Below are 136,903 nucleotides of genomic sequence, written 5' to 3'. Positions count from 1 at the left end.
TCCCCGCCTCCGCTTCCCCACCCACCCATGATGATGCTCAAGTGCTTCCCCAGGAGCAGAAGGCTCCATGCTCCTGCCTGCCCGCAATTCCTGCATTCCCTGCAGCAGCAGGGTGAGCATGGAAGCGTTAATCCCGGTCTCAGAGGCATTTCCCACAACACCACATTCCCCCAAGCCTTGTGAGCCCCTGTCCCACTGCCCGCAGTGCTGGGGTGGGGTGTGAGTGGCACCACCTCACCCAGCCAGGGCTGCCATCCACTCCAGCTCCTCACTGCCTAATTGCCCATTCAGCCGCCCACAGCAGCCTGGGATCTCCTTTTGTTTGGGGAAATAAAGGCTGCCATAAATTTATGTACTTAAAGGATCTCTCACCAGAAAAGAGCCCCTGGAGACTCGCATTTTGCGAGAGTGAATCTCACACCTAGTCACAGAGCGCTGCTATTTGCTGTATCTGCCATGAGTCCCGCCTTTCCCAAGGTCTATTTACCAAAGCCATCTACAAATCCAACATTTCATGGGGCAGCTTTCATCCCGGAGGCATTAACATCCAAACGGGGCTCACTCCGAGGGATGGGGCTGGAGCAAACCGGGCCATTGCCACCGGGCAGCTCCAGATGGGTGCAGTGATTTATTCACTTCCTGGCAGGGGCAGGACCCCCCAAACCTGCTGGGGGTGACACAGGAGCACGAGGGACCCCAGCAAGAGCTTGGGGACAATAAAGCACACAGCGATCCCCCTAAGAAACCTCGCAGATTTGGAATGAACCCCCGGAGCCCCAAGGAAATCGCTGGGGGACGGAGAGGAGCTGCTCCCAGCACAGGCCTCAGGGGAGGGATTCGTTAGGCAGCGCTCATAAACCGTGTTTTATGGGCTGCCCTGCTCATTGGGATGGACGGGAGGGCCCCACTTGACCTCGGGGGGAGCAGGAGATGGATGATGACAGGAGGCAGCAGTATTTCATCCCGGCCAGATTAACGGGCCCTGCAGAGCACCGGGCTGCAGGACAGGAACCCGGAGACATCCAGCACTGCAGAGCCAACCCAGCAGCGTCCTCTAGAGCAGGGAACCGCGCCTGTTGGGAATTCCTGGGGATGTGGGTGTGCAGGCAGCACCCTGGGCACCAGGGTGCTGAGGACCAGCATCCCTCCCTGGGATGTCAGAGATAAACACCGAATTTCAGGCTGGCTACACCTTTCCCTCCTAAACCCGTCCTCACTCTGGTAATCCCCCACTCCCTGCAGTGGAGAAGGGACCTGGACAGGCTGCCCCAGGTGCCACACAGAATGTGACACTGTGAGGTGACATTTCCCTGCCCCTGCACCCGGCCCCACAAACAGCACCTGCTCAGTGGATGTACCCAGGAGTCACCAAGGCTCCTTTCGTGCCCCCCATCTCTCTGCCTCCAGCCCTGACAGATTTTAATTATTTGCACTACTTTCTCATGAATCTCGAATTATTTGCACCAGGTATCTCATTAAACGTGCTCTGCTTCCTCTGGCTGGCACCTGCAGCAGGAGCTGGTGGCACTCAGGGCTGCCAGGGCTGAGGGTGCCTGTGGCTCTGCCCCGTGCCAGGGCTGTGCCAGGCACTCTGGGCTGGCAGAGGGAATTGGGAGGCTCTGGGAATTGTGCAGGGGGACAAAGGGGGCACGGCTCAGCCGCGCTGTGGCTCAGGGAGGGTGAGAACCAGCCTGGCTCTGTGAGCAGAGGCTCCATCCAGCACGGCAGGGAACCCACAGCAGCCTCTCCCCTCTGGAAATAACCTTTGCTGGGCTTTATTAGGAGCATAAAAAGCAGGAGAGGGAGTGTGAGTGAAGAAAGGTGAGAGACATTATGTGTCTCGCTCTGGGAGCCAGCAGTGGCCCCGGCACCAATAAATAAATAACAGCAGAAACGTTCCCCTGGGTCCCTCTGACAAATCTAATTGATATCACCAGGGATCGTGCGTGGAGCAGGCAGCAATCCAATCTATGCCTGGCACAGCCCAGTGGCAGCAGCAGGGGCTGCCATGGAGCCTCTCTCTCCTGACAGGGAAGTGGAAACCAATTCCAGGCAGCCCAAAACAAAATCCCAAAAATGAATGGAGGGCCTGGAGAGGCAGCAGCTGCACTGACCAAGGAATTCCTGGGAAAAGCCCCATTTCCCAGAGATTCCAAGGGGGAAAGGAAGGAAAAGCAGGGCCAGAGGGGAGGTGGCACCACGCTGGAGGTGTCCAGCTGCCCCCAGATGTGCTGGCAGTGGCACAAGCAGACGGTGGTGCTGAGGGCTGGCTCCTGTGTGCTACACTGTCTGTGCTGCTCCCTGCACGGCAATGCCCCCAGCCACCACCTGTGTGATTAACTCCCTCCTGATGTTGGTAATGGAGCTCTGGAGCCCTCAAACAAAGATTTAATCAGTCCCAGCCCTGCCTTGGCAGCATCCAGCCCTGTTTGTCAGACTGGGGTGAGAGGCAGGGCACGGCCAGCCCGGGCCAGCCCCCTCAGTGCCAGCATCCCAAGCTCCTGCACAGCCCAGCTCTGAGTCCTCTGGGCTCCTCTCCCCAGCACAGAGTCACCCGGGTCATTGATTTTTAGCATCATGCAAATGGGGCCAGCGGGGAGCTGGCAGCTCCAGTGCGTTGTTATTTAGGATGGATAAACTCCTGTGCCGAGTTCCCAGCGCCTTGCTGAGGCCAGGGGAGGGTTTCTGATTTATCCTGATTGTTTCCAGCCTGTGCAGGAAGGGCAGCAGCCAGGGGAGGGGATGGAGGGCAATGGGCACAGCCACGTCCACCCACAGCCCCTGGAGCCCTGTCCCTGATCTCTGGACAGAGAACAGACACCCACAGGCCCCCAGAGCCCTGTCCCTGATGTGTGGGCAGAGAACAGACACCCACAGCCCCACAGAGCCCTGTCCTTGATCTCTGGGCACAGGACAGACACCCACAGCCCTGTCCCTGGTGTCTGGGCACAGAACAGCCATCCAGAGCCCCCCAGAGCCCTGTCCCAGCCCAGCCTGCCCTGATCTCTGCTATCCAGAGCCCCCCAGAGCCCTGTCCCAGCCCAGCCTGCCCTGATCTCTGCTATCCAGAGCCCCCCGAGCCCTGTCCCACCGTGCCCACCCTGCCCCTGCCAGCAGCCCCTCCCCAGCCCATCAGGACAGGCGGGTGCCTGCACGCTGCAATAGCTCTGCACAAAACCATCTCAATAACAAGAGCATCTCCCAGGCAGGGGCGAGCAGCAGCAGCTGAAGCGCCGGCGTGGATGTCAAGTTACAAATGAGACATCCAACTGCTTCATTTATTAGAGGGAATCAATTGGAGTTTTCATATTCACCAGGAGCTGGAGGCAGGAAGGGCCCATCAGTGCTGCGCTCAACCCCTGAGCTCCAGCGCCAGCAGCACGGGGCAATGAGGGAGCTCTGACTGCACAGCCGGGCTGGATCCCACTGCTCCGAGCTCCTGGCCACGGGAGGAGCAGCGAGGGGAGAATTCTCCTCAGCACAGCCCTGCTGGAGGCCACTGACAGTAAAGAGAGGGGCGATTCCATGGGATGCTGCTCCTTCGCTGCAGGGAGCCCTGGCTCTGCCCTTTAGATGAAGCCGGCGGGCTCTGTGTGTGTGTGTGAGCACAGTTTAATCCTCCCAGAGCTGTAATTGCCACTGTACAAAAGTATTACAGGTCACTGGAAGCAATTTAATGATAATAAAAATTAGAAAAAAAAAAAACACAACAGGAAATGAAGCAGCTGCCATCCTCGATTTTCAGGCTTCTTTATCATGCAAAAAGGGTCTGTTCGGTTCTCCACAGATATTTGACACGTCTGGAACTGCAGCAGAGAGGCTTCCTCATCCTGCCCTGCTCTCCTCATCCTCCCTGGGGACAAGGACCACCAGGAATGTCGTGCCAAGGGGCACCAGGAAATGCCAGGCTGTGTGACAGTGTTCACAGGGGTTTGCAGACTGGGGAAGAGACGAGGATCTGACTCCATGTTTCAGAAGGCTTGATTTATTATTTTATGATATATATTATATTAAAACTGTACTAAAAAAACAGAAGAAAAAGTTTCACCAGAAGGCTGGCTAAGCTAGGAATAGAAAGGAATGAATAACAAAGGTTTGTGGCCAGCTCACTGTAACTGGCCATTAATTAGAAACAACCACACGAGACCAATCCCAGATGCACCTGTTGCATTCCACAGCAGCAGATAACCATTGTTTGCATTTTGTTCCTGAGGCCTGTCAGCTTCTCAGGAGGAAAAATCCCAAGGAAAGGATTTTCATAAAAGGATGTCTGCAACAAGGCTGAGCCCCGCCTTGTGCTTGGCCAGGTGAGCCCAGAGCCAGAATAGGCAGCTGGAAACGCCTGCATGCAGCACAGGAGCTCAGCTGGCGGGTTCCTACAGACAGGAATGTGCTGGAAGCCCCTCTGGCATGCTGGGGAGCAGAGCAGCACTGCTGTCCCTGCCTGTTCCTCACCAGCAGCCCTGCCCTGTGCTTGGCCAGGTGAGCCCAGAGCCAGAATAAGCAGCTGGAAACGCCTGCATGCAGCACAGGAGCTCAGCTGGCGGGTTCTCACAGACAGGAATGTGCTGGAAGCCCCTCTGGCACGCTGGGGAGCAGAGCAGCACTGCTGTCCCTGCCTGCTCCTCACCAGCCCCAGCAGGGCCAGGCGGGAGCAGCAGCAGCGTCTCAGGGCCCTTCCTGCCCGTGCCACGCTGGCACTTGTCACAGCCAGCCATGGCGACACTGTTATTACACATGGCCTCAAAGCCCATTCAAGGCACTGAAAGATGAATTATGTTTCATTTATATCAAAGAAGCAATCTCGGAGCCCATTTGTGATCAAATTTGCTGTCAGAGAAACTTTGCTTTATCTCATTACATCTGATATCTCTTGGCTTCTTGTCCTTGAGACTATTAAAGTTTAATGTCAAATTCGAGATGAAATGGAATTGTTGCTGTATCATCTCATCAGGACCCCGTGCGCCCCGTCCATCCTCACTGTCCTGACAACTCATTACACCGGGGCAGCTGGCAGAGGGGGCTGAGGGAGGGAGGAAGGCGCCGTGGTGTGAGGGAGGGTGAGCCCAGCACCAAGCAGCACCCAAGGAGGGGCAGCGTCACAGCCAGGGGGTCTGAGGGATGAGGGGCAGAGCCATGGCCAGGGCTGGCACAGGGCTGGCACAGGGCCGGCACAAGGGCTGGCACAGGGCTGGCACAGGGTTGGCACAGGGCTGGGACAAGGCTGGCACAGAGCTGGCACAAAGGCTGGGACAAGGCTGGCACAAAGGCTGGGACAAGGCTGGGACAGGGCTGGCACAGAGCTGGCACAAGGGCTAGCACAGGGCTGGCACAAGGGCTGGGACAAGGCTGGGACAAGGCTGGCACAAGGCTGGCACAAGGCTGGCACAAGGCTGGCACAGGGCTGGCACAAAAGCTGGCACAGGGCTGGCACAGGGCTGGCACAGGGCTGGCACAGCCACCACCCTGCTGTGCAGCTCAGAGGCACAGCCCAGGCCATCCCAGCCTGGAACCCATCACACACGCTGCACTTTGCTCCTTGGGAGACCGGGCTGGGCCCAGGGCACTGCCAGGGTTTGAGACGCAGAGGCAGCCGGGCACACAGACCTCTCTGAGGTGAAACATCCCCTCAGAACCGTTTAGTCTCTCTGCAATCCCGCTTCCTGCAAGGACTGAGCGGCTTTGATGATCAGCTTTAGTGGCTCCCAGGAGACCCCAGCCCCGAAGCACCGCGCAGAGGGGGCTGCGGGGTCCGCACGAAAGCCGCTCCTCCTGGGCTGATGCGCAGAGCCAAGCACGGCAGATCTGCCAGGAAAACAGCTCCCAGGGGCTGCTCTCCCACCTCTCCAAACACACCAGGGGCTCCTGTGGCACCGGGAGGGAAGGGCAGCAGAAGAGCGGGGTGAGGTGGATGGGATTCCCCAGCTCCTCTGGGCACAGACCCCACAGATCCCAGCATGGGACACTGGCCCAGGGCAGAGAGCACACTCGGAGAAGAGACAGGCAGCGTTTCCCTGGGAAATCCGCTTCTGAGGAGGAGTTATTATCCAGGAGGGAGAAAAAAGGAAAAACGCGATCAGAAACTTCCCGACAGTCCCTCACACAGTGTCAAAGCCAAAGCAGCAGAGAAGAGCAGAGCCCCGATGGGGCAAGTTCTCCAGGTACCCTCTCGTTTTCAGGTGCCCAACCTTCGACTCTCTGGCTGGGAGTTTCAAAGGAGCCGAGGGACACAGAGGCACAATTCCTGCCTCGTTGCAAAAGTCTCAAGGAGTTCAGTCTCTGCAGATTAACAAAGGGAAGGTGATGAGGTGACTTGATCAAAGTCTTAAATACCTACACAGAGAACAAAAAAAAAATTGATAATAGAGGGCTCTTCAGTCTAACAACAAAGGTGGAAAAAAAGCAGTGCCTGGGAGCGGGAGGCAGAGGAACGCAGGCATCGGGCTGAGGGGGATGAGACATCGGGAGCTGGGCAGGGCATCGGGAGCTGGGCAGGGCATCGGGAGCTGGGCAGGGCATCCCAGCGCCTGGAATGGTGGAACCCTGCAGGGTGTGTGGGTAAAACCCCCCCAGCCAAGGGAAAAGTGCACCAGGGAACCAGCCAGGGATAATCGCAGCCAGGGCAGGAGCTGCCAGGGATAAACACAAACTCCTTTCTTCAAAGCGGCTTTTCCAGGCCGGGCTAAAGCCCCGGCATCAATAGCCACTAAATACATCATCATCCACACTTAAAGGAATCAACAGCAGCCTTCATTAGGGCAGCCGGCAGGGGCCGGGGCTCTGCTTTTGTGCCTTCCCGGGTTTAATGGGTTCGTTTCAGAATGAATGAACTCCGAGCCCAGAGCCCCCAGCTCAATTGTCAGTTATTGCTGGCAGTTTATCAGCATTAACTGATTAGGCTCAGGATGATGGATGCCCCTGCCTGGGCCGAGGAGCCGCCGCCTGTCCCTCGGTCCCTCTGTCACCCAGCAGTAATTGCTGCCTCTAATTCCCCACCACCACCACCTCCAGCAGCAGCTTTTGTTTTCATCCTCTCGCAATCACACACAAGTCATAATAATAAAATAAAATTCAAATGAGAGGGAAGCTCAGCCCCGGCAGAATTTAATTGATGATCATTACACTTCGGAATCTAAACTCTTTTAATTTCATTGTGTTTCACAGAGATGAATTATGAAATTACGGCTGGCCAATTACTGATCCTGCCTCGGCTTTGTGTGCCTTCCCACTCCTCCTGCCCCCCAAACTCCCAACCCTTTCCTTCTGGAAAGACTGCTGGGAAAGGGGAAGCGCTGCCATTTATCTGTGGAGCAGCTTCCCAGTGGGGAAAGCACAGAGTGAGGAACAGAGAAGGGCTGAGGTGTTTAATCCATGGGTCTCCAGCAGGACCTGGGCATGGTGGCTGCAAAACCCATCCAATACTCACTGGGAATGGGATCAGACTGGGAAACCCATCCCACACCCACTGGGAATGGAGTCAGACTGGGAAACCCATCCCACACCCACTGGGAATGGGATCAGACTGGGAAACCCATCCCACACCCATTGGAAATGGAGTCAGACTGGGAAACCCATCCCACACCCATTGGGAATGGGATCAGAGTGGGAAACCCATCCCACACCCACTGGGAATGGGATCAGAGTGGGAAACCCATCCCACACCCACTGGGAATGGAGTCAGACTGGGAAACCCATCCCACACTCATTGGGAGGGGGATCAGACTGGGATAAAACCCATCCCACACCCACTGGGAATGGGATCAGACTGGGAAACCCATCCCACACCCACTGGGAAGGGCATCAGACTGGGATAAAACCCATCCCACACCCATTGGGAATGGGATCAGACTGGGATAAAACCCATCCCACACCCACTGGGAATGGGATCAGACTGGGAAACACATCCCACACCCATTGGGAATGGAGTCAGACTGGGATAAAACCCATCCCACACCCACTGGGAATGGGATCAGACTGGGATAAAACCCATCCCACACCCACTGGGAATGGGATCAGACTGGGATAAAACCCATCCCACCCCCATGTCTGCCCCCTCAGCCCCCTGGGCAGGACCCCAGAGCTCATTTGGCAAATGAAGCCAGCCGTGGCTGCCCCGTGGGGCCCAGCACACTCTCATCTCCTGCACTCCCTTCCTCTGGGGTTCATTACACAGCTGTCTCCTCTTTCGGGCTGGGTTTGCTTTTCCCCCCCTGGGGCTGAAGGGGAAAATAAAGCCTTTTGCAAAACGTCACTGGAAGAAAAATACAGGCCACCACCAGAGCCCCACCAAATAAATAAATAAGTGGAAAGTGATAAATTTTGGCTGTCTTATAAAGACAGACCAGCATTGCTTATCGGCCACGATGTAACCAGATAGCTGCCTCAGAAAACAGGCGCTGGCCCCCGGGTAATAAATGGAGGCAATAAAGGCAAAGTGGCTCCTCTGAGCAATAATTGAGCCCCGTGGTGCTGGGGCAGTGATCCCCCCTCTGGGGCTGCCCTGGGAGGGGGCTGGGATGGGGGTACCCCCTGCCCCTCCAGGGAGGATGCTGCTCCCAAATGCCAGTCCCAGCACAGGGCTGCTGCTGCCTAAATGGCACTGCCAGCAGGGAGGATGCTGCTGCCAAATGCCACTGCCAGAGAGGAACTGCTCCTGCCCCGATGCCAGTCCCAGCACAGAGCTGCTCCTGCCCCAATGCCAGTCCCAGATTGGAGCTGCTCCTGCCCCAGTGCCAGTCCCAGCACAGAGCTGCTCCTGCCCCAATGCCAGTCCCAGAGTGGAGCTGCTCCAGTCCCAGTGCCAGTCCCAGCACAGAGCTGCTCCTGCCCCAATGCCAGTCCCAGACTGGAGCTGCTCCTGCCCCAGTGCCAGTCCCAGAGTGGAGCTGCTCCTGCCCCAGTGCCAGTCCCATCAGGGAGCTGCTGCTGCCCCAGTGCCAGTCCCAGATTGGAGCTGCTGCAGCCCCAATGCCAGTCCCATCAGGGACCTGCTCCTGTCCCAGTGCCAGTCCCATCAGGGAGCTGCTGCTGCCCCAATGCCAGTCCCAGAGTGGAGCTGCTGCTGCCCCAGTGCCAGTCCCAGAGGGACCTGCTCCTGCCCCAATGCCAGTCCCATCAGGGAGCTGCTGCAGCCCCAATGCCAGTCCCAGAGTGGAGCTGCTCCTGCCCCAATGCCAGTCTGAGCAGGGACCTGCTCCTGCCCCAATGCCAGTCCCAGCACAGAGCTGCTCCTGCCCCAGTGCCAGTCCCAGCACAGAGCTGCTCCTGCCCCAGTGCCAGTCCCATCAGGGCATTGCTCCTGCTGCCCCCGGGATCAGCAGAGGAGCAGGAGGGAGCCCAGGCCGTGCCTCTCCCGATAAACACCCCCGGAGCAGTTCTCCTTAAGGACGCGCCTATTTAGCACCATTTCCGTCACAAGCGGCTGCTTTGCATTTCTCCTGCCTTTATTAAAACTGATTTTCTATTTGCTCCACACAAGCCGATCTGATTACATTTCCATTTTCCCCTGAAGAGAGGGTCTCGCTCTCCCGAGGGAAAAGGGAGCTGGGGCTCAGCCCCCTCTGCTCGAGGGCTCTTGTGGCAGGATGGGGCTGGGGCTGCAGGAGCTCTGCCCTGCCCTGCCCTGCTCTGCTCTGCTCTGCAGCATCCCGCAGCTGTTTCCATGGGGACACGGAGGCAGCGATCTGCCCGAGCCTGCGGAACCCAGCCAGGAGCCCTTTCAGCCCAAAGATGGGTTTGCCTGGCACAGGAGCAGCAGCCGGTGAATGCAGGCAGCAGATTTCTGTCTCTGCACGCTCTCCTGTCGGCTGGAGCATCTCCACACCTGCCTCAAAATGCAGCTGGGCACTGCCAGCCTTCCTGCACAGAGCCTTCTCCTCCTTCCCCCCCTGCAGCCCTTCCTGCATCCTCAGTGTCCCAAACTCATCCCCCGTGTCCCCAGGGGCTCCTGGGCCCTGCCAGCACAGGGACGGGTGCCGGTGGAGCAGGTGCTGATCAACGGGTCAGCAATCCATGCCCAGGTGGAGCATCCCCAGCAATCCATGCCCAGCACGGCTGTCGGGGCTGGGCACTGTGACACTGAAGGCACAGCCAAGCACAGGAGCCCTCCCACTGCTGGGGAGGGGACAGGCCAGCAGCCAGGGCTGGGACAGCCACGGCATCCCTGCGCCTTGCAAACTCCATTCCAGTCACTCTGGGATGGAAAAACCACGAGGAGTTTTCCTTTTGAATAAAGATTTTTAAAATTCATTTAATTGGAATTAAGGAATTGATGTCCCTGCCCTCTACAAGGCTCAAGGCTCTCTCTCCATCTCTGCCTTCCACTCCTCACCAACCTTGTGCAAAGCCATTACCAGGAAGCAGCTTTGAAGTCCCAACTTTATTAAGATTGATTCCACCTGCCTCCAGTTTTGACAAGTCCAAAGCAAACATGCAGGGCCACGGGGAGATTTGGTAATAATTACCATCTTTAATTACTACTAAAACATCAATTGCTCTTGTTCAATTAGTATCAGAGATCCAGGCGTGGCAAATTTTGTAGCACAAAATAAGCTGAAAATTGATTTCTGAGCACTAAACGCAGATCCCAAATTGCAAACCTGATAAGGGCCCTGGCACAGCTCGGGCACCAACAGGGAGGGATCTCACTGATGGAGCAGCTCCAGAGCAGGATTGATAACTTGTAGAGCTGCACTGTGTGCTGGAGCAGGAGGGACTGAGGGGACAGAGCCCTGAAAAGAACAGAAACAAGTGGAGATGGAACCAGGGGTGATCCATGGCTGGGAGGGGACACAGAGCAGTGCCACCTCCCCTCTCACCAGTGCAGTGTCACCTGCTGTGGTCAGCACAGCATCCCTGAGGCTGGAAAGGACCTTCAGGACCATCGAACCCAACCTGTGCCCGATGCCCACCCTGTCGCCAGCCCAGAGCCCTGAGTGCCACACCCAGCCCTTCCCTGGAGGGCTCCACCACTCCACAAAATGGCATTTGCAATAGTTCTTTTGAAACTGTGAACAAGGCACGAGAACATAGCTAACACAATAACGACTACAGGGAGAACCCACAGCATTCCCTTAACCAAAGCTGCAGCCCATCCTGTTAATCTTCATCGCTCGACACCACCTCCCCGGGCAGCCCCCTCCAGCCCCTGACCCCTTTCCATGCAGGAAATCTTCCTGATATCCGACCTGAATCTGCTTCCAAGAAAACCCTGCCAGCCCTGGAGGACCCACAGCCAGAGAGGGGAGCAGGTTCATCTGTTCACCTGTTCTCTTCTGCTGCCCCTGGATATTCCCTGCCCGAGCCTGGCCAGGGCACACCACAGCCACAGCCACTGGTGTGTTCACACCAGAACACCCCAAAGCTCCACCCCAGCCCTGCAGAGCCACAAGCAGCCGATGGTTTGGAGCTTTCCCTTCCCTTCCCAGCCAGGAAGAGGAGGAGGAAGGCCCGGTTTGGTTTCCCTGGCCCCGGCCCAGGGAGCAGCTAATTGCTGCGGCGATGGGCAGAGCCATTTGCATAATGAAGCGTGGAAGGGATGTTTAGCTCATGTATTTTTTAGGAGGTTTATCTTTCATTTTATTTAGCTTAAGAAGGGCACGTCACTCAAACCCACGGTCATTTACAGAGACATTTCCACCGTGCCTGTGCAGAGCTGTCTCCAGGCCTAAGTGGCTGCTCCCACCAGCCCCGAATACTAATGGGAGCTGCATCCACACGGGAGACAGGGATGGGAAAAGCAGCAAACCCTTCCTGCTATTCCCATGTGCAGGAAAATCTCCAGCTCCCCCCCTGTGAGCAGCAGGTTTCTCTGCTCAGCCTCCTGAGCACCATCCCCTGGAGGGAAACGCCAGCACCGAGGGAACAGTGCCAGGAGGAGCCACGGGCAGGTGGGCTCTGAGGAGAGCTCTGAGCTGAGGCTGCTCGTGGGCTGGATGGCATTGAGGGAAACTGCTGCAAGCAGGGAGCAGGTACTTCTCTGGGCCCTTCCAGCCTGTGCCCAGCGCACGTCTGGGGAGGGTCTGGGACCCTGCAGTGCCCCAGCACCACCCTGTCCCACCGGGCTGCCGAGGAGGAACCATTGGTGCCAACCAGGACCTGGCACAGCTCCTGTGACCAGCCCCGGGCTGGAGGGGGCACCCGTCTCTGAGAGCTCTGGATTTGCCCAGTTCCCTGGCTCTAAAGGCAAAGCTCAGCTCAGGCGGGCAGCAGGGCTGGCTCCCACCAAGGGCAGCTCTGAGAGCTCTGCATTAGCCCCGTTGCATGGTTCCAAGGCCAAAGCCCAGCTCAGGGGGGCAGCAGGGCTGGCTCCCACCAAGGGCGGCTCTGAGAGCTCTGGATTAGCCCCCTTCCATGGTTCCAAGGCCAAAGCTCAGCTCCCAGCTCCCAGCTCCTCCCTGCTGAGGAACCCGGCACGCACAGGTGGGCCCGAGCTGCAGACAGGGCTCCAAACTAATTAGCACACGCACAGCCACTCATTACTGTTATTACTGTGACATTATTAATTTCCCCACCTCTCATCTGCAGCTTTTTGGTGCCTTCATTCCAATCTGCCTGAGCATCAGGAGCTGGAAATTAAAGCTGGAGTGACACAGCCCCTTCCCTCCTCCTTCTCCCGTCCCAGTGCTCCCAGTGCTCCCAGTGCTCCCAGTGCTCCCACTCTGGGCCAGAACCAGCACCCACAGCCCCGTTTCACCCCTAAATGGGGATCTGTTGACTCCAGGGCAGCAGGGGAGCAGGATGCAGCCACTGAGATCTATTTGTTGGCAGTCATTAGCTACTCTGGGCCATCAATCTATTACCATAAACTTAAGCTTCCAGATTCTTTCATTTTAAATGAATTTTCACATCGTATTTCCAAACGAGCTCTGCCTCCAGTCAGCTCCCCTTTATCTAATAAAGCTATGCAAATATTTTGTTATATTTCAATGAAATATGTCAAAAAGTATTACCCAGTGCATTATCTCAGCATCAGCAGGGAGGCTCTGGTCCCTGCCACGGGCAGCCTGTCACTCAACAGAATGTCCCCTGCCCCGGTGCCACCTCTGGGAAGGTCACCTGGGCCAGGTGGTGCTGCCATCAGCCACGGGGGGCTCAGGGGGGCAAAAGGGACACGGTGCCATTGGGCACGTGCTGCCCAAGGGGTGGCAGCTCCCCCTGGCACCTGGGGCACCCGGAGAAACAGCTCAGTGCCCTTGAGACCCCGAGTGCCAGCCTCCCCCAGCCCCCTCTCCCCGCCTCAGAACTCGCCTTCACACATTTATTGTTTTTTTAAAGCACTTTTATATTTTTAATTGGTATTCTGCAAGCCCGGAGCCTTCCCCAAGGAGCTGGGATGTTTGCCTTCAAAAAAGCCTTTCTTTTCCCAACAAATGTTTTCAAGTACAAATTTTGCTGGCGCGGATGAATGAGCTGCCTGGTGCCCCCCGTTCCCTGCCTGGTGTCCTGCCTGGTGCCCCTGTGCCCTGCCTGGTGCCCTGCCTGGTGCCCCCCATGCCCTGCCTGGTGCCCCCTGTGCCCTGCCTGGTGCCCTGCCTGGTGCCCCCCGTTCCCTGCCTGGTGCCCCTGTGCCCTGCCTGGTGCCCCCGTGCCCTGACTGGTGCCCTGCCTGGTGCCCTCCATGCCCTGCCTGTTGCCCTGCCTGGTGCCCCCCGTGCCCTGCCTGGCTGGTCCCGTTCCCAGGCTGGGTGTGAGGGCAGCAGAGCCAGCAGTGCAGCGCCCTGCCAGCACAGAGCCCTGCCCTCCCCAGAGCCCCTGGCAGCCCCAGAGCTCTGGGTGCCAGCTGGGCAAAGAGCCACGGCTGCCCCTGCTCCCGCTCCCCTGCGCTGGCACCAAATTAAATAACTGCGACTCCCTTTTTATTCTCCGTTTGACAGTAACGTATTGCAAACGCAGCTGCTTTTGACATCCTCATATTCAGCCTGGCGTCCCTTGGGATAAACACGTCATCTGTTATCTGAGCAAATGATTTGTACCGGGACAGCAGGAGCGGGCAAGTGGAGCCGACAGGAGGAGCAGGGCCGGGGCAGGGGCAGTGCCCAGCCTGGCCAGGGCCCTGCCCGGGGCTCTGCCACCAGAAATGGGGTCCCTGTGCTCGAGCGTGGGGTTAAACAGCTTTTATCTCATGTCCTGGGCCACATCCCTTCCAGGGAAGAGCTGACAGTGGGGACAGAGGGCACAGGGCACAGGACAAAGGGCACAGAGCATGGCACACAGGGCATGGCCGAGTGCCAGGGCAGCTGCTGTCCCCGGCAGGGTGGTGGCACTGCTGTCATTAAGAGTGGTGGCCCAGCTCTGGCTCCTGTGGCTCCCCCAGCCCTGCCTGGCTGCCTGTGACCCACTGGGAGGGCAGCAAGGACAGCCGTGGTGTCACACAGCCCGTGTGGCCATCCTGGGATGGCCCTGCCCTGAGGTCACTCCCTCATGAACGTGTCTGTCACCTGTATGATTTCATTAGGCAGGATCTCAAACGTTTATTTGCTTCCAGCGATGAACAAACCGAAGGGTCTCAGATCAGTTTTTCATGCCCCAAAAGGCAGAGTGGGACTGGATCCCTCGTGTGAGAAAACGAAGGCACAGGGCTGGGACAGCAGAGGGGTCCCAGTGGGAGCCTGGGGCAGGGGGGCTCACAGCTGGGCTCCCAGGGACAGCAGGGTCCTTGTTCCATCTGCACAGAGCTGCTGGGGCAGCCCAGGGCACTGGGAGCACTGGGAGTTCCAGCTGTGGCTTTTCCTGAGTGTGCTCCCTCCCAGGCTGCACCAGCTCCATCCTCACCGCTGCTCCCCGTGATCAGGGGCTTAGGTGACATCCAATGCCATTGATTGTTTTGCTCTGTGTTTGCACTGGGAGCACTGGGAGTTCCAGCTGTGGCCTCTCCTGTGTTCCCTCCCAGGCTGCACCAGCTCCATCCTCACCACTGCTCCCCGTGATCAGGGGCTTAGGCGATATCCAATGCCATTGATTGTTTTGCTCTGTGTTTAAGGGATGAAAGCGGAGGAGCTTTCCCAGAAATCCTTTGAGCAGCAAGACACAGCCGTGGCTCGGGGCTGAGTGCAGAGCAAACCCAGGGGTTTATTTCTCCTCCCAACACGGCTCTGGACTTGCTCTGCGGAGGAAAATGATTGTGGAAGTTATTTAATCAAAGGCAGGAGCTGATTCCTGACTACCCGACCTCCTGCTGCTCCTGACAGCCTCCCTCCCACCAGGTCTGATCCAGGCATCAGTGCGGTGCCCCCTGTGCCCACTGTGCCCCCTGTGCCCCCTCACTGCACACCCAGCCCAGGGGATTTGGGGCTGAGCTCATTTCACACCCAACTCCCCATCCTTCCTCTGCCCCCTCTCCCCAGCAGGCCCAGAGGGGGAATTTGGCCTGAGGCTCGAAGGTTTCTGTTGAAATCTGCAGGAAGAGGCTCGGTGCCCGCGCACATTCCGTAGGAGGAGATGGATTAGTGACTGAGACATATCTGAAGGGATTTGTGAGGAATTATTTATGGTGGTAACAAGTAAGCACTCATTTAGCTTATATTATACATTATCCAAACAAGGCGTTGAGCTCTGGAAGTTAAGGCAGTAATGCCACTCCAAATTAAATTCATCAGCGCCTTAATTAAGATCTATATTTAGTTGTTAATTACGGGGAGTGGAGCAGAGGGGGCGATGCTGCACGGCGAGGGAGGGATGAGCGCGGTGGGCGCTCCTGGGATGGCTCTGGGAGGGAAAAGCGAGCTGGAACCCCGGGGCAGAGGCAGCGGCGGCCACAGCTCCCCTCCTGCCTCCCTGCACCCGCTCATCAGCGGCTCCAGCCGGCTTTGATCCCAGAAATCAAACCCCGTCTGATGGGTGACTGGATGCTATGCTAATCCTGGTTGATTGAGCTGAGATAATTACGCTTCATCCAGGTTTCCCGGGAGTTTTGAATAAATATTGATGCACAGCTGTCCCCCCTGCACAGGTACCTGTTCTGGAGAGCTCCGGGCTGCCCTGGGTCGGTGCTTGGGCTGGGATGGGGCCAGGGGTGGGGCAGGGGGCACCGGGATCCTCAGCGACCCTCCTGGTACTGGATTCCCATCCAAGCTGCCTTTCAAGGCACCGTGGGTTCATCGCACCTCCTCCTTATGCAGAACAGCACAGCACCCGGCCAGGGGACCCTGCCTGTCCTCCCTGACACACAGAACCTTCACCAGGGTGTTCTCCGTGCCATCCCTGCCCAGGGAGAGGCAGCAGGACCCTGCTCTGCGCCCCCGGGATGGGCCAGGGGCAGCTGGAGCCTGTGGCCAGGAGCCGTCCGAGCTGCCTCGGGAGCAGGAGACACGGAAAAAGAAGGAAATCAAATTATACATTCCTAGGAAGCATTTATAAGCTGTGCATTCTTTAATCTTAATTAGAAATCTCAGCAGCTCCTGCCGGCTCTGTAATCAGCGCTGGAGCAGGCTGACCCCCAACGAGCTCACCTTGAGGGCAGGAGCAGGGATGGAGATGAGCATGGAGCTGGGATGGAGCTGGAGATGGAGCTGGGATGGAGCTGAGATGGAGCTGGATATGGAGATGGGATGGAGCTGGGATGGAGCTGAAGATGGAGATGGGAAGGAGCCCAGGATGGAGCTGGGATGGAGCTGGGGATGGAGATGGGAAGGAGCCCAGGATGGAGCTGGGATGGAGCTGGAGATGGAGCTGAGATGGAGATGGGATGGAGCTGGTATGGAGCTGGGATGGAGATGAGCATGGAGCTGGGGATGGAGATGAGCATGGAGCTGGAGATGGAGCTGGGATGGAGCTGGGATGGATCTGGAGATGGAGCTGAGATGGAGCTGGGATGGAGCTGGGATGGAGCTGGGATGGAGCTGAAGATGGAGATGGGAAGGAGCCCAGGATGGAGCTGGGGATGGAGCTGGGGATGGAGTCAGCTCCACGTGCTAGGGCAGCCTGGGGATTCAGACCCAGAATCAGAGCAGAGCAGCAGGAATGATGACTGTTCACTGAGCTCTAATTAAACATCCCCACTGACAATTCCAGGAGCCTCAATCATCTCCTGGCTTGGCTCAACACCATCCCTGTTTGCAGTAAATGAGATTTCCTGGTGCTCCAGGAGAGCGGGCAGCTCGGGGGCAGTGCTGGGCACTGACACAGCAGAAAACAGATGCCAGTGCCACGGAGAGCCCGGGCTCACTGGAGAACTGGTGGCTGGATGGGTGTTCCATGGAAAACACGCTGTCCTCTGCCCTCACTCAGCTCTTCATTAGTGTGAGGACAAACAGGCACTCGTTTGCTCACCGTGGTCAGGCTCGAGCTGAGCAAACTCGGAGAGGGCTGGGCAAACAGGGAGCTGCTGGCCGGGTCTGTGGGGTCACCGCTGTGGGAGAGCTGTGCCAGAAATGCCACACGGGACCGGGGCTGTGCAGGGGCTGTGGGTGCCCTGCAGCATCACAGAGCCCCCTCTGCACCCCTTGGGCTCAGCAGGGGAGGGGGTGCTGCTTCTCCCAGCTTGGTTCTTACCCTGGGATGATGCACGGGGTGTTTGGGAGCTGGGGGAGCAGGAGGGGCTGGCAGAGCCCCCGGGTGGTGCCTGCAGCAGTGGTGGAGAAAGGAACGCAGCCCTGCCTCCCCCACCATCCGGGGGGCCCATATGTACTGTCATTCCCGTGTTTTGGATGTCTTCCAGGGCTTTTTGCTCTGCCAACCCCTTCCCACTGCGAGCTGCATGCTTCCCAGCCCAGCCCCTGTGCATATATCTATATTTATATTTGTATTTATATTTCTGTGTGTGTGCGTGCAGCAGGCACGTTCCAGCACACCCAAACAAACAGAGCTCTCTGTATTTGTACACAGAGGAGGAAACGATGCCTGTGCCTCCCCAGCTGGGAGTGGGGCTGGGGCTGTCCTGGGCTGCTGACCCCACAGTGGGCACTGGTTTTTTGTAGCATCAAAGAATCCCAGGAAGGTTTGGGTTGGAGGGAGCTTTAAAGCCCACCCAGTTCCACCCCTGCCATGGCAGGGACAACATCCACTGTCCCAGGCTGCTCCAAGCTCTGTCCAGCCTGGCCTTGGGCACTGCCAGGCATCCAGGGGCAGCCACAGCTGCTCTGGGCACCCTGTGACAGAGCCTCACCCCCTCAAAGTAAAGAAATTTTTCCCAATATTATTTCCACTGGGATGGGCCCCTCTGATTCCATCACGGTTCTGCTGGGCACTGCCTGCTGCTCCAGTTCTTCCGTTTCTCTCAAGGCTGGGAGTAAACAAAGCAGTGCTAATAAATGAGAGGCACCATCCCGGCACTCCTGGTGTAATTGCAGTTATTTAATAACCTCCTTGTGACTTAAGCAAGGCAGCCAAAATCCTTCCCTGCGAGGGCACAGTGCTGGGGCGCGCATCCTGCCTCGCCGCTCGCAGCTGCTAATGAGCAATAAAGGCTGACTTTTAGGAATAATTAAAGCTCCCCGAGGGCTCCCATGTCCTCGGTGCTGACTGCAGACCCTGGCACGGAGAAGGGAAGCAGTGCCACCCGTGCCATCCCTCCTGGTCATGGCACAAGGTGCTGGCACATCCCTGGCTGCTGCAGCATTGTCGCCTGGCACCCTGCCCTGCCAGAGCCCGGCTCCCTGCCCGGGTTATTTTATCCAGCACCCTCAGCACAGGCAGGACTCGCTGCTCTGATCTGTTCCATCGATCAGATTTCTTAGAAACTCATGGACTAATTAAGTTGCGTCCCTCCCTGGCTGCCAGGGCTGGAGTGCTGCGGGGAGGGTGGGCAGGACCTGCATGGTGCCATCCTCCCTGCAGTGCCACCAGGACCCCCCAGGAGTGCCACACTGTCCCCTCCAAACAGAGCAGGGGAAGGCGGGGTGATTTGTTGACATCTCTGCTTCTGGTCATGGTAAAAATAAATAAATAAGGGGGGAGAAAAATCCCTGTGAACATGAGTAATGGCCCAGGAATGAGCAACCCGAGATAAAACTGAATAATAACATGTCAAAAACTACACGATGTGGGTTTTTATTCCCCAGCGGAGTTTCCTTCCTGCTAATCCATCACTGTAGAAGATGCAAGATTACTGCTTTCACAAAAAACTCCGGGAGATAAATGTGAGTAAATTAGGGTTTATTATATTATTTAGGGCAATATAATTTCCAAAGTTCCTTTATTAAATTATTTATGCCCCTGGCGGTGGCTCAGCTGGGCAGTGGCCCTCCCTGGCAGCATCCCCCTGTGCGGGGTGAGGCGGGGACAGTGACGGTGACAGCGGTGGTGACAGCAGCGATGCCAGCCCGGGAGGATCCACAGAGCCCTGTCCTGCCTGGATCCTGCTCTGCAGCTCCCGGGGGTGACATCCCTGGCACCAGTGAGGGCCAGCAGCTCCCTGGGCCCCCTGTCACCGCTGAGTGTGCCACATGCAGACATGTCCTCATCCCGCTCCCGCTGGTGCTTAAACAAGGAGCCAGGCACTTTTCTGGAAATTGCAGCAAAATTACAGCCCCATCCATAATGAAAGGCTTGTCCTCCGGAGGGGAGGCTGGCAGGAGCCAGCTGTCCTGCTGCACGGCGGCTGCAGCCTGTGTTTAAATTGTTTAAATCCGTGCGCATCCTCTCCATCCGCGCACGGCGAGGTCAGGGCTGGCAGGGGACGAAGGGAGGGACAGGACAGGGCAGGACAGGGCAGGACAGGGCAGGTGGGGCAGGGAGGGACAGCTGAGCTGTGTCAGGGCAGAGAGAGGCGGCTGCAGGCTGGGATTTAATGGGAGCAGCCCCACTCTCCTCCCTTTGCTGGGACAACTCAAGAAGTGTCACCAAGCATCCCAGACAGGAATGCCATGCATCCCAGGGGAGCTGGGCAGTGCTGCAGGGCACTGGGCTCCCTCTCACCCCGGCCATCCATCACCCACGACTCCCAGCTGGCTCCTGGGCACTGCCAGAGGGAATGGACACAGCTCAGCCAGCAGCAGTTCAGGCAGGGCAGAGCTGGCAGCGAGGGAGACACGGAGAAATGCTGCACCTGTGGGGACATGGAGCCCACCGTGCCAGAAACCCCCACGAGAGGCTGCTGGACATGGAGCCCACCGTGCCAGAAACCCCCACGAGAGGCTGCTGGACATGGAGCCCACCATGCCAGAAACCCCCACGAGAGGCTGCTGGACATGGAGCCCACCATGCCAGAAACCCCACGAGAGGCTGCTGGACATGGAGCCCACCGTGCCAGAAACCCCCACGAGAGGTTGCTGTGCTCTCACAGCCCCTCCTGGGCAGAGCAGCACCACGATGGCCTCGAGCAGGCAGTGCCAGCCCCATGGCCACACCCGGTCCCTCTGGCAGCAGCACCAGAACAGGGCTGTGGCCATGCCAGGCCTGCCCTGGGCTCCCGAGGCGTCCCTGCTCGTTAGCTCCAGCCCCGGCAGCCGGCTAACGAGGCCCGAGCTGACAGAGGAGGATTACCCGCTCCCAGGAAGCCGGCGTGATTGTGTTTACTCCAGAACCTGGGCCGATTTACTTGTCGGTGCGCATCATTAATCTTCTTCTACAATCCCTTCCCCATCTGCTCCCACTTTTTAATGAACTGCCACTTGCCACACTCAATAAAATCAACGCGTTCCCGGGATCGCAGCGAGATGGGAAGCAAGAGGCAAGGCAGGGAGGGAGGGCTGGAGATAAAGAGATGCACTTTGCTTTGGGAAGGTGTTTTCTCATCTACATGGGCAAACAGAGCGCGGAGCTCTCCCCGAGACGCTTTTGGCTGCCTTGCCCCGAGCCAGTCACAAATAACCACATCAGACCGCGCCGAACGCGCGCCGCACAATGCCGAGTGTCAGCCCAAGTTTGATCCCAGCTCTGCTGTTCTACACAATTATTTTCAGCGCATCAATACTGCAGGCGGCACCGAGATTGTAGTTTTCCAGCTTGCTGGCAGCTCTGGGGATTCATCCGATATCAGGCTATTACCTTCTGATTACTTTCCTTGGCAGCCAACCCGTTTGGAGCTGGCAAATAAACAATAGGGAAGAGTGTGATGGGGAGCTTAGCTTTCAAATTACACTTTTCAATCATTTGTCACACCAAAGGTATAATGAGTGTTTCATACAAAACTCAAAAGGCTGCGGGGCTGGTGGGGGGGCTTCACTTAATGCGGAGGGCGCCGGGTTTGGGTGGAGCTCAGAAACTTCATTTCCATTTCTCGGGATTTTTGTTTGCGGACGCCGCCAGCCCAGCTGGGCAGGACCTGCTGGAAAAGCTCTGTGCTGGGAGAAGAGCCAGAAAGGCCAGGGAAGGGGAAGGACGGGATCGATGCCATCCCGACACACCTGCAGGGACCTCCCTCTCCCTGGAGACGGCGAGGATCGCTGCACCTGGACTCATCCCCAAGCATTTGTTACAAACGTTACTCGGGATCAGAGAATCTCATGTTAATGTGGATCTAACGCAGAAATCCATACGAGCCATTGGATGCTAATTAAATGCCATCATTCTATTGATATTCTCGCTGTTTATTGCTGGCTGCAATTAGCGCCGAGCCCTCGCTGCCGGGGCACCGTGGAGCAGCCCCTGCCCCTCCCGGCACCCTGCACGGAGTTCCCAGCCGCAGACTCGGAGGAGAAGCTGCTTTGGGAGCCAGGAGGCTGCTGCCTCGCCCTCAGCATCCTCCCCCGGGCTGCTCAGCCCTGTCTCCTCCTCAGTCCCACTGCCCACATGTCAGACCAGAGCAAGGAGTAGAAATCGCTCCTTAAAGTTCACAACCCGTCACTCCGGCTTTCAGAAATACAAGCAAAAATGGCAAAGCAGTAGGGGGAAAATCCATTTCTTTCGAGATGATCTTTCCCTGGAACATGTCCTGTAGATCTGCAGTCAGGGAAAGGCGAGTGTGTTTGTCTGAGATAGGGGAATCAGATCTGTCTGAACTCTCCTCTGCTCCAAACTCCCCCCGCCAAAGAGCTTGTAGACAAAGAAAAGCCTTGAGAGAGAAATCTCTCCTGTTCCAAGACCTTTCCTTTGGGAACGTGCCCCCAGAGGGAGAAGCAGCCCTTCTGTCCCTCTCCATGCCAATGGAAACAGCTGGATGCATCTGGAAACACCCCGGGCAGTGTGGGCAGCACCAGCCCCTCCCCGGCTGGATTTGGGCTGGGTGCTGTGACCCCAAAGGCGCTGGGGGTGTTTAGGGCAGGATGCTGTGCCCCCAAAGCACGGGGCCCACTCTCGGGACCTGTTGCATCCCACCATGTGGCTGAGCTGAGCGCCTGTCAGGTGGCAGAAAGACCCTTCGTTCCTACAGGATAAAAGGGCTTTGGGGGGACATCTCCGGCTGCCGCGGCTCCTGGGACATCAGCACGGCAGCGTGGGACAGACACAGCCCACGGGGCCAGCTCAGGGCATCCTCATCCTCAGCAGTGCGGTGACCCGGCCAGTCCCGACCTGGCGGGGGCCAGGCTGCCATCGGGGGGGAGACTCTGCGGCCGGGACCACCTCGGAGCCCTGCGGGTGCTGTCAGAGCCCCTCGCTATGGCAGAGAGCGGGATGCGGGATGCGGGATGCGGGATGAGGGATGTGTGATGTGGGATGCGGGATGCGGGATGTGTGATGTGGGATGCGAGATGCGGGATGCGGGATGCGGGTGCTGTCAGAGCCCCTCGCTATGGCAGAGAGCGGGATGTGTGATGCGGGATGCGGGATGCTGGTCCTGATGCGGGATGCGGGATGTGTGATGTGTGATGCGGGATGCGGGATGCAGGATGCTGGTCCTGTCAGAGCCCCTCGCTAATCGCGGCGAGCGGGATGGAGGATGCAGGACGCGGGTGCTGCGGAGCTGCGCCGGTGCAGCAGTGCCACCTCCCGTCCGCGCCGCGGGGACAGCCCGGGGCTCGCCCGCCCGCCCCTCTGCCCGTGTCCCCCCGGGCTCCGCGCCCCTGCCCCGCTGCCGGGGCCCGCTGTGCCCGGGACATCCCCCCAGCACGGGGGCACCTGGCGGGCGTTCCGCTGCTGCCCATGGAATGGGGACAACGCGACCCGAATCCTCACCAGCAGGGGAAACTGGAGAAAAATAAACACTCGGTCGAAAAGAAAGGGAAAAACCAGCAGCGTGACCTATAAACATCTGCTCCTGTTCCCCGCAGTTATTGCAGAGAGAGAAGCCAGAGATGTTTCAGGCTGCTCGTGCATCTGGGAAGGGGTTTGGGCTTTGCCTGCTTCCCCCACCCCCGACACTTTCCAGGCCGTAAGAACCAAACAGCCAGGAAGAAAGGATTAAAGCTCCTGTCATTATCTCGTGGCAGTGTCCCCAAATGCTCGCCCAAAGGGGGGTGCCATGGGGACACCTGCTGCGGGGGGGGCTGGAGGGAGCCCCTCTCTAGCCCTGGGGAGCCCCAGTGTGAGGAGGGGACCGGCAGAGAGGCACCTCAGGGCTCCTGTGCCCACAGGTGCCACCGCAGCCAGCGAGAAAAAAAGAAATGCTGTATGTTCACAATGAAGAAAGAAATGCTGTATGCTCACAAGAAAGAAGGAAATGCCGTTTGCTCTCCTGCTGCCCGGATCCCCACCAGGATGAGCAGATCTCCAGAGGCAGCCCCTCTGGAGCCCACCCCACCTCGGGGGAGCTGCCCAGGGTCCCCCCGAGGGCCGCCAGCTCAGCCAGGATGCCCTGGAGGGGCGCTGGATGCTCAGCCCTGAGTTAGGGGGCATTTCTCTGGAGAGAAGGGGCTGCAAAGCCCTGCCCTCCCTTCAGTCAGGACCGGCGATGCTCTCCGAGGAACGATGCGGCGGCAGGATGCAGAAAGGTGCGGGAGAGCTGGGAAAGGCGGCGAGGAACAAAACCCGAGTGGTGAACAGCATCGGGAGATCCCGCTGGGAGCTCAGGAGAGGAGCGGGAAGCGGCTGGTGTAACCTTGGAGACGGAGCGGAGGGAGCGGGCAGCGGGAGGGGGGCACCGGGAGGGGCTCGGCGGGACGGGGGCAGCCCCTGCCCGGCCCAGAGCTGCAGGGGGGCCCGGGAGGGAGCCCTGGAGGGGCACAAAGCGGGGCTGTGTCACGGAGGGGGGCAGGAGGGTGAGGCAGGTGAGACAGCGGGAGGGAGAAGCGAGGTGGGCGGATAACGGGAGAGGAGCGGGGAGGAGGTGGCGGTGCAGGAGCAGGAGGAAAGATCAGACAGGAGCAGGATAAAAGCTGTGCCCAGGCTGCTCCTGCTGCCACACCACAGCCAGAGCTGCCTGTCTCGTGGAGCAGTGTCCATCTGGATAAACCCTGTCCATCCTCCTGGAAGCAATGGCTGCAGTTCCCCGGGAACCTGGGCCGGCTTCTGCTTCTCCAACTTTCCATGCAGCCCGTCCCACTGCCCCTTTGCTCTCTCCCTTTGGCACAAAGCTCTTTGTTCACACCTCCGGATTCCCTCCTGCCTGGCCCCCGGCTCGGCAGGAACTGGGCACAGTCACATTTCCCCTGCTGTTCCCTGCAGGGAGCAGAAGCCCAGGCAGCCCAGCCCCTTCCCACTAGCTGGGCAAGGGACACCTCGGGTAAGGCAGGGCATCAAAGTGCTGCAATTAGCTCTGATCTTAATTACACCCAATACTGATGAGCTCATCACTTTAATCTAATTAGTCTGCAGAGCTCAATTGCCTGTCCCTTTTTCTTAAATAATGCGCTGTATAAGCCTATTATCCCTTTGGATACAACCTGTTCTCTCCCAGCAGCCACCAGCCAGGCCTGGCCACGTGCTCCTATGGCACCTGTCACCTCTGTCACCTCTGCATCCCCTGGGCCCAAGGAGGGGAAGGTGCTCTCCTGAGGGGCTGCAGGCACACAGCTCGGGCAGGGCTTGGCACGCCTGGCATCCCAGTGAGCACCTCAGCCTCAGCCCTGTACCTGCCCTGGCTCCGGGCAGGGATCAATGAAATCCCCTAAAAGCTCATAACTTGGAGGTAATTATAAGAAGCATCAATTACCCAGTGATGCAGGTTTCATGAATTCAATTAATTTGCATAGTGATCGATTGAGGCAGGGCCCCCGGGGCCCCGGGGAAGGGAGGACATTGTTCTGCACGCCATTGATTCCACAATGTAAAACCAAAGCGCTCTCCCCTCATTCAGAGCTGCTCATTCAGCCATATTAACTTTCAGATCATTTATTTTTGTACGTCTTTCAACTCTGTTTGTTGCTATCACACAAATGCAGAGTATTACATTGTAGAGAATAATTGAATCAATACAGTCGTGGCGCTCTGGGTCTCCCAGGCCCGCAGGAGCGCGGGAGCTGGCGGGAGCCGTGCGCAGCCGGGGAGGGCTCGTTTTAACCTTTCCAGCGATTAAAACGCCCGTCTGGCTCTGGATTAACTTTCTGCACCGCGTGGTTGCCGTTGTTTCACCGGGACTGGAGCGGGAGATGCCGGCGCTGGGATGGATCCATGGAGAGGAGCATCCCCAGGCTCCATGGCAGGGCGCAGCCCCAGCCAAGCCCTCCTTCCCCTCGCCGCCCTTCTCCATTGCAGGCGGCCACACGCAAATCAGGGCCCGGGAGAGAGGAAGGAGCCCCTTGAAATGAAAAGCCACGGCATAAAGGAAGAATCCTTCAGATTGAAATGGCTCTGAAAAGAGACGGGTTTTAATTCCGCCTCCCCTCCCACTGGGATATTAGACAGCTAAATAGCAGCGCGCCTGTTTCCCTCAGATAACCGGCTCCCAATGAGCACCGTAATTGTCCCCGGCCCCTCTCCGGCGCAGGTCATTTACCGCCCGGCACACGCAGCCAAACACAAATCCCTTTTCCGAGGGAAATTTCTATTCTTATCTGCGCTCTGCAAGAGGGTCGCACGTGGCCCCCGTTAATTGAAGCTTTGATGTTTGTTGGAGGAGGCCTCTGATCAGCTCCGCCAGGGCCGAGCACCTGCGCCCGCCGTGGGACAGCCACGCTGGGGAGGGAATCCTGATAAAGGAGGAGGCAGCAGCTCCACCTGCCTCGGTGCTGGAGCTGAGATGTCCCAGGACCTCCTGTCCCCAGCCCCAGGCGGCACAGGCACACCCCAGCGTCCGCCCAGGGCGCTTCCCTGATCCCGTGTCCTCTGAGTGCCTTGGCTCGTTTGCTGCAATATCCTCCAGCAAATCAAGCGTCCCCTTCTTGGGATGTTTTCAATCTGTTTTATGTTGATTTTAATTAAAGAATTTGAAACTGAACAAACAGTTCGTAGCAGGTGGCCATACGAGTGTGAAATAAGCAAACTGTTCTCTCTGCCACAAACCCCACCAGTAAATTCCTTCAAATTAATCCCAGCCTCCGAGAGGCTGCCGGCTCTGTCTGAAGCAAGCCGGGCTCTGCCGTTCTCCAAATATTTGCCTTCATCCCAGTGCCAGGAGCTGGGGAGCAGGGATGGACAGAAACCATGTCCTCAGCAGGGATGCTGTCCGCCCACCTTCACTCCCTGAGGGCAGGAGGGTGGATTTCCCACTGGGAAAATGCTGCACCACGGATTTGGGAGCGGGTCCTGGAGCCTGGCTGCACTCTAATGCCACCAGCATGACCCCAGCACAAACCCATCCTCATCCTCCTCTTCTGCCAGGGCAGCACGTTCTGCCCAAGCATCCCTGCTCTGCTCCAGGACCCTCCTCAGCAGCCAGGAGCTCCTGCCGTGACCTTGAGGAACAGAGGGAAAGGCCCCTGCCCAGGTAACAGCCCCTGCATATTGATGGTCCCCAGGGAAGGCAGAGGCAAAGCACAGATGCCCACAAGCTTTTCTTCTTGCAAGGCTGTGCTGGAGATAGCAGGGGAGAGAAAAAGCGAGGGAGAAGAAAGGCAGACATACACTCCCCTTCATCTCCAACTCCTGCCCTCGCTCAGAAGCCTTATCAGCATCTGTAAGGGATCACATTCCCCTCTGGAAATGCCAGCAGGGAGCAGCTGCCAGCTCTGTTGGTGTCCTGGGCTCCATTTCCTGCCCCTGGCCCAGGGGTACCCGGGGTGCAGGGGCATCTTGTGCCCTCAGAGCATTGGCATCTCCCTCCTGATGCCCACTCTGGCCATGCTCTGAGCACAGCCAGGAAATTATTGCCAGATCCCCTGTCACTGACCATCTCCCACCCAGGGAATTACTGCCAGATCCCCTGTCACTGATCATCTCCCACCCAGGGAATTATTGCCAGATCCCCTGTCATCACCATCTCCCACCCCAGCTTTTGTTCCCAACAGCGTTTCAGGGAGAGAAGCAGCTCTCACCTCACCCCAGCCAAGGGGCCACAGGGCAGGAGGCCACCAGCTCCCCTTGTGCATCAATCCCTTTGCCCCTGCAGTGCTCAGAGCATGTTTAACACCCCAATCCCTTTCCCCCTGCAGTGCTCAGAGCATGTTTAACACCCCAATCCCTTTCCCCCTGCAGTGCTCAGAGCATGTTTAACACCCCACCTTTCCCCTCTGCCCTTCGGGGTGACCCAGGGCTCCCTGGATCCCCTGTGCACCCACGCCGGCCGAGCTGCCCGGATAATTACAAATGTTCCACTTCCCGACGGTTTTCCTTCCCTTCCCCTCAATAAATATGGATGCACAGCTGCTGCTGAGCAGAACCAGCAGCAACAAAGAGGGGCAGGCTCAAAGCACCACTCCCTCCTTCCCCCCGTGCTCCCAGCGCGGCCGCTGGCCCGCATTCAGGCGCTTGCAGGGGTGCATCAGGAATTTTCTCCTTGGTGCCAGGCTCAGGTGTCTGTGTAGACAAAAGAATTCTGACAAACAGCTGGGGAAGAGGATGGGATTTAAGAGAAAATGAGGCAGCAGCACAGCTTCTCCTGCAGCCTCGCCCCAGAGCCGGGAGGAAACGTGGAGATTAAAGAGTTGAGCACTTCCCGTGAAGGCTCCACGGGAATGCCACATCCCAGAGCTTCCTCCTGGCCTTTCAAGGAGAGGATATGCTCTGCTCCATTTATTAATCTCCTAATTACTAAATTAATTTCCATCTCAGTTACAGCACGCTCGGAGTCTATTAGTAAATCCTGGCCTGGCTGCTTGGCAACTTTTGTTGTAAGATTCCTATTAGATCATGTTTCAAACCGGCAGAGATGGAGCAGTTATTATCTTAATAAGTCCAACAATAAAGGCTCTGCAGTGGGGATGGATGGATGGATGGATGGATGGATGGATGGATGGATGGATGGATGGATGGATGGCTGGATGGATGGATGGATGGATGGATGGATGGATGGATGGATGGATGGATGGATGGATGGCTGGATGGATGGATGGATGGATGGATGGATGGATGGATGGATGGATGGATGGGAGCGCTCCTGCTGCTGGCAGCCCTGCATCCAGGCACACCTGGATGGATCCACCTGGGAGAGCCCACCCTGCACCCCGAGCAGCCCAGCCCCGTGCCCTGTGCTGCTGCTGGGCTTCACTGCAGGGCCTGAGGCTGTCACTGCAGGAGGAGCAGCTCGAAATATTTGCTCACCGTCTGGGAATGATTTCTGATTTCTCATCTCTGATCTCTGATCTCTGAGTTCTGATTTCTGCCCAACCCTGGCACTGCCGCTGTAGGGGCAGGGGCACAGGGGTCAGGCAGGATGGGCTGGGGGCTCAGGGCCAGCCCAGGGGCCATGGACAGGATGGGCCGGGGGGCTCAGGGCACTGGACAGGATGGGCTGGGGGGCTCAGGGCACTGGGCAGGAGGGGCTGGGGGGTTCAGGGCACTGGGCAGGAGGGGCTGGGGGGCTCAGGGCCATGGACAGGATGGGCTGGGGGGCTCAGGGCACTGGGCAGGAGGGGCTGGGGGGCTCAGGGCCAGCCCAGGGGCTCAGGCAGGCCCCCAGTGCCCCCATAGGGCAGGAGCTGTGCCAGCCCCGCAGCGTGCCCACACCCTCCCCTCTCCCCCTGCGCCGCACGCCGCCTCCTCCGGCTCATTGGCGTGAAATTTAATTTGCAGCAATCAGCTGGAGGTGAGGCAGGCGCCGCACCAGCTCGACGTGGCGCTCTCGCCCCCGCCCGGGCCCCTCCCTGCACCCGGAGCATCCCAGCAGGGCTGGATCCCGCCGGGGGTGAGTTATGGCCGGGCTGGATGCACACATATTCTGATAAGGAAGAATAATAACTTGTCAAAGATACATATGATATGTGTTTTCTTTCCAGACAGAATATATATTGGGATAATTCATCAACTCGGCCTGGCACTGGCCAGGAGAGGGAAAGAAGAGAAAAAGAAACTCAATAAAAAGAAGTGAAGGCAGAAAAAGGCCTTGGCAGGGAGTGCTGCTGTGTCCCTGCAGGATCCCTCTGCTCTGAGCCGGGTCTGGCAGGGACTCGTGGCTCCCCACTGGAGCCTGGCCTGCACCCACAGGGCTGCCGTGCCACCATCACCACGCTGGGCTGGGCTGGGCACGGCCCCACCTCGCTGGGCAGTGAAATGGGAGTGAAACTGCTCTGGGACAGGCAGAAAAGCTGAGCACAGGCAGCCCCAGCTCACCCAGCTGCTGCCAAAGCCTGCCCTGAGCCCCAGCGCCTCCCTCCTGAGGAGGAGCGTGGCACAAACAGCAAATGCCAGGCATGAAGGCTGGCACAGCCCAAAGCAGCAAAGCAGGGACTGAGGGAAGATGCAGAAGGGGTTTGTAAAGTGATTTGTCAACTGACAAGCAGAAATATATTACCAATTTAGGCCTGTGATTTGCCTGCAACTTTTTTATCCTTGAGATGTTGTTGAGCAGATTAAAGTGTCAGCTTTGATCCATGCATTTGGATGGAAACATAAATATCGCTGCCTCTTCTCCTCCCAGCCAGCACCTGCCCCAGGTGAGCATGCCCAGGGTGCTGCCCAGCCGTGCCCACCCACATCCCCATCCCTCCAGCCCAGCACTGAGGCACCAGCCCCAGGAATGGCAGGGAAAGGCCTGGAATTACCCTGAAACTTCACTTTGGCTGGGCCTGGCCATGTTTTAAAGTTTGCATAGAGCAGGGCTCAGCTGCAGAGTGCAGGGTGGGTTTTGGATGCACCTGGGAGGAGGAGCCCCTGGGACAAACAGTGCTCACCCCAGGTGCAGGAGGAGCCCCTGGGACAAACGATGCACACCCCAGGTGCAGGAGGAGCCCCTGGGACAAACAGTGCTCACCCCAGGTGCAGGAGGAGCCCCTGGGACAAACAGTGCACACCCCAGGTGCAGGAGGAGCCCCTGGGACAAACGATGCACACCCCAGGTGCAGGAGGAGCCCCTGGGACAAACAGTGCTCATCCCAGGTGCAGGAGGAGCCCCTGGGGCATGGGATGCTCACCCCAGGTGCAGGAGGAGCCCCTGGGACAAACGATGCACACCCCAGGTGCAGGAGGAGCCCCTGGGACAAACAGTGCTCACCCCAGGTGCAGGAGGAGTCCCTGGGGTGTGGGATGCTCACCCCAGGTGCAGGAGGAGCCCCTGGGGCATGGGATGCTCACCCCAGGTGCAGGAGGAGCCCCTGGGACAAACAGTGCACACCCCAGGTGCAGGAGGAGCCCCTGGGACAAACAGTGCTCACCCCAGGTGCAGGAGGAGCCCCTGGGACAAACGATGCACATCCCAGGTGCAGGAGGAGCCCCTGGAACAAACAGTGCTCACCCCAGGTGCAGGAGGAGCCCCTGGGACAAACGATGCTCACCCCAGGTGCAGGAGGAGCCCCTGGGACAAACAGTGCTCACCCCAGGTGCAGGAGGAGCCCCTGGGACAGACCCACCCCCAAACCCAGCAGGGATGCCCTGCAGAGCTGCCCCAGGCAGGCACCTGCTGGGGAGCAGAGATCGCTGTTCTGGGTGATTCCTGATGCAGAAATATGCAGCATCATCCCATTTCCAGGCAGGGAAACAAATGAGGCTCTGCTTGCTCCCCTCTCCTGTTTTCCCCTCCTTCCCACCCTCATTTGATCCCACTCCATGTGGCAACATCAAACGAGTGTTGAATATTTTAGCTCCTGTAAAATATTTATATTATAAGGCACGGGAGGAAATCGGTGCTTCCAGGCCATGTAAACATCTGCCTGGGAACAGCTGGATCCCTGGCAGTGCTGGGGGAGCACTGGGCTGCTCAGCTGCTCCATTCCCAGTATTCAAAGCCCTGAGAAGCCCCAGCATGACGTGTGGAGCCCAAACCTCTGCCAAGGGCTGCCCAAGGCTGACCCCGACACTGACCCCCAGGCAGCTGCTGTGCCCTGTCCTGGGCAAGGGTGGGCCAGGGGGGTGCCCTGAGCCCCCAGGGGATGGCAGGGCCTGGCCTTTGCCCCGTGACTGGAGATTAATTGAGGCCTGCCATTAAAATGTCACCGAGAAAATTATTAACTTAAGGTAAACCACTTCCACACGTCAAAAGCAAAGGCAATCAGTCCCAGGCATGTCCCCCTAGGAAATTATGTGGAGTAATTAATCAAAAAGCTAATGAGAAATGTGTTTTCTTTCCCAGCCTAACACCACATCATATTCTTATTAGCCAAGGTTATTACAATAGTAATCATGCATGCTCCGAGTTCAGATTGGGTTTTTTGCTCCACTGCCACCAATTTAGAAAGCCATTAATGGCAGAGATAAACCCCGATACACAAGCCAGCCCTTTGTGTGTGAGTGCCCAGGGCTGCTCCCGGCCACACACGAGCTGTGCCCGCTGTCACAGGTCCCTGCCACCCCAGCCCTGCCCATCCTTGCCCACGGGTCCCTGCCACCCCAGCCCTGCCCACGGGTTCCTGCCACCCCAGCCCTGCCCATCGTGGTGCCCCAGAGCAGGGATGTGCTGAGCTGAGGCTGCTGCATCCCCTGGCGTCCTGCTCTGCTCTCCCAGCCTTCCCCAGCATGGAGATCAATCCCAAACTCCTTCCCCAGCATGGAGATCAAACCCAAACTCCTTCCCCAGCATGGAAATCAAACCCAAACTCCTTCCCCAGCATGGAGATCAATCCCAAACTCCTTCCCCAGCATGGAGATCAATCCCAAACTCCTTCCCCAGCATGGAGATCAGTCCCAAACTCCTTCCCCAGCATGGAAATCAATCCCAAGCTCCTTCCCCATTGTGGAGATCACCCCAAACTCCTTCTCCAGCATGGAGATCAGTCCCAAACTCCTTTCCCAGCATGGAAATCAATCCCAAGCTCCTTCCCCATTGTGGAGATCACCCCAAACTCCTCTCCAGCATGGACATCACCCCCAAACTCCAGCTGATGCTGTGACTGCCCACAGAGGTGGATTAGGGACATGGGCACGCTGTGATTTGTGAGCACTGTTCAGGCACTGCCCATCCCTCCTCCAAAGCTGTCCCAGCAGTTCAGACGGCTGAAGGACCCGAGGTGCTCCATAAATCTGGCTGCAGGCAGGTGCTGTGCTGCTGCTCGGGTTCCCCCGGGCTGGCTGAGCGCAGCCACTGCCAATCTCAGCAGCCCTGAAATGCACAGTCAGCAGCCAGCGCGGGGAAACCAGCCCTGCTTGGTATTCTGCATTAAATAATTCAGCCCCCACAGAGAGACGGGGGAGAAGAATGAGCCTGACAGAAAATATAAAGATTTCCTATGCCCCGTTAAAAATGCATTGACCTGATTAGCTGGCTGGCAGGATGCTGAGCCACGCCAGGGCCGGGCAGGGAATCCCAGTCTGCAGCCACAGAGGCACAGGGAGGACCTTGGCAGGCAAATTCCACTCTGCAGAGTGCAGCAGCACCCTCTCTGCCTGATTTCTGTGGGTTTTCTTGCTAAATCTCCTTTCCTAGCTTGCCCACAGGTGACACGTGGGAGATTTTGCTGCCTTTTCTCCGCAGAACCACAGAATCATTCCGTTTGGGAAAGACCTCCCAGATCATCAATCCAACCCCTGAGTGACCACCACGTGTTGCTCACTTGCTCAGGGCCTTGCACATCCTTGCTCAGGGCCATCCCACCCCTTCCCAGCAGCTCAGAGGGTCCCTGTTGTGCCCTGAGCCCCCTGCCCCGCCGCTGGCTGTGAGCGATCCCCAGGGCACAGGTGCCCACCTGCATCCCTTCCAGAAGGGATGGGCTGTTCCCACATCCTCTGCTGGAGGGGGGCTGCGGGGACACTGAGGCACAGGACACGGAGCTGTCCCCGGGGGTGACGCAGGGACACTGAGGCACAGGACACGGAGCTATCCCAGGGACACTGAGGCACAGGACAGGGTGCTGTCCCAGGGACACTGAGGCACAGGACAGGGTGCTGTCCCAGGGGTGACCCAGGGACACTGAGGCACAGGACAGGGTGCTGTCCCAGGGACACTGAGGCACAGGACAGGGTGCTGTCCCCAGGGGTGACCCAGGGACACTGAGGCACAGGACAGGGTGCTGTCCCCAGGGGTGACCCAGGGACACTGAGGCACAGGACACGGAGCTATCCCAGGGACACTGAGGCACAGGACACGGAGCTGTCCCAGGGACACTGAGGCACAGGACAGGGTGCTGTCCCCAGGGGTGACCCAGGGACACTGAGGCACAGGACAGGGTGCTGCCCCAGGGACACTGAGGCACAGGACATGGTGCTGTCCCAGGGACACTGAGGCACAGGACACGGAGCTATCCCAGGGACACTGAGGCACAGGACACGGAGCTGTCCCAGGGACACTGAGGCACAGGACAGGGTGCTGTCCCCAGGGGTGACCCAGGGACACTGAGGCACAGGACAGGGTGCTGTTGCAGGGACACTGAGGCACAGGACAGGGTGCTGTACCCAGGGACACTGAGGCACAGGAAATGGTGCTGTCCCAGGGACACTGAGGCACAGGACAGGGTGCTGTCCCCAGGGGTGACCCAGGGACACTGAGGCACAGGACCCGGAGCTGTCCCAGGGACACTGAGGCACAGGACGCGGTGCTGTCCCAGGGACACTGAGGCACAGGACATGGTGCTGTCCCAGGGACACTGAGGCACAGGACATGGTGCTGTCCCAGGGACACTGAGGCACAGGACAGGGTGCTGTCCCAGGGACACTGAGGCACAGACCCTTCCCCAGCCGAGCGTGCCTGAGCCCTGAGCTCCATGACCAGGCCCTGCTCACCCTCCAGTTAACACATCTAAGCCGTGTTTATTTCCATCCAGGCTGCCTCTCCATTTGATTATTTATCTCCCGTTTAGCCTCTGACAGATCAAAGGCTCGGCGGAGGGGAAGCGGAGCCGGGCCGCGCATGGAAATGAGCCTTGATACATAATTAATTAACATAAAACAGTTTCATTAGGAGACGGTGTTACATGGCTGTTTGTCTTAAAAATTTAAGCTGTGTAAAGAGCACGGGGGAAGCAGAGCTCCCTGGCAGCCCTGCCTGGTGCTGCCCATCCATCCCAGCCTGGCTCCCCAGAGCTCCGGAGCGTGGCCCCCTCTCCTGCATCCCGTGCAACTTCTCCTACCCTTGATTATTAATCTGTTTTTAATTCTATTAAGAGATAGCCAGGAGAAAGAGTATCAATTTTAGATTAACAAGGTTATTAGCACTTAATTATGTGAGGTGTCTTTGTAATTGAAAAGGAAAAGAGGAAGCGCCATAAATATCCCGGCCCCCGAGCTCCTGGGGGTTTGCGTGTGGCTCTTTATTCACGAGCCTGTGGAACCATAAATATTAAATATCGGGTGGAAAAAAAATTACAAGGCAGAGAGAGGATGCCCTCTGGATATTCCGGCGCCGAATGTTCTTGCATTTACAAATATTCATTAGCTGGGATCTGCAAAGTTATTTCCACCAAGACTCGGTGAAGGAGGAAGAGAGAGAGAGGTTATTGAAAAAAAATAGAGTCTAGAGTAAATATTATTAGTAATTTTTATCTCTGCGTGTCCCTAATTATTCCATAATTAGGGAAAGTGCACATATGCATATACAATCACTAACCTGCCAGTCTCAGGGATTCTCAGTGCCAGCCCTGCTGTGGGATGGAGTCCCCAGGGAAAACCCTTCATCCCCAAAAGGCAGAGGGGGTGTCTGTGCCTGGGGGAGCCCCACTGTGCCCCCATGCCCAGGTGATCCGTGCTGGGAGCCCAGGATGGCTCAGGGAGCCGCCAGCTCTGCCGAGCACCCACAACCTGGAGCTGCTGCTGCTGCTTAGAGAGACGTTAAATGACAAATCTCGGGCTCTTTTTAATTAAAAAATAATAGAACTCAGCAGGAAACGGAGCAATAACACAGCGCTGCCAAAAACCACTTTGCTGGAGCTGCTAAAAAAACAACAGGCAGGAGGCAGCTGGGGGAGCAGCCACTGTCACCTCTGGGGACAGGTGACACACGGGCAGGGTGGTGGCCGAGGGTCCCTCCCAGCACCAGCCCCACTCCCGTGGGCTCCCAGAGACAGGCTGTGTCACACCCCAGGAATTAAGCTCTTAATCTAAACTAAACACATTACCACGAGCTCATCAACAAAAATCTAATTACGCTGCGCGAGGCCGGGTTAATTGCTCGTCCTTGACACGAGCGGGGCCCCTGGAAGCCCAGGAGCCAGGAGAGCCTGGGACTGGAATGATCCTGATCATGGAAAAAGCACAAAAGGGGGAAAATAGGGGGAAAATAGGGCTGTGCAAATAGAGAGAAACGAGAGCCTGGGACTGGAATGATCCTGATCCCTGGGAAAAGCACAAAAGGGGGGGAAATAGGGGGAAAATAGGGCTGTGCAAATAGAGAGAAACGAGAGCCTGGGACTGGAATGATCCTGATCGTGCAAAAAGCACAAAAGGGGGAAAATAGGGCTGTGCAAATAGAAACAAGAGCCTGGGACGGGAATGATCCTGATCCCTGGAAAAAGCACAAAAGGGGGAAAATAGGGCTGTGCAAATAGAAACAAGAGCCTGGGACGGGAATGATCCTGATCATGGAAAAAGCACTAAAGGAAAAGGGGGGAAATAGGGTTGTGCAATTAGAGAGGGACTGGAATGACCCTGATCCCTGGAAAAAGCACTAAAGGAAAAGGGGGAAACAGGGCTGTGCAATTAGGGAGAAGCAGCAGACAAACCAGCTGGTGATTGTCGGGGGGAGCTCCAGGGTGGGGAGCACTGCGGGCATCCCCGGCAGGCTGCAGAGGGACACACAGACACACACACAGCACAGGCTCTCCGGGCAGGGGGAATGGTTAAAGCCAGCTCTCCCCACAGCACAGAGAAGCTGGAGCTCATCCCCAGCCCGGCCCTGCTCCCCCAGGCAGCCCCGGGCTCCTCGTTTGCTGCTGCTGCTAATGAGGAAATCGGGATGCAGGAGGTGGCTGAGCCCCGCTGCCTCCCCCGCTCGCTCCTCCCCGACTTATCACCACTCGCAGGATGTTTACAATAATTTTTAATTTGCGCAATTATTAATCATTTTTCTATCTGTCTCATTTGCATAATAATTACTCTGCTTGCTGTTTGCCATGACTGTGAATGACAGTGGTTTAAATTAAATTAAGATTTTAATATTCATTTTTTTGGGTTAAAGCTAATCAAAGTTGCTGCTCGATGCCAAGACCGGGGCTCTGCCCTTCCAGAACCACTAATGAAGAGATCCAGAGCTGGTGTCACTGCTCCATCTCCATCACCCAGCTCATCCCACAGGATCCCTCGGCGTTTGCCAACTGCTCAGACAAGGCCACAGCAGGGACAGGGCGTGTGGGATGGAGAACAAGGGCACAGGGACAAACCCAGCTCCCCTCTCCCCGGGCAGCACACGGGATGGGATCAGGGAGGGAGGTGTTCACCACGTGAGCCCCCCTTTCCTCACGGATATCTCTTAAAAGTACAATATCTGCTAGCAAACAAGTAACAGATGTACAAATGCAGCATTGTGATGAACAAGGAGGCCCCCAGGGCAGTGCCTCTAAAATTTTAAAACCCCAGCCTTCCAAGTCAGCTGCAAGAGCAGAACCTGATGCCATTTTCAGCACATTTTGTTTAGTAGCAGCATTTAAAAGTGCTTTTCCTCCTTAAGAGCAGCCCACAGTCCCAAGAGTGGCACGAGGCAGCCGCTGGCAGCTGTGGCTCTGCAAGAGCAGCCACTGTCACCAGGCAGGTGGGGAAGGAAGCAGCATCCAGCTCTGCCCACCAGGGCGAATCCAATCATTCCACAGCAGGTTCTTCACATCTCCAGCAGCACTCAGATTAAGTGAGAGCAAAAACGAATGTGTCAAGTGGAACTGCTCTTGTGGAGGCTGCAGCTGCCTCAGGTTACAGGGGGGAGTGGAACAGGGCCTTGGTGACAGAAGGGGGAATCACAACTGGAAACAGCTGCCGGGAAACGTGCTGCCACCTCACACCAGCACCCCCTGCTCCAAACCATCTCCTGCCCAGCAGGTGCAGCAGGGCTGGCAATGGTTCAGCTGCCTTGGAAAAAGCACCAGCACGCAGAATCAAGTAAAAAAAGAAAGGGTTTATTTACAGGTGAACACACCAATTCCAGGGCTGCTGGAAATGTGACACAGGGATGAAAAGCAGGGAAGTCCCAAGAGTCTGGCACTCCAGAGCACACTGTGCTGCTGTCCCTCCCACCCACAGCCCTCCCAGGGCTGGAGAATCCCTGGAAAGGGTGATCCTGCCCTGCCCTGCACTGCTGCAGCCAAGACATCTCCATGGAAACTGCTGCTGCATTCATCCCTGCTCCCTGGGACCTCAGCAAGAACAACTGTATTTATTTCCACAAGTGCTTTCTGGCACACAGGGATTGAGGGAAGCTCTGAGACAGACAAATCTGATCCCAGGGTTGTTACACCTCCCACTGGAGCGAGCCAAGTGCTGAGATCAGCCCCAAACCCAGAGGGGTCTGGGGGGAGCAGCTGCTCCAAACTGTGAGGGAAGCAATTCCAGGTCTTAAGTCCTAACTCTCCACATTTACTTCCAGTGGCATTTACTTCCACTGGAAATGGAGCCCTGCAGAACTGCTGGGGCTCCTGAAGATCTTGCTGCCCAATGCAGCACTTCTAGTGCCACAGCATTCCCTGCCCAGTTTCCTGCTTGCACAGGGTCAGGAGAAGCTGAGTTTGAACTTTCCTGCACGTTGGTGACTCTGGGATCTACATGGCAAAGTAACTGCATAAACTTGACAGAAGTTCAGAAGTTCCACTTAACCTGAGTTCTGGAGCAGACTGACCCACAGCACGAGGGTCACTCTCCCAAGCCCAAGCGTTCAGCAGATTTGCACCTGAGATTTAGGACACCTGAAGACTTGGGAGCTGCCCTCAGAAGTCATTTGGTGTAGAACAGAAGTTTGTTAGAAAACAAACGAGAAACAGTGTCGTCTCATGGAGCTGGAGGCTCTGGCTGCCAGGAAATCCAGCCTGGCCTCTCAGCAGATGGAGATCTGAGCACAGGGCAGGCTGCAGGGAGAGCAGGCCACTCCTCAGGGCTGTGCAGAGGTGGTGCCTGTGGGGCACTGCAGGAGCTGTCCCTACATGTCCTCCACGCTCCACTTGTAGGCCAGCTCCTGCACTGCCTTCTTGTTGGCAATGCGGGCGAAGCGCTGCTGCTCGAAGCCGTTGGACCTGCAAGGGACACCCAGTGACAGCAGCTGCTGCCCCCAGCTCTCCTGAGCCCTGCACCCTCTGCCCTGATTCACCCTGGCTCAGTCTCCACCCGGATCTGTGCTTACCGAGAGCAGATGCCTCTGAAGTGCCTCACCTCCCTTGTCCCATCTGTGCCATCACCCGCTACTAACGGCACCCACTCAACCTTCCAGTGCCAACCCCCTCACTCAGCCCATAACTGGCAATGCCCTGAAGCAGAACCCCTTTATTGTCACTGTTATTCCAACAGGAACATTACCTGTCCACACCGTCCCAGCGGTGCCCGGGCCAGATGTTGAACCTGTTGAGGGGAGGTGCTGGTCCCTTGTACCTGGGTTTTTCTGGAACACAAAGAGCAGAGGAGCTGTGTTCAGCACAGCCAGGTGGCCACACCCTCACCCACCCAGGAGGTTCTGCAGGTGGAGAGCAGAGGCTCCTGGCAGCCAGCTCCAGCTGCCAGGGGTTCACTGTGACAAAGTGCTGAGTCCTCAGTCAGCAGGGCCTGCCCTCCCAGACAACAACTCATGCAACTGCTCCTGGTAACAGGCCAGGAACTCCAGAGGGTCCACAAGTCCCCCTGGCAGTTTACTGAACAGCAGCTGCATTTCTGCACTGCTGACACCCTAAACAGGTGTGTTCCAGGGGCAAACCTTTCTCCTTGTTCTCCTTGGCCTTCCTCTTCTTGATGAGAGCAGCCATGGGGTCTCCTTCCCTCTCCTGCTCCCTCAGCATTCGGTCCAGGTCCTGGTCATCGATGTAACGGGCCAAGGGCTTCTGCATCTCCTTGACTGCATCCTCCACGTTCTGCTGCTGCTGCCTCTCCTGTGCCAGCCTGGGAAACACACTGCGTCACCCAAACCCCAGCCATTGCTCCTTGGGAGTGGTTCAGTGTGCAGGAGGGGTCACACCCCTCAATCCCCACTGCCTGTGCAGCATTCCCAAAGCACCTCCAGCACAGGAAGGGTTTGCAGCATTCCCCAAGCACCTCCAGCACAGGAAGGGCTTTCAGCATTCCCCAAGCACCTCCAGCACAGGAAGGGCTTTCAGCATTCCCCAAGCACAGGAAGGGCTTTCAGCATTGCCGAAGCACCTCCAGCACAGGAAGGGTTTGCAGCATTCCCCAAGCATCTCCAGCACAGGAAGGGTTTGCAGCATTCCCCAAGCATCTCCAGCACAGGAAGGGCTTTCAGCATTCCCCAAGCACCTCCAGCACAGGAAGGGCTTTCACACACGTGGAACACGCGCTGCTCCCAGGCTCAACCTCAGAGCACAACACCAGTCTGGCAGCAGACCCAAACTAACAGCAGGACATGGGAGGCCCAAGGAATGTGCTTTGGAGTCCTTTCCTCACCCTTTTCCCCACTTGGCATATTGCTCTTCCCTCTTGGCCTCTGCCTCAGCCTTCAGCCTCTGCTCCAGCTGCTCCTGGGCCAGGTTCCTCTTGCGGCCAGACTTGTCTCGGAACACGGTCTGAGCGTTCCGGGATTCCTCTGGAGGGGACACGTGCCTCAAGTCACAATTCTGGAACATTTTATCATCTCCAGACAATTCAATGACTAACTGGGACTTCTCTTCTGCTTGTCCTAATCTCCCAAAGAGCCTGCCACCCAAATCCAGGCAGGATCTCAGACTTCCCTGCTGCCCCACACAGACCCTGAGCTCTCACTATCCATCAGCTCCCTCAGACTTGCAGAGAAGCATTTCCCACTCCCTGTGACCTCCCTGGCATTGCTCTGAAATCCCCAAGTGGAACAGAGACCCTGGCCAAGGTCTCCAGCTGCAGCTCCTCAGGGATGCTCCCAGCAGCATCCCAGTGCCAGGGCCTGACAGAGCAGAGGAGTGAGCTGTGGCTTGGGCTGTTCCACTCCCACCTTCCAGGTGCCTGGTGCTCCTCTCGTGCTTCTTGAGCTCCTGCTTCTCCCTCTGCAGCACATCGGCCGACACCAGGCCCGCTTTGGCTCCAGATGACATGGTGCTAGCCTGGAGAACACACAAATCCCATTACAGCTGGCTGAGAGGGGCAGCCAGAACGAGGGGTGACCCAAACCACAGGGACAGGGCAGGGACAGCCCTGTTAGAGCCAAGAACCCCCCCAGCTTGTCAAGCATTGGATTTCCACAGCTGGAAGGGAAAGAGACAACCTTTACCTTCTTGGGAGAGCCCTTGGCATCCCGGTGGTGTGGGGAGTGCTCCGGGGGGCTCCGTGACCTCTGCTGGTCCCTCTGGGTGGGAGAAGCCCGTCCTGGAGGAGATAAATCAGAGTGAGGGGCTGCTGATTGCCCATCCTGGAGGAGATAAATCAGACTGAGGGGCTGCTGACTCCCCCAGGAGACAAATCAGAGTGAGGAGCTGCTGACTGCCCATCCTGAAGGAGACAAATCAGAGTGAGGGGCTGCTGACTGCCCATCCTGGAGGAGATAAACCAGAGTGAGGGGCTGCTGATTGCCCATCCTGGAGGAGATAAATCAGAGTGAGGGGCTGCTGATTGCCCATCCTGGAGGAGATAAATCAGAGTGAGGGGCTGCTGATTGCCCATCCTGGAGGAGATAAATCAGAGTGAGGGGCTGCTGACTGCCCCAGGAGGAGACAAATCAGAGTGAGGGGCTGCTGATTGCCCCAGGAGGAGATAAATCAGAGTGTGGGGCTGCTGATTGCCCCAGGAGGAGCAGGCTCGGGGGCTCGCTGTGCACACAGCCCAGGCTGCAGCTGAGGCACTGCAGGCTGGCCGAACTCTCACCCAGCTGTGCACAAATACAACCCAGCTGTGCCCACAGGAACAGACACTGCCAGCTGTGCCAGCTGTGCCAGCGGAGCAGCAGCCCCCAGCACTCACCTGGCAGTGTGGATCCCAGCAGGTCCCCAGGACACAGCGTGTGACACTCACCTTTCGTTCTGCTCTTCCTCCCGCTCGGGGACCCCGGCTTCTCTCTGCGAGGTGACAAATCCTGACGCTGCCTCCGGGGAGGGGACAGATCTGGGGTGTCATGTCTCTGTCTCCGGGGAGGGGACAGATCTGGGGTGTCGTGTCTCTGCCTCCTGGGAGGGGACAGATCTGGGGTGTCGTGCCTCTCTCTCCGGGGAGGGGACAGATCTGGGGTGTCATGTCTCTGTCTCCGGGGAGGGGACAGATCTGGGGTGTCATGTCTCTGTCTTCTGGGAGGGGACAGATCTGGGGTGTCATGTCTCTGTCTCCGGGGAGGGGACAGATCTGGGGTGTCATGTCTCTGTCTCCTGGGAGGACATGGGTCGGGGGTATCGTGACGCTGTCGCCGTCGAGGAGGTGACAGATCTGGGGTGCCAGGACGTCGTCTCCTGGGAGGTGACGAGTCTGGCGTGTCGTGTCTCTGTCTCCTGGGAGGGGAGGGGTCAGGGGTATCGTGACGCCGCCGCCGCCGGGGAGGTGACAGATCTGGGGTGTCACAACGCTGCTTTTTGGGAGGTGACGAGTCTGGTGTGTTGTGACGGTGCCTCCGGGGAGGGGATGGGTCAGGGGTGTCGTGTCTCTGCCTCCGGGGAGGGGATGGGTCAGGGGTGTCGTGTCTCTGTCTCCTGGGAGGGGATGGGTCAGGGGTGTCGTGTCTCTGTCTCCGGAGAGGGGACACATCAGGGGCGTCGTGTCTCTGCCTCCGGGGAGGGGATGGGTCAGGGCTGTCGTGTCTCTGTCTCCTGGGAGGGGATGAGTCAGGGGTATCATGTCTCTGTCTCCGGAGAGGGGACACATCAGGGGCGTCGTGTCTCTGCCTCCGGGGAGGGGATGGGTCAGGGGTGTCGTGTCTCTGCCTCCGGGGAGGTGAGGGGTCAGGGCTGTCGTGTCTCTGTCTCCTGGGAGGGGATGGGTCAGGGGTGTCGTGTCTCTGTCTCCGGGGAGGGGACACATCAGGGCTGTCGTGTCTCTGTCTCCTGGGAGCAGACAGCCCCAGGGAGCCGTTGTGTTTCCCTGCTGGGGCCGAGGGCTCTGGGGAGTCGTGGCGCCGCCGCCTGTGAGGGCAGAGAAGGTGACAGTGAGCTCCCTTCGTGCCTGGCTTGTCTGGAAACACAGCAGGGCCCCAGAGCTGGGAACAGCTTGTGAAGGTGGGTTCATTGGGGTGCTGCAGCCCTGAGCCCCAGCACTAACCCCCCGTACCTCGAGGCAGACTTGGCAGATCCCGACACATCCGAACTCTGTGAGTCCTCATCTGAGGGAAAACAATTGCAACCACCATTACTAGGGCTCTGCACAGCCCAGCAGCCCTCCAGCATCTCCAGGGTTATTTTGAACTTGCATCATGGTTTGGAGAAACCAGGCATTAGGAGACAGGGTGGAAGGGGCTGTTCTCACCTCCCAGGAGCTTCCATTTGGAGTTTGTTCGGAATTCCTCCATGAGCTTCACCTCCTCGGGGCGCTCATCAATGAACTCTGCCACCTGCAAACACGCAGCGAGCACCAGGGGCTCAGCAAAAGGGACAGCTCCCACTGCCCACATGGCAGCAGCAGTGCCAGTCCCTGTGCCCTGCTCCAGCAGCGGTTCCGGAGCACAGAGCCCCGTGCTGGCCCGCAGAGCACGGGCTGCCAGGATCCGCAGGGAGCTCCCTCCTTCCTGCAGGTGTGTGCCCACCCCCGAGGCAGAACCCGCCCCAACAGGGCAGGGAGAGGCGCTCCAGCGAGTTCCTCCCCAAGGGAGACACGAGGTGAGCGCCAGAGCAGACTGAGGGTGTCTGCCGGGGCTCCCCGCTCACCACAGGCATGTCCCCTTCGTCCTCCTCCTCCTCCTTCTCCGGGGCGGCGGCGATGCTGTTCCAGCTCACATCGTCATCCACGATCCGCATCCTGGCAGCGGGGAGAGGCACGGTCAGGGCCCGTGGGGACGGGGGGATCCGCGGCGGGGCAGCTCGGGGGGACCGGGGGATCCGCGGCGGGGCAGCCCCGGGGAGGATCCCGACCAAGGGGTCTTGGGGCTCGGTTCGGAGCGGGGGTTTCGGGGCGGTTCCCAAGGCCGGGCAGCGCACAGGGCCGCGCCTGCTGCCCCCCTTTCCCCGGGACTCACCCGCCCCTGGCGGTGCCGCCCGGCGGTTTCCTCCTGCGGCGGCGGCGGGGCGGGCCGGGCTCGGCGGGGCCGCTCAGGTACCGCCGCAGGTACTCGGCCTTCGACAGCCCCGGCGCCGCCATCGCGCTCTGACGCAAAACGGCGGCGCCGGCGGAAAGGGCGGGGCCTGAGCGCGGCGGGCTGAGATGGGCGTGGCCACTGCCATACATGGAGTTGTAGCGGGATGGGCGCGGCCAGGCCACGGAAAGGACATAAATGGAGTGGGGCGGAGCTGTAGGCGTGGTCAAAGGGTGCTGATGACATAAATCCAGTAGGGGCGGAGCTTTAGGTGGGGTCAAATGTCAGTCAATGCCATAAGTGGAGCGGGGGCGGGGCTGAGGGCGTGGTCAGCCAATACCATAAATGGGGGGAGGCGGGGCTATAGGTGTGGTCAGCCAATACCATAAATGGCGCAGAGGGCGGGGCTGTGGGCGTGTCCAAACGGCAGCCAATGCCATAAATGGAGCTGTGGGCGGGGCTGTAGGTGTGGCCAGCCAATACCATAAATGGCGCAGAGGATGGGGCTGTGGGCGTGTCCAAACGGCAGCCAATGCCATAAATGGAGCTGTGGGCGGGGCTGTAGGCGTGTCCAAACATCAGCCAATGCCATAAATGGAACTGCGGGCGGGGCCGTGGGCGTGGCCAGGCGGCAGTCGCGGTTATGAACGGAGCAGCAGGAGGACACGACTCCATCAGCGTTTTCAATCAGCTTTATTGGGGAGCCACCCCGTGCCCCAAGTCAGCAGCAGCAGCGGCTCACGGCACAGCTCCGCGGGGAGGCCCCGAGCCCCTGCTGCGGGCAGGAGCAGCTCCCCGGCCCAGGAAGGGCACAGGAGCCCTGGCCCCACACAGGTCCTGGTCCCAGCTGGGGCAGGGGCGGCAGGGCTGGGCTGCCCCGCTACCGGCCCGAGGCCGGCTCTGCCTCGTAGCCCTCTGTCCTCATGTCGTTCAGGCCCAGCTCCTCGTTCTGCTCAAAGGTGCGCTCGTAGCGCTGCACGCTCAGCTCCGGGTCCTCCTCCGGGGCGTACACGTTCTGTGGGGACAGGGCACAGCTCCTGCACTCCCCTGTGCCCCGGGCTGGGTGCCCTGGGCACCCCCACAAAGCCAGCAGGGCTTCCAGCATCTGCTGGTGCCCAGAGCTCCAATGGGACCCCCACTGCCACCACGTGCCAGGGAAATGAACCCCCCACAGTGCCCACGGAGCCCGAGGGCTCAGGGCTGTACCTGAAGGTAGCTGTTGCCTGCAGGGTCGTCCATGATGAAGTGAGCCTGGGCCTTCCCCTCTATGATCTGCAGGAACACAGCACATCCCATTAAGGCTCCTCCTACTCCTTCAGCACCTCCCGCACCCGTGCAGAGCACGGACAACCCGGAGCAAACTCACGTCCTGCAGCTTCCCAATGAACTCCTGCAGCTTCCCTGTCCTGCTGGCCGTGGAGCTGTCCCCCAGGGTGAAGGGGTTCTTCTCCACCTGCAAGGGCAGGTGAGGCAGCTGTGAGGCAGCCAGCCCCCCCAGCAGGGCCAGCCAGGGGGCTGAGCCCCCCAGCAGCACTCACCAGGTCCCGGATGTCCTTCAGCAGCCCCTCCAGCGTGGTGAACTTGCCCCCCAGCGCTCCCATGCCCAGCTCGAACTCCAGCTCGGGGATCTCCACGCTGCACGTCTCTGACTGCGGAGGAGAGACCCCCGTGAGCCCATGCTGGGCCCCCACACCCCCCAGCAGGACAGGGCAGGGACCCTGGGCGCTGCACCTTCAGGATATCCCGTGTCATGTCAGAAGGGTCCGTGATCCTGAGCGTGATCCTGGTGCCCTGTGCCTCAATGGCTCCTCCAGACTTCACCTGGGAACAGCTGGCAGTGAGCTCACACCCAGCCCTCCCCTGTGCTTTAACAGGCTCAGCCCAGCAGCCCAGAGGCCTCTCCACAGCTGGGACAGTGGCCTCAGCAGCCAGCAGAAAGCCCCCAGTGCAGTCTCTCCCTCCCCAGCAGCCCAGGTGGGGAGCAGAGCTCAGGGACACAGGCACAGAGCTCCACTCCCTGCCCTCTGCCCAGCTCACCTCGTTGGTCCTGTGCCCACAGGAGTCACAGTTGGTGGCCATGATAATCACTTCCTTGAAGTGGGGGATTTCTGGGCCAGAGAGTCAAGGCAAACATCCAAGCAGCAGCCGAGGGACGGCAGGACCCCACTGAGGGGAGCTGTGAGCAGCCCTGAGACAGTTCTGCAGCCCAGCAGGCCCCAGCTGAGAGCTGCCTCAGGCCTGTGGAGCAGCAGGGAGAGCCCAGGCACGCAGAGCCCCCAGCGCTGAGCAAGGATACGCACTAACTTCATGTTGGTGCTGGCCGGGGCGTTGCACTCAGGGCAGTTGGTGTTGAACTGCAGCACCTGGGGAGGGAAGGGGCAGCCTGAAGGTGCCAGCCAGCCCAGGGCAGCTGGCCTGAGCGTCCCTGACCCTGCAGCTGCCCTGGGTGTCCCTGGGTGTCCCTGACCCTGCAGCAGCCCTGAGTGTCCCTGGGTGTCCCTGACACTGCAGCTGCCCCCACCTCGTCCCTCAGGTCCTCGGCAGCGTCCGGCGGCGTCGCGTCCACCTCCTCTCCCTGCAAGGGCAGCAGAGTCAGCTCCTGCTCCCTGCTGGGGCTCCGGGGAGCAGGACAAGGAGCAGGGGCTGCTGCAGGCACCTGCAGGCCCAGCAGGGCACACTGCTGCGGGCTCCTCCTGTAGTGAGTGACCTGCAGGGCCTCGTCCCGCTGCGGCGCCCGCGGGTTCTCCACGAAGCTGTTCCCAGAGGGGTCGTCCAGGATCTGCAGGACAAGGAGCCCTGAGGGAGCTGCCCTCCCTGCAGCCCCCCCTGCCAGGCCTGCCCTGCCCTGAGCACTCACAAAGGTGAAGGGGGAGCTGACTTCCTTCAGCTGCCTCAGTTTCCCAATGAACTCGTCTATCTTCCTGGCCACCTCTGGGTCTGTTGCCTGGAAGGGGACACGGAACCACAGAGCCCTCAAAACGGGGACACCCCAAGGCGGGGCTCAGCTGCTGGCAGAGGTGGCTGTGGCACAGCCAGAGCTGTCCCCAGCAGCCCTGGGCGCACCAGGGGCAGGGGATGGACACCCCAAGCACTCTCCATCCCTGAGGAGTTCCCCTCTCCAGCCTTACCCTGCGGGCGGGCTGGTCCTGCTCCAGGCCTGCCACAGCTCTGTCAATGATGCCCTCGATGGTGGTGAGCACTTGGCAAGGCAAGAACACAGAGCTGACAACACCACAAACAGACCCCAGGGACCCCCAGGAGCCCCCCAGGCACTGCCCCGTTCACCCACCTCCCTTCTGGCTGAAGGCAGGCACCTCAAAGTCCAGCTCTGGGATTCGGGCTGAGGCACAGTCGGTCTTCACCACCTCCCTGTTCATGTCCTGCACAGAGCAGGGAGCAGCCTGAGCCTCCCCTGGCACACAGGGGGACCCCAGAGCCGTTCCTGCAGGGATGTGCAGGTGCTGGGCCTCAGCAGGGCAGGGCAGGGCAGGGCAGTGCCCACCTGGCGGGAGGTGACGGCCAGGGTGTAGCGCACACCCTGCTCCTGGATCCTGCCCGCTGCCTGGATCTCCGTGTTGGACCAGGAGCAGCTGGGGCACGAGAAGGAGCTGACAATGATCTCCTTGAAGAAGGGGATCCTGGTGAGCAGGAGCCGGGTCACTCCCTGCGGGGGCAGCGAGGGGCTCTGTGGGAAGCCGAGCCTGGGGCCATGGCCCTGACAGCACCTCCGGCACGGGCAGGTCCCTGTCCCTCCCCAGCCTGCCCCACAAACCCTTCCCCCAGCCCCCAGGAGCTCCTGGAAACCCCTCTCAGCGCCCCCTACTCCGAGAGCAGCTGTGGCCCCCAGCAGGTCCTTCCTCGCTCCTGCCCCCACCGGGACCCCCCAGCAGCCCCTGCCCACCCCGATCTTGGCCCACACAGGTGTGCATCCCCTGACCCCACAGACCCCGTACCAGCCCTGGCCCCTCACACCCCTTGTCCTGCTCTCCCCGTGACCCCACAGAACCCCCGTGCCCCCCAGTCCCCGCACACCCCTGTCCTCCTCTCCCCCTGTCCCCTATCCCAGCCAGGGCCGCTGTGCCCCTGTCCTGCTCTCCCTCAGTCCCCTGTACCGCTGTCCTGCTCTTCCCCTGCCCCCTGTGCCCCCGTCCTGCTCTCCCCCTGTCCCCTATCCCAGCCAGGGCCGCTGTGCCCCCGTCCTGCTCTCCCTGTGCCCCCGCAGGCCCCGGTGCCCCCCAGTCCCTGCACACCCCTGTCCTGCTCTCACCCAGTCCCCTGTACCCCTGTCCTGCTCTCCCCCTGTCCCCTATCCCAGCCAGGGCCGCTGTGCCCCTGTCCCGCTCTCCCCCTGTCCCCTATCCCAGCCAGGGCCCCTGTGCCCCCGTCCTGCTCTCCCTGGGCCCCCGCAGGCCCCGGTGCCCCCCAGTCCCCGCAGGCCGCCGCTGGCCGGCCCCCGGGGGCCCCTCACGTTGCGGAAGCAGTTCATGCACAGGGACTCGATCTCTGCCGGCTGCTGCTCGCCGTCCTCGGCGCTCAGGGGCCGGAACAGGGCCCCGGCGGGCGCGGCCGCCGCCGCGGTGGCCCCGAGGGCCGACATGCCGGTGGCGCGGGGCGATGACGTCACGGCGCACGCGGCTCGGGCGGATCACGTGACGCGCGCGGGCCGCGATGGCGGCGCCTTTATTGGGGTTCAGCGCCGGAGCCGCCCGGGGTCCGCCCCGGGATCCTCCCCGCCACCTTCCCCGGGATCCCCCGCGGGGCCTTCCCCGGGATCCTCCCCGCCACCTTCCCCGGGATCCCCCGCGGGGCCTTCCCCGGGATCCTCCCCGCCACCTTCCCCGGGATCCCCCGCGGGGCCTTCCCCGGCGCCCTCCCCGCCCCGCTCGCTCAGGCTCAGCGCCAGCTCCCGCCACAGCGCGTCCAGCCGCGCGCGCAGATCCTCCACGGGCGGCGGCGGCGCGTCCGGCGGCCCCTCGGGCGGCTCCGGGCGGGCGCTGAGCTTCAGCCGCATCTCCTCGGTCTCCTGGTCCAGCGCCCGGGTGAAGGCCCGGATCTGCGCGTACGCGTCCCGCCGGAACTCCTCCACGCGCCGCTGCACCTCCCGCGCCAGCGCCTCCCGGGAGCGGCCCGGGGCGGCCGCGGCCCCGCCGGGGTACAGGCTCAGCTTGGCCTTGAGCTGCTCCAGCTTCCGCTGGATCTGCCGGTGCAGGTCCCGCGCGTTGCGGGCCAGCTTGGCCGACAGCTCCTGGATGTGCCGGTTGAGCTGCTCGGGGCTGGCGCGGGCGTGCGGGGCCACGCCGCGGTGCAGCTCCTGCACGTTGCGGTGGATCTCGCTCAGCAGCCGCTCGGCGTACGGCCGGAAGATGTCCTTCACCTGCTCCGTGTGGAAGGCGATCTTGTCGCCGTAGTGAGCCGCGAAGCGCTGCAGCTCGTCGGCGCCGCCCAGGAGCTGCGCGGCCACCTCCCGGCTGGGCACCAGGTGCCGCCGCAGCTCCCGGGCCCGCAGGGACACCTGGTCCAGCAGCTCCTCCGTGAGCGGCCGCAGCTGCTGCCGCAGCTCGTCCAGCTGCCTGCCGACCTGCTGGTGCACCTCGTCCACGTACGGGGACAGCTGCAGGCGGAGGCTGTCCAGCTCCCTGCGGAGGGCCTTGCGCAGGCTGCCCGGGTCCTCCCCCAGCCGGGGGGGCTGCGGGCCCCTGCCCAGCGGGGACAGCTTCTCCAGGAGTCCCCCCACGGAGCTGAGCCCATCCTGAACGCTCTCCTTCAGGTTCCTGCACGGGAGAGCCCCGAGTGACCGCCCCGTGGCCCCCTCGCGCCCCGCACCCTAATAAACGCCGTTCCCCCCCATAGGGCCCTGCCCGGCGGGGAGCGGGGCGGCACTCACGCGCTGTCACTGCCCAGCTTGCTGTGGCCGCGCTCCAGGCTGTCCTTGTCCCCCGTCAGCTGGCTCAGGTACCGCCAGAGCCCGCTCTGCGCCGCCTCGGCCGGGGGCACTGCGGGGGGAGCGCCGCTGCCGCTGCTGCCGCTGCTGCTGCCCCGCAGCCCCCGGGGGGACCCCTGAGCCCGGCCCGGGCCCGCACCCACCTGGGCAGGCGGCCAGCAGCGAGAGCAGCAGCGCGGCCTTCAGCAGCATGCTCGGGCTGCGGGAGAGGGGACAGAGCCGTCCGAGTGCTCACGGGGGCTGCGCGCCCCTCGCCGCTCCCCGCAATGAACTGGGGTCCACTCGCAGCTCCCTAAAAACCCCTGCGGTTCCCCATGACACCCGTGGGTCCCGGAACAGCTCGGCGGGAGTCACGCCCGGCTCCTCCGGCCGCACAGACTCAAAGCCCCCCGCCCCTCACCTGGCCCGGGTCGCCTCCCGCGTCCCTCCCGGCCGGAGGCGGCCGCTGCCCGCCCTTATGTAGGCTCGGGGGGCGGCCGAGGAGCGGCCGATAAGGCGGCTTTGGGACGGGAAGGCGTTTTGGACCTCACTCCGTGTAAACACAACGTGGAGGTCCGGCCGGGTGACCTGGGGGCCGCTGCCCCCCGGGCTCGGGGGACGGGGCTGGGCCTGGCCCGCGGCGCTCGCTGCACCCCGCGGGGATCGCGGCACGGGATGGGGACGGGGACACCGGTGCCGCTCCCACCGGGACGCGAAGGGAGCCCCGAGCCCCGCGGCGGGTGCGGGAGGGCGAGCCCGGCTCGGGCAGTGCGGGGCGGACGGGGATCGGCGGGCCGGGCTCGCACCTTCCCCTTCCGAGGCCGCGCTCCCGCCGGTCCCCGCCGCGCTCGTGTCCTTTCCTTTCCTTTCCGCCTCGGTTCTTCCCGGGAACGAGCCCGGGCACCGGGGCCGCGGGGCCAAGGCCGGGGTGAAGCGCCGAGCGGGCGGCAGCGCTGCTGCGGCACCAAAGTCCGCGCGGTCCCTGCCCGGCACGGCCTGCGGCGACACGTGAGGCTGCTCCGGGCAGCGCTCACCTCGTCCCGTCCTGTGCCGTCCTGCCGGCAGAGCCCCTCAGTCCCCTTTCCCTCTTGGTGACCCGCCGAGCTCCCTTGCTGCGCTGCGGGGACCAGGCGAGTGTCCCCAGCCGCAGATCTGTGCCCCACCCACCGGTCTGTCCCCCACCGGCAGATCTGTCCCCCACCATAGATCTGTCCCCCATCCGCAGATCTGTCCTCCACCGGCAGATCTGTCCCCCACCCGCAGATCTGTGCCCCACCCGCAGATCTGTCCCCCACCCGCAGATCTGTCCCCCACCATAGATCTGTCTCCCACCGGCAGATCTGTGCCCCACCCACCGATCTGTCCCCCACCATAGATCTGTGTCCCACCATAGATCTGTCCCCCACCGGCAGATCTGTCCCCCACCCACCGATCCCCACCCCTCGTGGCCGCTGCGGCCCCAGCGCGCTGCGGATGTTCGGCCGCACCCCGCGGCTCGGTCCCCCGGGTGTCCCGGCTGTGTGAGGGCACAGCGCGGCCTGGGCTCGCCCATGGGCTCACCTGGCTGCCGCCACAGACACTCCCACCCAGCTGGCCCCGCCTCTGCTCCCTGTCCCTGCCACCCCAGAGCCCACATTCGGGGTAATGTTCCCCCCTCGGAGCAGCTGAGGTGTCCCAGGTACCCCAGCCCAGGGGAGGACGGACAGGGAAGGAAGGACGGACACGGAGCAGCACGTGCATCACAAGGAGATTTATTTGCGCCACTGCAAGCGGCCAAGAGTGCTTGGAATGTGTGTAGCCGGGGCGGTTTATTCCTGCGGGGGCGCGGCGGTGCTGAGGAAAGCGGCCACCTTGTCCCGCACCTCCTTCTCCAGCAGCTCCAGGTGATCCTCCACGCCGGCCGCGCCCGAGTCCAGCTTGCCGCGCATCTCCTCCAGCCGCTGCACCAGCTGCTGCCCGAAGGTCTCCCCGAAGGGAGCCGCCTGCTGCCGGAAGGTCTCCAGGCTCTGGCCCAGGCGCTGCTCCAGCTGCTGCGCCAGGGGCTGCAGGCGCTGCCGCAGGCTCTCGGCGTCGCCGCTCGCCGCCTCCCGCAGCTCCCGGGCCAGCGGGCTCAGCTGGGCTCGCAGCTCCTCGGAGCTGGCGGCCAGGCGGGCCCGCAGCTCCTCGGCCGCCCGCTCCATCTGCGCGCTCAGGCTCTGCAGCTGCCGCTCCAGCCCGTCCCGCACCTCCTGCGCGTAGGGGCTGAGCCCGCGCCGCAGCTCGGCCACGCTCCGCTCCACCTGCGCCTTCAGCTCGTCCGCCACGGGCGACAGCCGCTGCTTGACGCCCTCCACGCCGCCGTCGATCTGCCGCTGCAGGCGCTCGGCGTAGGGGCTCAGCGAGGCCTGCACGCTCTCGGCGTTGTCCTGCAGGCGCTCCCGCAGCTCGGCCGCGTAGGGCTCCAGCGCCTGCCGCAGCTCGCCGGCGCTGCGATCCACCTGCGAGCGCAGCTCCTCGGCGTACGGGCCCATCCTGGCCCGCAGCTCCCGGATGTTGGTGCCGATCTGCTCGTGCACCTGGTCGGCGTAGGGCGCCAGCTTGGCCTGCAGCTCCTGCAGCTCCCGCTGGATCTGCTCCTTGAGGCGCTGCGAGTCCTGCGCCAGCTTGGCCTGCAGCTCCAGGGCGAAGGGCTCCAGGCGCTGCTGCAGGTCCTCGGCGTAGGCGCTGACGCTCTGCAGGTTGCTCTTCAGCAGGGTGCTGGGGACAGGGGACACGTCAGGGCCTGTGTGCCCCACCCCGGGCCCTGCCCGCCCCCCGAGCCCCCCGAGCCCCCCGGTCCCGCAGCTGGACTCACTTGAGCTGCTTGCTGAGCTCGCTCTGGTGCAGCTGCTCCGCCGTGTCCTTGGCATTGCTGCCCAGCTCCGTGAAGTACTTCCAGATCACGCTGGCCACCTCATCAGGGTTCACATCGGCCCGGGAGCCTGCAGGGGGAGCTGGGGTCAGAGCTCACACAGTCCCATTCCCCTGGGGACAGCAGGGACACTGCCATCCCCGCCCTGCTGGCACCAGGGACAGCAGGGACACTGCCATCCCCTCTCTGCTGGCACCAGGGACCCACACAGTCCCATTCCCCAGGGGACAGCAGGGACACTGCCATCCCCTCTCTGCTGGCACCAGGGACCCACACAACACTCACCTGAGATCGCCAGGAGAACCAGGACAAGGGCGGCCGCCTTGGGCGCCATCCTGAGTGCTGGGGACTCCTGCGGGAGCACAGAGAGAGGTGAGGGAAGGCCCAGGGACCAGCAGCCCTCAGCCAGAGCCCGTGGAGAGCCGGGCTCCCTCCTGGCTCCCTCCAGGCTCCCTCCAGGCTCCCTGCAGCCCCTGCCCCGCTCACCTGTGCTGCCAGTGCCGCGGTAGCTGCAGAGCCGGCAGCTCCCAGCACTATTTATGCGGCCCGAGGGCTCCTGCAGCTTCCACGCAGGCTGTGACACAGCAAGGGCTTGGACTTTAGTCGGTCACAACGTGGAGGTGCCTGACGTGTGCGCAGGCCTGACATCACCCAGGGCCCTGACATCACCCGCGGCCCCGCCAGCCCCCAGCAGGGGGACAGGGATAGACGGGGCTGGGGGACACACCGAGCCCCTCCTGGGGACAGGGGCCTGGGCTGGGGGACACCTCAGAGCTCTGCGGAGGCAGCAGTGGCTCTGTCAGCGCTGGCAGGGCAGTACCTGCGATGGGGGGGTGTGGGATGGGTGGCACTGTGACAGGACAGGGGGGCTGGGGATGCTGCAGGGACCTCCCAGCTCTGCCACCGGCCGGGCAGCGGGCAGGGCACGGGCTCAGGGCAGGACACGGGCTCAGGGCAGGACACGGGCTCAGAGGGACGCTGTGATGGAGCTGGGGGACACACGAGGCTGTGCACAGGCAGGATGGCATCGCTCCTTCCCAAGCCGGGCTCGGAAGAGGCCAGGACACTGCAGGGCACAGGAAAGGCCAGGACACTGCAGAACACTGGAGCCCCGCGGTGCCTGGGAATGCAGCTGTGACCCGTGCGTGCCCCCGGCCGTGGGCATCGGGCTCTGGGCACCCACCGGGGGCAGCCCCGGCCCAGCCCAGCCGCCCCGGGCACAGCGGGGCCGCGGCCGTGTGTCCCTGCGGGCAAAGGGCACGGCGGCAGGGCAGGGACCCGCCAGGCAGGGGCAGTGCCAAGGTCCGAGGAGCCTCGCGGTGCCCGGGCCGTGCCCGGGGCCGCTGGATGTCACCCTTGTGCCGTGCCTGGCCGGGCTGTCCCCCCGCGGGCAGCGGGCTGGCTGCGCACACGCGTGTGCCCTCGGCCCGCTCTGTGCGCACACGCGCGGACACGCGGGGCCCCTCAGCTCCGTCCCGCGGCGTTTCCCAACTGCTGGCCGGACACGGCGCCCCTGCAGCCCCCCCGCGCCCTGCCCTGACCTTTGCACGAATCCCCCGGGCGGCCGTGGGGCGGCTATAAAGGGGGAGCCCGGGGCTGCCGCGCCACAGCCCGGCACAGGTGAGTGGGGACAGCCCCGGCGAGGGTCGGGCCGGGAAGGGGACGGGCTCGGGACCCCCGTGCCCCCCCGTGCCCCACACCGTGCGCTCTGCTCTCTCCCCAGCCATGAAGGCGTCGCTGCTGTTCGTGCTCGCCTGCGCGGCCGTCCTGGCGCCGGGAGCAAGTAAGGGCCGGGGGCTGCGCAGAGCAGGGCTGGGGGCTCAGGGCAATGGGGGCGCACGGGGGGCACAGCCGCGGGACCCCCGGTGCCACCAGGCTCGCCCTTGCAGGGGCCGACGCGCCCGAGGACTCGAAGGCGCTGGTGCAGAAGGTGCAGGAGCTGGCGCAGAAAGTCTCGGCCATGACCAAGGACGCCTTCAGCAGGGTGCGGGAGTCGGAGGCGGCGCAGCAGGCCAGGTGCCCCCGAACCCCCGCCCTGTTCCCGGTGCCGGGGGAGCCGGCCGGGGCCCCGCGCTGACCCCCTGCCCTCCCCTGCCCTCTCTCCCTCGGTGCAGGCAGTGGCTGTCGGACAACGCGGAGCTGGCCAAGCAGCGCCTGCTGTGGCTCAAGGAGCAGCTGGCCGAGCTCCTGAAGAAGACTCCGGCCCCGTAGGCTCGCCGGGGGCTGCCCGGGCTCTGTCGGGGCTGGGGACCCCCGGCTCCCCGCCTCGCTGTCGCGGTGTTGTCAATAAAGCGGGGCTGATGCAAACGCTGTGCTGCCATCGCTGGGGGCTGCCCGCAGGGGGAGGTGGGGCCGGGACAGGCACCAGCACCGGGGTGCACACGGCCGTGTCGGGGTGCCCAGGGTGGCAGGAGCCGGGTGATGCTCCCAAAAACTCCTGCAAATTCAGTGCCACACACCCAGCGCCCTGAGTGGGGCTGAGCTCGGCTGCACCTCGGGCAGAGCTGGACTCAAAGGCTCCCTACACCAGCCCAGGGCTCCCCTCACCAGCCCAGGACACCCATCACCAGCCCAGGGCACCCATCACCAGCCCAGGGCACCCATCACCAGCCCAGGGCTCCCCACACCAGCCTAGGGCTCCCCACACCAGCCCAGGGCTCCCCTCACCAGCCCAGGGCACCCATCACCAGCTTAGGGCTCCCCACACCAGCCCAGGGCTCCCCTCACCAGCCCAGGGCTCCCCTCACCAGCCTAGGGCTCCCCACACCAGCCCAGGGCTCCCCTCACCAGCCTAGGGCTCCCCACACCAGCTCAGGGCACCCCTCACCAGCCTAGGGCTCCCCACACCAGCCCAGGGCACCCATCACCAGTCCAGGGCTCCCCTCACCAGCCCAGGGCACCCATCACCAGTCCAGGGCACCCATCACCAGCCCAGGGCTCCCCACACCAGCCCAGGGCACCCATCACCAGCCCAGGACACCCATCACCAGCCTAGGACACCCATCACCAGCCCAGGGCACCCATCACCAGCCCAGGACACCCATCACCAGCCTAGGACACCCATCACCAGCCCAGGGCACCCATCACCAGCCCAGGGCACCCATCACCAGCTCAGGGCACCCCACACCAGCCCAGGGCACCCATCACCAGCCCAGGACACCCATCACCAGCTCCCTGTCTCCCCAGTCCCTCTGAGTCCCCCAGTACCCCCAGTTCAGAGCACCCTTGCCCCCTCCAGCATCCACTGCAAAGACTGGGCGAGCTCCAATAACTTAAGTCAAGTTTATTTCTCAAAAGGGAGGCAAAGCTGAGAGCGACGCCGGGCCGGGGAGGGAATTCTAGGGGAAGAGGGGGTCTCCGGGGAGGACACCCGAGGGCTCCCGCAGCCTGTCCCCAGAGCCCCCTGAGCAGAAGTGCCCGGGGCAGGGCGGGGAGCGCCCGGGGCGGCGGCGGAGCGGGGCTGGGCTCAGTCCCTGGCCGCGCCGGCCGGCAGCTCAGGCCACGGTCTTCTGGAGCTCCTCCAGGAGGCTGAGGAAACGGGCCTTGAGGGTCTCGGTGTAGGGGGTGAGGCGCTCCTTGAAGTCCTGCACCAGGGGCGTCATCTTCTCCCGCAGGCTGCTGAGCTGCTCCACCACCTTGGCCTGGTATTCGGCGGCCTGGGGGATGCCCTTCTCCCGGATCTCCTCCAGCTTCTGGCTCAGCTTCTGGCGCAGCTCATCGCTGAAGGGGGCCACGTTCTTGCGCAGCTCCTCGACGTGCCCGCGCAGCCGGTCCCGCGCCTCCTCGGCCACCGGGGTCAGCTTCTGCTGCAGCAGCTCCACCTTCTGCTTGCTGAGCTCCTTCAGCTCCTGGGCGAGGGGTGCGAGGCGCTGGCGGTACTGCTCCAGGTCCTCCGTCCACTTGGCGGAGAACTGGTCCAGGAAGGGCTTGATCTTCTCCTTCACCTCCTCCAGGTCCTTGGTGAGCTCCTTGCGCAGGGACTCGGTGTCCTTCAGCCACATCTCCCGCACCTCTTTGTAGTAGGGGGCCATGTCCTCTCGCAGCTTGGCGGCGGCCGCGCCCAACGTGTCGAGGTTCTCGCCCAGCTTCAGGCTGAGGAACGGGAGGGATGGAGAGGTCACGCACGGCGCCCGGGCACCCCCAGCCCCCCGCCACACGCCCCCCACTCACTCCAGCTGTTTGCCCACGGTGGAGGCCTCGAACTGGGCAATGGCTTCCTTGCCGCTGGCCTTCACGGAGTCCAGGTACACATCGAGCATGTCCTTGAGGCGGTCCAGGGGCGCCTGGGGCTCATCGTGCTGCCAGAAGGAGCGGGCCTGGGTGCCTGCGGAGAGAGCCGGCCGCGCTCAGGACACGGTGCCCAGGGACGGCTCCAGCCCTGCCGGGTCCTGCCGGGCTCGGGAGGAACCGAGGAGCCCCTGGGCTGCAGCTGGCTCCAAAGCAAAGCGCTCCGGAAAGCGGCGGCTCCCAGCGGCGCTCCCGGCCCGCCCGCGCCGCTCCATCCCGCGGGGACCGCAGCCCCGGGCGCACCTACCCGTGAGGCAGAGCAGGGCGAGGGTCAGCACCACGGCTCTCATCTTCGCGCCGGACCTGCGGGCAGAGCAAGAGTTGGGAGCCGGGCAGAGCCAGAGCCGGCCCGGCGGGGCTGAGCCCCAGCCCGGCTCACGGTCCCGCTCCGTCCGGCGGCTCCTCGGGGCAGCCCGGGCTCTTACCAGCTCTCTCCTCCGCTGCTGCTCGTCCCGTCTGAGCGGCCGGGGCTCCGCCGCCGCTATTTATGCCGGAGGGGCAGTTCCGCGGAGATAAGCCAGCGGCGGCCCCCGGTGTGCGCGCAGGGTTCAAGGATCGCGGCATCGCCGCGGAGCGCGGCTTGGCAGGGGCGGCGAGCAAACAGGAGCTCCCCGCGGGACGCGCCTCGCCGGCCAAGGAGCTGTTTACGCTCCCGGTGACCCAGATTCCCGCTGGCCTTGCCGGGGCCCCTCGCAGCCCCCAGGGATTGGCCGCGGGCCCGGGGACAAGGTTTATTCCCGCAGGGATTTGGCCTGCCGTACCCGGACCCCTCGCCTCGGCCGGGGTCTGTGCCCCGTCCTTGACGGGGCCGCTCACGTCACCCCCTTTTCCCGCTGTGTCCCCAGCCCACAGGTCCCGGGAGCTGCGCCCTGCCCGCCCACGCCAGCCCTCGCTGGGAACCCGGGCAAGGACAAGGGGGAGGCTCAGAGCAGGCACAGAACTGGCACGGCCGCCCCAAAACCGCCCTCAGCCCGAGCCAGCCCCAGGAGCTTCCCTGTCCCATTGCCACCGGTGCAGGGATGCACAGGAATCAGGCTGAGCCCGGCCTGGCAAGGGGAGAGAGGGGCCAGGGAGAGAGGGGCCGTGTCCCCGGAGGGGCTGCAGGGGCTGTGCAGGGCTGGCACTGCCAGGGGAGCTGCGACAGAGGAACGATGCTCCCGTTTCTGGGTGGCACCGGCTCCCTGCAGCCCCAGCCCGCTGGGCACCGCAAGGGCATCGCACGGGAACTGCCAGCGCAGGTGCTGCAGGCACAGCTCAGCTCAGCTCCCTGCGCCTCCCAGACCCTGCCCGCGGCTGGAAAAGCCCCAGGGCAGCAGATGCTGGGCAGGCTCTGGTCCGCAGCACTGCCGGTCCCCAGGCTCTGCTGGGCTCAGGCTGCAGGGGGCTGCGAGTGCCGGGGGGCTTCGGGAAACCGGCCAGGGGGGCTGCTGGGGACTGGGAGCAGTGACAGCGCCAGGGATGGGCTGGGGACACAGCAGCTGCCGCCCCTTGAACTTTGGCGTTGAGCAACAAGGCAAACAAGAGCCCAGGGAAGATCATAATCATGGTTTTATTTGTTATGATCCCACTGTCCAACTAATTGACTAGTTGCAAGTGACCCACAAAAAATGGACTGAAGATTTACTGAAACTCTTTTTTTTTTTCCTGTTCCGTTTTTTAGTCCAACATAAATGAGGAAGAAAAAAAAAAATACTTCTGACATTTCCAAAAAACAGAAATAATAGCAAAGTATATTAATATACATTCAACATATACTGCGCGTATTGATTACTACAATACAAAGCCATGATAAAAAAAGTGTGATACTGCGGATGGCACGGTGACGGCCCTGCGGGGCAGCTGCTGCTGGGGGGGGCCCGGCGACTCTCCCAGGATACAGTGTCATGTAAACAAAAGGAAAATGAACCAAAGGGACAGAGCAAAAGGCTTTCAGCGTTCCCCACCCTTCCCGCTCCATCCCGCGGGCTCTCCCGGCCCGCAGGCGCCGCTGAGGGGCCGGCACGGCCGGGCTGTGTGCGGAGCTTCCTTCCCTCCTCTCTGGTTCTCGGGATCCAGAGCTGTCAGCGTTGTTCTCCCGGAGAAGGGGAGGCCGGGAAGAGGCACGGGGTAAGGACAGCAAAGTCACCTCTGCCGTGCTGGTTTCACACTTCCTTCTGTGCAAAGTCAGGAGGGCTGGGGCGATGTTTGCTTTAGTTTTAAAAAATATTCCGGAAAAAACATCAGTAAGAAGGGTTTGAGCTGGAGCTTGTCAAGTCCCAAAGGCAAGGGTGACACCATGTGCTCCTGAGCCCCAGGGCGGGGGGGCCTCCCACTCTATCCACCACGGAAAGGATGGAAAAGGGACAAAGAAGAGACCTCTGCACGTCCCGACTGTATAAGGAGAATTACCACTGTCGCCACTGGCACGAGAGAAAACCAGTCACAAGTACAATGTCATTAAAAGAAATAAAATACTTTGAACAAAAGGTGCAAGTCACAATTCATATAGAACAGAATCTAGTTAAAAATTTCTCTCAAACAGAAATTCCTTTTGCCTTTTATTAATAACAATAATAATAAAACAACATTTACCAAAAAAAACAATTCCTACGTGATCGGGAGGAAAAGCGAAGGAAACAAAGAAAAATCCGTCTGCCCTACATTAGCCAGGAAAAGAAAAAACCCCAAGTCGTGGCAGAATTGGAAAGAAAAGGGGAGGGAGGGCAGGGCAGGGGGGATGCTGTCAGCACCCCGACACACGAGAGGGAACAGAGCAGACAGAGTGAGACGAGAAGTGAATTGCACCGGGGTGGGAGGGCCCTGCCAGGCCCAGAGCCCCAGTGCAGAGGGACAGCGGCAAGGAGAGCGTGGCCTCCATCCAGGAGCGGCTCCAGCCCCCTGCAGCTGCCCAGGGAGGCTCCAGGGAGGCTCAGCCCGGCGTGGGGCCCCGGGCAGGGCCAGCCCCCAGAGCAGCCCCGGCGCCGAGGCCGATCCTCCGTGTCGGGCTCAGGGCTCTGGGTGTAGCTGGAGTTACAGGCAAGTGTGGCAGAAATTAAAGAACCCAAAGGAACGACACACTGGATGAAGTGAGGATGAGGAAAGGGGCCATGGTATTCCAGTTAGTCAGAAATACTACGGCAATTTGGCGCAATGCTGCTAGATACTGTTGGTTTAAAATGGACCTTTTCATTTCAAAGCTGTACACAAACCCTGCAAGAGAGAGAAAACACACGTTAGGGGACACCAGCATGGCACATCTCCTCCGACAGCCCTCCAGCACCCCCAGGCCATTGCTGACCCTGCCCCAGGAGTGAGAGCAAAGGGGTCTGAGTGCAGCACAAGGCTGAAGGAGGGAAGCTGTCCCTGGGCACATGGGGCACAGCAAACAGCTTCAGCTCTGAGCAGATGGTGCCAACCCCAGCACTGGAGCAATGAGCAGTGAAGGTGACCCAAGGGAGTGAGGCCCGAGGTGTGGTGTGCTGAGAGAAGGACACAGGGATACTCACTCCCTCCTGGTTACACCCCTGCCTGCTCCATCCCAAAGGGCACCTCCGGGTGCTTGTAGCTCAGCAGGACGTCCGTGATACACGTCGAGGGGTAGCAGGAGGTGTTGAGGTGCTGGCTGCCGTCGCCCAGGCTCCCGTGCTCTTGGCCTTCCAAACCCTCCCCGCATTCTGGAAGGGCAGAGAGGTGACTCAGCAGCCGTGGCAGTGACTCAGCTCCCCGAGGGGCTGCCCGGGCCCCCTCCCCGTGCTCACCCTCGCCGTCCCTGTCCCGCAGCTGCTGGCTGGCCATCAGCGACGACTGGCTGAGCACGGCGTCCGACATGCGCGCCGAGCTGAGGGCTTTCCCTGCCATCAAACTCATGCCAGGCAAGTTATCCAGCTGCACCTGTGGGGATGGCAGGACACGCTCAGGGGCAGCCCAGGATCCCCTCTGCTGTTCCCATCTGCCCACAGACAGGGCGCCCAGGGAGCCTCTGCAAGCCTTCAGCAAGGGCTGGGGAAGGCAAGAATTGTATCAGGCACAGCTTGGGTGCAGCCTGTGCCTTCAACAGGAGGATGGACTGAATGGTCCAAATGCCTCTGAACTAACAGAATCACAGCACAGCTGCGGCTGGAAAGGAGATCAGGAGATCATCCAGCACAAGCCCCTGCCAAGGCAGGCACACCTGGAGCAGGTGACAGAGAAACACATCTGGCTGGTTTTGGGATGTCTCCAGAGAGGGAGACTCCAGGCCCTACCCTGAGCAGCTGTTCCAGTGCTCTGCCACCCCCCATAGAAAGAAGTTCTTCCTAATGTAGAGGTGGAACTTGTTGTGTTTTAGTTTCTGGCCACTGCTCCTTGTCCTATCACTGGGCACCACTGAAGCTGACATTCTCATCTACAGCAGAAGGGAGCTGTAGCAAAGCCCACACCCAGATTTGGGCAGGACAGTCCCCAGCACCCCAGAGGGCACAGAGCACTGAGGTCTGGGCTGCCCTGAGCAGCCCCTTGCCAGTGGGGCTGGCTGTGTCTGCAGAGCCCTGCATGGCCCCAGGCTGTCTCAGAGCAGGGACGGGGCAGGCAGAGGCACCTACGTAGGCATCATCACTGTTCTGGATGGTGTGATGTCTCTGCAGGCTGCGGGGCCGCGGGTGCTCGCTGGACGAGGGGCGCACGGGGTAGCCCAGCCCGTTGTGGTCAGGCACCTGCATGGCTTGGCCAGGGGAGCTCCTGTCCATGCAGTTCCCTACGATGGACTCTTGAAAAGCAGACAGGACACAGAAAAAGGACACGTTAGTACAAGGGACCTGCAGCCTCCTGTGCTGCACACCGACACTCCTTGCTGGCAGAGCAGGGACAGGACCCCCGGCTGCCCCAGTTAGAGTGGTGCAGCACCAGTGCCCCCAGCTGCACTCACATGGGCCTCTCCCTCCCATCAATATCCCAAAGGATCCCAATGCTAGCTGCCTTCCATCGGGGCTGCAAAAGCAGCCTAAGGCTGGAGCAGTGGGGCACAGGAACCAGACCCTTTCCCACCTCTTCCTTCCCCCCAAGCCTGAGCTCGACCCCCACATTGTTACACAAGAGCTGGGGAGCCTCCAACACGGGATGTTCCAGCAGGGCCCCTTGGCAATTGTAAGCAACATAATCCTGCTGAAAGAGCTGGCCAGGATCTTCACTTTTATCAGATGACTTCTCCCTGCCCTCCCACAATCTGGCTGCGGGAGCACACGAGTGCTCTGCCTGGCAAAGTCCATCTGCACTGCAAGCTCTTGTGACTGAGGGCAAAGGCCACATTCCTATCAGGCAAAGCCTCTCATCATCGAGTACGCGATGTTTTGGATAAAGTCCTGAGCCATGGAGGAGCCTCCATCGGGGCTGAGCTCGCAGAGTGCAGACCCTGCTGAGCACAAAGGCCCGAGCGCAGGGGAGCTGCCCCGAGGTGACACAGCTGCAGGTGCATCCCTCACACAGCCAGAGCTTTCCCAGGGCTTTGGCCAGTGGGAAGTGATGTCCTGCTGTGCTGGGACACTGCACGGCCCAGCTGACACTGCAACTGCCACTAAACTGCTCCCCAAAGGGATCTCACAGAATCCTAGACCATCCCCACATGGACCCACAAGGATCTGACCTGCACAGAGCAGTCCCCAAACCTTTCCACAGATTTAGCGGAATTCAAGTGAGACCCCATGCCATGTGGTCCCCACGCTGCTCACAGGCAGCACAAGGACAGAGCGTGGCAGAGCAGGGACAGCACAGGCAGCACACTGCTCCCCGTGCCCTTCCTCCATCAGGAATGTGGCATTCCTGCCGGAGCCCTGTCCCAGGGCAGGCAGAGATGCAGCCTCCCCCTTCCTTTGCACAACCGTGGGGTTACGTGCGGTTAGCAGTCAGCTTTCCCGGAAAAGAGAGAAGGAAAACATGAGGTAACAGATGTTAGCGGATCAGTGCCACCCACACATGGCCTGGGATGCTGCTCCAACTGTGGGAACAGTGGTTGGGGCCAGCAGCCTGCTGCTCCAGCTCCACAAACAGCCCCGGCCCCAGCCCCTGTGCTGCGGGTGACGAGTTCCCTCAGCCTGGACGAGCCAGGACACAAAAACAGCTGCTCCCCAATGCCAGCACTTCACCTCTGGGGATGCTGCTCTGCACCCAGGGACAGACACCCCGAAGTGACACCCGCAGCCCTGCAGAGGAGAGCCTTTCATGCCCCCATCCTTTGTGTGCCTGTGGCATGTGACGCTGGCACGGCGCTGCCGCCAGCCCGGCTCCCTCCGCCCAGGTTTCCCATGGGCAGCGCTCCCAGCCCCGGGACGGCCACGCTGGAGCAGAACTGGAGCAGGGCTGCTCACAGGCAGCTCAGCCACATCCCAAACAGATCTGGTTGGCTCTCAAGGCTCCCGGCTGCCATCCCTGGCAGCTGCTGCACAGACACCCAGAGCGCTGTGATCAGCGTTAGCACGCACCCTTGGAAGCACAGGCGCTCCCAGCCACAGGGAAACCACTGTGCTCCAGGGAAACCCATCTGGGGAGCTAAGGCAGGGAGGGAAGAGACCCTCAAACTGCACCCTCATCACACAGTCTAGGGAAAAGAGTGGGAAAGCCAGATGTAGGATTTGGTGTAGGTCAATAGTGGGAAAGCCTAGGGATATGGGATTTGGTGTGGGTGAATAGTGGGAAAACTGAGTGATGTAGGATTTGATGTAGGTAAAAACCAGGAAAGCCCAGGGGTGCAGGGTTTGCTGAAGGTAAAGATACCTGGGAAGCTCTGAGGTGACTCTGCCTGGACCTGAGGCAGCACAGGCCTGAGTCCAAGTGGGTTATGGAGGCCATAGGGAAAACGGTACAAGCAGTTGCATCCCCAGGACAGAGTTTACTACAAACAGCCCTGTCAGAAAGGCTTACACAAGCCTATTTGTAAACATCTATTTGCTTTTACTCATTTACAAGGCCTTGCAGTCTAAAGTCCTTCTCCTTTGTGTAACCAGTCCTTGCACCAGCAGTGCGGGGGCTGAGATTTGGCTTTTGACTTCAGCAGACCTCACTGTCCATCTACCGGGCTTCAGTGACAAGTTTCAGACTCATGATTTCACACCAAACGCCCCTCCAGAGCTTCCAATCTCCGCTGAGCCTGGGGCGATTCCCCCCACTCCAAGCACAGCAGAGAAGCAGCTCTGAGAGCAAAGAGAATTCAGAATTTGGGAGGATTTCAGCACAGCCCAGCCTCGTCCCTGCCCCCCGCCCACGCTCTGGGGGGTCAGGGCTTGGCAGCCCCACTCAGCCCTGTGAGCCGGCCTATTCCAGCCCGGTACTTTCCCAACAAACCCGTGCTGTGTCCCTGAACAAAGCTGGGCCTCCTGTGCCTGGACACAGCTCCTCCGCAGCAGGGCCCTGGTGCCAAGGGCAAGCTGGTGGCTGCAGCCCAGCACCCCGAGTCCTGCAGAGAATACTGATCTGCCCACTCAGCCTCTCCTCAAAGCCCTTCAGCAAGGGGCTCAAGGGGTGTTCTTCCTGCAGAGGAGCCTGTGATTACAGCTCAGGCAGGAATTCTCTGACAGCCCAGGGCTGCCAGAGCAGCCACTGAGGAGCAAAGGTGCAGCTGCTTCCAAGGAGCAGGAAAGGTCTTCAGATCCTAATGGCAAGTTTAAACTCACTCTCTCCAGAATCCACCCTTCCCAGTTCAAGCAGGGATAGAATCTTGCTGCTGCTCCTTCCCAAAGTGCCAGAGAGACTGCAAGGCTGCTGGAGGCACAGGACACTGACCCACACTGTTACTGTGTGTTTGTGGGAGCTTTAGCAGTGCCTGGGCTAAGAAGAGGAATAAACGACTGCACTGCCACAGCTGGGGTATATTGGCAGCTGAGCTGTTCCTATCCCCTCTTTACAGGGGATGGGGAACATCATCAACAAGAATAAATCTGTGGCCACCACGCAGCGCCCCTAAAAAGTGGCACCAAGCTGGGGCCTGGTCTTTACCTGCCTGCAGAAGTAGGTCAGATTCCCAAGGGAAGCAGCCCATGGGGCTCCTTCCTTATTCAACCCTGTTTATTACAGAGGCTGTGCCTGCAATTTACTTCAGGCCACAAAAGCCAGAAAGAATCTCGGTAATTCTGTGCTATGCAGAGCATGTCAGGAAACCCTTGGTGTGCCGGTGTTCTGGGCAGGAAGGTGGGTGGCTGGCACAGACAGACAGACAGCTGGCCTGCACTGACAGACAGACAGACAGCTGGCCTGCACGGGCAGCAGGGAGCCTTACCTCTGCTGGGCACCTTATTCCTGAATGCGGGCTGATGCCTGTACTGGTGCGTTGCCAGCTCCTGCGCGGGGTTAGCAGTTCCTAGCAAAGATTCGGGGTCCCCGTGCCCTCCTGTGTTCACGAGCAGAGGGCTCTCGTGGCAACCTTTGGTCAATGTGTTTGAACTCTTACTGTCAGGAAAGCTGTCCCTGTTTCCCTCGCAGGCGCAGTCCTCCTCCATGCTCTCCGAGTGGAACAGGGCTGGCTGGTGTCCGTATCCCTGCGGCGGCGGTGGCACGGAGGCAGGGACCTGCTGGATACATTCTTGAGCCCTGATTTTTAAGAGATGTTGGGGGCTGTTCTGGGGGTGGTACGTGTCAGCACTCTGATAAGGCAAAGACAACGACTGGCGCTCCGAGAGGTTCTGTCCCATGCTGCTGCCCATATTCCCAGCATCCCCTTGACTCATATGCCTGAACAACTCTTGGTACTCTTGCTGCTGCTGCTGCTGCTGCCGCCGTTTGATGAGCTGTGCAAATTCTGCCTGGGGCAGCCGCATGTCCGTGTGCCCCGTGAGCGAGTGCCGGGGGGAGAGCAGTCCCTGGAGGATGTGCGGTACCTGCTGGTGTCGGCTGTAGTCGGGCGGGGTCGGGGACAACAGTGCCTGCTGTAGTGCCGATGCCGTGTAGTGCTGCTGCTGCTGCTGATGTGCGTTCGGGGGGAAACTGGGGTACTGCTCCAGCTGCGGGACCTTCAGAGCCTGCTGGGCTGCGGGGAACCCCACCCCTCCCGGCGGGCTGTAGTTGCTGGGGGAAACGCGAGGCTGCTCCGGGAACAGGTGGGGGTGTAAGTGCACCTGGTCGTAGTTGGCGGGGGGATACCTGTTCACGTTCAGACTGCAAGGACAAGGAAAAGGACCGGTGATTGTGCTGCTCAGAGGGAGCCAGAGCTGCTCCTGCACCAGAGGGGCCTCCCCGGGCAGGTGGCACAGCAGCCCTGGCCCGGCTCAGCTACTCCTTGCCAGGGCCAGCGAGGCAGCAGGCACGGGGCAGAGCGGCGAGGACAGCGCGTCTCACCTTGCCACCCCCCGCTGCCCACAGCGCTGCCCCAGCCCCAGCAGGCAGCACGGCCTCACCTGTGCGACTCGGCGCTGTCGGCGCTCAGCTGCTTGGACAGCTGCCGGTGGCCGTAGCTCAGCGAGGCCATCAGGTTGGCACGGTGCTGCATCTGGATCTGGCTGGCGCTGGGGCTCAGGGACATGCCCCGGGCGTGGGAGGCCCCGGGCAGGAGGCTGCTGCCCACCATGTCCCCGGGCTCCTGCACCTGGATGGTGACCTGCTGGGGCTGCTGCTGCTGCTGCTGCTGCTGCAGGGCCAGGCACGTCAGCCCCATGGCCGGGGGAGGGGAACAGTTACCCGACTGCGGGAAGATGGTGCTGTGGGATGGCATCCCTTGGAACTGGGACTGGGAGGCAGCACCTGCAAGGAACACACACTCAGCACCCCTGCCAGCCCAGGGAGCGAGATCTGCTCCATTCTCTGAAGCGCTGGACATGGCTTGGATTAACCTGGGCTACTGAAAGGTGTCCCTGCCCGTAGCAGGGGGCTGAGAGGGATGGTCTGTAGGGTCCCTTCCAACCCAAAGCAGGCTGTGATGCTGTGATTCATTCCATGACTCTGGGCCAGGCTGGGAGCCCAGCACATGTCCGTACGGGCGCCCTGTCATGCTGTGCCAGCGTGCAAAGGTCACAGCCAGAGCCCCTTGCACCAAAACAGAAACTGCGGAGCTGACAGGGATTTGCATAAACCTGAGAATATCAGCCCTTCCTCCCCACCCCCGGGAGAGATAAGTAAGGATCTTGTGACAAGGAACCTGACAGCACATTCCAGCTGGCAGCTCCTCGCCAGCTCTGATAACAGCAGCCCTTGCTGCCAGATGGAGAATCTTTTACATCATCAGCAAACTGTGCAGGGCCTGGGCTGGGGGAACGGAGCCCTGGCAACCCCAGGCTGCTCCTGCAGGCTTTGGTGGGATCCCACGGCCCTGCCCAGCTCCCAGAAGTGCTTACCATGGGGCTGGAGCACGCTGCTGCTCACGGGGGGCGGGCTGCTGTTGGGCTGCCTGAAGAGATGATTGCTGGGGTGGTTTGGGGGTGGGCTGGATGGCTGGATCCGTAACCTACGCAGGGAAACAAGCACCTTCTCACCAGGCCTGCTCCTTGTCAAGATGCTGTCCCAACTGTGAGAACTGATGCCAAACACTGCGTGTCTTGTTCAAAATAAACACCACAGAGCCCTTGCTGGGCATCCCAAGGTCTCTGCAGCTTGGCTTCTCTTCTGAGAGCCACCTCCCTTGTCCAAGTCACACAGGGAGTGAGCATGAGCCGGTGGCTACCACAGAAACCTGGGGACAAGGACACTGCAGGCTCACCTCCTGAGTCACTGCACCTGGTGAGACACCCTGCAGGCATTTCCCATAACTCAGCCTCCCTCACCCACAGGTCAGGGTGCTGAGGGCAAGGAGGCTGAGCTCACCAAGGGCCTGGCAAGGTGTGAGACACCCAAGGAAGCATGAGAGAGCTTCAAGGCACTCAAAAGGCAGGACTGTCAACCCTCTGCTCAAAGCAGGTCTGTGCCTCTGAATCAGATTTCTCTGATTCTAAAGTCCTTCTGAGAGAATCCAGCCCAAAGGACCAGGCACATTCACCTGGGAAGTGGCAGTGTCATTCTGACTCCATAAATCTCCAACTCAGCCTGGCCTCTCCTGAGTGTGTCAGCTCATCCCTGGGCTTCAGGAAGAGTCAAACCCAGAGCTGTCCTAAAGCCATTTCTTTACCTCTGGAGCTGGTGAGTGAGCAGAGCTGGCTGGTTTTCACATGGAGCTTGCAAGGGTGGAGATGGCTGGGGAGGCCGGATACAGTCCTGAACCAGGCACCACAAGAAAACAAGAAGTGTTTGCAGTCAATGCCTCAGTCAGTAAATTTAGAAACACTGCTGGGTGAAGCAGGACATATCCAGATTCACTGAGTGTCAGTCCCTGGCTGCAGCCCTGGCTGCCACAGCTACCACAGCAGCTGTGCAAACATCTCTGCTGAAATCCTTCAGCCTTCAGCAAGCCCAGCAAACGCCCCTCCCTCAATCCCCCCGGGACCCGCTCACGAGTTGTGTCTGCAGCAACACAGGAAAACAGAGCTGAGCTTTCAGCAGCTCTGGCTCAGGCTGCACTACCTGAATCTGCTGATGAAGGATCTGGTGGTGCTGCTCCTGCTGGTACAACATGTGCTGCTGCTGCGTCTTCTCCAGCGTCCGCTCGTCCATGTGCCCCCCGTACATCTTCTGCAGCTGCTCACACTCCTGCAAGGAACCCAGCACAGCCCAAAAATGACCTTCTGCTGCACAGCACCCTGCTGGGTGGGAATGGGACGCCCTGCAGCCCACCCCTCTGAGAAAAGCTGGCAAAGCAAGCCTAATCCATTCCTCTGACAGAATCAGGTGTGCAGGGACGTGGCAAAAAGCCAGAAAAGCAACGGGTGCATGTGACACTGAGCTGGCACTGCTGTGTTCCCTTAATGCAGGCAGCAAGCTCTGGGAACAGCACTTCAAGGTGAGGAGAGCATCTCACTTGTGCCGTGCTGCAAGGGGAAAGCCTGTCCTGGGGCCAAACCCTGCTCCAGCCATTGGCAAGCTGTGCCTGGCTGTGCAGGGAATATCCCACAACACACTCAGGAGCTGCCCTTTCCTGGGACACCCTGGAACGGCCCCAAACTGCTGCCAGGGGAAATGTGGGAGAGCAGGAGCTGCAGTCTGACAGTGCTGGTGGGACAGGCAGGACACCCATGGCTGGGCACAGCACGGTGGCTCTCCCCAGAAAAGAGGGAGCAGGAATCCCCCCAGGTGCCCAACTGCAGTGAACAGCTCATACATGCAGAGGACACTCAGGGCAGGAACAAACCCTGCAAAGTCCCCAGGGTGTAAAGATTCCTCTTTTGCTTCCTGAAGCAGCAACACAGTAAGAACTGCTTGTGGAGGCAGTTTTGAGGGCGCCCAGCCCCCTCTCACCTGCTGAAGCTGTTTGATGCTGCTGTTGTTGCCCATCTTCTCCAGGTGGGCTTTGAAGGCCTGGATGCTGGCGGCCCCGTCGGAGAAGCGCCGCACCGGGGAGAAGCGCTCGGTGGGGAGGTGCAGAGTGTTGGAGTCCTTGTAAATAGAACTGAACACAGGGGAAGGGGGTTAGAGACGTGTGACCAGCCAGAACACAAACTGCAGCACAGGCTTCCCATTCCCACCAGCCTCCCAGCTGCCTGGGTGCTCCACACTGGGCAATCAGGATGGGCACACCTGAACCGAGCTGTGCCCAAGGCACCTCAAGCACTTCCCCTTCTCAATGAGGTTTCCTTGCCATCAGAGGGAGCCAGACATTTTTCAGGAGCTGTTTTCTGCCGAAGTTGGGGCTCCCCATTATCACTCAGTTCCTGCCCTGCCATTAGGTGCCATCTGTGTTATCAGGAGCAGAGATAACCTGGCAGACACTCAGCACAACGTGCCTCACAATAAACAACCAAACAACCGGGGCTCTGCCTGCCCTCATGGCTTCCAGGCAAGTGCTATCTCTGGCACCTGATTTCTGTGCAAATCACAGAAACACAGAATGCTCTGGGCTGGTAGGGACACCTTCCACTGTCCCAGGTTGCTCCAAGTCCTGTCCAACCTGGCTTTGGACACCTCCAGGGATGGGGCAGCCACAGCTTCTCTGGGCACCTGTGCCAGGGCCTCCCCACCTCACAGGGAGGATTTTCTCCCATCACTAAAGGATTTCTTTTGTAAAGATTCTGCAGATGCCACCTCCAGAACCCAGCAAGCAGCATTTAAAGCACAGGCTCCAGTAGCAGCCTTTGTGTGTGAGAAGGTCATGGAGACGTGGTCCTTACAGCACCTCTGACACCAAACCCAGCTCAGGAGCCAGCTCCTGAGCTCCAGAGGTCACTCTGAGGGCTGCTCCAGCTCCCCTTGTCACAAAGTGACTGATGCTGCACCACTTCCAGCAGGCTGGGTTCTGTTCTGCCCCTGTCTCTGCCTTGGGAGGACACAGTTCAGCTTCCTTCCAAGGGAAGAGCTGTGCTCCTGCCTTTTGAAGCCATCCCATCCATTATCCTGATCCACTTGTTCTCCTGTTGCATTGATGGAAAGCAGAAGCAACAGATAAAATCATGCTGAGTTTTTTGAAACCCGTGTGGGCAAGGCAGAACAGCTGCACTTCCCTGTACAGCTGGACTTCAATTCTGCTTTCAGACACTGAATGTGACAAATAAGAACACACATAAGATGGCTTAAAATAGGTTAAGGGCTAAAATAAAACCCACCTGCCGTTCAATAATTGGTTTATTTACACAATGACTGCTAATTTCTGTGCCAGGTATGTAATGAACTCACTGTGGAACACTGTGTTTAGACCATGGTCAGATGAAATTTCCGTGATTTCACAGGAAAAACACAGAACGGGCTCACAGCACGTTACAACACCAAGAGTGCAACGAGCAGATACCACCCTGCTCATGATGCAACAGCTTCAGGACTCCAGAGCCAAGAGCCAGAGGTGACACCAACGTTGTTTACAGGGTAAGTGTGTTTAAAGTCTTGTAAAAATTCCGTTCCTGCTGTGCGTGAGGGACTTGGCTTACCTGTAGGATTTGCAGCAATCCTGAAAGCAGGACACAGCACATTCTGCCTGTTTTGCAAGCTGCACTCCTCTTCCTATCAAGCTGTGGCCCTAGAAATGTTTCCCCTCTGCTCTTCCCATCCCCCGGGCACCTCTGAAGAGTAACTTGAGGGCAGAGAGGTGCTTATCTTGGTTTTGCAGCTCCAGCGTGGCACTAGCAGTGTCTCAGTCTGCTCAGAGTTCACCTGTCCCTGCTGATTACATCAGTGCTCAGCTCAGCAGGTCTCTGGCTCCAATAAAAAGGGCTTTGTCAAGCTGCCACTGTGAGCTGCCCGAGGGGCTGAACAGCAGCACCAGCCTGGCCTGGCAGCCACTGCTTTCCCAAGAGGCAGCAAACCCCAGTGTGCAGCTGGTTTGCTCCTAGCACTGAGGTGTCAGAGCATTTTCAAGCATTTTTAGGAGTTGTTTTTTTTTGTTAAGAGGAATTTAAGCTCCCTCTGTGGCATTAGCATCTCCAGCTGGCCGCTGTGACAAGGGCTCTGTCACATTAATGCCTCATCAGGACTGTCCCTCCCACACATCCTGAGTGTATTTAGATCTAATTCAAAAGTTCCCTCTTTCCCAAACACTGTGATTGGTTTCTTTTCCTTCCCCAGCGGGATTCCTTTTTTCACATCATTCCCATCAAGGGCTCAGGTGAGAAATGAACTTACTCTCGAGGAGCTTTGCACAGAGACTTTGCAGTCAGAACACACAACTCTGGTGCAGAACAGTGAGGGTTTTAAGCTCTGCTGTGGATGACTCTTGGTGCAATCTTTTGCCTGCATCTGCCTCCAGAAACGTTCTGTACCAAATCTGCTACCTGGACGCCTACCATTACACAGGGAAAAGCTTTCCTCTAAAAAAAAAATTGCTTATTCCCAATATTTCTGTGATGGCAGCCATTCCAGCAATCACGTCCAGCCACAAAAGCGGGACCGGAGGGAAGAGCCAGCTGGTTCCTGCTGGTCCCTGCAGGCAGGGGGTCACACACCCTCTGCTCTGTGGGTCTGCTCTTTGTCCCTGCTCCTCCTCCTCCTCCTCGTCACCCCTCCCTGCCAGCGGGATGTCCTCAGTGCTCCGTTCCAGGGCCACCTGGGCAGGGTCCTGAGCGAGCTGCCCGGCCGGCCGGTGCCGTTACTCACCGGTGCTGGTCGGGTCCCAGGTGTGGAGCCCAAGCCCGGGGTCGGAAGGACTGCTGTCCTAGCTGCCTCTGCAAGTCTGGAGGGATTTCAGCTGTAGGGTTGGTCATGGCCAGAGTGTGCCTTTTTGACCTATTTGCCAAGTATCTGCAACAAGCAGGAGCACATTTTATAAGAGACTGATGGGAGTACTCCGAAAACAGGGAGTGTTAGATAACCCAGAGAACACGGGAAGGAAGAAGCTTGTGCAGTGCTCAGAACACGGCACGGACACGCTGCCCGTGCCCGTCACAGCACCGGCTCCCCTGCGCTTTGGGGACAAGAGCAGCTGCAGCTGCTGCTGCTCCACTGCCAGCCCTGGAAGGAAAGAGGAGCCGTTTGCTCTTCCCAGCAGGAAAGCCACGTTTCACCTCAGGGGAATGCTGGTATGTCCCTTTGGGAATACCCCCTGCCCGCAGCGGGCATTCAGCGCACCAGAGCAGGTGTGTCCGTGTGCCCCAGGCGGGCAGCCAGGGCAGAGATAACCCAGCGGGAGCTGCTGCTCTGCCCCGGAGCCTCCTCAGAGCCACCCTGGGCCACCCGGCTCCGGCCATCAGCACTGGGCACCGCGTCCCAGCAGGGGAAGGTGCCCGAGGAGCACGAGAAGGGCTGGGCTGAGGCAGGGCTGTGCCAGCCCGGTCCGAGGGCGCCATCTAGTCCCTGCTCAAAGCCGGGAGCGGCCCGGGATGCGCAGGGAACGGGAACCGAGCAGCAAGAGGGTTCCTCCCTCCGGAGCCACCAGCACCAGGGCTGGGCTGGCCTCACACCGGAGCTGGGAGGCGACAGCTCGGACAAAAACCCGCTGTGCACTGGAGAAGAGCTGCAGCTCTCCTGCAAAGCCCCCAAAGAGCAGGGAGGAGGAACTCGGAGCCTCTGCTCCGTAAGGATGCGAGAAGGGCCAGGCAGTGCTGAGAGCTGCTCCTGGCACAGTGAGCTGGCAGAGAGGGGCCGGAGCCCCCGCCCAGGGCTGGCACCGCACCAGGCTGTGCCCGCTCAAGGCCGCTGGGATGAGCTGAGCCCTTTGTGCCCTGTGAACACAAATAGCAGCCAGGCAGCTCCGGTAACCAGGCCAGGCACCGCTCGGGCACTGACACCTGCACACCCTCACCTCTGCTCCTTTGCCCAGCTACTGCCCCGGGAAGCAGAAAGAGCAGCAAGCAGCACAGACTTGCCCAGACCCAGCCTCTGCTTGCTGCTGAAGCCACTTATGCAGAAGCAGCAGGTTAACAGTGCCGTGGTGCCCCGCCAAAGCCCGTGCCATTAGCTGTTTAAGAATCATTTGATGTAGACAGGGAAAGGTTCCCAAAGAGCTTTACTGTTGTGGTTTGCTAAGATCATTTTATTTCAGCCCTCCAGGGAACAATCCAATCACGAGCTCTAAGAGCGTTTCGGGTGGAAGAAAGTTTCCCAAAGCTCAAAGGAGATGTGACTGCTCCCTGGAACAGAGAGAAGACTGTGCTCTGCTTTCAAGGTCAGATTAAGGAGGGCAAAAGCTGCTCACTGGTGGCTGCAAACAGAGTATCTGGGGCAGTGTCCTGAGAAGCTAAATATTTGCATCTGTCCCTGATGTTAATGCTATTTACCCTTCTCCTCTGATGACTACTGACATGTTGCAACACAAGGGGGTGGAGAACAAGTTAACACACAACCTGGATGGTGCTTTTTCGAGGCCATCTGCTGGAAGAAGAACATGTGCTGTGAAAGAACTAAGGGCAGCACTGTCGAGAACAGTGAAGTGACCTCTGAGTCCAAGGGGACTTGGTTCCCAGTGGGATCTGAACATTTCAGTGCCTTGCAAAACACTGCACAGGGGTTTCAAAATGTTTCCAGCTAAGCTAATGCTTTAAAGGCTCAGCTGAAACCTTCAGGTTTAGAATAGCGAAAATCTGCCCAGGTAAGATGTCCAGGCATGCCCTTGCCAAGAATGAGATTTATGTTTGCACAGCCAAGAAGACCACCAGCTGTTTGAGGTGCTGTCAGAGGACATTACTGCCCCTATATTAAACTGTTAATGGTTGTTTGAGCTATTATTGAGGCTACAAGCTGACTTCCCAGGCTGAGGTATGCAAAGGCAGCCCCAGTGCACAGCCTGTCATTGCTCACACCCACTGTTCCCTGGGAGCACTGAGAGGAGCACAGCTGGCCAAGGCTCTGGAGCACGATCTGAACCCACCCCAGTGTCTCCCTGCCTGAACAACCCCCAGCCTGAACCCTCGTGAGCCCTGAGGAGGCACTCCCTTACCCCGGTGATGACCTGTACAAAGGGGGATCCACAAAGCTCTTCCAGTTTGAGGTAAGAAGCAGGAGCACCCACCACACGTAGTGCCCAGCTGGTTAGCAGAGAGGAAACTATGCAAAAGCTCCTAAGAAAATGTTAGCAAGGCCATGGTTAGTGTGTTCATGGACTGAGAAAGTACAAGCACATTCTACCCACTTCCTACAGTGTGTTTAGAGCAGACACAGAGAACAGAAGTTCCCAGCCTGAGAGCTAATAATGCTTCCCTTGTTGGAGCAGACTATTTTAAGGCCTGATGCTAAAATTAGCAGCTAGAGGTACCCGTAATTCCAGCAAGCTCACTTTGTTTGAGGCATCAGAGTTGGATGTTTACTGCATGTCTTGATACAAAAGCTGCTGCACTGGCACCCAAGGCCACAGAGGAGATTCTCCCACCTCCAGCACCCAGCAGGGAGGGGAATCCCTCGGCACTCACTTGGCAGGTTAGTGTGGATTGCATGCTGGTGCACACTAAGCAAAGGAATTCAGCAGTTCCAAGAGTTTCTGGAGAACCTACTGCTCAATCAGCTACCCACTCCAGGGGAATCCAGCTTTGCAAGCACCCAGAAGTGCCAGAGGAGCAATTGCCCACAGTAATCAATGCCCACAGGAACAGGAGAGGTGCTGAGCCTTCGCTGTAAAATCACCAGTGGTGCCCTGAAGAGGTGGCTGTGTTTGAATCAGCTCTGGAACAGCAAGGTGAGCCTTGTGGAGGTAGGAAGGGCAAATGTTAACTGGGAGTTACCTCTGCACAGCTTCCTGGTCCGGCTCCCCATCGGAGCTCTCCTCGTCCACAGGGGTGACAGCTGGCACAGCCTGTGGAGAGACAGCCACGGCTCAGGAGGGCACCAGCACAGCCCCCTCCATGCAGGGGACACCTGATCTTCCCAAACAAGCTGCCACAGGGGTGTGTGCTGGCTCCTCTGCAGCGGCAAGGAAACCTGGCCAAGAACCCCTTCCAACATTCCTTCCCCAGTCCGAGTGCCTGGGCAGGGCTGCTGCTTGGGGAATTCATTGATACAGACGCAGCCAGGGAGTGAGAACGGCTGACATGGACACTTGGGTTTTCTCCATGGGACCAGCAAAGGACAAAAGCCACCATTAAAAAGTGCACAAACACCTTCAGCTCCAGAGAGGAGCACGCAGCCCCACGTGGCTCCTCCAGGAGAGCACGGCAGTGCTGCAAGGGGAGCGGGAGCACCTTGGGCAGCGAGCAGGCACATCCCTGCAGTGTCAGGCCTGCTGTGAGCTGGCCACAGCCACCTCTGCCTGCAGGAGGGGACATTCTGAGCTCTGTGCTACTCACTGGCGTCATGGTGACGAGCGGTGAGGGGCCCCGGGGCCGCTTGAGCAGCTGCTGTGCGTGCAGCTGGATGTTGGCCCCGCCGTCGGACGCGCGCCGGCCCAGCGGGCCCATCCCGTTCAGCAGCTGCAGCGTGGGGGGCTGCAGCAGGGACTGCTCCTGCAACACACACACGGCATGGTCAGGCACCCAGCACAGCCCCAGGGTGCTCAGCTGGAGCATAAAACAAACTGCAGGGTAGGGGCTGCAGCAGGGACTGCTCCTGCAACACACACACGGCATGGTGAGGCACCCAGCACAGCCCCAGGGTGCTCAGCAGGAGGATAAAAGGAACTGCAGCATGGGGGGAATGCAGCAGGGACTGCTCCTGCAACACACACACAGCATGGTCAGGCACCCAGCACAGCCCCAGGGTGCTCAGCTGGAGCATAAAACAAACTGCAGGGTAGGGGCTGCAGCAGGGACTGCTCCTGCAACACACACACAGCATGGTCAGGCACCCAGCACAGCCCCAGGGTGCTCAGCAGGACAAGACAAGCCCTCTGGGCTTCAGGGATGTCACCAGCATCTCAAGGGATGTGTGGCAGGGACAGGGGCAGGTGGTGTCAGTGGATGGGCAGGATTTAACTCTGCAGCTCCCTGCACACTGCTTTAGCTGCCAGGCAGGCTGCAGCTCCAAGCCAGGCAGCACAGTCCTGTTTCTCCCTAGCCCATTTATTCATTTCATATTGCACTGCTCTTTCATTCTTTGGCTTTTTCACAGAATCAGAATGGTTTGGGCTGGAAAGGACCTTAAAGATCATCTCATTCCAACCCCCTGACATGGGCAGGGACACCTTCCACTATGCCAGGTAGCTCAAAGCTCCATCCAGCCTGGCCTTGGACACTTCCAGGGATGGGGTATCTGCAGCTTTTCTGGGCAACCTGTTCCAGTGCCTCATCACTCTCATAGTAAAGAGTATTTTCCTAATATTTGATCTAAACCTACTTTAGAGAACCAACTGGAATCATACATAAAGAGAGTCATTCTTGAGGCCTATGCAGTCCAAGGAGTGACAAACAGAGGGAGCACAAACACCCTCCCACCTGGCAGGGCACAGAGCTCAGCAGGGATCATGGGCAGTACCTTGTACTCCAGCTGCCCCGTGGGCTGCAGGTTCTGCCTGGGCAGCACACTGTGCATGAAGTTCACATTCGGGGTCACCTGCAGGAACGGGGCCTGAGGAGTGACACGGGGGAAGCCGGGCAGGAGCTTCTGCAGGTCTTCCATGACTTCCGTCCTGTACAGTCACATTTGGAGAGGGGAATCAGCCATGATGAGAGGAAACCCCTCACAGACCCAGCACACCCAGCTTCCCTTCACAAAAACTTCTTTTATTTCAGGAAAATGATCACATGGAGCAGCCAAGCCACTCTTTGGTTTTATTTGTCCCTTTTTTCCCCTCCATGTTGAGATTTGGCAGAATTAGCCCTTGGGCATTAACCTCAATGGCATTTATCACAAAAACTTCACCTTGGACATGACAGCAGTGCAGCTCAGGTGAGACAGCTGCCTTGACCAAAGCACATCTTACCCAGAACTGATCAGGAAGGGCAGGAAAGTACCTCATCCCCATCTAAAATAGTGACCAAGCTGTGCAGGGGGACTGGCACCTTCAAAGGAGCACCCAGAAGGACCAAAGGCACGCGCTGGGGTGAATGTGCAGGCTGGAGTGCAGTACTCACCGTGGGTCAGCCACTCCCACTGTGTGCCTCCTCATGGAGAGGTAGCGGACCAGAGCCTCGGGGGACGGCTCCTCCCCTTCATCACTGTCCAAGTTCATTGTTCCATCAGTCTGGGCAGGGCAAACATGGCAGATGTTGAAATGCAACATGAGGATCAAAGGAAAGGCTTCGGTGTGAGCCAGAAAAAGAGCTTTGGAGGGCTCATGGGGATGTGCCTCACCTCCACAATTTGGTTCTCAGGGTTGATGAGCTGGACTTGGGGCACGTTGATGTTCATGGTGTTGCCTGTCTGTTCTGTCTGCTGAGTGGAGAGATCAGGGTCAGAAGACAGAAACACAGCACTGTTTTACAAACGCTGCTGGATTAACACCAGCCCTAAGCACCCGGTACAGAGAAGTGACCCTGGAGCCACTGAAGGGCTGCTTACTCTCAAGAGGTTGCCTCGTTTACCCCCCTTCCTTCTGTTCAGGCAGGGTCAGCATCTCTTCTGCTTCCCTTATGGCCTGGCCTCTCCCAGAGCAAGTGCTCATTGCTCCATCAGCAGCACAGGTGGGGAAGAAGCATCACAGCAGCCCTGGGCTGGGAACTCTAGCTCCCAAAAACTCCCTCAGCTCCTTCCCCTCTGTCACTAAGGGAGCAGAGACTGTCTGAAGGATGTTCAGCCAACGCACAAACTGTTCCTAACCTCAGGACTAGGGCACCCTAAGCCCACACCAATTCTCAGACCAGGAACGTTTGACACCCAGCCAGGGCGTGGGCACCCCCGAGCAGGTCTGAGTTTAGCAGGTTCGGGACTGGCTGGCCCTGCAGGGCTGGAGGAACCCCGGCAGAGGGGAGGCACCTGGATGCTGGCCGAGGTGGGGAAGGTGATGGTGCGGGGGATGCTGGGCGAGGGCGCGATGCGCAGGTTCTTGTGCCGCTTGAGGCGGTCGCAGAGCAGGCTGTAGATCGCGCTGTAGTGATCGTACGCGTCGGCTCGCAGCGACTGCAAGGCACAGCGCAGCGGTCAGCCCTCTCGGGCAGGGACAAAGTACATTTCACACTGTGTGGGGCTGCTCAGCTGCCGCCAAACACAGGCACTGCTCAGCAAGAGGAGCAGGCAGGACGCGCCAGGCCTCACCTGCACCGTGCGCTCCTTGTCCAGCCCCATGTCCGCCATGGCCAGCAGCACGTCCTCGTTCAGCGGCTCCAGCTGCCTCTCGGTCTTCAGGTGCTGACACTCTGCTATCAGCTGTGAGGGTACAGGCACACAGTCAGAGCTGACATTCCCAAAGGCACGCTGATGAGTCACAGCGCTCCCAAGAGCCCAAGCACCGGGCTCTGGCTGCAGCTGGCGTGAGGTCTGATGGCAACCGATCCGAAATCCTCTGCCCCAAGCTCCCAGCGCCACGGGGGAAGATAAAAAATGTACATAGATAAGGAGTGATGTGGAAAGCAAGGCCAGGAGACAGAGAAAAGGGAAAGGCCATGCCCGGGAACGAGTGTTCCCAAAGAGCAGAACCAACACTGCAGCACCACGTGCCCAAAGCCCGTTTGAGTCACTGAGCAGACCCTGCTCGCTGCTGCTCACCCTGTCAAACTCTGCATCAGCCTCCCCCAGCTTCATCCACTTGTGTTTGCAGATCTGCTCCATGGAGAGCCTCTTGCTCGGGTCCAGCACCAGCATGTGGCGGATCAGGTGTTCACACTCTGCCAGGGAAGAGAGGCTGGGTCAGTCGTGGGGAGGGACATGGCTGCTGCAGTACTCCCTGTCCATGCTCCCCTCTGGGGAGTCACCTCACAGAAGTACTGCTTCTCCTTGCACTTCACACCTGCTGGTCCCCAGCGTGCCTCACTGCTGCAGACATTGTCTCCCCTGTGCCAGGAAGGAGGGAAGCCACCCTGGCTACACAGAGCCCTGTCACCCTGTCCCCCCCATCCTGATGTGAGTGGCTTTTGGAGGCTGAGAGCAAAGGACCCTTGGAATGTTCTCCACTGCACAGCTGTGCCATCATATTACACCTGTGCTGTCACCAAGAGGGACTGCTGAGGCTCTCCTGTCTAGGCTGGAATTTAAGTTTGCTTTGAAAGCTCCATATTTTAGCAGAATTTTCTGCATGGAGACAACCTCTTCCCCAGATAAGACAGCAAGCAAGGAAGTCTTCAGCTGAGAAACTCCACACAAAATTGTTCCTTAACCTGACAGCAGGCAACCAAGCACCTCCACGTGACTCTTTGTTAAGCTGAATTTAAATGAAAATTAATCGCACTTTTCACACCCCAGATTTATTATCAAAGTGCTTTCGCAGCAGCAGGACACAGACGCCCATCTCTGACGGGGCTGTTGCTGGGATCTCATGCCCCACAACGCAGTAGAAGCTGAAGGTGAGGGAGGTGCAGTGACAAGCCCCTTCCTTACCTGTGGACATGAAGAAGGGGATGCGGAACTTGCCGCTGAGCACCCGCGCGCGCAGGTTCTGCAGCGTGCTCCCGTCGAAGGGCAGCGCCCCGCACACCAGCACGTACAGCACCACGCCGAGGCTCTGCACCAAACAAACCCCGTCAGCAGCGCCAAACCCAACCAGAACCCATCCCTGGGCAAGGCGTGCCTCTGGCACCTCCCCACGGGGAAAATACAGGATGGAGTAGCCAGAACGCAGCTCTGGAAACGTTCCTTTGGAAAACGCTTTTTGCTGTGTCAGGGCTTTTCTCCAAGCGCTCAGGAAGCAAAGCCAAACAAACACAGCAAAAATCAGATCAAAGTCAGAGAGAAAGAGGCTCCTCACATACCCAAATATCAACCTTTGGCCCATCGTACTCTTTGCCTTCAAAGAGCTCTGGAGCAGCATAGGGAGGACTCCCACACCAGGTTTTAAGGAGCTGGCCAGGGGTGAAGATGTTGCTGAACCCAAAATCTGAAAGAACAAAGAGAACCGATGAGAGGAATGTGATTCACTCCAACTGTCCTGAACAAATGGTATTTCAGTGACTTGCTGAGTCTGGTAAGGTCACGTAGCATCCTGTAATGGGTAACTGGTACACAGACACTGGAAATGGAATCACTGAGGTTAGAAAAGCCTCCAGGGTCATTGAGTCCAACCTGTGCCTGATCCCCACCTTGTCACCAGCCCAGAGCACTGAGTACCATGTTCAATCTTTCCCTGGACATCTCCAGGGTGGTGACTCCAAACCTCCCTGGTGACCTGAGCTCTGGGCAGTGCCAGCAAGGACAGAGTGCAAAGGGAAAAAGAATGGGAATTCTGATTTTTCCAGAAAGCACTACAGGGTTATGGTGGGTAGCTCTACCAACAGTCAAATCCTTCTCCAAGAGCAAATAACAAATCCTGAAAGAGAAAGGTCTTCACCTCGCAGGCAGCCAACCATCAGCTTATGTGGGCACTAATGGCATTCTCTGTTAATTAATCTGCGTCCCCCTGGCTCACAGTTGGGACCTGCACTGCAAAGGGCAAGGAAACCAGTCTGGATCCAAGAGAAGGGAGTTGGTTCTTGTTAAAAAAAAGAAGTTTCCTTCCTTTCTTTCTTAATTGAATTGAAGCAGTCACAGTCACAGAGAGGAGTTCTGAGATGTCCACACGTTTTCTCTGACACGTTTAAGATTATCCAATATTACCAGCTAGTTACCAATTAACTACCAGTTCCACACGGAATTCCAAGTGAGGATCAGCAGTGATGCCAACAGCTCTGTGCCAGAGGCAGGCAAATCTCACCAGCACTCCCCAGAACACACTAACTGCTGAGTCTGTGCTCCCTCTTGCTGTTCTCCTTACAGGATTTTCCATGACCTAATTTCAGGTGACTCCTCTCCTTTGTCTGCAGAACCCAGCAGCCCACCTGGCACCGCTCCTGCCAGCTCAGCTCCAGGGGGACACAGCCAAATTCCTTCTCCCTGTCCCTCTGCAGGGAGTAAATTCTCACTGTGGAGATGATTTATGCACGTGGAGAGTACCTAACGCAGCTGCTCCTGTGGAAACACCTGGAGTACACACCAGGCTGCTCCAAGCCCAGCTCCGAACAGGGCAGAGATGGTAAATGTTCTTTAAAGGTGCTGTGGAATCAAAACAAGGCACTTACACACCCGTTGGGTTTTTACTGCTGGCAGTGAAGCCATCTAAAGCTCCAGTCAGCCTTTGGAGGACAATTCCAGGGAAACAGCACACAGCTGCACAATTGTCTTTTCCACCTCTCAAGCCTTTGAGCTGCTGTCTCACGTTCAAGGCAGGATGTGTAACAAGTGCCTGAGTTACGGCCACCGGAGCCAGCAATAAACGCTGCAGCCCTGGATGTATTTCCCAACACACAGCATGTGTATCAGGTTCAGACATAAACTCCTTACGACTGTGGAATTTTGGCACTTCCCATATATTGAGCAAGTTATCCTAGTTTAGTTACTTTTATTTGTCTTTGCAAGCACACCAGCGGGCCTTGGGGAACCACCTGCATTTTCCAAGCAGCGCACAGCCAGGAGCAGCTCCAGCCCCGCTCAGGTGAGAGCCTGAGGTGCTCCCCACTCTGCTGCAGGGGTCACGGCGAGTGCCAGCAGCAGGGGCAGGGCTGTGCCATTCCAGGTCCGTGCCATTCCAGGTCCGTGCCATTCCAGGGCTGCGCCATGCCAGCTGGCAGCACCGCAGCCTCGGAACAGACACGCAACAGCTGCCTCCTGCACCCTCCTCTGCCTCCTGCAGATTGGTCAGCTGGGAAACCTCACCCCTGCCCCGTGGTGCTGAAATCCATGCAGGGATTCACAGCTCTTTGGGACAGGGAGGGGAGCTGGGAGCAGGGGAAATGCAGAGTCTGTCCGTAGGGAATGGGGCCAGCGGGTCTCAGAGCTGCCCTGGCTCAGGGTGAAACCTCTCCCTGGGCAGGGCAGCTGCTGTGCCCAGCCCTCCTGGGCTCAGGGCAGGCAGGCAGGCTGCTGGGCTCTGCAGGGAGCTGGAGCCAGCAGATCCTGCACAGGGACACTGCTGCCAGGCTGGAAACTGCTTCCAGATCCCACCTGCGCTGCGGGACTGGGGTCAAGGCTGGGGAAAACAGCAGGGCTTTAAAAACCCAAAGAAAGTTCACGGGAGGACTTGAAAACTCCGGAGCAACTAAGCACAAAATCTAAACCAAACAAAAACACAAATTACAACCTAAATAAACTTTCTTAAAATCTATGGCCAAGGAGATGCATAAATCCAAATCCTCAGGGAGCAATCAGGTCACATTCCACAAACAGATGCAGAGGGAAAGAGGCATTTTTGAGCAGCAAGGTGAGTCACAATGAGGTGATACAGGGAAAATATTTAAAACAAACATCCCTGCTACAAAACACTGGGTCCAGTCCCTCAAGCTTCCTTAGAGCTGAGCTCAGGGAGTGGCTTCAGTCTCTGCCCAAGAGGGATTTGAGCCTCAGGAGGGGAAGGAGCAGCTGACTCCTGCAGACGAATGCAAAGCGATGCATAGATGAGATTCCTCTCCGAAACCATCCCCGGCAAGGCCGGGCTGTTTAGCAATCATCAACTCCTGGCTGAACTCTCGGGCTGGGAGCACAGGGAGCACAGTGCCAGCAGCTACTGACTCAGCCTCTGAGAAGGTACACTGGAGAAAAAGCATCCATGGGAAAAATGAGAGCGAGGGTCACGGCGTTGGGATCTCGCTGTTTACGGAAAAATAGCGAGGCAGCAATCAATCAGTCAATCAATCAATCAATAAAAACCCAGCCCAAAGAGTGCCCACCCTGGGAGCTGGCCCCTGCCGAATGCCAGGCAAGGGAGGTAAAGCTGCAAATGGATGTCAGGCAGAAAGTGCCAGAAAATCTGCCCTGATCAGAGTCTGAAAGGCTCCAAAGTTTGAGTTAGACACAGTTAATGGGTTTGGCCCAATAAGTGAAGGTTCAGCTGGTTCTCCACCAGTGTAACTGGTGTGTGCATTTCTGTAGCATTTCTCCTGGGAGGTCTGCTGTGAAGCAGATCTCTTGCTATCACTTTATTTTTTTTTCTCTTGAAACAATGGAAGAACTGGTGTCAAATTGTAATTGATGAGTTATAGGGAGAAAACTTAATACTTGGAAAATCCTATACCATAAATCAGCTTTTCCAGGCTACTTTTCAAAGCACTACAGCATCTTCCTGCCAAGGCAAACACTGCCACCACCAGGGTGGGGACTATCTCCTGGAGTCACTCTGGGAGCACAGATTTGGAAGGAAAATAGTTTCCAACTCCCTCAGATAAAAAAAGGTTTCCACAATTTCCAGAGCTTCTCAGCCTGCTCATGTGGACATTTCTCCAGCAAATCCAGCTGAATTCCAGTTTCCACCTGGGTTAGTTTTTAACTTCTCACCGTTTGCCAGGCACCCTCCCCCTGCACACAGAGCGGATTTTCCCCATGAACACAAGATGGCCTCAAACCATTAGTGCAGCCTTTGCACGAACACCAGAAAGTGCTGCTCAGAGACCTCCCCAGCAGCTCTCCCCAGCTCCACAGCCCCGGCACTCCTCCAAGGAGCTGCACTCCTGCTCACCAGCCATGCCTCTGTCACTTATCTGCTGCTCCCAGAACAGCGAGGAGCAGGTTATCGTCCCTGTGCCAAGGAGGACGTGCTTCACACTGTTAAGCACCACGTGGAAGTCCATGATTCCTTCCCCACTCCCTCCCCACAGATGGAGTGTGAGGGAAGCATAAGAAATTGCTGATGATTTTACCACAGACCAAGTGCTGAGCTCTAATCTAACACCTCAGGATGGTACATGGAGAGAACAGCAACAATGAGCTAGACTGTTTCCTTTCTGCAAGATGCTATCTAGACAGAGGAGTATTTCCCACCTCCCAGAAGTAACATTGCTCAGACTGAAGTTTTGTAGCCCTCAGCACTTTAAAAAAAAAATCAAGTTACAAACCCTTGCTAAAGACAACAATCTCACCCAGGAAGTCTGCTGGGAGAGGGAGCAACCAAGTGCTTTCTAAAGGTGCTCAGCTGTGCTCTAGGCTCTGGGAGAATGAAATGCTGAGTACAAGATCTACCACTTCCAAAGCCCGTGAAATTAGATGACCAGGCAGGATCACAGAATACGCTGAGTTGGAAAGGACCCACGAGGATTGAGTCCAACTCTTAAGTGTTAAATCTCACTGGTTCAATTGGTCATAATCCCACCAAGCCCAGTAAAGTCACGCCTAGTCAGTGCCCCCCAGAGATGGGCCAAGGCTCAGTCTCATGCTCAGAGGGTCACAGACATGCAGCTGTGTTAGGTCAGGACAGAAATGCCCAGGGAAGAAGCTCTCTAAAAGGGCAGTTAGTGACAAAAAAATCCCTGCAAAACCCAGGAGCAGGCAGTGAGGGCCTGAGCGCTCAGCTGCTTCAGCTTCTCTCCCTGCAGGGAATAAAGCCCCAAAGCACTGAGGCCACTCTGGCTCTGTCACAGCACATTGAGAACGATTCCAGGAGCACAGCTTCCCCTTCACTGCTCCCCCATCCACCCTGTCATCCCTGCTTTGCCATTCCTGCTCTCTCACCTAGCCTGACCTGCTCTGGAGAAGCCCTGAACCAGCAGCAGGACTCAGAACAAGGTCAGTTTTGTGACACTGCCTCAGCCATCACCCAGGGGAGTGAACGCTGCAGTGTCTGCAGCCTGGGGAGCCAAACCTGCCTTTTTCCTTCTTCTTTTACTTTGCACTACTCGAAGGGAGGTATAAATCTCCTGGCTACAACCTGGCAGTCCCAGCTCTGGGCAGCAGGCCACACAGAAATCCAAAGCTTCCTTTAGCTGCACCATGTTTCCTTCTCCCTGAATACCTGGAAGCAGCCAGTGCCTACATTTATTAACTCCTGAAAGCAGCTGCCTTCCTCCCACACCGCTCAGCTTAGCTCACCTGCTATTTTGATGTTCAGGTTTGCATCCAGGAGGAGATTTTCTGCCTTCAGATCCCTGTGGACTATGTTGCGACAGTGACAGAAGTTGACAGCAGCCACGATCTGCTTGAACTTTCTGCGGGCTTCCTTCTCGGCCATGCGCCCGTGGGCCACGAGGTGATCTGTGGGGTGAGGAGAACACAGGGTTATGGACACAGGGGCAAATCCTGCTCGTGGAGAGAGCTGGGGAGGTGGGAGCAACGTGGGCACAGCGTGGTTCCCAGCTCCAGCAGCACACATGGAGGAGGCACAAGCAGGGACGGGCAGAGCACTGCCCACCGGTCCTCACCTGGGCTGGCTTTGAAATTTATGTTATATACAGGACAGCTGAGGGGATGCCTGGAAAATCAGAACTGTTTTGTACACAAGGACAAAGGTTTTTAAATCTTTTTTCTACATCAAAATAAAAATGAAGCTTTTCCAGCCTTTGCCCTCATTCAGACCCCAGCCCGGTAGCACATCACCTCAGAGGTGCAGCTTCCTGGCCACATGCATCCTTCCTTCCCCCTGCTTTTACACAGGAAACGTCTCTTAGGTCTAACTCCTGCTGGAACCAGCCAGCTCCCAGGTAGTCACAGCCACAAGCAGCTGCTCACCTCAGCTCTCCAGCCAGCACAGCTCCCAGCAGCTGCAGGAGGGACTGAACATCCTCCCTCTCTGCGCATCAATGCAACAACACCCTTGCGAAATCCAAGAAAGCATTTCATTATAAAAATGGAGCTGGCCTCCACTGCGGAAACCTGAGCACTCCCAAACATTTTGCTGAAAGCCTGTACTCTCACTCAAAGGTAGTGTTTGTTGCCAGCTGGGCTTTCCTTGGAAGCCAGCACTGCACACACGGACAGGAAAAGCCTCTCCAAGAGATCACAAAGGCAGGCACACAGCAGAGACCCAGCTGAAGTTCAGTCCACTTAAAACCTGGAAGCACCAGGCTCACAGAAGCCACTTGTCACTGTCCCAGGAGTAGGGATGGACAGGCAGGAGAAAAGGCAGAGAAAGAAGGAGGTAACTTCAGGAGGTTGTAACCTCTTGGTCAGGCCATCAGGCTGGCCTCAAGACATCTCTGGCCAAAATTAGGTTAAAATGATTCACATCCCTCCCTAAACTCCATTAAACTGGGGGCTCAGTACAGATATCTGTTCTTGAAAATAAAAACAATAAATCACTTGTGCAGGTTTCTCATCGGGTGGTTGTGTTTTTCCCCAGTCACCCATTCATTAAAATACCTGCGACATAATTGACTCGCAGTAAATACTAATTACCAAGATCCATCAAAGCAGTTGGGCTGCTCCTGACTGCACAGCAACCTACTTCTGCCTTTGCCCACTCACATTGTGCAACAGACTCGAGGTGTTTTTCAAAGAACTTGTCAATTAACTCTTGTTCATCGGATAAACTTATTCTGTAAGCAAATGTGAACCAGGGCTGGAGAAGGAAAACCATCCCCAAGTCCAATCTGACCCTCAGCTCGCTCGCTGGGCAAAGCAAAGTCACCATCTCAAATTGCCCCGTCGTATTTCATTAAGGCATTTGCATGGTCATAAATTTGTGACTCTAAGGAGACTGACAGCAGAGCACAGCAAGGGCTGCTCCAATTTAAGCCACTGATCAACAGGTAATAGCTCAGCTCCTAAACAAGGTCATTCACACCTTCTGCTCCACTGGGATTTGGAGCCTGTCCATGCAGCAAGCGCCCTTGAAACAGCACAATTTCCGAAATATTTTAGCAATTCTGCAGGCAAGAAAGCAAACGCAGCTACTGCAGCAGGTGTCTTTCTGTAAGGCTTTCCTAAGTGGGTATCTGCCCAAACCAAGTTCACTGGTCCTGGCACAGCCGGTGACACCGCGCTCAGTGCTGGCACTTGGGGCACCCCCTGCCCCACGCCTCTCACCCAGAAACTCCGCTGCCCCTGTGCCCAGCCAGCCCTGCTTAGGCTGCAAAAAGCCCTTTTTAGGTTAGGCGTGAAATTTCCCTTTTGCTGAAGAACTGGGAGCAGAGGCCCAGGCTCTGCACGTAGGCACCGCGCTCCGAGCCCACTGACATTTCTGCACCAGCTCCAGAGGAAGGACAGAAACAATGAGGCTACAGAATACTTCACATACCACCAAGGGCAACTGTATGCCAAAATTAACCATTGAGAGCTTAGTCTGCACAAACCTCCCATGCAGGGGAGGTTACAGAGCTGACCTGAGCGCTGAGCTGGGAGCCAGCACCCTGCTCCGACTGTGTCAGAGCACCCAGAGCCCGGCTGGGCTCATGCACAGTGATGCTGCTCTGGGTGTCTTCCAGAGGGGAAGGAATGCATCACTGCATTGCACAACCCCTACACACATCAGTCACTGCTCTCCCTACTTACAGGAGGCACCTGACGCTGCTCTGTGTTAAAAAACAATCCAATCCTACACTGGGGAAAAACCACCTTTGGTTCAGAGAGCACTGACACACAAGTTTCCACTCCCCGCCTCTGGACAGACGCCTTGTGCTTTTAAGCTGCCTTCTGTCTGGAAAACAAACGCTGATGAAGCTTCACATCTCCTCTGTGTGGGGGATTAAGTCACATTTCCAGTGAATTTGGTGACCTTGTGATGTCAGAAGCAGTCTGACCTTCTAGAGACAGGCACCACAACATTGTTTAATGTGTCTGCCCAGTTCAGGCTCACAGTGCTCAGGACAAGCGGGCGGGCGGTGGGGAGACAGGGCAGACGTGGGAACCACATCAACCAGATGATAATTTTCTAAATTTCCTGTGATTTTTTTTGATAATCAACCAAGAACTCATATACCGTCAGTGAGGACTGCAGATTATTTACAGTTTTCATAGTAAACAGCTGAAAGCAAACCAGAGTTTTAGACTATATTCCATCTGACCTCAAAAAGGACACTCGAGGGACCTGGAATAGAGACCACCCTATGTTTAAAAGGAGACATTCATTTCTTCATAATGTCAAACCAGCGACCCAACCACACGCAAAACACGGACAGGGACAAAAATAACAATTTACATTTGGCTGCTGGAGCCCACAGCAAACCCAAGGCCTGTCCCTGGTCCCTGCTACGCAAACAAAGTGAATTATCAAACATTTCCAGTAAGGGATGAATCAAAGACTCTTACGGCACAGCCTGGCCGTGCTCAGCCCTTTACTGGAACTTGGGATAAACAGGTGGTGCAGCCCTCCAGGTGCTGAGCTGGGATCCCTGTGGAGCTCCCAGGGCAGGGACAGGCCAGACACACGGCCAGGACTGACTGACTGACTGACTGACTGCAGCCATTTACAGAAACCATCGCTCTCACAGCTGAAAGCTCTGACCTCTGGCACTGCCTGGGAAACACTGACAGCTTTAAGCCTGGGGAAGTTCTGAAAGCATCAGAGAAGCAATTTAAGATGTATTCCTTACAAAAACCTGCAGTTTATAATAGCACAACAGCACAATGCTGCAGCTCTGGTTCTATGGGGCTGCACGCAAATGCCCCATGGCATTTGGCACCCAGAACACCACAGCTGTCAGCCCCCTTACCTCCAGCCCTACATTTTAATGCCTACATCATGCAGGTGCTCAGACATGACCCAGAAGAAGATTGAAGAGTCTCAGCACAGGCCATTTCACAGACCAGCCCCAGTGCCCAGTGAGAGGCACGGTGCCAGCGCTGCACTGCCCACGCACACCTCACACACCATCCCTGCAGCTCACCCAGCCACTGCCACCAAGCCCAGCTGCCCCAGCAGGGACAGGCACTCAGAGGAGGTGCCGCTGAGGTTTTACCCAGGAGGAGAGCCCAGCTGCCCACGCTGCCATCCACTCTGTCTCCAGCACACACAGACGTGAGACCCTTCAGCGCTGGAGCTGCAGGGACTGCAAGGAAACCTCCCCAGAATGGGCTCCTGCTTCCTCCCTGCAAATTGCTTCCGCTGGCAGAACAAAGTCTTCATGGCTCCTCAGGAAACTCTGAACACAAAAAGCTGAGGCTTGAGCTTTCCCCTCTCTGCTCTTGCACTGAGGGCAGTGCCCAAAAATCCTCAAAACTGGGGAGAGAGGCACCACCTCCTGCCATGGGTCTGGAGATGCCTCACGCTATTACAGAGCTGGCTGCTCCCAGCTATCAGTGAGGATAAAATGCTGGGCAGCAACATGGAAATTAGCCATGCTAATGAGCTGAATTTACTACAGCAGAAAATCTTTCAGAAAGCAATTAGGTTTTCACTTCGACTCACGCAGAAGGCTATTTTTGTAACCAAAGAATTCATTCCAAGTTTGTATGTGAGCTCGCACATAGCTCTGGATTTAAAAAAAGATGAGCCCATCCCTGCCAAATTCAACAGAAGAGGGAGAAAAAGTAAAAAGAGATTTATACTTTTCTGTGGTGATACACACCCAAGCCAACTCCAGGTGATTTTGCTGTGCATGGGAAGGTGAATTTCACAAGCCTTTGGAACTGCTGAGTGTGTCCAGCACCATGATTCATATTTGAATAAACAACTGGAAGGCTCAGCAAGTCAGTTTTTCACCAGGCAATCCACACTTCCCAAACATCAGCTGTCACTCGCTTCCCCTTCGGCTGTCACCTTCTCAGGAGAAATCCAAGGGACACGGACAATATTGACAGGAAGCCATGGCAACCATCTACAGAGGGACTGAGGAACTGGTGGCAGTTTGTATGGCTGCAAACCAGCACTTTTCAGCTTTTAGTTTCCTTAATTTGGGGCTTCTCTTGCTTCACTAAAGGCTTCGTCTTTTACTACAACTCAGCTTCTCCTCCAGAGAAATGAGAAGTAAAATCAAAAGTGAATCTTCTGCAGTGGCTGACGAGGACAGGGGGAGTGTTCCCAGGAGCTGACAGGCCACGTGTGACTGTCCTCACTTCCTTGACTGAAGCTAATTCAGGCACACAGGATTTTCCCCACTTTTGGAGGCTCATATTGGCAAAGCCAGTACAGACCAATGTTGCAAAATCCTGACTCTGTCACCCAGTACAAAATTCCAGTGTATAAGTAAATTCCTGTTTCTATAAGTTTTGCTATTGTTCACCAAACAAATGAATCAATCAGCCCACAGCTCTTTCAGTCGTGCTGCACAGATGCTTTTTTCCCTTTCAGGAACTGCTCCTGTGGTCAAGAACACTCAGCCAAAACTCTCTGGGACAACGGTGCTTGGAAGGAATGTAACCAATGCTGGCTAAGATAACATCAGATATCAAAAAGAAAAGACAGGACATGGTTTTGAGCACAAAACCCTTCAGAACTGCAGGACTGCCTGTTTCTTTGAAAGCTACTGACACATCCTAACAGTTCTACTATCATCAACAAGGTTCATATAACTTGCTGGGAAGCAAAGCACTCAGCAACACTAAAATCCAAGTGCATGACTATTTCCAACATCTTTAATCCCAAAGTGAGCGCGAAAGAGGAGCAGCACCACCTGTCAATGAAACCCAAAGAAGAAGCAGAGGTTATGGGGGCTATTTTTCCATTGAGTTGGTCTCATTTATTCCTTTACTCCTCTTGTCAATGGAAAGTTTGCAGGCTGAAGGGCACCTCTCGGCTGAAACAAGAGTGTGGTGGCTATTTTCGGTTTACTGTAGTTGACCAAGTGCATTATCTGATTAAAGAATGCAATAAATGTACTTACCAAATATTTCCCCTCCACTGGCATACTCTGTCACCAGATAAATCATCCGCTCCGTCTCCATAACCTGCACACAAGGACACGGCAGTGACATGTAAGGAGACTGCTGAGTGCAAGGAGAAACAGCCCTGAAACCACCTTTATTCCCCTGTAACACAGGGAACTGCCTTCATCAAATCCCAGCTATAACCTTGCCGTGCTCCCCAGAGCCACGTGCAGGGGTGACAGGAATGGGGACAGTAAGGATGAAACAGCAAGTTTCAAACACTAAATCTGTAACCACACATTACACTTCACCTGCACCTTCCTCCTCCTGCTCTCTTTCCCCTCCCATTAGCATTTGCTCCCAGGTCTTGTCCTGCTCCAGCAGCCTGGGAGACTTCCCCACCCTGCTCTTCTCCTGCCCTAAACAAAGCCAAGCCACAAGTGTCACCTCCTCACTACCACATCAAAAGCTTTAGATGGAATGAAACAGGTTTAAAGAGGTTTTTTGGCTCAAAAGAAAGGTTTAAGGAGTAAGTGTGCAAAGAAACACTCCCTGGGTACCTTGAAAGTGCCACAGTCCCTGAAAGCATCTCACACATGGTTTGGCCAAAGCAGCTAAACATTAACCTCTGTCACTTCCACTCAGTTTTAACTCTTTGGAGTCCAAATAAATGTTCATATCTCTCAAGAACAGATGGGAAACAGAGTCCTTTATTCCTCTGCTCCCATCACTCTGCTGCACCCTCCTCACAGAGGGGCACAACCAGCTACCTGTGTAAAGGGCAGACCACGTGGCTTCTGCCTCTGGGGGTTTTGTTTGCAGACAAAAAAAAGTCAAACAAGCTGGAAAAAATGTCTGCAAACAATATGGAAAAGCAGGTCTGCTGCCAGTATTGATCCCCTTCCAGGAAAGGGCTGAGCAGACCAGCAGGGCCTGGGGGCCGCAGGGAGCTGGGCAGGAGAGGAGAGCCCAGTCCTGCTCCTGGGTGAGATTTACTCCCTCCCTTAAAGGCAGAAGGGGAACCTGCATCCGGTTTCAACTGGGAAACTGAGAAGCACACAATGGCCATAAACAAGTGGCAGGAGGCCAGCCCACAGCGGAAGCATGATGGCCAGAGAGAGAAGGATCAGCTACGCTTTCCCCCTGCCCCTCCAGGCAGAGCACTTGGAGACCTTTAAACATCAGGGGCTTTCCCAGTTCCACCTGCAAGGAATGGAGGGATAGCTCTGGAGGAAATGCTGACATGTGGAGTCAAGGGATGGGAGCTCCGTGGCACAATGCTCCTACCTGGTACAACCTGATGATATGTGGGTGGCAAAGCATCTTCATGATCTGGACTTCTCTAAATATCTTCTTCAGGTTCTCTTCATCCAGCTGAGTCTTATCAATGATCTTTATTGCAACCTGGCAGAGAGGAAACAGAAGAGAAGTTACTGACCCAGCTGCATTACCCACACAGCAGCTCCCTGCACCAGGGCCGATAAACCCCAGCAGGGAGGGGAATGGGGGACAGTGTCAGGCTTCTAACAATTGAGGTGTTTATTTGTCTGTTTTAAGCCAGAAGTGCTCTGTAACGCTACACTAATGGAGTTTAAACAAGTCTAAGTGCTTTCAGTCAGCTGCTCTCTAGTCTCCAAGATTTTCCCTCCACCTCCCTGGCGCTGGCAGCTCCCAGCTCCTTTGGGCATGGACTGTAGAACCACCAGACTCCAAACGTGGAGACACTTCTGTGCAAAGGACCACCTGTCCTCAAGTCCACTGGGCACCCCTGCTTCATCCACACACAGCGAGCAGGGATGGGAATCTTTTCTGGAATGCCAGGATGAACAGGAGAGAAAAGGCAGAGTGAAACCTTGATGGAGAAAACAGCTGAGAGAAAAAGCTGCTCTGCCTGGCAGAAGAACATCTGCCCTGCTGCTTCTAAATCAAATTTCAGCCTTTAGTGTCCTCCTCCCCACCACGAAACACCCCTTTGAGCGAGCAGCTCCAGTCTGGGGATTTGTGGGATGAGTTCCCATCCCCCAGCAGGTTTTCTCACTCGGAGAGGGCTCTCCCTGGGAAAAGAACTGCCTCTACAGATCTCCTGGTTGCTTTGCTGGAGAGCCTAATTTACACAAGGCCTGCCCAGGAAGGCTGCAGGATCATGCAAAGGCCTGGGGAAGGGCATGCAAAGCAGCACTGCTGTGAAAACCGCTGAGGATGCACGGCCAGAAAGATCTGACACAGAAATGCCCAGCTTGTCCAGACCCCAGAGCTCAGTGGGGACAAGGACAAGTGCCCTGTGCACGGCAGCGTGCCAGGACCACGGGCACAAACCCACAGGGCACACGACCCAAACACATGTCCCTGTCCTAGTGCCAGCCCAAGGGCAGGGCTAAGGGATGCTCTCACAGGCACGCACACAACCGCACAAAAGCAGCTTCAGATCCTTTAAGGGAATCTTTCTTTGAGGGAACAATCTGAAGCACATGAAAATTAAGCCCCATATTTTATGATCAAATCCCTGCCAGAGCAATAACCGCCCCGCATGTGAGCAGAACCCAGCAGAATCCCGAGAAGGCACCCAAGCACAATAAGCTGTTTCTTTCATTTGAAACCTTTAATTCAGAGCGCAGGAACGCTTCCAGCCTTCCAAGTCACTGAGCATGCTTCCTCCAGCAGGAGCGGGAGCTGAACGGCAGCCAGGTCTGGCACCCGGCGCTGGGAGCTGCTGGCAGGAGGGGCTGGAGCCCAGGCACGAGGTGAAACGGCAGCAGGGGCTGCCAGGCACCGGGGCTGCGGTTAACGGGGCACAGCCACAGGAGCAGCCCAGCGCGGACCCACGCCGCAGGGATCCGGGCACGGCGCTCAGGAGAGGGCTGGGCATGTACAGGGAGCCAGGGGGGATTGGGGAACGCTCTCCACATGCTTTTCACCCAAGGTTTTCCTGCAAGAACGGGCTTTTGTAAAGCTGGAGCATAAATACACATAAAAGCTAAGCGACGCTTCCTCCGAGAGCGAAGCCAAGATGTCTACCCAGAGACATGAGTCATTTTCAGGCCCAAAGACGTAAATGAAAATCCACAGATCTGGAGTATTCCTGAGCTCCTTACTCATTCCCAGCTCTATATTTGCTCTAAGGAACTCTCATTTCCCAGCTTAATTATATGGCTCGAGCTGACACTCTCGGCCAAGTTCAGGGTATGCAGAGCATCTGATTGCACCCAGCTTGGTCAGTAGGGCCAGACACAACAGAACTGAATTCCTCTGGCTTTCCCTGATAACCCGGGGCAGGGAGCACCAGGCTGCCACCTCCCCACTCCCTGTGACGCTGCGGGATTTCCACATGGCGAGTGAAACTCCACACCCACAAGACACACAACAGCTGGATGGGGAGCAAAGCCAGACCTGCAGCACTCAGGAGATGTTCTTCTTGAGAAGGAGCTCAGCCCCAAACCCAAACCCACCCTCAGCAGTTACGCAGAGAGACCTGAAGGGGTTTCTTCCAAATGTTTTCATTCCACACAAATGCCTCCAGCAACCGATGCAACATGAAAGGCAAAAGCCTCCTGAAAAATCCTGGGGAAAGCACCTCGTGCTCCGGTTTCAGGAAATGCAGAGCTTCCTCGGGACCCTGCAAGGGTGGAAGGAGGAAATCCCCTGTGCTCTGGGCAGCAGGGACACGCAGGGAATTCAGGATTTCAGGGGGCTGATGTTCCACCCCAGGCTCTGCAGCAGGGGAGCTGCAGCTGGTCAGTTCCAGAGCTCTGCTCTTTGGGTCCTTTTGGAGAATCACTGCTTTTTCCAGAGGGCAGGACTGCTGTAAAGGTTTTCCAGAACAGATCAGGTTCGTTTCTCCATTCCTGCATCTCCTAGCTGGCTGATATTCTCCCTTCCCTCAAGAGATGATTTGGGATTTCAACAGAAAAGGGACTGGCTGAGGTCCTTGTGCTGCACCAGCCACACTGACTCCATCCAAAGCTCAAGGGATGGCCACAATGAATTCAGCCCTTTATTTTATTATTTATTTATTTATTGGAGATTATAAACTGGAGAAAAACAGCCAAACAAAAGGATCTTTAGGATCTTTAAGGGAAAAATCTAAAGCATATGAAAACTAATCTTCATATTTTATGATAACATCCTTGTCAGGGCAATAACTGCCCTGTCTCCAAATATATGTATATATTTATAATTATTTATGCAAAAAGAATCAGTTTAAGTTATAATAAACCCCAAAATCGAGTGCATTTCCTCATGCTTACAAACACCACATAAAATAAAGAGGAAGACTAAACATCATTAAGTAAAGCAAAAATTCAGGCACAAGTAGAAGTGGAAGACAACCATGATCCAAATTCTCAAACAATGCAATACTCTAAAAAAGGAGTCTGAGAAATTAACTATTCTTTTATCAGAAGTTAATGAAGCTTACAGGCAGGAGAATAAATGCCAAGCCTGGAGCATGCATGCTGCTACCAATTAACAAAATGTTCCCGCCACTTGTAAACAGTTCATTTATTCCTTCTTGCATCCAAGTAAAACTTGCACTAGTAATTTGGGAAGGAATTGTTACTTGGGAGAAATGACAAGTAGCTAAAAACAATTGGTGGAGAGCAGGCAAGGTGTTCAAAGTGACAGCTGCAGGTTGCAGGTGGCTTGCTCACTGCTTTTCCAGATTTTTCTCCTCCTGGTGCTCAGCTGAACACTGCTCTGTAACTCCTGCGATCCCAAAGCTGTGCTGGCTGGATGCACAGCCAGGCAGAGCCCTGTGGGGAGGAGTGGAAATTCCAACCACATGAAAGCAGGGAAATGGAAGGAGGGGTACTCAAACTCTGGGGGCCAAAAGGGAGCACCCAGATATCCCTGTACCAGCACATCCCACTGCATCCCATGGGAAGTCAGGAGGGATGGAAGGCACATGTCAGGCAAGGCAAGGCGGCTTCAGTCACCCCAGAACGCTCAGAGGTGTGGGGAGGAGCCCAGGCTGCCCCTCTGCCCTGAGCTCTGACCACTTCCTTCAGCCCAGCACACAAAGCCCGGACAATTCTTGCTCTCAAACTCACAGGATTCTCCTGAAGTTCCCAAAGTGTACCGTAAACAACATTATAAATTCCTACTTTGCTCTGAGATACCAGGTTCTCAAACCTGGCAGCCAGCAGAGCTCAGTATGCCAAGGTGAGGGGCTCTGAAACAAGGCACAAGGCTTGGAACAGGAGAGGGGAGAATATCAACTTGCAGGAGTTAAAACCTCTATGGATGTCTTGTTTCTCAGCTGAGGGTGGATAACAATCCAGACAGACTTCCTTGAATGCACAGGGCCCTGCCAACAGGAAGGGAAAGGAACTGCTGGGTGCCCAGGCGGATGGGCAGGGAGAGGACAGCCACCGTGCCCTGCGCTGCTCCAGCTGCCTGGAAAGGCTCTGGGGGAGAAAGAGGTGGAAGCACGGTCTGTTTTCAGTGGAAAGGAGCCATGGGACGCTGCTTCCTTTTATTTCTGTGCTGGGAACAAAGGAACAAGCCAGAGACCCTGGCCTGGGCTAAAATCTGCTCCTTCATGCCATGCGCCTGCTTGGATCTAATTATAATCCAATGATAAATAAAATTTCTTGCATGAGCGATCGTTCCATAAAGAAATCACCCTTTCCCTTTTAGTTCAGTTGTTTCTGCAGTGGCCTGAGTGAAAATGAGAAACTCCCACTTCTTCCAAAAGCAGCCCATGTGCTCAGTGTGATCAGTGCTCACTGTAGAAGTGTAATTATGGCAGCGGCATTCCTGTAAATCAGCACGGATCTCCTCCATGGAAAGGGAGCCAACAGATGGCACCGGCAAAGCGACTGCATTGAGAAAACCAACATGTTTATTTGGGAGCAAGACATTTCCTAGAACTGTCCTGGGGAGTCCTCCTGCTCCAGATTCCTCCTGGAAAGGGCTCAGTAAACAGTCCCAGGCTGTCCTCTGCCATGGATGGAGGTGTCCCTGCAGCTTGGCTCCTGTGTCACCCCGAGGGCACGTGGCAGCCTGCAGTCACACTGAGAGCTGTCACCAGAGAGGGTCTCTGGAACACACCAATAAACCTGGGGCAGGCTCATCCTCCCAAATTCCTCCTGCATTTGCAAAGGAGCCCCCTCGTCCCTGTCCACCGCAGCCCTCCTGGGCTGACAACGTGAGCTGTCAGAGGGGCTGGCAGGGAACAGCTCTTCCAGCTGCTCCTGCCTGCCACAAACACTTGGGAAGCTCGGGAACACGGCCTGTTTGGATTAAGCAGCTGCTGGAGGGGTAAAAATCACTCCTGTAAGCAGATACCAGAGCTGCACGGGAGAACTCCAGCAGCAGAGACCAGAATTATGACAGAGAAGGGGGAAAACAGAGGGCTAAGGAAGCACTCTGAGGCTATGTGTATGAGACACACACAGAGGCACTCAAGTGGCATATGGACACAGGGCTGTGATAAAAACACAAAAACACAGCGTCAACTCCAGGCTATGCAGGTCGTGTCCTCCTCTGCTGGGTGGGTGTCACTGCACACAACGCCGCGCTCCCGCACGGACACTCCCATGGCACAGGCACATGTTTCTGAGGCAAGCTGTCAGCACAAGCCTGCTGGTGGGTTTGGGGTCACCAAAAGCCAGTTCTCTCCATGCAAACAGGCAATTATTGTACAGTTTTTAGTCATAGGAAAGTGCTCGACAAAAGGGAAGCACTGACACTGCTGATTCCCGGACTTCTCTTGGCAAGCTCACGGGTAACACAGGGGCATGTCCTCCTCAGAATTAACCAACACAGAACCTACCTAAGTCAAAGTGATACAGCAAATAAAACTAGGCCAGTCTGCAGCAACATCAGTGGCTTTTGGGGGTGGCACAAATGCAAATATTGGCAGCAACTGAAAGCAGGAAACTGTGGACGAAGATGTGCTCAGAGAAGCTGCATTTGCTCAGGAAGGAAGTTCTCACCTTGTCCACATCCCTCTGCACAATCAATGCAGGGACTTGTGTCTTGCACAAGGTGAAGAAAATACTGATGGTGTTACGAGAAAAGTCAATACATCCAAATCCTCTTGGCCGGCTGCAGTGTTAATACCCGGCTTGTGTGAGCGCCGTGCTCTGCCGTGACCTTTCCCTGTCCCAGAGGGAGCACAGCTGGGATTTCAGTGGCCAAAGCACAAACCCCACATTCACATTGGCGGCGCAGAGAACCAGCTACACCCAGGTAAGGAAATGTCATCATTTCAGGGCAGCTTACAAATGTCACAGGACAGGAAGCTCACCCAGAGCACCCCCAAGGACCCCAGCCTTTATCCCTACTGCATTCCTCCTTTCCCAGTCCTGGATTAACCCCGTGCCAGCAGCTGCAGCTTCTCTTTTCCAACAGAAGCCATCAAAAAGGTCTGAGAGGTAAGTGCTCCCCACCTGACACTTGCTGCTTCACAGCCTCAGTGCTGATTTAATCCCAAATGCAAACTCTTTCCACTCTGGAAGCTCAAGGGCTGACAGGTAAATTCTGTCATGTTCAGCCACAGCATAGCTGTGTAAATAACGTCCTGCCAGCCACGAGAAAGCCTGGTCACATTGCTAGAGCACTACTTGTCACACTCACCTGGATGCCAGGTCCCAAACCCTCCTAGAGAGCTTCTCCTCATTATTTCATCACCTGGGGCAACAGCGGGAAACAACAGAGACTCAGAGTTACCTGCCCTGGCTGACACACACTACATCAGAGCATGCTGAACAGCATCAAGGGCTTTGGGATTGCAGAGAAAGGCACGGGGAAGGGAGCTGGAGATGCCAATTAGATAAACAAACCATCCTGGTGCACAAGAACCTCCCGCTGCTGCAAACGGGAGGTGCCGCGAGGGCGAGCGCCGTGAATCATCACCTGGGGCTGCAAACACACACCTGGGAAGAGGCCGAGCACAGGGACAGGCCACAGCACTCCACACGGGGCTGGGAAGAGCCTATCCAGGCTGCATGGAATTAGCACATATCCCCACAAAACCTGATGGCTGCTCAGCGAGTTCCCTGGGCTTCAGGCAGAGCAGCACTCAGAGGACCAAGCAGCGACCAAGGAGGTCAGCCATGCACAGCTTAAGGACAGGAATCCCTTAAGCTACACCACATCTACTTCTAGCCCTTATCCTTCTTAATGACAAGATTTCAAAGCTTTTTAAAGTTCTGGTCAGACACTGAATCTCCTGGCCCTGCCAGTGCTGCCTTTTTCTCCTCCAAGAGCCTCCGTGGGATTGAGCCGAAGGCAGAGCAAGTCTCAGCAGAGCAGACTGCAGGTAGCCACACCTAACCACCTCAAACACAGCACGGATAGCCACACCACTCCTGTCTGCTGGATTGCACAGCTTCACACCGTGCCCTGTCTGCATTCCCACTGACCTCCCTGGCTTTTCATTTCTCACTCTGTTACAGCAGAAAACCCCTCCAGCCCCAACAGCTTCGGCTGACATTTATGCCAGTAATTTGTTTTTAGTTCAGAAGCCTTGTAAAAATTCCTGTAATGCTTCCCAGATGCAAGGCTGAGAACTTCACAGGAGTCAGAACGTGAATTAGAGGTGGTATGGAAAATTATTTATCCTGGTGAGGGAAGAGAGCAAACCACACAGACAAATGGCAGCCTACAGTGAGTGCTGCTACCTGAAACATGTCCACACGTCCATCCTCAGAGATCAGGCACCAAGAGCTGCGTGCCTGGGAGGTCAATTCATCAAACTCCTCCACACCTGGACCATAAAAGCACAATATCTAAGAACAAGTACTAAAAATCAGCTTAAGCCAAAGGAAAAGAGGCTGAGGTAAAAGGCAGGCTGTAAAAGCTCCTGCCTGTGGCATCAGCAGGAATTCTAGTGGGATGCAGCAGGACACTGCTGAGCAGAAGGAACGAAGGCTGAGCCTGAACACGGCTGTGGCGCAGCCCCACGATCTGCTGACAGTCTGCAGCACTACCTCCATGGCTTCCATGCAAATTAAAAGCACTCTTGGCACTTACTACACAAAGACTGCACTTGATAATTAAAACCGGTTTTTGAATGCACTTAAAGTGGTGCAGAAGCTCATGGAGGTGCATTTAAATCGATGCAAACTGGTTAACTAACAAATGTGATGTGAAAAAGCAGAGCCCGGTCACGTAAGCCCGGCTGTTTGTCCAGGGAAGCTCAGCTCCAGCCCCTGTGACAGCAGATGGGAGCACTGCAGTTCTGCTCAGGCCTGACTGCACTCCTGCTTGAGCTCCAGCTCGGCCTCCCAGCCACCTGCAGGCAAGCAAAGCCAAGAGGTGAATCAAATTCTGGGAGGACATTGCCCACCTTGGTCCCCTTCCAGTCCCGGTCACCCGTTCAAACCATTTGCCTTATTGCTGTCCCCTCAATTCAGCACTGCAGCCTACACCTCCCATGGAAACAAATCCAGTTCAGTTTACCAACACCTTGAATACCCATCTGTCAGTATTATCTCAGGAGATGTCAGCTGAACACTGCAATGGATCTCTGTGCAGGATTCTGCCTCCAAACCTCTCCTGAGATTGCCACTGAAGCATTTAAAGAATCCCAGAATCACTGAGGTTGGAAAAGCCCTCTGAGATCATTGAATCCAACCTGTGCCCAATTCCCACCTTGTCCCCAGCCCAGAGCACTGTGTGCCACGTCCAGCCCTTCCTTGGACACCTCCAGGGATTCCACCTCCTCCTGCACAGCCCCTTCTGATGCCTGTCAGGAGTTTATACAGAATGAGAGGGTCCCCTTTGCACCTCCTTCTCTCCAGGCTGAGCCCCTCAGCTGCTCCTCATGCCTTACTCTCCAGCCTTGGAGAGAGTTGCTTAGCAGCAGAGTTTTGGAAATGTATTTGCACGCAGGAAGAAAGCTGTGACAGCAGGAGATGCATCAGGAATGCTGCTGTGGAACTGAGCCCCAGTGGGGACTGTCCCAGAGAGCAGAGGGACCACGAGACACGGAGACACCTGCCAGGTTTCGTGGGAAAGGCCTGGCTCAAACATCCAGACAAGTCTTTAAAAAGCTGCCAGGATATTACAGCAAGCAGGTTTTGAAAGTGTTATACAAAGTTCCCTGGATTGTCATTTTGCTCTAATTCAGTCGTGACCTAAAAATGCAAGTGACAGGGAAAAACAGTGCATTTCAGGTACAGAGTGTGCAGTCAGAGGCAGCTTTGAATTACTGGATTATAAAATAAAAAAGCTCAGAAATAAGGAAATTTAGAAGCTGGTGTGCATGAAGTGACGTGTTGAGAACACACTGTACGTTAGGGTTTGGATTTTTTAAGCAATGCTTATCCTGCAAAGAACACCATTTGGACTGAGAGGTCTCCTGAGAGGAGAGGGAACACCTCACCTCCCTCCTGCCTAACCCATATGGAGCACCCAGCACTGGTGCAGCACAAGTTAAGAGCAGCTACTTTGTAATGACAGAAAATGGCTATTTTTAAATGACAAAACCAACACACGCAGCAGGAGTGCCCCAGCCTGCTGCGCACCACAGAAATGCTCCTGCTGCAAACTGCACCCTGGGAAAACACCTGGCACTGCCGCAGGACCTGCAGCACAGTCACAGAGCCATCTGGGCTGGGAAAGACCTCCAGGAGCATCGAATCCCCACCTTGCCATCCAGCCCAGAGCACCACATCCAGGCATTCCTCGGACATCTCCAGGGATGGGCACTCCAAACCTCCATGGGCAGCCCCTTCCAGTGCTGAACAACCCCTCCTGTGAAGAAATCCCTGCTGATGTCCAACCTGAGCCTCCCTGGCACAGCTCGGGGCTATCCCATCCTCTCATCCTGCTGCTGGCTGCCTGGGAGAAGCTGCCAGAGCCACGCGGAGCCTTTGCACCGGCTTCCAGTGGATTTCCTGAGGCTCCCCAAGGGTTAAAGCCAAGGACTTCTGGAAGATATTAAGCACCAATGTCTTGGCTTCCCTTCTGCAAACAGCAACAAGCTCCAGAGGAATCTGTCATCCTGTATAACAATCCCTTTCACTCAGCCCAGCAGCCCCAGCGCGGCGCTGGCTCCGTGCTGGGCTCCTGCTCCGGATCCTGCTGCATGCCAGGGGAGCCCGGGCCCTGCACCATGCACGGGAGCTGCAGCGTGCATGTACCGTGTGTGCAGCTCCGTGCACCAGTGCAGCAGCTCCTGCTCGCACCAGGGCTGCAGGAGCCATAAATATCACACTGGGATCACCACACAGAGTGACAGAGAGGATGGAAGGAATCACATCTCCTCTTCATGTGCCACCATTTGGGAATGAGGGATTCTGGGCTCTCAAACAGATTTGCACAGATATTTTCCTAAACCTGTCAGTGTTGGGTCTTTTCTACATCAAAGTCAAACTAGCTGGATGTTCAAAACAAGTCAAAAGCAACAGCCACACACTTACAGAAAAGGAATTTCCCCCCAATATTGAAGATTTCAAATGCATCAAATGCCTTTTATTCAGTATTTATGATTTCCATGTGCATCATCCTGCTGCTGGCAGAGATGCAAACACTGCTCCCTTGCCAGCACCTCTGAGATCACAATTAGGAGGTGACACCATCACCTCTAGTTCTAGGATTATTTTCAAGGTGCCAATTGCATTAACACTGCGGGTCCTGGAGCCCACTGAGCGGGAAGGGGCCGAGATCCTGCCAGGGAGGAGAGGAATAAAGCACCACGCCAGATCTGGATGATACACCGAGGAATTTTTAGACGCTGCGTTTGCAGCAGGAGCCTTTGTGCAGTTTGCCACGATCAGATGGCAGTTTCTATGGGAACAAACAAGCAGTGGCCCTGTCACAAGATGTCTTGTAGAGACACTGATGAAGGCATTGAGTCTCAGGAAAGTTTCTTATGCTGCAGTGCAGCCTGGCAAAGATACTCCAGCTCAGGTTATCAGCTTGGGAGGCAGAACTAGCAGGATACACGCGAAGTATTTTCAGTACAAAGTCAGCGCAGTTGTTACACTCAGAATCTTGAATCCAGCCTTTGTGTGCACACACAGCTTTGGAAGGCTGCAGTTTGCCTCTCAGACACTCCTCCATCAATAATGATGTTTGTTACGTGCCACAAAACCCAGTCACTGGAGTCTGTGCTTGGCTCCAAAAGCAATAGAAATGATCAAACTGGTGAGACACTACTTTTTAGCTTCAAACATCAGAATTTTCATCAGTCACAAGACTACAGCAGAAAGCAATTTTCTTCTCAAAACCACTGCTTCTATTTACCATCCCCACCCCTTAAGTTAATTAAAAATCCTTCAATTAGCTGATTTAGGGAGGGTTAATGTTATTGTCAGGAAGACTGGTTCCCCTGGGCCTGAAAACAACTGTGGCTGCCTCCAGCCCCCGATTACACAGAACATTTTCAGACTCAAAGGTTCCCGAGTATCACCACCCCTCACTCCAGAACTGTTATGAAATGGAGTGGAAATTTTTAGAAAGAGAAGCCAAAAGTGAAACTGTGAGGAATGCAGGCTTCAACACATTAACCCTCAACAACCAAGATAAACCACATCCAAGCAGCGGAGAGTCCCCTCCTCACCCTCAGCTTGCCCAGGCTTTGCAGGAGAAGCAAACCAAACCGTGCCAGCTTTAGCACCACGGATTTACCCCCAGTTAGGTGGGAGAGGCACTGGCTGCCCCCAGCCCTCTCCTGCCCTCAGCAGAGTTTATAACAAAGGAAGGTGAAAGGCTGGCAGCTTGGGTCTGGATAGTAAAGCCCAGATTAAAATAAACTGATGTTCTACAGCAGTATTACCTGAGTGAAGGCAGAATTTCTCTCCCTTTTAGCAAGGGACAATCAGGGAATGTCATTCCAGCTTGCTGAGGACAAAACACCCTTGCAGTCATTTCCACTAAGACCTCCCAGTGATGTCAGAACACAGGAGCTGCCTCTTGGAACTTCAGGAAGTTTCTGCTCCCCCCAAAACCACAAAGATTTGCTTGAAATTTGAATTTGTTTCATAACAAAGCAAGCTTGACAGAAGAATCTTCCACAGCAGTAACTGCACGGACCAACTTGTTAAAGAATCACCTTTCACTTGGGCACGGAGCTGAATTACAACACTAGAGAAGCCTACAAGCCACTTCCAACAAGACTATCTGATTTCCCTTATCAGCAGAAATGACTTAAACCCACAGATTACACGCTCAGGAGCTGAAGCCCTACTTCAAAGCCAAGGCATGATCCAGCCCCGGGCTCTCGGGGCCGCGTGGCACAGCACGGTGTGAGCAAAAGGGCACCGGACCCTGCCCCGTGCCAGGGCTGCCAAAGCCACGCCAGGAACCTGGCTCTCAGCAGGGCAGCCACCTGGGACACAGCCCGGGTGTCACTGCAGGGAGAGCATGGGCCTCGGGCTCGTGATTCACCTTCTGCACTGCGAGGAGTGAATTCAGGTCTGGGCTGGAGCGTCCCACTAATCACCCCAGCCAGGCTCCCAAATGTCACACACGGCCATTAGCCCCAGGTTGGTGACAGCACGGGGCAAAGGGCCAGAGATCAAACAGCAGTGGGTGTCACTCTGATCCCCGCTGCTCCAGCCATGCAAATCCAACTCGTTCTGGTGCCAACAGGCAGCACCCAGGGCTCGGGTGCCCCCAGACCCGGGAGGGAATCCTGCCCTCGCACCAACGCAGCCCTCACGTGAGGCTGGCAGCCGTGGCTGTCACCAGCTCTCAAAGCAGGGGACAATGGAGTATTTTTGGAGCACAGACACTGCTATTTTGAAAGCACTTCAGCGCTGTAGTACCCAAATTCTAATTGTGGCTGCTGCTTTGCTTTGCCACCATAAATCCTGTTCCGAGGGAGTAAGACAGCAGCCAATACATGAGCGTAGGCATTGCACAACTGGGCTTCTACAAGCACTTGGTGTGAAGAATAATGTTCTTAAAAGATTTAATTTCTAGGGAATGTTTAAATACTGAAGAGTAAACACTGAGTCAGAGACACGCACTAAATACAGGTAAATGCAGCAGGGGCACGTGGAAGCAAAGCCGCAGCCTGGAATTCTCTCAATGCCTCTCCTTGTACATGGGAAATTCAGGGCCCACAGAGGACAAAGCCTCTTTTATATGTGCAGAAACTGCAAGAAAACAAAAACCAAACAAATACAGCCAACCTACAGATCCGTTTGGGGGTCTTAAACCAAGCCTGCAGCACACAGCCCGGCGTGTCTGAATTTTGGGTATTTGAGCCGTTCCACACACACAAAGCCCGGGGCAGGCAGTGGGTACTCACAGCTCACGGGACCCCTGAGTAACAGCAGCACAGAGGAGATGTGCCCCTGGCCACTGCAAGCGCCTGGGGAACTGCTGTGCATCCCTGGGGTGCAGCACTGCTCCCCTCCACACACACACCCCAAACTGAAATACATCCCTTTTCCCTCATCACAGCATTTCCTACTTCGTCCAAGCAGCAGGTCAGGACTTATTGCACCAGGACACTGACCACACGTTTCCATTTGCTTTCAGTAGAACAAAAATATTTACTTTCACAAGCACAAGCTGATGTGCTACTAAATCATTTCACTCAGCCTAGACCTAACAGTCCAGCGAGAGCCATGAACAGCCCAAGAACTACGTATGAAGGCAACCCTCCAGTGCCAACAGCCACAAAACAGAGGTGTGTTTTCTGTGTCCACACAGCCCAGGGTACTTTGTGATCCCAAAGTGCAGCAGCAGGAACTGATGGCACTTGGCAGCATCCAGCAGGAGCCAGGAGCACCTCACAGCTCATGTTAACCCCCTCACATGGGCAAAGGCACAGCTAGGGCTGACAAAACCCCTGAGACTTCAGAACAGCATGGGTCAGTCCCAGGCAGGGCTTTCCCTGCCCACCCCTGGCCCAACAAAGCCCAAACCACTCAGCCAAGGGAGCTTTGCCTCCTCAGAAGGGAAAAGGGACCATAGATAGTGCTCTGCAAACTTGGCAGGCCATGTGGGAACTGATACAGCCAGGGTGGGCAAGCTGGAGCCAGGAGAACAATTTTGGCTCCTAAACTGGAAGCCTGAAAAATTGGAAGTGGCGCTCCATTTGTTTAAATTACCTTCTGAAACCATGCTCCATATGTGGGAACGAACAGTCACTCTGGTAGCCCTAAACACAACCAGGAGTAAATTGTTCCAAGATGCACATCTGCACTTACCAAAGATCAGACAGCAGGGCTGCCAAGGCAGGGCTTCATTTCCCTTACAGGACTTTGTTTTAAGAACTCCTAACTGAAAATGGCAGCCCAGGAAGGTGCTGTGTGTGGAACAGACCTCCATCACCTCGCCTCAGCAAATAAAGGTCTGTCCTGCTGCCGTGGAATCACGGAATTGTCTAGGCTGGAAAAGCCCTCTGAGATCAGTCCAGTGACACTGCCAAGGCCACCACCCCTGCGTCCCCAGGTGCTACCTCTACGTGGCTCTAAAACACCTCCAGAGATGGGGACTCCACGCTGCCCTGGACAGCTGTTCCAGGGCTGGACAATGCTTTTGGTGAAGAAATTCTCCTTAATATCTAAATGTCCCTTAGCACAATTTGGGGCTGTTTTCTCTCCTCCTGTCCCTGTTCCCTGGGAGCAGAGCCCGAGCCCCTGGCTGTCCCCTCCTGTCAGGAGCCGTGCAGAGCCACAAGGTCCCCCTGAGCCTCCTTTGCTCCAGGCTGATCCTCACCTGCTCCTGGGGCTCCAGACCCTTCCCCAGCTCCACTGCCTTTCTCTGCACGGGCTCCAGCACCTCAGTGCCACTCAGAAAGCAGGTTTTTGTTTTTCTGCACATCCACACAAAACCACAATAAAATTCAAAGTCCAGATGCAACTTGAAGTGACAAGAGTCCCATCTCGAGGGAGGGAGGCCGCTCCATGCATGCCTGTGAGCACAAAGCCAGCGCAGGGCAGGTGTGTCACACACAGATTTCACGTGGCCCTGGAGCTCGAGTGCTCTAAGCCCTCCTGCCTGGGCTGTACAGTCAGAGGGGCTGCAGCCAGCAGCTCATACTGTACGGCTCTCGGATGACGTGCCCAGTAAAACAAGCTGCCTGCCTGCCTGCCTGCTAAACCTGGACTATCACAAGACCACGACATAAATGTCAGGCCCAGCAGTGCCTGCTCGCACCCAGCCCTGCAGCCAAAGCAGAGTGTGCCCCAAACCTGCAAGGGACTGAGCACAGCCCTTCTGCTTCGAGCCTTCATTCGCAATTCTGCTTGTGTGGGGACAGGCACAGAGAGCATCTGGAGTGCCTGGAGCAGGAGAGGGGGGCAGCTGATTTAACAAGTGACTGACCAGTCCTGGGCAGGTGATTTATTGCAGCTGTACAAGAAAGCACAGAAAAGTGCAGCAATCCAAAAACACTGCCTTGCTTATTCACACTCGATAACAACACTTACCCAAATTCTTTTCTTGCCTCTGTGTCCAGGGAAGGGAATGGAGCTGGGAAGGGGCTGGAGCCCCAGGAGAGGCTGAGGGAGCTGGAAAGGGGCTCAGCCTGGAGGAAAGGGGGATCAGGGGGCCCTTCTGGCTCTGCTCACAGGAACAAGGACAGGAGGAAAGGGAACGGCCTCAGGCTGGGCCAGGGAAGCTCAGGGTGGGCACCAGCAGGAATTTCCCCATGGAAAGGGGGCTCAGGCCTTGGCAGGGGCTGCCCAGGGAGGTTTGGAGCTCCCATCCCTGGGGGTGTCCAAGGAAGGACCGGAGGTGGCACTCAGTGCTCTGGGCTGGGGACAAGGTGGGGATGGGGCACAGCTGGGACCCCATGGTCCTGGGAGCCTTTTCCACCCTCAGTGATTCTGTGAAATATTGAGTGCTCAGCTTCAGGGAGCTGATTTAACCTTAAGTGAATTCTGTCCCCCTTAAGCATTTTTAACCATTTAAGATACCTGCAACACTGAAACCCCAAAGACAATGGTGATGCTGTAGGAAAAAAAAAAAGGCTTTAGGTCTGGATAAAGGTTCCTGAGCAGCAAGCCTTGCAGAGCTGTCCACGAGAGCTGTACAGCTCTGCTGAGCACATACTGAACCAATTACACAGGAGCCTCCCCAGACCCACACAACCTCGGGAGCTATCACATTATAGATCCTTATGTAAGGCACAGTGACGTAAATCCAGGCTCCCTTGACACACGCAGGGTGCGAGATGAGCGAGCCTGCAGGAATTTCAGATCATATTTCCCATCTCCCCTATTCATTCATTTGTATCATTTGCCATGACCTTGCTCTCCAGGGACATATATCACCAGAAGGAGATAAATGAGATTTCTATTAATTTGAATGATAGCAGCAAGAAACTGAAGGCGCTGTCTCACCAGGCTGATTAGTATTTTTTCTCTCTTTAGATGCAGATGAAACAAAGGCTTATTTACCAGCTGCAGGACTGGCCACACTGACTAACTGATGGCTGCTGTCGGTGCCAGCAGCCAGATCAGCTCATTTCAGCTCAATCCTGCAGCAGGATGCAGGAAGATGTCAGCCACCAGAGAGAGGAGATCCTGCATGCCCAAGGATTGCTTTTAATTTGTTCAGAGTGTGCAAGGGGAAGGCTCAGGCCAGGACTGCTCTCCACAGCCTGCAGGGAACATGCAGAGCCCTGCTCCTGCTCCAGCCCTGCTGGGTGAGGGGTGCTGCTCCCCAGTCCACAGCAGGTACTGTCACTTTTCCAGGAGAATCACCCTCAACGAGGCACCTACCCTGGGTGTCTGCCCCTGCAGTTACAGCTGGGCTAAGCTGGGGGACTGACGAGAGGCAAGAGTTGAGTGGAGCCAGCACAGCCAGAGCTTTGTGTGGTGCAGGAGAACTTTTGTCTCTGCAGCAACGAGCTCTGTCGTGTTAGCCTGACTTTCTATGATTCAGGTACAAAATGAAAATGAGTTTCTATTCTAGCACATACCAAAAATTCCATAAATCCAACAGCTGCCTCAGGAAAAACAAGAATTTTTCTCTGGCTGCAGAATGTGGTGGAGTGTCAGACAATAAACATGATATCTGAGATAACCATAATGGTCCAGGACCAATACGTGCACCTTGTAGAGAGCCCACAAGGCTGCTGGGGAGCCAGTCAGTGCCATCAGACAGGCTCCACAAAAACATATTCCTACAAGCCACAGCTTCTGTGCCTCACATTCCTCTGCTCATTCCCAGACACAACCAGCAGGCTCCGAGGTCAGGCTGCAAGAGCTGCTATAAAGTCATTAGCTGCACCCTCAGATCACACAGCCCTGCATCCCAGGGAGCTGCAAGAGGCAGGGCCATCGTTCCAGCAGGATTAACAACTTGGACATGCTTAAAAGTACCAAAAAAATTCACATGAAGAGGAGGTAAGTGTTTAAATAACAGTTTCACACCCCAACACAGGTGAACACAGCTGCGGGGCCAGCTCACGGCGTGGTGCAGCCAGAGTTCAATGGCCACAGAGGGGACCAGAGCCAGGGGACATCAAGGCACCGAACGTCACCAGAAGAGCAGGACACGAGGTCACTGCACACAAAACCCCCAAAGGTCCACAGTCCACAGCTCCCCGTGGGCACAGAGCATTCCAGCACTGCCCAGCTGGAATCACTCGCAGCTTACTGCTCAGGAACAACCCGTCCAGGACTGCAGCTCGGCAGCACACAGATAAACACCCCTGGAAACCAGCCTGGCAGCAGGAGCAGGGCTCCAGGAGGAGCAGGACACCGACAGGACAGGCAAGCAGCTCTGAGATAAGGCATACACCGAGGGCAGTTTCACAACAACCAAGGAAAAAATCAACCCCATGTCGGCAAGTCTTGGGGAACAGCCTGGAATTATCTCCCTGCAAACCTGGGATCCATTCATCTCCACAGTGGTACCACAGGCACCCAGGCTGAGATTCTGGCAGCTGTGAGCTGAGCTGTGCTGCTCACACAGAGCACAGCTCGTTTCTGGGCAGCAGCTCTGCAGCCTGCAACTCTCCAAGGAGCAGCTGTGGAGGGCTGGAAGCAGGAACCACTGCAGGGATGGCACTCCATCACAAAGGGGCACGGGCAGCTCCAGAGCCCCGAGCACAGTGCCAAACCAGTCCGAAAGCCCAAACAGAGCTGCACAACAGCTGCTGAAGCAGAATGAGCAGCAGCACAGCACCTGAGCAGGTGAGGATCAGCCTGCTCCCACCCCAAGCCTCTGCTCTGCTGTCCTTCCCCCTCGTGTGCACCAGCCCTGCTCTCCGAGGGGAAGCTGGCCAGCAGAGGGTAAACAGCTCTGCTCAGTCCCTCTGGGGAAAAAGGAAGAAAAAAGCTCTCCAACGTCACTGAAATGGAATGTGAGGGAACCAAGTGCACTTGTAGGGGGAGAGAAAGGAGAGCCTCACACTCCAGCCCGTGTGTACACAGCACTGGGCTGGGGAAGGCACGCATGGAGCATCCAACAGTGCATCTGCTGAAGATCCCTTCAGCTCTGAGGGTCTGAGGAGATATTTTGGTTCACAGAAAAGTTATGTTAATGCAATGAATCATTTGATAGGAATGTACAGTCATCCAATACAATGGAAAATGTAGAGGTTTGAGCGTTCGATGTGTGCACCCAGAATAAAAGGTTAGGGTAACACTTCTTCCAGAGGCATTACTCATCCCTGCCTTGGCTGCACATCCCTGCAGAGGTGTGCAGAAGGAGGATGAGCAGCAGCAGTAACTTATCAGCTGCAGTACAAAACCACCAGGTAAGAGCCATAAAAAGCAGAAAGCAAGACCTAAAGCACCCCTAAAGTAAGGAGTCTTTGCGCAGCAGGGCCACCTCCTCACCACTGCAGCTCTGAGTGGGTGACATGAGCTCCACCCCACTCTCACGGTATCCCGAGACACTCATGGAATGGTGGGACTCATCCTTCCACAAGCACTGTGAGAAATTCCCTGTATCAAAGAGCTGACAGGGTTTGCTGAAGCAGTGTAGCCATTTACCTAAGGAGAAAGAAGAGAAGAATGCTTGGTTGAAGCCAGCAGGAATTGTGCATTACACACAGGCTTTCCTGGGCTCCCAAAGCTGCACTCCAAAAGAGCATCCAGTCACAGACCAGAGTTCTTGCAGTGGCTGCTTAAGGACACTCATTCACAGAGATGGAGCACCCCAGCAATTCTAAATACAGCCCATTCTTCACTAGGTGGGGGTTTGTTTCCAAGGCCATGACATGTTGTGACGCAAGAGGCAACAGCACACAGGCAGATGACTCCCTCACACAGACAGGCAGTGGATTCACCCCGACAGGAGGTAAGCTGGAATCTCTCCCATGCCACACACCCTCCCCAAACCCCTCCTCAAGTGCACTCGGCTCTGCTGAGAAGCAACGCAAGGAAAAGAGCATATGGGCAGATCCAAAGCTCTTCTGAATCACTGCTGCCTGCCAGCAGACATATTGCTGTCATTAGCCTCTAGCTCCGTCGCAAGATTTGTTTCCGAGAAGTCTTTGAGCCAACAGATTATATAAAGCTCAGACCCTTCCCCTTGCACACGAGCTGATAGCCTCCTCACTATGGAGGGGTGAGGAAAACACTCATCCCTGCACACACAGGGTGATGCAGCTAATCAAAACAACTTCCCCAGCCAACAGGCAGCGTGCTGCAGCCAGAGCTGAGCTGCCAGATAATGCCCACTGACAGGAGCATGGAACAGAGTCCCACAATGGTCTGGGTTGGAAAGGACCTTAAACACCGACCAGTTCCACCCCCTGCCATGGCCAGGGGCACCTTCCACTATCCCAGGTTGCTTCAAGACCTGTCCAGCCTGGCCTTGGACACTGCCAGGGATGGGGCAGCCACAGCTGCTCTGGGCACCCTGTGCAGGACCTCACCACCCTGCCAGACCCTGCAAGGTGCTCTGAGGTCTCCACACAGGTACTCTTATCAACCTCAGGGCCTGCTCCAACACTTCCATGTCCTGCTTGTGCTGGAGATCCCAGAGCTGTGTGCAGGACTCCAGGTGCGTCTGCCAAGAGCAGAGGGGCAGAATCCCCTCCCCAGTCCTGCTGCCCACACTGCCTTGGATGTGTCCCAGGGCACCCTTGGCTTTCTGGGCTGTGAGCACTCACTGCCAGCTCACAGTGAATTCTATCATTCATAATGATCCTGTACAGAAAATCTGCAGAGATCAGAGTTTATTTACCCCAAACCCTGGGGCAGGGAATGGTGTGACCCTCTCCTGGCACCAGGGTCACACCATTCCCTGCCCCAGCCCCTTCCCAGCTGTGCTGCCTGACCTGGCAGCCCCACAGAACCGGCTCATTAACTCACAAGCACTTGGAAATAACTGCAGGTTACTGCCCAGGGTTCTCTGTATCTTTTATCTAAGCAAAATGCTACAGGACCAGGCTTGTTTGGTGCAACGCCCTTGTAGCTTCTACTCCCGGGAGCAAGTGAGCAGTTAGCTCTGCACACCTCACCTGGCTGCCTTTTGCCATCTTTTACGAACCAAGGCCTGAAAAAAAATAAATATATATTCTGTCTTCTGAGCTGTGAAGCAAAGCCACCCTTTTTGGTTTCTTTATTAATACATAGCAGGATGGCCCCCACCAGGTTGTGATAAACTCCTTGTGGTTTAAGCTTTACTGGAAACCAGGCTTCCTACCTTGTTAGTTTTCCATATTACTCTCTCTCATTAAGCAATTTAGATACTCAAGTAGTAAATCAGAAGTGAAAGGAAGGCTTTTAATCGCCAGATCTAAACAACACTGGTTTTCGTCACCTCGTAACTCCAGATAACCACCATCTCCTGGTCCAAGCTGTCTCACACACTGCATTATCTTTACACCTTCAGCTGTCTGAAGGAGACCAAACAAACACACTTTAGTTTCCTTGTAGAAGGCTGGTAGTACTCCTGTGGCTGCTTAACACTTGCAGTGGGATGAGGTCTATTATTTCTCTAAGTTCTGGTAACTCAGCCGTAAATAACCACGGTCCCTGTGCTGAAAACAGCCCAGAAGAGACCAGGTGAGTGCAGAAGCCCCAGTGGTGGTGAGGCACAGCCAGCCAGCCCAGCAGTTACTCCTCAGTAACTCACTGCTGCTTCATCCAGCAATTCTCAACACAAAATACATAAACAGTCCCTGGAGCACAGATGGAAGCTGATCCCTATCCCCTCCCAGGGGAGTTCCCTCATCACTAGGCTACAAAATCATGTTCCCTCTTGCTTTCAGCCCTTTGATGATACAAATCTTACGTTCCTTCCTACACAGTGCCCCGGTTTCAACATGAGAGGCAGAGCCTCTCCCCCCTCCTCAGCCGGTAGCTTGAGGATTTGGGCACTCTCAGAACTGGAGTCAGGGACGCCCCAAGGCTCGAGGAGATGCCTCACCTGGTATCACACCAAGTGCCCTCTCCCAGCTGCCTTTCACTCACCCACAGGGTACAGTGCTCATCTGCCATGAGGACGTGGCTGCAGGAAACCGTGGAAGCACTGACCTTCCCTGCCCATGGATTTGCTCTTTCCATGACAGCAGGATGCTGAAGGAAAAGGTCAAGTTCTTGAAGAGCAGAACTCATTCAAGTTTTCTCCTCACAGCAAATGGCAGCTGTACAACAGCATTTTGCCACAGGTTTTTTTTCAGGACTCCCACCCTGACTGCTCATGACTCTCCTGTAGAGCTGGTACTCACACAGCACCTCCTGCAGCTGCCTGGGCAGGCCCCAGGCTGTGCTGAAGGCAGCAGGTGAGCTGAAGGCTCTCCTCATCCTCTCTTGCCTGGCTGCCTGGCTCAGTCCAGTGTCCTGTGAATGAGGACAGGGAACCCCCACTCCAGGTACGAGTGAAGTGCAGGCAGTTCGTGTGCTTCAGGTCACAGAAGCAGCAGATCTTGGAGCTTGAATTATACTTTAAAAAATCCAAGTGAAATTCAAGCTCTATCACAGCCTTGCACTGCAGCTTCCCAGAGTCCTCCAGCCGTTTGTTCTCTCCAGGGAAGACAGACAGGTTGCCAACCAAGACTGCACTGTGGGATTAGCCAATGTTTATGAAGTGCTTTAAAGATTAGAAGTGTCACCTATGTGCTAAATATTTCTCTGGCACTATCAGCTCGAACAGCACCCGAGTATCTTGTATCTCCTCCTGCTGATCTTGAGCCGGTTGCCGAAGGCGTCACTCAACCTGACTCCCAACCACGGCGCTTGGCACTAATTCCAGGGGCGGTGTGAGACGTATCACAGGAGAGGGCAGAATCAAGGAACCACTTAAACCCCGACTTCTGAACACTACTAGCAGAGTAATGACAGTAACATCACCAGGAGAGGCTTAGGGATTTGTGTTTTTACAACATTCTCAGCCGTGTGTGCGAGATGGAACAGCCTGGCGTGAAGCCCAACAGTGCGCAGAGAGGAGCTCGCCCCGCTCACCCAGACGGAACTGGCTGGGCAATGGCATCAAAAGGCACTTTGTACACACCAGTCTGATAGCAGCCCAATGGAGCCCAGCTCCTGCACTTCCCTCAGAGCTTTTGGCAATGCTCCTGCAGTGCCTGGATTGAAAAACCGAGCAGTGAGTCCGAGCACACGGGACAGCAGCACAGCACTGCTCAGGCCCTCTGTGCTGTACACACACAGACCAAACTGCAGGGATACACCTATTTTCCTGCCTTTCTTCCTCTTGTTCCCATTTCTCTTCCAGCTAGAACACAGACAGAGCCTGTGTCAAGGCCTTGCTACTGATATCACACAGAGCCAAGGTGTAAGGCTCAGCTGGACATCCATGTTTCCTATTGACACACCTTTTGTTACCCAGATCCCATCCATCCTCTGAGGACTGACACTGCACATGGATCTAAAAACATCTAAAATACAGAGTACAGCCCTACCCTCAGCCTGTGGGCTTCACCAACAGCAGCAGAATCCAACAACTATTATCAAGCAGTCGAAAAATGAAACATTCAATTCCAAGAGTTTACTCTGCAGTGGAGAGAGAGAAAAACAAAGCTGGAAATCCCTCACTTTATAAACAACAGCTCCTCTGAAAGCACTGTCAATAGGAAGTTGTTGCTCCAAACTGTGTACACATTTGGCTCACAATTTGCCAACAATGAGGAAAATGAACTCCACGGAAGCATTCCCACACTGTGGGCCCAGTGCTGTCACCCCAAACGGATGCTGCCAGGGCCAGAGCAGCAGGACTGCGCCAGCAGGAGTTGACCTGCACCTCTGTGTAGGTGCCTTTGGGAGGGCATTTGGGGGAGGAATCCCTCCAAAGATGCCAAGGTGGGAGCATGGCAGGAGGCAGAGCGCAGCTGAGGTGGCAGTGCTTTTCTCACACAGCTTTAATGGTTTCTGTGTGACAGAGGGAGCGGAGCCCAGCCAGGAGCCTGCTGAGCGAGGTGCCCTGCTCGGGACAACCCCAGCCAGGTGTACTGCACACGGGTTGGGCTCTGCAGGTCCCCGTGGCTGACAGCTGCCTCCAACTCGAGGTGACTCACTCAAGTCACACATCATAAACACTTCTTACTCCAGCCCTGAATCTGGAGCACAGAGAACTCAAACAAAGCTCCTGTGACACATGCCATTCCTGCAGAGCCGCTCGCAGCCTCTCCTGAAACCAAAGGATCAAAGCAAACAGAGGACTGGAATTGCTGTTCAAGATCTTCAAACACATTTAAATAAGAAAAAAACAGCTAGCAAAAACCAAAAAGCTATCTTAATCACCATTTTAATTGGGAGTTGATACTGCTATTCTAACAAAACCACTGGAGCATCCATATCCCAACACTCAGGTGCAGGGCTGAGGTTTCCAGCAGCGAGGGGCAGGAGGCACCGTGGCAGAATGTGCAGAGCAGCCTTTGTTCTGGGACATGGTGGGGAAAACATCTGCCAGGCCCAAAGCACCGCTCCCTCCAGGGCGATAGGATCTGACCTCGGAGCACAGGAAGGCAGCTTTGTTCCAGGCAGCACGGAGGGAAGGCGGTGCTAGCACTGACACTGCACAAGGGCTGGGACCTGGGAGACCTGCAGGTGGTAAAACAAGAAGCCTTCTGCTGCTGCTCACCTCAGACGGAGCAGCCTCTGCAGAGCTGCTCTTGTTTGGACAAGCACGTTTGCTCTGGTGTCTATTTGAATGATGACTCACTCCAACAAGCCAGGGCACCCTACCACACACAGCCCCGAAGTGCTGACTTGGGGCTTGGGATGCAAATCCGGCAGGAAGCGGCGCTTCCCGACCAGGGCCACCCAGGCCTGGTCACTGCTGCCATTGCCCTCCTCCAGTTGCACTCCCAGCCTGGATGACGAATCCAAAGAGAAGATGACAAGAACAAGAAAATTGTATAAAATTTGCTCTTAGAGCGCTTCTGAAGTTACTTTTTTTCTCTTTGAATATTTGTGCTCTGCAAAAGTGACGTCCCAGTTGCGAGTTCCTTGTGTGGCACCCCGTCCCTGTCTCAGGAATGCTGCCCAGCACCCCGTCCCTGGCTTGGAGGCGAGCCCGTGGCCACCCCGCTGGTGGCACTCCTCCAGTCACTTCCACTTTTGTCTCCCCAAGCATGTGAGAGTCACAACCCGTGACGAGCCGGGCAGTAATTGCCGTATCGATTTCGACGTTCCTCCGGCCGGAGCAACGCCTGTAACTGTAAACCATAAACCTTTTAATATCCCGCTCAATTATGGGGAAAACAACTCCTGAGCAGCAGCACGGCGGGAGCATCGCTCAGGGCCCGCTGCTGAGCTGCCTGGGGATGGCCAAAGCACACTGAGACACTGTCAGGGGGACAGAGCACAGACAGCCCTGCCACGTGTCACTGCCACTGCTCCCAACCCCTTCTGTGCTGACCTCACCAAAGAGCTGAAAATGCTGGAACACATGGAATGAGAAGACAGATAAGCCAACGGATGGTGTGCCATCAGAACGTGACTTAGTGCTCGTGCAACCTCTGGGCTGCTCACAAATCCGAGAGAAAGAGCCCAGGAATTAAGCAACTGTGTCTGGGCACTGTCACACAAGGCAGACTTACAACCTCTCCATTATTTACAAACAGTTTCAGGGAAAGGGAAACAATCAGAGTGACTGTGTGGCCTTTAGAAAACATTCCCATCGACTGCAAAAAGCACAGAATCACAGAGTATCCTGAGTCAGAGGGACCCATGAAGTTCAAATCCTCCCCCTGCATGGGACAAGAATCCCTGACAGCATTCTCCAAACACTCCCTGAGCTCCTGCAGCCTTGGGGCTGTGGGCACTTCCCAAGTCAGGTGCCTTGATGACAAAAGAATGAGATCAGTGGAGCACACCTCTAATCCCCAGCTCCAAATCCTGGTGTTGGTCACCTCACCAGCCCTTTCCCCAGAGAAGGGGCAGGTTTGGAGACACTCAGCCTGGAGAAGGCTCCCACCTTGCTCTGTGCAGACCTGACCCGCTTTTGTCTCGCTGTGCTGCAAGCCAGCCGGGCTTTGTTGCCATGGTGAAAGCTCTGACACGTTTAGTTTTCCCACTAATTTCCTGCTGTACTAAAGCAACTGCTGCTCTGCACCTCACTGCCGTGGCACAGCAACAAGGAACCCCAAGAGCCCCAGAAACAGGGGGCAGGTCCAGCCACGTGCTGGTCACTGCCAGCTGCTCCAGGCCACTTCAGTTACACCTCCTCAATATCCCAAACCCATCTGCCTTTAAGCCCTACAAAAGTTCTAGAGATTTGACCATCACTCAAAAAGGAACTAGACAATTCAGTGATCCCACAATTAGGGGCTGTATCCCACCTTACCTTAAAAGAAGGTGGTGCATTTCAAATCCCAGACTGCAGTCACCAAACCACCCCATTTTCCTTTGGGCTCACATGAAGGGATCGGGTTCATTCCCGACTGTGTCAATGGTAAGTGAAAACAAGGATCCAGTTGCGTCTGTGGAACCAAACTGGGACCAGCAGCACACACGCACGAGGAAAAGCAGAGACTAAGGCCCACACTGTCAGCTGATGACTCAGAAACTGCACAAGCGCCCACTGAGTGGGAAAATACCTATAGTCAGCCTTCACTTGTCATTTTACTGTGTAATGGGAGTCTCAGCTTGGATGAAAAACACATGAATATTTTGTTCTGACTAAGCACAGGTTTCCCCATGTACCTCAGCTCTGCCAGGGCAGTGGGCACACGACACCCACGCTGCAGCAAGGGGGAGGGAGCGACCGAGATTTCCCTCTCCACCAACTCTGCACTTTGTTTCTAACATAAGCCAGCTGAATTAACCAGCAGAAAGGAAAAGTCTTTGGATTTTTTTAAATCTTACACTTCCCAGAGCCGCTCAGGGGAAAAACAGCCTCTGTGGAAGCCAAGTATTAAAATCCTCGTACAGAGAATGAATCAGAATGATTTTTATTGGTTTCCAATGAGATTGTGCTTGAAAACAAACAGTTGCTGTATGACTGACAACCCCCTCACTGTGTCAGAGAGATGGGAGAACATAGATGGGCTTTGTAGAGCTGAGAACATGCTCCTCCATGGCTGCTGGGGAGCAGTTCGATTTATTAATGGTACGTGTGCAAAGAAATGGAGCACAAGCTAAGCTGTATCATAATCAGTTTGCTGGGGGGGTCCTCCGACCTCCAAAACTGCTGAAAGCAGCCACAGCTGCTCCGGCCTCGGGCTGCAGAGGACACGGCTACAACAAAGGAGCACCATTGTCTGCCGGCCACTTGGGAACGAGCAAACCTGCCATAAATCAGCCAGCACATGATGCTTGCTCTGTCCCAGGCAGGGGAGAGGCCAGGACAGTTCCCGGCAGCGGTGGAGGCTCAGTGGGAGCCGGGAAGAGCCGTGCAGGCTGCCCGCAGCCCGTCCGTCTGTCCGTCCGTCCGTCAGCGGCACTCCAGCCAGGCTGATAACCTTGACAGAGCCACTTGCGAGATTACAGCCCAAGGATTTCCTACAAGCACATCCAGAGAGGAAGGACTAAGTACCAAGACTAATACTTTTCATCTTTGGCTGCTGCCAGTGCTGTGAGCTTCCACGAAAATTTGGGGCACGCAGAGACACGATCACACTGTCACAGTGACTGACAAAAGCAAACCCTTTCCTGTAGCACTAATTACTTCAGCTGAAAGGGGCACAGACAAACATCTTTAAGAATTTAGATATACACGTGACAAGAGGCATTTTTTCCCCTAGTTTCTCCACCATCACTGTCTGAAGGCTGTATGACAGAAGATCTACCTGGCAAGGGTACCCTGAGCATCAGCACCGCTCCAGAATCCTGCGAGCCTGCAGGAGCAGCACGACACCTGAACAGACTGTATCCTTCCATTCCACAGACAGGAACCAGCTCCAATTAGGCTCGGTGCTGCAATTCAGCGTGTTATCTGATCACACTTCACACACACAATGACACACAGCTCATAAATGTACTCCTTCCATTAGGAGCACTTCGTGTTGCGAAATGCCACAATTAGTTTTTAGGCATCAGCTTCAGTGCAGCTGCCTTCGCCCAACAGCAAGAAGCCTCAGGGCTCTAAAGATACTGTCCCTGAGAGGGGCCAGAAACACACCTGGAAGTACCTGATGAGCCTGAACATGGCCAAAAAAACCAGAAACACTTCAGGTTACATGACAGCAGATCCCAGAGCCTTAAAAATACCCTTGTGCCCACAGTGTGATGGCCATGGGTCTGTCACACACCCATCTGTGCTATCCTCCATATACATTCCAAAGCTATTCCTGCAATTAAGCTCTCTGCACAGACAGAGGTTATGCAGGAAAAGGCACAGCTGAAAGCCAAGACAGCCAAAGAGCCAGGACAAGCTGAGACTGACTTGTGTAGGTGAGGAAAAACCTGGAAAAAATGTGTCTTCCCTTCTGCTGCAGAAATCCACGCACACTTCCCCAGCCTTGAAAACACCTCGCTGCATCCCTCTCATTCAGAACTCCTTCCAACAGGACCAACCACATTTTAAAAGTTATTGGAAGGAGACAAGAAACATCCATCTGCTTGCTGAAAGGCAGCAGACGCACACAGCCTCCAAATGCAGACTTTAATTGAAACACTTTAATGCGCTGCCGCGGCCCCGCGCTCTCGCTATTCCCAGCGGTGCCGAGGCGTGTGCTCGGCTAATGGAGCTCTGACAGTCGTCCTGGGCCTGGCTCCCTGTCAAACCACGCTGGCCTCCAGCTCCGGGCCTGCAGTCGCACGCTGATACCCCACAGACTCCTTTTCTTCTAAACCATCTTCCAAATGCACTGTAATTAATGCTCTATAACTGCAGCCGACGCTTTAAGGAGCTGCAGGCAGAGCCAAACCGTACAGGAGAGCGGCGAACGTCGAGGAGATCCCGAGCTACAACGGCAACACCCCAGTGGGCCGTGGGGAACAGGCACCCCAGCATGGCACAACCCTGGCTCGGGCCGGTCCCTCATCCCTCTGCACATCGAGGCGTAACTCAACACACCAACACTGCTGTCAGCAGGCCCCAGTTAGGCAGCCAGGGCAGGATTTGGGAAGCTGGTCAGGCTCCCGCTGCGGGCTCTGGGACGACATGGGCGGCTTGTGTCTGTGGCTCAGCTGACCTGCTGCAGGCTGTGCTCAATCACCCTGTGCACAGGCTGACCCCAGCGCTGCCATCCAGGCCAGGTGAAGCACAGCCTGCTGCTGCACCCTGCACCGTGCCACAGCTCCAGGTGAAGCACAGCCTGCTGCTGCACCCTGCACTGTGCCACAGCACCAGGTGAAGCACAGCCTGCTGCTGCACCCTGCCACAGCACCAGGTGAAGCACAGCCTGCTGCTGCACCAGCACCAGGTGAAGCACAGCCTGTTGCTGCACCCTGCGCTGTGCCACAGCACCAGGTGAAGCACAGCCTGCTGCTGCACCAGCACCAGGTGAAGCACAGCCCGCTGCTGCACCCTGCACCGTGCCACAGCACCAGGTGAAGCACAGCCTGCTGCTGCACCAGCACCAGGTGAAGCACAGCCTGCTGCTGCGCTGTGCCACAGCAGCAGGTGAAGCACAGCCTGCTGCTGCACCAGCACCAGGCGAAGCACAGCCTGTTGCTGCACCCTGCACTGTGCCAGAGCACCAGGTGAAGCACAGCCTGCTGCTGCACCAGCACCAGGTGAAGCACAGCCTGCTGCTGCACCCTGCACTGTGCCACAGCACCAGGTGAAGCACAGCCTGCTGCTGCACCCTGCGCTGTGCCACAGCGCGTCTGCTTTCTGTGTCTGCATCCCCACCTTCCTCACCTGCTCCTTCAGACGGGTTCTGAGGAACTGCAGCTCCCAAATCCCACAGGGAGGTTTCCCAGTGCCGTGTTTGCCTCTGACAGCCATCACAAACCCTGCACAGGCAGCCCCTCCTGCACACACTGCAGCTGAGGGCACGAGCCAATACTCATATTGATGCCTTCATTTCAAACATTCCATGGCCAAAGCAGCTCCAAGGAGAGCATGTGCACTCTTGCTATGGAGTTATAGCCACAAAGTGCAGCCCCAAGCCCAGCTCCCAGGATAAAGTTCCACATCTTGCACAGAGGGATGCTGGAGTCACTCCCAACACACCTGCACTGCACAAGGACCAGCTCCTTCCTGCAGCTCTTCCAAGCTGGAAATTGTCCCCAACACTGGATGCAGAGAAGAAACCAGAAGCATCAGCGACATTTCTGTGGGATCAGACCACGCACTCTGAAAGCACCCAAAGCTTCAAGATAACACCCAGCCAGGTCTGACAGGCTCCAGGGAGATCAGCTCTGCTGCTGTGCTGCCCCAGGATCTCCTGCCCATCCTCTGATGTGCAGAGCAGAGCTCAGCTCGGCTCCCCCCACACACACTGGGCTATTTTTGAGCTCAACGTGTCAGTTCCACTGGCTGTGGGAGTTTGTTTGTGTGGGATAGCATGATTCGACTACTTTGAAAGTTGGCTGAAGCCACATAATTCCCTTTTCATGGAACCCTTTTGATGGCCATTTAGCAGAGAGGGTGAGGTTTAGCCTCAACTAGAGAGACTTGGGGTCAGAATTACTAGAAAAAGACACATAATGACTAATAATGAATCAGCCTTCGGTGGTTTCTTCATGTAAGTGTTAACAGAGCATATTAAACCCCTGGCCTGGGATCAGCAGAAAGGCCCTGAATGCATTAAATGAGTACAATGGCTTAACTAGAGAATCCCCAAATTGCTCTGTTTAAACCTGTGCAAGCTCCAAGCCAGTCCGACCTTTGCTGGTGCGGGTTCAGGTAAATGCAGCACCTTGCTGGGGGTGTGCAGAGCATGAGACCCACCGTGGTCACACAGGGAAGTCCCAACTCTCATGAGAATCCTTTCAGCCAGAAAGGAAGGGAGAACTTCCACCACAAACTGTGAATTCTACTCTGCTGGCAATGCTGGAGCAACTTCCCAAAGCTTTACTTTCAAGGGGATAAACACAGAGCTGTTATGCAATCGTCTTGGTGAGAGCAAGAAGGGGCAGCACCCTGTACAGCCCCTGCACAGGGCTGATACAGCACCCAGAGAGAGGACAAGGGGAAAAGGAGCTTAGAGCTGCTTCCCTGTGAAAATGTCTAATACCCAAGGAGCCCAGTCTCCCAGCAACACACTGCCATTTCCTTATTTCCCTCTCACGTAATTCCTCCTTCAAACACAAATGAGGAGACAGCTTCTAGAAACCCTCATTAGGCCTCTGCAGCACTCACCAAACCTCTGTGAGACCCTCCTGGAAAAGAGACACCGATCCCTGTCTGCCCCAGCCCTTCCTCCTCCCGCTCCTGTCCGTGGCTCTGCCTCACAGGGCAGCCTCTGTACCTGCCCAAAGGTGCCCCCACCTCGTTCATCAGGTGTGGATTGCCTCCTGCTGCAGCAGCTCAGAGCTCTGGGACAGCAAATATTGGAGAGGAAGGGACTCCAGGCAGGGGGTGGGAGACAGCCGGGTTGAAGAGGTACAGAAGTTGTACCCACCTCACCCCCCAAATAAGCTAAGAGCCACACAGCTGAGAAGTAGGAATTAACTATCCTGGCTCTCTTAGAATATTCTCCCTGCCCAGAAAGGCTCAGGACACATGCCACAGGCCCCCCAGCTCACCCTGCCCTCTGTCAGCTGGCTCTCCTGTTTCCACCTGTTAGCATCTCAAGAAGCAGCCTGGTCTCCAATTCAATCATGCTCTGGCATTAACATCTTGGTAATCAAATGTTATTTGCTGTAGCAAGAAAAACATTGCAACGAAACATAAAATGTCAGTACTTCAGCCCACAGTTGATACAGGCAATGGCTCTCTGAGGTTTTAGGAAATATTCCCTCTTATCCTCACTGTGGCAACTCTGCTTAGCCAAAGTTCATTTCTAGCTTTTAGGCTTTTGCTAAATCTCCCCACCAAATGAGAAGTAAAATACAACTCTCCTGCAGCACACGGGCGAGGAGAACAAAGGCCCTGTGAGCAGCAGGATCATGCTGCCTGAGGAATTAGCCATCCACAGCACCAGCTCTCCTTATGGCCAGGAGAAATAACAAGCAGGACAGGTGAAGCACCACCACCAAACACTGCAAAAGAAAAGGAAAATGACTGATGAAAGGTGAGCAGGCGTGGGTCATTACAAAACGTGTGGCACCGGTATTGAACAATCCCATCTGACACGAGGCCGATGAGTCAGGGCACGCTGGCACGGGGCTTATCACACGGGCTGCAGGGAGCAGCCCTCAGTCAGCCCAGAGCCACGTGCCTCGCTGAGCATGGCCAGAGCAGGACACAGAGCCACCAAGGCTCTCCCACCCTCTGGGCTGAGAGCGCTCTGCATCGGAGCGGGGAAATCCAGGCAAGCCCTGGAGCCCCCATGTTCAGAGATCAGAGTGTGCCAAGCCAAGCCTGAGCACTGCCAGTGTGCCAAACCAAACCAAACCAAGCCAAACCTGAGACTCCCAGTGTGCCAAACCAAACCAAACTAGACTAAACCAAACCAAACGTGAGACTCCCAGTGTGCCAAACCAAACCAAACCAAACCAAGCCAAACCTGAGTGCTCCCAGTGTGCCAAACCAAGCCTGAGACTCCAAGTGTGCCAAACCAAACCAAACCAAACCAAGCCAAACCAAACCAAGCCAAACCTGAGTGCTCCCAGTGTGCCAAACCAAACCAAACTAGACTAAACCAAACCAAACGTGAGACTCCCAGTGTGCCAAACCAAACCAAACCAAACCAAGCCAAACCTGAATGCTCCCAGTGTGCCAAACCAAGCCTGAGCGCTCCCAGTGGGCCAAACCAAGCCTGAGACTCCCAGTGTGCCAAACCAAACCAAACCAAACCTGAGCACTCCCAGTGTGCCAAACCAAGCCTGAGTGCTCCCAGTGTGCCAAACCAAACCAAACCTGAGACTCCCAGTGTGCCAAACCAAACCAAACCAAACCAAACCAAGCCAAACCTGAGTGCTCCCAGTGTGCCAAACCAAACCAAACTAAACTAAACCAAACCAAACCTGAGACTCCCAGTGTGCCAAACCAAACCAAGCCTGAGACTCCCAGTGTGCCAAACCAAGCCTGAGCCCTCAAGAAGCGAAGGCAGCACAGCAGGAAGATCACTGCACTTGGGCAGGAGCTGTGTTCTCCCAGGACTGTCAATCCCATCTCAAGAGGAAGATGGACAAGAAAGCAACTCCTATCTCCCAGTGAAACACACCATGACAGCAGGTACACACTGCATCTCCAGCCACATGGAGCGATGGAAGGGATGGAACCTGGACAGCAGAGAGCTCTCAGCAGTGCCCAGCGAGCACAGCGTCCCTCTCTGTCCTCCTCAGCCCCAACAGCTCCTGAAGGCTCAAACACAGCACCCAAAGGGCATGGGAACATAAGGTATGTGCTCCTTGGCACACTCACCAACATTCCCTGACCAGCCCTCCTGAAAAAATGTGGCATTAAAAACAACCCCACTGCCTGAACAGAGCTGGAATCCTAATGAAGTCACTTGGATGATTTACAAATGGAAATTCTGTGGAAAACAATTCATTCAGCAGGTCACTCTGAAGATTTTTAGCACAGAAACAAGGGTTTCTTGTAGAAGATGAGAAGAGACAAAAGGAAGGTGGACAGAAGGAGGGATGCAGCAAGGCATCCCACAGGTGCCCAGTTCATCCAGGTCAGAGCAGTGGCTCCAGCTCCTGCCCAGCCATCAGAGCAGCTCTGACAGAGCACAAGAGTCCAGCTTTGCATGGGCAGGGACTGGATGTAAATTGCTGCCTTGGTTAATACGTAAATTGCAGACTGTTCCCTTCTATTCCATCAGCTCCAGCGGAGACAATTATGAATACAGGCCTCCTGCCCTTTGGGATGATTAACATTCCCCTTCCTCAGTGTCCCCAGCACTGCTGACCCACATTCAGCTCCTGAAATGCAGTTCTATGTAAACTGCAACGTTGGGTGTCAGCAGAATGTGCCAGCCCAGCTGGGCCGGGCACTCTGCTCCTCTCTCTAAACAAATGCAGTGCTCAACTTCCCAAGGGCCAGGAAAATCTCAGCCCATTAAGATCAGGACCCAACTACCCTCTGCTTCTCTTTTTAGGGAAAAGGGGACACAAGCCAGGAATGCTCTGGCTGTTATCTCGAGCTGTCATGTCAAAGTCCACTTGACCTGGTAAATGTCCGTCAGAAAGGAAAACAGGATCCAACACCCATCCCAGACCACCTCTAACCCCGGGCTCAGCAGTGGGCACCAGCCCACACCGTCACTAATTGCACCTTCTGGAAAAGGCCCCAGATCACGGGTACATCATTTCCAAGCTCACACAGACACTCGGAGCAGAATTCCATGTGAGACGGTGCAGGAGTCCTTCCCAAGGAGGGGCCGTGCCGAGCAAACCCGCTTTTCTCTAAGAGAATGTGACATGGGGTCAAGTTTGTGCAGGGATTTGGAGGCTATATTTGAGCTGCCCGGTTCTCTTACGCAGCTACTACTGGGAGAGCAGGATCACCTCGGGAAGGGGCTGCCAGCACAGGCAGCAACCGGGTGCGCCTGCGTTTCGTGATCAAAGAATTCTTTCAGATGCCTAAATGGGACCATTTTGCCAAGGTTTCACTCGCTTCCAAGTTGTTTCCATTAAGTCAAAGTGTTAAAAGTGTAACTGTGATGAAGACAAGCTCGCAGTAGCATTATTTTGTATTTCTGCTGCCAGTCAAAAACGCTTCCCCATAAGGATTTGGCTTTTCCAATGCATTTATATCAACACCTCCCCTCTAATCTCATGAGTCCCAGAGCCTGAACCAGGCAGCTCCTTTCTCCTTCCCCACTCCTCTCCCAGAGCCAACAGCAACAGCACTGTCAGAGAAGGAAAAGTACTGAACCCAAGTGCTCAGGGTCTGCAAGCAGAATCCAATCCATTCACTCGCACTCCTCTCCAGAGGCTGGGATTTGAAAGGAAACCTGACCTCGGACTTAAGAAAGCTTCCAGGTCAAGTTTCAGCTCCAAGCTATCCCAGCTCAGCCAAACAGATGGCAGTTGTTCCAGCACAGGTATTTCCCCGGGCTCGGGGAGCCCCCGGAGCTCAGAGGGACAGGGACTGGATCTCCTGCATGCAGGGAACATGCTGCAGGTCCAACCCGCTGCTCCAGAGCCCCCAGCACCTCACCATCCCACCAGAAAGCTGCTTCCTGAACTCCACACCCCGCCCTCAGTCATTCCAGGGCAGTGGGAATGAGTGTACACTGCTGTAAAGAAAAGCTTTCCAAGCTTAGTGTCCACTTCCATCACCCAAAGCCAATGTGCGAAATCCTTGGACCTGTAAACCCGGACCACAATTTCCAGACAAAATCTGTGTGTGTACTCTGCCGTTCTTCGGACAAAATCAACTATTCCTGCACAAAAATGGTCTCTGATCTGGTGTTTTGCAAACTTCAGAGTCAGCACCACTGAGAAGAAACCTTGACCCAAGGATGAGTTTGGAAACAGGAAGAGGAAAGCAGCTTGGAGCTAGATCCCTCCTTTTCCAGGAGTGATCTCCACGCAGAGGGGTCAGTGCCCTGCACTTGGGGCACCTGAACCCATCACCCTGTTCCTCTCAGCAAGGTTCAGGTTCATCACGGGGAGAACACCTCAAGTGCAGGTTAAATTGTGGCATCGAGCACTTGCAGGCACAAAACAGCCGTCAGGGCAGGCAAATACAGCCCAGCTCTGAAAAGAACTGTCCAGGAGGTGTTATAACCGATGTTTAAATAGCCCCTGAAATTAATTTCACTTTATTATCCGGGCAAAGAGCCAGAGCTCCAACAAACCAAGGCGATGGCGGATTTCTCCTCCTGTTTCAAAACAATGCTGCTCCTGGAACTGAGAGAGGGGCAATCCCAGAAAGTGACAAAGGCGTAATTCGTGAAAGTGACAGAGAGACAACCCTGGGAATTGACAGAGGGGCAATGTCTGAAAGTGACAGAGGGAATTGACAGAGGGGCAATCCCAGAGAGTGACAGAGTGACAACCCTGGAATTGACAGAGGGGCAATCCCAGAAAGTGACAGAGGGACAACCCCGGGAACTGACAGAAGGACAACCCGAGGAATTGACAGAGGGACAACCCGAGGAATTGACAGAGGGACAACCCTGGGAACTGACAGAGGGACAACCCGAGGAATTGACAGAGGGACACCCCCAGGAATTGACAGAGGGACACCCCCAGGAACTGACAGAGGGACACCCCCAGGAACTGACAGAGGGACAAGGCCAGCCAGCACCATCCTCTCTGCAGCGCTCGCAGGAGCCAGCGCGGAGCCAAGAGCAGCAGGGCAGGCGCAGGGCTTTGGTTCGGGCCTGCCTGCTGCCTGCCCGTGCCAGCCCCGCTCCTGCCGCAGCTCCGGGGCCACCCCGAGCTGGCACTGCTGCATGCAGCACCGCGAGCCGTGCCCGGGAGCCCGGTGTCACCGGCACCACCGGGAGCACAGCGCGGTTCCTGGCGGATCTCCTGCCGCGCTCCGGGGCTCGCCCGTGCCGGGATCCACCCGGATCTCCCGCCGTGTTCCGGGGCTCGCCTGGCAGCGCGGCCGTACCTGGATCCACCTGGACCCGCCGCTCCCTCGGGAGGCCCTTCCTTCCTCGCGCTGCTCCCTGCGCTTTCCCACGGCCCTGAAGGCTCGGCCACGATCGATTCCCACCGTCCCGGTAAGGAACGACCTGTCCCCCAGCTGCCCCCCGCGTCCCCCCGGCTGGCCGGGAGCATCCCCGGGTACCGCGGGAGCATCCCCCCGCTCCACCTCCACGTTATCCCGGAGCCACGGGACCCGCGGGGACACCCGTGTCACCCGTGACAGCGGCCCCGCTCCCCGGCAGCGCCCGCCCGGGGCAGGGGGGGCTCGGGGCCGCTCCCCGCTCGCTCGCCGCTCACCGGGCCGGCGCCGCGACCCCCGCGGGGGACTCACCTTGGCGCGGGTCACCAGGTGCGTGGCGAGCTTCACCACGGCGAAGTTGCCCTTGCCGATGGTGCGCTCGATCTCGTAGTAGCCGATGCGGGCGGGCCCGGGGGGCCGCGGGGGCGGCGGGGCCGGGGAGAGCCGGGGGGCCGCGGGGGGAGCCCCCGCTCCGCCGCCTCCTCCCGCCGCAGCCGCCGCCGCCATCTTGTCGCGCGGAGCGAACCCCCCCGCGGGGCTGCGGCACCGCGTGAGCTCATCCGCGGGGGGGCGCCGGGGGGCGGGCGGCTGCCATGGCGACGGGGGCGGCGCTCCGACGTCACCGCTCGCGTCACGGGCGCGCGGCCCGCGGAGGGCGCCCCCGTGCGGCGGAGAGCGGGGAGAGCGAGGAGCGCGCTGCGGGTTTGGGGAGAAAGCCGCGGGAAATGGGAAACTTGCCGCGCGTGACGTCACGCCATCGGGGACAGCCGCACCCCCCCCCGGTCACATACACCTGGACACGCGTCATCTCGGGAGAAGAATGACGTCACGGAGAGGGGCTGCGGTGGGTTGTGGGTGCTGCGGTTTTGGGGAGAAACCAGTGAGATATGGGAGATGAGTCTGACGTCACTCTCCAGTGGGGAGAGCTGAATGATGTCATGGTGAGACCGCCCCATCTGGTGCACCCCCGGGGCCAGGGAGCTGGTTCTGTTTTGGGGCAGAACCCACGGTAATCGGAAACTTGTTCTTGTGACATCACTCCTTGTAGGGACATCAGAGACCACGCACATGCAGGGCAGAATGACGTCAGGGGCATTAAATGACATACGGCAAGGGGCGGGACGTGCCGTGGTTTTTGGGTGAAACCCACGATAAACAGGAAAAGGATTCCTCGTGCCATCACTCCACCAGGGAGCGAATCCATCACCCCCCAGCTGGATGGCGCTTCGCCTCGGCGCAGCGTGACGTCACGGGAGCGCCGCAGTGACGTCACGGCGGGGAGGGCGGGAGTTCCGCGGGCGCGGGGCGGAAGCGGCGGCCGGGGCGCGCGCGGGGCAGCGGAAGCGGAAGCGGCGCAGGCGCGGGGCCGAGCGGAGGGGACGCGCCCGCCATGGAGTCGCGGGGGAAGGAGCCGCAGCCGCCGTGAGTGCGGGCGCACCGCGGGGCGGGGCGGCGCCGGTCCGCCAGCCCCGCCGGGGAGCGGGACAGCGGGAGGAGGAAGGGGAGGGGGCTGCGGGGGGAACCCGCCCTGCTCAGCCCGGCCCAGCCCAGCCCGGCCCGGCCCGGCCCGGCCCGGCCCGGCGCGGGGGGCTGCGAGCGGCGGCCGCGGGAGGCATCGTCCCGCTGCTCGTCCCGCTGTACATCCTCCGGGATGTGCGAGGATGGTGAAGGGCTGGAGCATCTCTGTGATGGGGAGATGATGGGGAGCTGGGCCTGGCCAGCCTGGAGAAAGGAATCCCATCGATCCGCACAGATATCCCCAGGGAGCGCCGCAGGATGGCTCTCTCGTTAGTGATGCCCAGCGGCAGGACAGGGAGCAGCGGCCATAAACTAAAATACAAATTGCTCCTCAACGTGGGGAGGAACTTCTTTCCCTGCGGGGGTGGCAAAGCACTGGAACAGCTGCCCAGGGACATGGGGGTCTCCCTCTCTGGACATTCCAACCCACCTGGATGCATTCCTGTGTCACCTGCTCCAGGTGGCCCCACCTTGGCAGGGGGCTGGACTGGATGATCTCCAGAGACCCCTCCCGATCTGTAATGGATTGGGATTCTGGGATCAATGGGATCAATCCCACCACACTGCTCTGCTCCCAGAGCCAGATTATCCACCTGGACGGCGCAGCTCAGCAGCTGTAAGCTGGATCCCTGGGCGCTAATAGGGACTTATCCTGGGAGTCTCAGCCGTGCTTGTTGAGCTGTTAAAGCCTCGTGGCTCAGGTGTGGGGCTGCAGAGCATCCTTGAGCTGGGCTTTGTTCTCTGTGCTGGGGCATCCATCGGGGCCTGGCTCCAGGGGAATGTGTGCTGCAGAGTCACTCTGGCATGGAGCAGCATCCGTGCTGCTGTTCCCAGCCAGCTGCCAGCAGGCACAGCAGCAGGAGCAGGAGCAGGCAGGAGTTGTGTGCAGCAGATTCCTGCAGCTCTTTGGCAGCCCTGCTGCTGTGGGAGCTGCTGGAGCAGTGGCTGTGAGCTGTTCTTCCCACAGGAACAGGATGGGCATGGGGGACTCCAACCCGGCAGCAGTCCCACACGCCGCCGAGGACATTCAGGGGGATGACAGGTGGATGTCACAGGTAAGGCTGGCAGGGGGATCCTCCTTACTGGGGGGTGTTGGGCCAGGCCACATTGGGGACCCCGAGATCACAACAGCCTGGAACTGGCAGCTGTCACAGCTGTGTGTCCTTGGAGCATCTTTCTGATGAGGAGTGACTGCAGGAGCTGAGCTGGGTTACTCCTGAGAAGACTGACAGGGGATCCCATCAATCCACACAAAATCTCCAGAAGATGGGGCCTGACTGAGCTCGGTGATGCTCAGTGACAGGACAAGGAGCGATGGCCATGAACTAAACCACGCCAAGTTCCATCCAGTGGGGTTGTGGAGCTGGGAGCAGTGTCCAGCAGCTCAGGGGTTAATGCCAGCAGGGCTGCTGGAGGCCGTGGCAGGGGGGAGCTGGCAGGGCAGCTGTCCCTGTGCTGCAGCAGGGGTGGATGCCCCGGGGCAGTGTCACCTGGAGCTCACCTTGTCGCTCTCTTTGGCAGCACAATCGGTTTGTCCTGGACTGCAAGGACAAGGAGCCCGACGTGCTCTTCGTGGGGGACTCCATGGTGCAGTTGCTACAGCAGTACGAGGTAGGGATGGAGGGAGGGAGGGTTGGAGCAATTGGAGCATCCCTCTCTAACCCAGTGGCTGATCATGTGTAACACTGATGACTGTTCCCATTTTCACGGCTGTCTCCTGAGGCCCTCCTGCCCTGCTTCCTGAACTCCCCAGGGCCTGGACACTGCTTTACCTGGCTGCTTTTGCCTCCCTCTCTGAGGCCAGGACCGGCTGCCTGCATTTTGGCACACGTGCACAGCCCCTCAGCTCTCAGATCCCAGCCTCCTGAGGGCCATGGAGTTCCCTGGGGCTGTACCTGGCATGGCCAGCACACACTTAGCCTGTAGAATTCAGGGTGCCAGGGGCATTGTTCCACTGGTTCCTCCCTAAAATTATTGAGGGAAAGAAGAGTTCTCTTCTGCCGTGGTGGCAGCTGAGCAGCTTTGTTCTGCAAGAGCTGCTTCCCTTTGTTCTAGATTTGTTACCTGGGGATGAGAAGGATTTAATCAGGTCATAGACTCCTTCAAAGGCCCTGTGCTCAGGGACACCATGATCTGCAATAGATCAGCGCTCTGGGGGTCTGATGAGTGCAGCAAATCACTGCTCCAGAGATCTTTCCTTCCTTTGTGCCTGGTCTGAGAGCTTGAACCTCAGCAGCTCCATCTCTTCTGACTCCACATAAAACCTGGTTCTTGTCCAGGTGCCCTTTGTGGAGAGAATGTTCAGAGCAGGGCTCGTGGCTGCCCTCAGTGACCTTGAGGAGCCCGTGTGGTGTCTCTGCCTCACGGGCAGGATGCTGCTCTGAAGCAGCACGTTGGTTTCTGCTTGCAGATCTGGCGAGAGCTCTTCTCACCGCTCCATGCGCTGAACTTTGGGATTGGAGGAGACACCACGGGCCATGTTCTATGGAGACTGAAGAACGGTGAACTGGAGAACATTAAACCCAAGGTATGAGCTGCAGAGCTAGTGAGGGTGTCCAGGTGTGCAGTGAAGGTCACCTGTGCCTTCCCTGAGGGCAGTGGGCAGTGCCAGCCCCAGGGCTGAACTCTTGAGCCTGACTCTCCCTGCAGCCCTCTGGCCACAGATGATGTTTATGCAGGGATTTCAGGGTCATCACCCCTGTTACCACTTGGCTCTGGAAAAGCTGCAAACATCTTTCTCTCCTTGCAGGTCATTGTTGTTTGGGTTGGAACAAATAACCACGAAAACACAGCAGAAGAAGTGGCAGGGGGAATCGAGGCCATCGTGCGCCTGATAAACGCCCAGCAGCCACAGGCCAAAGTGATTGTGCTGGTACGTCCCTGCTCCCTGGGCTGTGCTCTGCCTCACTGGGAGTCACTGGGTGGTGCTGGGAGGGTACTCACCTGATCTGCCCTCTGCTGTGTGCCTCCCCTCGCTGGCTTGGCATTGCAGGAGCCCTCCTTTGGCCATTCCAGAGCTCATTCCCAGTAACTGTCCCATTTATTAATGTTAATGTTTCCCCTGTGAGGGGAAAATAGGTGCCCAAGTCCCAGCTGGCATTGGGAATCCTAGTTGGCTTCCTTGTCCTAAGGAAGCTGCTGCCTGTCTGCTGAGGAGCTGAAAGTGTATGGAAAGAGCACAAGCTGGTACATTTAAAAAATAAAAGAAAGCAGTTTCCCTGCCAGTCAGTGCTTGGAGCTCATTTGGCTCCTTCACTTGCATTTCACATTAGGCCTGAATGGACAAATTCCGATTGAAGGGATGATTTCCTCTTGTCACAGACATCCTAAACCTTGACAGGCAGCCCGAATTGGAAGGGCAAGCAGGGCTCCTGATGCCATCAGAGCATCAAAGCTCTTCTCTGCCTCCTCTCGTGCCAGGGCCTGCTACCTCGTGGAGAGAAGCCAAACCCGCTGCGGCAGAAGAACGCCAAGGTGAACCATCTGCTGAAAGCCTCTCTGCCCAAACTGCCCAACGTGCAGCTGCTGGACGTGGACGTGGGCTTCGTGCACTCGGATGGCACCATCTCCTACCACGACATGTTCGACTTCCTGCACCTGACGGGCGGGGGCTACGCCAAGGTCTGCAAGCCCCTCCACGAACTGATCATGCAGCTGCTGGAGGAGACCCCCGAGGAGAAACGAGCTGCCCTGGCCTGAGTCGCTGCTGTCAGCGTGGAGAGCATCATCCAGCCCATCAGATCAGTTCTGTCACTGGCACTACAGAATCCTTCTTTCTTAAAGCACTTTCCATTGTAGAATGTTACCGGATGTCCGTACCTAGTGTTTTGAGGGGGAAGGCTCGTGTTTAACTGGTCTTGTACATATGAGGGCCGGCTGGGTTGGTTTTATTGCAGGAGGAAATTAGCTGAAGAAGAGATTTACTTTTAAACCATTCCTCATTTGAAACGAGAACAGGACTGTCTGTGCCCCTCTGTGCACAGAGTCTGTGCCCCTCTCATGTCTTGTTGCCCCGTGGTTGTCCTAGACCCCCTGTAGCCTGTCCGACAGCCCGCTCACCGTTCCTGGCTGCAGCTCTGTGCTCTGTGTATTTGCCTGGGAACAAGAATTACATTCCACTTGCAAAAGCCAGAACAGATGCATTTTTCCAAACTCGGTTCCACCTTTTAGGCGTTTTGGGGTTTTTTTGTTTGGGGTTTTTTTTTGTTTGTTTGTTTGTTGTTTGTTTGTTTTACTAGGGGGGGTTAAATCACACGTGTTGCTTTCTCACTCCTTTCTGAAGCAGCTTGAAACTGGAATTCAGAAATTCAAAGAAGCAAACAGTTACCTGAACTCGTGTAACACTCCCCAGTGCTTGTCTTGTGCTCGTTTCCCCAGTCCTGCTAGCGGGGGCACCTTCCCTTCCTCCCACGCAGCCCTCCTGGGAATGCTCCCACTTGGGTGCTGCTGCTGGCCCCTGCTCCTGCTGCCTGTGATGTTGCTGGCTTTTAGCAGTTGCTCAGTGTAGGATTTTAATGATCCAGTAATTGGCAGTCACTTCCTCACTCCTCTGGAACTGACAGACATCCCTCTGAGGTGCCCAGGCTCTTTGCAGTTTTTTTCTATTTTTTTATTAAGTATGACTGTTACATCCTTTTTTTTCTACAGCAAACCCACATGAAGAGCCCCTGGCTGCAAGGCCTAAATCACTCTGAAGCTTTACAGATCCCAAGGTGTATATTTCCTTATCACTACTGGTTTACTTGTATAAACATTTTATTTGAGCAACTACGGCCTCTTAGAGTAAAAGTGGAGTTAAAGTGTAGCTTCTCCTGCTCCAGACACTGCTCCTCACCTCGAGCAAGGGAGGCAGAGGGGCAGATGCCCTCCTAAAGGGCTGTGGCTCAGTGGGGTTTTGGTTTGATATGTAGTTCAGAGGGCTGGTTGTAGCAAAACAACTTTTCATTTCAAACTGAGAGCTTCTCTTCCAGAAAGAAGCGGATTGGACCTGAGAGGCAGAGCCCTAGATGAATTATAACTTGCAAATAACCTGTTTTAAACCAAATCTGTTCCTCCCTGCCTTACCTGCTGGAGCTGGAGCTCAGTGGTGCCACGCTGGGTTTGTGCTTCCCGTGGGATGCCAGGCAGGTAATCCTGGGAGGAACAGAGAGCTTCACTCCATGCTCCAAGGAGGGTTCAGGTGTCAGGTGGCTTTGCTGAAGCCCATAGGTAGTGTACATAGTCTGTCTGCCCTTTGCTGTGGCCAAGGGCTGGTGTGTAACTCTGACCTAGCGTTGAGGAATTCCCTAACGTCCCGCCTCATCCCCCTCCTCCTGTAGGTTTGATCATAGCAGGATTCCTGCCTGGATTGCATGCATAGTGTGTGTTTTGTTTCCAGTATATGTGATCTACACACAGATGAAGGAAAGGTGAAGCATTCCCCTGGCCAGGATCAGACACAGGGAGCTGCAGAGTGCCATGGGAGAGGAGGGATCACATCCTACCCCCATGATCCAGACCAGGGTGCTGCTCCCTGGAGCCCCACGGCCTTGCAGGGCAGGCTTTGAGAGAGCACTGCTCGTGCTTCCCATAAGCTTTGGCTGGAAATACTGGGGAAGGACAAGTGGAAAATCAAAGGTTAAAAGTACAGTGCAGTGGAGAGTTCTGGGGAAGGGTTTATCCCATCCCCAGCCCCCTCAGGGAGCTGGGATAAAACCCTTCTTGCTCCCTGAGAGCTTTCCATCTCCAGGCTTGTGAGACAAGGCCGTGGGCTGGTTTAATCTCTGCATCCCTGCTCCCTTCCCTCCGTGCTGCTGCTGCTGCGTTTGGCTGAAGAGATGCTAACCAGAAATGTGCTCTGCAGTAAAGCTCTGCCTGCTCAGCACCCTGTGCTCGCTGCGAGCCAGCCCCGTGGGCAGGGTGCCGAGTGGCCCGGGCAATTTGGCAGGCTGTGGCCTCACCAGGGAGGCTCTGCTGGCTCTGCTTAGGCTTGGCTTGCTGAGGTGCCGTGCTCTGTGCTGGTTCAGTGCTCTCGGCTCTGCTTGTTGCTGCTCACCTGAGAGGTGTGGTGGGCAAGAGGGGCCCTGCCTCTGCTCACCCCGTGCTGAAATCCGAGTGCCTCCCGTGAGAAAAATTCAGTTCCAGCACTGGATGTCCCTCGGGACGGCGCTGGGCTGGAGTTGTGGCCTCCTCTGAGTGAGCGTGTCCAGTTTTGTGTTTATGCAGCAGAGAGGAAAACAAACAAAAAGATGTGAAATGACAGAGTCTTGTGAGGTGCTGGGGGAGGGTGAGGCAGGAGCAGGGAGGCCCCCATACCTCCCCTCGCTGCCCACCCGCTGCCCCCAGCCTTCCCCGGGACACAACCTTTGTGATTCTGCTTTGGCAAAAATGCATCAGCTGGTAGAAGTCACTGTTAGTGCATATTTCAATATAAATGTCAATGTTTCACCCACCGTGTCGCAGCCTGTGTGTGTGTGTGTGTGTGTGTGTGTGTGCCCAGCCGTCTCCTGCCCTCTCCCGGTCACTCCTGGAGCTCTCCACGGGGCCGGGCAGGCGCTGCCAAAGCTCCCTCTGGGAGTTGTGCTCAGCCAGATCCTTGCTCCTCGTTTAATTCCTGCTGTTCTTGGGGCTGTTTTTGTCTGTTTTTCCTCCTTTCCCCGTGCAGATCTGGGTGCTGCACCCACACCTGCGAGCACGGTGCTGCAGGTGAAGGGGACTGGTTTATTTTGGCCCTCGACAGGACGTCGGCCTGTGTTGGATTCCCGAGAGATTGATCTCAAACGGCCCTGGAGCAAACAGGGAATGCACATCCCCACGCAGTCCCGCTCACAGCCATCCTGCAAGAGGCGACTCGAGTTCCACCAGGGCCGAGGAGTCGGCTGGAATTCTGCTTCTCTTCCCGCATGTCTGTCCCTGAGGTTGTCCCATCTGCCGCCAGCGCCACCACCTGCACCTGGAAACCACGGGCAGACTGTCCGAGCTGTGGGATCCTCAGGGACAGGAGGGCCCAGAGAAATAAAGTGCACAATAGCAGCAGAGCCTTGTCTCGTGGCGTTTGTCCCCTGGAGCAGAGCGGCGGTCCTGGATGTCAGAGCCAGCCCAGGAAGTGGCTCTGGGTGAGGTGACACAGGGCTGAGCCCCTTCGGAGGGGGATTTTGAATCAAAACCCCCAGCTGCAGGCAAATAAACGTGATGGAAAAGTCACAGAGCTGTTGGAGAGAGGCTGGAAGCAGGAGGCTCAGCAACAGCTGGAATTGGGGGGTGTTTTGGGAGACTCACCAAAAATGCAGTGTGGCATGACTCCCACTTCCCTCAAGCATGGGAAAACTCCCAAGCTACGTTGCATTATTCTGTCTGTGGTGGTGAAGGGTGCAACAAACGAGAGAGGCTGCAGGAACCCTGGTAGGAATCCAGAGAGCAGCAGGAGAAAGGGATGGGGCAGACCCAGCCCTTTCCTGACAGGATTCTTCCATGTCCTTATGGACTTTAGGGACAGAGAGGCCAGGCAAGGGGTTTGGGTGGGTGTTTGGGGTGCTGCATGGCACCTGGGCTTCCCTCTTGGGGCGGGGGCTCCATATGGGGTCTCCTATGGAGCAGGGGCTATACAGGACAAGGCTGCCCTATAGCATTCTATATGGGGCAGGATGTGCCCTACACACCAGGGCTTTTTCTGTGGGCTTCCACAGGATCCCAAATGGAGCAAGGGCTCCCCTTTGGAGCCGGGGTCCTGTATGGCCATAGGGCTCCCCTATACAGCAGGGCTGCCCCTGTGTGGTCCCATATGGAGCAGGGCTCCCTTATGGGGTTTTATATGGGACAGGGGCTGCCCTGTAGGACAGGGCATACCCTGTGTGGTTCCCTATGGAGCCGGGATTCTCCCGCGGGGTCGCGCACGGAGCTCGGTGCTCCGGGGCGGGGGTTCCCAGCGGGGCCGGTCCCCAAAGCTCGGGCCGTTCCCCCGGGCTCGGGTCGGTTCCCCTGGTTCAGGCCGGTGCCCCGGGTTCGGGCCGTTCCCCAAAGCTCAGGCCGGTCCCCCCGGTTCGGGTCGGTTCCCCTGGTTCAGGCCGGT

The 136,903-nt window shown here is 56.9% G+C and overlaps 7 protein-coding genes across 10 annotated transcripts; 1 reads left to right on the top strand and 6 right to left on the bottom strand.

The window, feature by feature from the left end:
• Nucleotides 1–38,183: 38,183 nt before the first annotated feature.
• BUD13 (BUD13 homolog) lies at nucleotides 38,184–43,527 on the bottom strand. The gene is made up of 11 exons (XM_058041320.1): nucleotides 43,406–43,527; nucleotides 43,098–43,188; nucleotides 42,700–42,784; nucleotides 42,505–42,556; nucleotides 41,266–42,359; nucleotides 40,529–40,623; nucleotides 40,253–40,361; nucleotides 39,733–39,871; nucleotides 39,032–39,213; nucleotides 38,641–38,722; nucleotides 38,184–38,360 (listed from the first exon to the last, which is right to left on the bottom strand). The coding sequence occupies exons 1-11, from the start codon at nucleotides 43,525–43,527 to the stop codon at nucleotides 38,267–38,269; spliced, it is 2,145 nt and encodes a 714-aa protein (XP_057897303.1). The 3' UTR covers nucleotides 38,184–38,266.
• Nucleotides 43,528–44,136: 609 nt separating this feature from the next.
• On the bottom strand, nucleotides 44,137–48,059 carry ZPR1 (ZPR1 zinc finger). Its single transcript, XM_058041321.1, has 14 exons — nucleotides 47,931–48,059; nucleotides 46,965–47,126; nucleotides 46,752–46,842; nucleotides 46,591–46,661; nucleotides 46,320–46,406; nucleotides 46,119–46,241; nucleotides 45,984–46,037; nucleotides 45,759–45,825; nucleotides 45,500–45,570; nucleotides 45,194–45,283; nucleotides 45,001–45,111; nucleotides 44,829–44,915; nucleotides 44,669–44,734; nucleotides 44,137–44,477 (listed from the first exon to the last, which is right to left on the bottom strand). Exons 1-14 carry the CDS (start codon nucleotides 48,057–48,059, stop codon nucleotides 44,343–44,345), a joined length of 1,344 nt encoding a protein of 447 aa, XP_057897304.1. The 3' UTR covers nucleotides 44,137–44,342.
• Nucleotides 48,060–48,152: 93 nt separating this feature from the next.
• Nucleotides 48,153–50,601, bottom strand: APOA5 (apolipoprotein A5). Its single transcript, XM_058041146.1, has 5 exons — nucleotides 50,550–50,601; nucleotides 49,804–50,437; nucleotides 49,547–49,602; nucleotides 49,349–49,455; nucleotides 48,153–49,286 (listed from the first exon to the last, which is right to left on the bottom strand). The coding sequence occupies exons 1-5, from the start codon at nucleotides 50,599–50,601 to the stop codon at nucleotides 48,153–48,155; spliced, it is 1,983 nt and encodes a 660-aa protein (XP_057897129.1).
• Nucleotides 50,602–51,190: 589 nt separating this feature from the next.
• On the bottom strand, nucleotides 51,191–52,606 carry APOA4 (apolipoprotein A4). The gene is made up of 3 exons (XM_058041145.1): nucleotides 52,558–52,606; nucleotides 52,216–52,342; nucleotides 51,191–52,118 (listed from the first exon to the last, which is right to left on the bottom strand). Exons 1-3 carry the CDS (start codon nucleotides 52,604–52,606, stop codon nucleotides 51,191–51,193), a joined length of 1,104 nt encoding a protein of 367 aa, XP_057897128.1.
• A 2,929-nt stretch (nucleotides 52,607–55,535) lies between these two features.
• Nucleotides 55,536–57,036, bottom strand: APOA1 (apolipoprotein A1). Its single transcript, XM_058041322.1, has 4 exons — nucleotides 56,985–57,036; nucleotides 56,807–56,862; nucleotides 56,443–56,596; nucleotides 55,536–56,364 (listed from the first exon to the last, which is right to left on the bottom strand). The coding sequence occupies exons 2-4, from the start codon at nucleotides 56,847–56,849 to the stop codon at nucleotides 55,767–55,769; spliced, it is 795 nt and encodes a 264-aa protein (XP_057897305.1). The 5' UTR covers nucleotides 56,850–56,862; nucleotides 56,985–57,036; the 3' UTR covers nucleotides 55,536–55,766.
• A 1,053-nt stretch (nucleotides 57,037–58,089) lies between these two features.
• On the bottom strand, nucleotides 58,090–127,760 carry SIK3 (SIK family kinase 3). Of its 4 annotated transcripts, none has more exons than XM_058041318.1 (25): nucleotides 127,651–127,760; nucleotides 91,720–91,836; nucleotides 90,450–90,513; nucleotides 84,784–84,945; nucleotides 79,707–79,831; nucleotides 79,336–79,459; nucleotides 78,508–78,626; nucleotides 78,058–78,168; nucleotides 77,779–77,922; nucleotides 77,158–77,235; nucleotides 76,938–77,047; nucleotides 76,339–76,492; nucleotides 75,216–75,371; nucleotides 74,655–74,725; nucleotides 71,599–71,742; nucleotides 68,818–68,968; nucleotides 67,987–68,112; nucleotides 67,595–67,680; nucleotides 66,828–66,937; nucleotides 65,895–66,237; nucleotides 64,781–65,655; nucleotides 61,119–61,282; nucleotides 60,297–60,429; nucleotides 60,045–60,212; nucleotides 58,090–59,748 (listed from the first exon to the last, which is right to left on the bottom strand). In XM_058041318.1, the coding sequence occupies exons 2-24, from the start codon at nucleotides 91,759–91,761 to the stop codon at nucleotides 60,055–60,057; spliced, it is 3,750 nt and encodes a 1,249-aa protein (XP_057897301.1). In that variant the 5' UTR covers nucleotides 91,762–91,836; nucleotides 127,651–127,760; the 3' UTR covers nucleotides 58,090–59,748; nucleotides 60,045–60,054. The 4 variants fall into 4 exon arrangements, with proteins under 4 accessions (XP_057897301.1, XP_057897300.1, XP_057897302.1 ...); XM_058041317.1 differs by having other exon boundaries at nucleotides 77,158–77,238; nucleotides 127,651–127,757; XM_058041319.1 differs by lacking the exon at nucleotides 71,599–71,742 and having other exon boundaries at nucleotides 127,651–127,759.
• A 929-nt stretch (nucleotides 127,761–128,689) lies between these two features.
• On the top strand, nucleotides 128,690–133,623 carry PAFAH1B2 (platelet activating factor acetylhydrolase 1b catalytic subunit 2). Its single transcript, XM_058041180.1, has 6 exons — nucleotides 128,690–128,760; nucleotides 129,824–129,911; nucleotides 130,378–130,467; nucleotides 131,267–131,383; nucleotides 131,606–131,728; nucleotides 132,277–133,623. The coding sequence occupies exons 1-6, from the start codon at nucleotides 128,729–128,731 to the stop codon at nucleotides 132,553–132,555; spliced, it is 729 nt and encodes a 242-aa protein (XP_057897163.1). The 5' UTR covers nucleotides 128,690–128,728; the 3' UTR covers nucleotides 132,556–133,623.
• Nucleotides 133,624–136,903: the final 3,280 nt, after the last annotated feature.

The sequence above is a fragment of the Melospiza georgiana genome, chromosome 27 (assembly GCF_028018845.1).
Source record: "Melospiza georgiana isolate bMelGeo1 chromosome 27, bMelGeo1.pri, whole genome shotgun sequence".
Classification (NCBI taxonomy): Eukaryota; Metazoa; Chordata; class Aves; order Passeriformes; family Passerellidae; genus Melospiza; species Melospiza georgiana.
This window is presented reverse-complemented; position numbering and strand designations above follow the sequence as displayed.

Excerpts from the sequence above, each read along its gene's own strand:
- BUD13 (XM_058041320.1), bottom strand. The coding sequence starts at position 43,527 with ATGGCGGCGCCGGGGCTGTCGAAGGCCGAGTACCTGCGGCGGTACCTG. Across the intron at positions 42,785-43,097 it reads ACGAAGGGGACATGCCTGTG|GTGGCAGAGTTCATTGATGA; the intron begins GTGAGCGGGGAG and ends GCGTGTTTGCAG. Across the intron at positions 39,214-39,732 it reads TATGCCAAGTGGGGAAAAGG|GCTGGCACAGGAGAGGCAGC; the intron begins GTGAGGAAAGGA and ends TGTGTTTCCCAG.
- ZPR1 (XM_058041321.1), bottom strand. The coding sequence starts at position 48,059 with ATGTCGGCCCTCGGGGCCACCGCGGCGGCGGCCGCGCCCGCCGGGGCC. Across the intron at positions 46,407-46,590 it reads AGGACCAGCCCGCCCGCAGG|GCAACAGACCCAGAGGTGGC; the intron begins GTAAGGCTGGAG and ends GTCCCCTTCCAG. Across the intron at positions 45,571-45,758 it reads CACCAACATGAAGTTAGTGC|AAATCCCCCACTTCAAGGAA; the intron begins GTATCCTTGCTC and ends TCTCTGGCCCAG.
- APOA5 (XM_058041146.1), bottom strand. The coding sequence starts at position 50,601 with ATGGGGGACAGATCTATGGTGGGGGACAGATCTGCCGGTGGGGGACAG. Across the intron at positions 49,456-49,546 it reads GCTGCTGGCCGCCTGCCCAG|TGCCCCCGGCCGAGGCGGCG; the intron begins GTGGGTGCGGGC and ends CTCCCCCCGCAG. Across the intron at positions 49,287-49,348 it reads GCAAGCTGGGCAGTGACAGC|GGTGCGGGGCGCGAGGGGGC; the intron begins GCGTGAGTGCCG and ends GGCGTTTATTAG.
- APOA4 (XM_058041145.1), bottom strand. The coding sequence starts at position 52,606 with ATGGCGCCCAAGGCGGCCGCCCTTGTCCTGGTTCTCCTGGCGATCTCA. Across the intron at positions 52,343-52,557 it reads GGTTCTCCTGGCGATCTCAG|GCTCCCGGGCCGATGTGAAC; the intron begins GTGAGTGTTGTG and ends CTCCCCCTGCAG. Across the intron at positions 52,119-52,215 it reads GAGCTCAGCAAGCAGCTCAA|CACCCTGCTGAAGAGCAACC; the intron begins GTGAGTCCAGCT and ends CCCTGTCCCCAG.
- APOA1 (XM_058041322.1), bottom strand. The coding sequence starts at position 56,849 with ATGAGAGCCGTGGTGCTGACCCTCGCCCTGCTCTGCCTCACGG. Across the intron at positions 56,597-56,806 it reads CGCCCTGCTCTGCCTCACGG|GCACCCAGGCCCGCTCCTTC; the intron begins GTAGGTGCGCCC and ends CTCTCTCCGCAG. Across the intron at positions 56,365-56,442 it reads ACCGTGGGCAAACAGCTGGA|CCTGAAGCTGGGCGAGAACC; the intron begins GTGAGTGGGGGG and ends CCCGTTCCTCAG.
- SIK3 (XM_058041317.1), bottom strand. The coding sequence starts at position 91,761 with ATGAAGATGCTTTGCCACCCACATATCATCAGGTTGTACCAG. Across the intron at positions 78,169-78,507 it reads CTGATGCAGAGTTTGACAGG|CTGATAGCAGAGTGTCAGCA; the intron begins GTGAGCAGCAGC and ends GTACCCTCACAG. Across the intron at positions 77,239-77,778 it reads CCACCTCGGCCAGCATCCAG|CAGACAGAACAGACAGGCAA; the intron begins GTGCCTCCCCTC and ends CTCTCCACTCAG.
- PAFAH1B2 (XM_058041180.1), top strand. The coding sequence starts at position 128,729 with ATGGAGTCGCGGGGGAAGGAGCCGCAGCCGCC. Across the intron at positions 131,384-131,605 it reads TGGAGAACATTAAACCCAAG|GTCATTGTTGTTTGGGTTGG; the intron begins GTATGAGCTGCA and ends CTCTCCTTGCAG. Across the intron at positions 131,729-132,276 it reads AGGCCAAAGTGATTGTGCTG|GGCCTGCTACCTCGTGGAGA; the intron begins GTACGTCCCTGC and ends CTCTCGTGCCAG.